The sequence below is a fragment of the Ambystoma mexicanum genome, chromosome 5p (genome assembly GCF_040938575.1).
Source record: "Ambystoma mexicanum isolate Mex_15411 chromosome 5p, UKY_AmexF1_1, whole genome shotgun sequence".
Taxonomy (NCBI): domain Eukaryota; kingdom Metazoa; phylum Chordata; class Amphibia; order Caudata; family Ambystomatidae; genus Ambystoma; species Ambystoma mexicanum.
In genome coordinates, this window is record NC_090930.1 from 1132851312 (window position 1) to 1132995490 (window position 144179).

Here is a 144179-nt window from a genome sequence, read left to right on the forward strand (position 1 = left end):
TGTCTCGCTCTCCACACGTCTACCAGGCCTAGATCCGCTAGCAGCGACTGCAACACCTTGGCCGCTGGGCTGGGCCTAACCATTTTGTCATCCGACCTGTCCTCCCTGGGGTTAAGCACACAATTAAAGTCTCCACCCCAGATTACTGTGCTCCCCATCCCTTCACCGAGTCTCGCGCACAGTGTCTTGAAGTAAGTCGCTGTGTCCTGGTTGGGCGCATAAGTGTTTATGATACAGACAACTCTACCTTCCACAATCCCCCGAACCATGGCCAGCCGCCCGTCCGACTCCACAACCTCCCCCAAGAGCTTGAACGGGACATGTGGTGCAACCCAAACCAGCACACCCCTGGCATACGCAGAGAATGTGGATCCAACCACTGTCCCCCTCCATTTTCTCCGCACCATTTCAAGTTTATCCCGTGTCAAATGCATCTCCTGTAACAAGGCCACGTCTATCCTCTGCCTCTTCAAATACAACATGACCTTATTACGCTTCAGGTAGCTATTCAACCCTCTAACATTCCATGTCAATACCTTAAGGTCTCCCATGATTTATCCGTAGCTCCCACTTCCCCCTCTGGTCTGATCGCCTCCCCCCAGTCCCGACTACATCCCTTCTCAGTTTCTTCCCCAGGCTCACATAACAACTAACACCCCCCACCCCCCTAACCCAACCAACCGCCCAGCTCCATCCCTGGATCTCAGGCATCCCCGTGTTCGGTTCTCCACGGAAGCCCCCGTAGAGAACCCGACAGGGTGTCACACCTCACACAGTGACTAACCTAACCACACACTGGGGTACGAATAAAACGGCCCTCGGATGCCCCCTACACATTTATATCCGCGCTCGCGGACCATGTTCGAAACAGTTAAAAAATGCATCCCCATCACAAAGTGGCAAAGACTATATTCCAGTCCAAATGTTCAAAGTCCGCCAGGCCCACTGTTTCACTTAGCTCTCCCTGCTCCGTCCGCCATCTGCTCATCAGGCTCCTGAGGGCAGTTCTGCGCATCGAGCCATTCCATGGCCTCCTCAGGGGTGTCGAAAAACAGCGTCTTAGCCTTGAAGAAGACCTTAAGTTTGGCTGGGTAGAGTAACATATACTTGAAACCGGCCATCCGCAGGCGCCTTTTGACCGCCCCAAAGTTCATCCGACTGCGCTGCACTTGTAGAGTGTAGTCGGGGTAAGCAGAGATGGTTGCCTCCCCTCGCCGTATGGTGCCCCCTTTACGAAAATGTTCCAGAATCTTCTCCCGGTCTTTGTAGTTGAGGATCTTGGCGATCACGGGCCTGGGCGGATTACCCGGCGGTGGCCTTCTGATCAGGGCCCTGTGTGCCCTCTCCACTGCAAATCCCTGCGTTAGGGCACCTCCGGTGATCTCCTGCAGCAGCAAAGTCTCAATAAAATCTGTGGGGTTCTGGCCCTCAGCTCCCTCCGGTAGGCCCACAATCCGGATGTTGTTTCTGCGGGCCCGACCTTCTGCCTCTTCAGCCCTGCTTTCCAGGTTGCCTACCCTCTGCACCAGGGCATGGATCTCTCGTTTGTGCGCGGTGCATTCCGCCACAGTCGGGCCCATCTCCTTCTCCAGGGTCTCTGTGCGCTCGGCCAGGGTTCGCACATCTTGCCTCAGGAGGTTCACGTCCTCCTGTACCGCCCCGACCTGAAGTTCCATCGCAGTTTTCAATTCGGCCACCGCAAGTTGGAGTTTGGTCTCCCATGTCGCCTTCAGATCTGCGATCGCTGCCAGGACCTCCTGGTTCGTTCCTCCTGCGGCCATCTCCTTAGGCTGGGCCTTTTCTTTGCTCCTGGTCCCCTCGGTGCCAGGCGATGTCTTGGCAAATTCGTCGAGCGTGGGCTGTTTATTCTTCGCCCTCAGGAGCTTGCTCGTCATATCTTCGATCAGGAGCGTCCCTTCGATCTCGCTTAGGCCCCAGGCCTGGGGGCACTATGTCCCCCCGTCGCCACACAGTTTCGGCTACCTCCAGTCAAGCTTGCTTTCGCTGGATCGCGCTGAACGTGAACTGAGGGAATCGCCTCCAGAATCCGGTCCCCGATCCTTTGTCCCAACATCAAGCGGCGGCAGCCATTTTGTCTGCCGGCGAAGCTCCGGCCCAAAAACCTCACGCGGCTCCTGGGGACACAAGCGCTGCACAATCCCGTATGAAAAGGCATCCACATGTGCAGCCGAGCTTCGCATTTACAGTCATCACCGTCTATGCCACATAGTAGCGGCCGTTGCGTGGATTCAGCCGGATAATGTTCGGATCAGCGGGAGCTCCCGTTCAGGCACGTCCTTTCACATGGCATCCAAGCCACGCCCCCCCCAAGTCCTTCTTTCATTGCAAATTGCAAAGAAATTCCTGACACATGTCCTAAACTGTTGCCTCCACAATGAATTACAATTATGTCTGGATTTTTCTCTGTCTCCAAAGTAGCACAGAGAGGTAGCAAGTCCAACCACTTCATTCCACATACTCCATGCCAGTGCACTTCCACATGTGGGAATCCAAGATCTACAGCTACTACACAGCTTTCTGCATGCACCTTCAACCAATGTATCCACGAGTCTCCCAAAATCCAAACAATCTGTTTTCTGAAATACACAGCCATAGCTATCTGTTCTTCTCTCAGCAAAAAGAGTATCTGAGAAACTCTCTCCTGACACACCACACCCACTAAACTTTCCTGACCAATCCCTTTCTCTGCTCATTCTCATTTGCATGGCTCCCTAACCCAAAATCCCCGGATGTAACACCCGATGTCCCCGGACTACCGCCATGTCCGCGGACATATCGTAACATGAACAGTCCTACCATTTCCATTTCACTTTCTGTGCCATTCCCTCATTGGATATAGCTAAGAAGTCACATGAACATCCACCAATCACAACCAAGACCTCTACATCTAACTGCATCATCATAGATCAGCACTTCAAATGTACTATTAATTTCTCTCAGTACAAGTGTCATATTATTGGAAAGCACCTTCTACCAGAAATACTGTACAAGTCTCCAAGATTTCTACTTGCAGCTGCATGCATATCCATATGCATGAACACAAACTACAGGTATGCATATTTTCTGTATAGTACATGTACAATTCTTATAGATTCATATAAACAGAGTAACTGACTTTTAGCTTGTATAATGAATTTACTGTCATTTTTTCCATCTCCTAAAATCAACTGTCACTTCCAAACCTATCTGCTATTTAATTTATTTTTACACACACATTTTCAAAGCATGTTGAACTAACATATTTAAAGTACAATATGAAGAGTTAACATACTCAAACAAAATTGCATCCACACAGTATGTTCAAATATAAAACAACAATACTTGTACAAAAAAATAAACATTTATTTACTTATATTTATATACTGCGCAAGCAGCCCATGGCATTGAGGCACTGTTACTTACAAGAGCTTAGTTACAGAAATAGTGGTATTCATGGTACATTATGAATTCCACAAGGCATACAAATGATATTTTGGTTGGTACAGTTAGTGATTACAATACAGTTTATGCATTAAGAACATATGATATGTATTCAACTGGTGCGACACATCTTATGTGAATAAGATAGTTTTCATGATTTTGAGGAAGGCGCTGAGGGTCAATGTCAATTAAAAAAATCAATGTCTAAATTAAAAATAGTGCTATATACAAACAAAATTACTAATTTGTTTCCTTTACAATTGCAGTGAAGATCATTCTCCTGAAAAGAAGCAGCCGAATTTGAATTACAAAGAACAACTAAGAAGAAACCTGCTCATTTCAGAAAAAAAGTAAGTTGAATACCACCATATTATTTGTACTATTATTCAAACACACTATAAGTTTAATTCATGCTATTTCTGTGCCTAAAAATAGAGATTGTGCACCATTCTATCTACAAATCCCCATTTCTTAAACAGAGATTTACAGGCAGAATGGCACACAATTTCATATTTTTCGACACACAAATGACCCAACTCAGCCCCTAGAATTTTGATATTATAGAACAAACAACTGTTTTAATTGTATACTATTAGATTTACTATTTCTACTTCTCCACACCACCAGCTTACGTTCTACTGTCATATGAACCCCAGTTTAGTAGCACATAAATTCAAGAATACCCATCCCAACTAGTTGTAGTTGCCCAATGCACAATCACACACCATTACATACATCTTTATCATCTTATTCAGACACTCATGCACACAGCACACATACATTAAGAACACCCCAACCCATACCTTCTTTATTTTTTACAACAGACCCTAAAGAATGCCTACCAAAAATCAAGTCCGTAGAAAGCAATGGAGAAGCAGAGCAAATGAAGATAGAAGTGTCCAAAACAAGCAACCATCTCTAGCAGAATTTGTAAAAAAAAAGTTCAAACAAAACAGCTAATACAGTCATTTAGTGAACCAAAACAAGCTTCATCTACAGAAACTTTACTTCCTCTATCAAAATGTAAAACGAACCACAAAACATTTAACAAAATATCAGCTACCACTACAGATAAAACTGCTCCTATAAATCTTGATATAGTGCAAAGTAAGCATACCAAAAAAAGTATTTTAGGAAAAAATATTCCGTCACAGAGTCCTTCAAAATCTTATAAAAACAGGAGAGAAATCAGGCTCAAACCTTAAAACCTATCATAGGAAATTAATTTTAGAAGCGTTAATAGACAGTGCAATCCTTCTCAAAAGAAAGTTATTAATTTTAGTGTTAAACAAAATGAAACCACTAACAAAACTAATGACTAAATTACAAAAAAGACTTCTCAATAAATGAAATGTCAACAGAAATAACTTCTTAAGTATCTGTGGAGGTGAATGGAGTCACACTACGAGCACAGCCCATACTTTAATGAAGAAGCAGCAAACAAAAGCAAACAAATACAATTGCCATACATAGCAGTGGACAAGGTTATGAAAAAGTTAATAATACCATAATGGAAAAAGAAATACTGCTTACAAAAATATCCCCAGAAAACTTAGAATTACCTCTCCATTCAACTGAATCAGAACGTCTAGTATACAAATGGCCATGCACGTCAATGTGTAACATTCACAAAAAATCTTTCAAGTCTTTATGCCAATTCCTCAATCAATATGTGAAAGGCAAAGACAAAATCAAAATTAAACTACTGCAAAATATGGATACCTGTCCAGTGCCCAAGTACACAGGACTACAAGGACATTCATTGGCCTGCATTTCAGGATCTACTTGCAAAACCACCTTCCATTATATCAAAATGATGTCAACACATCATTCAACTATAATAAATCTAGTCTATAAACTGTACTATGCTAAAAGTCCTGTTTTAGCACTAGCCAACTGAATAAACATTCTTCTACATGGTACAGCAAAAGACCTACTTGAAGAAATCGACTATATCCAGATAAAATATTTTGGAAGTGAAAGCCACTTACAGAATTAAATAGCTTTAAAGCAAATTAGCAACAATTCTATGCATGGCAACCTTCTACTACACACATGCAAAAAAGAAATACTGACATTTAAAAGTACATCTGCTGAAATACCAAACCATGTGTATGTTGCCGTAGAACTTGTTATAAAGGTAACACACAAACTGCAGACCTAACATACAAAATAGAAGACAATGAAGATTCTAAATGGTTTGAATTAGCTCTCTACCTTATAGCAGAAAACAAATACGAAATAACTGACCCCTTAATACTTTGCAGTTACTGCACTACAAAACTTGACACCAACCAAACTCCTTCACGTGCTATCACAAATAATTTGGAATTATTTCCACTACCAAAACCCCTACACCAACTCAATTTATATGAGAGCATCATATTTCAAACAGTGCACCCATTTCAAGCAATAATACGCCTTCAACCAAAAACAGCAAAATTACCTCCCTGTGAATTAGTGAAAGGTATTCGGGAGAAAGTAGTGTATTTACCATTAGATCTAAAAGAAAATGTGCACACTCAAGGAGTGCAACATCCAATGGAGCAATCTTTAATTATCTTAGTAAATGGTGTACCTACAAAAGACAAAACAAATTGGCAACAACTGGTAGATTTACATAAAGTTAGACAAGCCTTGCAATATCTAAAAGACAATAATGAATACTACAAAGAAATTAATATTGAAGAAAACTTGAAGGATACCACTGAAATAATTCAAGAGACAAACAAAGCTACTTTAGACCATTATACAATTCACCCATTGCACTCTAATGACACCGTAGATGATGCACTAGAAACGCACCAAATGCATCAAACAAAAGGATCACCAATCAGCATATGGGAAAAAAGTATAGAAGCACGTGCTTTTCCTCTACTCATTCCTACTGGCAAAGGAGGAAGGTACAATGATATACCTATTCAAATAACAGCATCAGAATACCGCTCATTACGGATGTATTCTGAAAATCCCAGATTTAGACAAAATGTGGAATACATATTCCACCTACTCTTTGAAAGTGAACTAGCAACTTTATGTTACGGAGTTGCACAAACATTAAAATCAGGATCCCACTTTCAAAATATGTCAGCTACACAATTATTACAAAAAGTGCAACAAAAAGATGAGGTTTTACAATCAAATATTACAAATCTATTAGAAAATATGAGTGGTACTGAAGAGTACTGGTTTCGACATCATGGAGATGCACGTTGTATGATAAGAAACCTTGGCCCCACCCACTTGGTTTGTTACATTAAGGTGTGCAGAATATGCATGGGAAGATTTACATGATTTCCTATGCATATCAAACAAAAACAAAACAAACATAGATATACTAAGACCTGGAGAACCTTGTTCTCTAGATCCTGTTAATGTTTCAAGATATTTTCACCATTGCTTCATTGCTATGCTACACTTTATTTGTAATAAAACTTCTCCTCCCCTTGGAGAAGTGAAACACTTCTTTTGGAGAAAAGAATACCAAGCCAGAGGAGCACCACATATCCACATACTTTTATGGATTAAAGATGCTCCTAAATTTGGTCAAGACAGTGATGCCACTGTTTTACAGTTTATTGAAAAATATGTCACTTGTGAAATTCCATCAGAAGCAACAAATAGCGATCTTCATGCACATATTTTACAATTTCAAAGACACAAATGTGTCAAATATTGTCGTTGCAAATACAAAAACAAAGGGAAATACTACACCAAATGCTGCTTTGGTTTCCCTAGACCGTTTACAAAAACAGGTCAAGTGAACAACTTCATGTCTTCAGTTAGACATAGTGTTAAAGGTAAATCACCTAAAAATACATATTACATAAAAAGAAAAGAAGAAGAAAAATATATCAATGATTACAATGCAATCATTGCCCACTTATGGAATGCAAACATAGATGTGCCGTATATTGCAGACAATTCCACTGAAGTTGCACGATATGTTACAGCATAATAAACAAAAGCAGAATGACCTGTCATCATACAAAACACTGTCTCAGAAATTATACAGCTTGGGCATAAAAATGCTCTCCCATAGAGAATGTGGCTCCTATGAAGCAGCAGATCGTTTAACTAGTACTGCTTTGTATGGAAAATCTGAAAATATAGTATGGCTAAGTCTTGGTCCTGCTAAATCTAGAAAAAGAGTTTTAAAATCATATGAAGATATATAAACAATAGCCAAACATGATCCCAACAGCCAAGACGTTTTAAAAAACAATTTACTGGACACATACTACATACTATAACAGAAATAGCACATTGGAAACCATGTGTCTATACCACATAGCCCAAAACTTCACATTCGAAAATAATATAACACCCGATGAAAAAAAAGGTAAATACTGAGTGACAAATTGTAAAGGCAGCTTAGTAAAACTCACCAAACAAAATTTTATTAATCATTTTCAAATTGTCATTAAAGACTCCTCAACATAAAGAACTATATTACATGTCCCAGGTACAACTCTTTAGACCATGGAGAAAAGAAGAAGAAATACTAGATAACTAATGAAAGCACTATAACTGATGTAAACTTTACACAGTACAAAACAATGTTGCACAATGAACAGTAACACAAAGAAGAACTCCAGGCACAACTAGATAAGGACACTCCTGACAGAAGTCAACCTTCTGTAACAGGAAGCCAAGAACCACTGGGAGAGCCACTAATAACAAATGAGGCAGAATTAGCTATGACATAAGTAGAAAACACCATGTGTCAATATGAAGATAAAGAAGACTTAACTATACTACAATCAAAACTAAACAATGAGCAACGTAGCATGTCAAGAAGTAACAAAAGAAATTGCACATGGTGTACAACATGAAAACAAAGAATGCACCTTTCAAAATTACAAACCTATACTACTGTACGTCAGTGGTGAAGCTGGTTCTGGCAAAACATTCTTAATCAAAATCATCAGTACGTTCCTTCAACAATTGACAAACAACAAACTGTCAGCTGTTGTCACTGCCCCCCCAGGTTCAGCTGCCTACAACATAGGCGGTGTCACTTTACACTGATTACTACTCCTGCCAGTAGAACACCAAAACAAATTAGACTATTACAAACTTTCTACAGACGCTGCAATGGAACTACGCAGAGTATTAAAACAAATTAAAATGCTACTAATAGATGAAGTGAGCATCGTCTCCAACCTAATGTTTGCTTTGATTTACCTCAGATTACAAGAAGTACTCAAAACAAACTACGAATAGCTCTTTGCAGGAAAACACATTATTGTTTTCGGAGATCTTATTCAATTGACACCAGAGAAAGGTGGAGCTATTTTTAAAACCTTAGGACACAGACTCTGCCGTAAAACTGTTGGCAGCATAGGAAATGTCAACCTTTGGCAACATTTCCAATACAGAGAATTAACAGAAAACATGCGGCAATCTGCAGATCTCACTTATGCCAACATCTTTAAAAGTATTAGAGTTGGTATACTATGTCAAGAAGCACAATCAATATTGAAAACCCGGCACATTCATGCACTTTATGGCGATAATGCATGTGCTACATATGCTATGGAACAATTAGCCCACAAAAATGTCAATTATATGGCCTTAATGCCAACTCTTGCAAGCTGTTTCAAATTCAATGAAACAATGTTAGAAAAAGAAATGCAACGAATATTGGAAATTAGCGCCACAGACAAACTAGACGTACATGGTATGACACTACCCATATGTGAACAAGCCACAACAAGACTAAATAGTTTAGAAAATTCAATCTCCAACACAGCTGGATTGGAAAAAATATTAAAATTATCCTTAAGCTGCAGAGTAATGCTTAAACGTAACCTTGACGTGGACCAAGGACTAGTTAATGGAGCACTGGGTATAGTTGTTGGCTTTTAAACATGCCCACGTGACAACAACATTCAGTTTGTCAATATTCTCTTTGACAAACGTTCAGAAGTAAAAAGGATAGGACGCTCAACAGATCGATTCCTTCTCTTCAAAGACATGTATGTACGCAGAGAACAATTTTCTCTAACTCTTGCATACGCAGTCACCATTCATAAATCACAAGGTCTTACCCTAGACAAAGCATTAATAGACATTGACAACACAGTCTTTAAAGAAGGCATGAGCTTTGTAGCACTATCACGTTTACGTACACTTGACTGTCTATTTCTAATCAACTTTGATGCAAGTAAACACTGATATTCCTTGCATTTTAGAATACAATAGACTTCGTTCACTATACATCCCCATCTAAAAACATATCCTGTTCCACAAAAAGTAAAATGTTGTAAAAGAAAACTAAATCAAACAGAAATACAACAGGATATCACTGCAAATCCTCCAAAGAGAGTAAAAGAAGCGAATACTTCATCAAGTACCACAAGCAAAAAAGAACCAATTACGGAACGTAAACCAGGTACTTCGTCAAAGAAGGAAGACAAACTCAAAAAAAATCACTCAGATACAGAATTACCTGGTCCATTTAAACTCTCAAATATAATTGGTGTAAGTTGCTACGCAAATGTAGCAATGAATATTCTATTTCAATTACCACCAATTGTTGACAACATATACTTACACAGTACAGACCTATTGTGTTTTCAAATGTTAGTACTTCATAGAAATGCAACAAACAATCCTAATAACACATATACAGGCCGATTCATGGAATCAACGTGTGCCGAAAAAACGGCGCACGCGTGCGAAAACGTGCGAATCGCAGAGAAACAGCGAAAATCGCAGTGCAAGTGCGATTATCGCACAGAAAACATCGCACATCAATTCATGGAAGTCTGTGCATGCGCGAAATGTACGATGTGCGCTGAGAAAGTGCGCGGCGCACGCTGGCGCATGCTGGCGCACAGGTCAACGAACGCCGTGCGATAAGGCCACAGCGAATTCGCACATAGCGCGGCGCACATAACAAAAGTAGGCGTAACACGGGGCGTCACACGCAGAATGGGGAACAACTCGTGAAAATGTGGGCGTCACGGGGGAAGTACAAGAGGCAAGTGTGCAGAACGCCCACACGCTCGCCTACAACTCGTATTCATGGAATCGAATAGGGAAAAACAGCGCACGGCCAAAGACGCGCACAGTCCCTTACATGTCCGCCACACGAAAGCAGATGGTAGCATCCCTGCGCAGGAAAAAAATGTGCGCCAAAGTCCTACACGTGCGAGAAGGCCCACACGCGATCGGGCCTGGGGGAGCGTGTGCGTGCATTTCAGGGGTGCGCAAGAAGTTCCACATGCGATCGGGCCTGGGGGAGCGTGTGCGTGTATTTCAGGGGTGCGCAAAAAGTTCCACACGCGATCGGGCCTGGGGGAGCGTGTGCGTGTATTTCAGGGGTGCGCGTGAAGTTCCACACGCGATTGGCCTGTGCGCGTGTATTTCAGGGGTGCGCGCAAAGTTATACACGTGATCTGGCCTGGGGGAGCGTGTGCGTGTATTTCAGAGGTGCGCGAGAAGTTCCACACGCGATTGGGCTGCGTGCGGGCATTTCAGGGGTGCGCGAGAAGTCCCACACGCGATTGGCTTGGGCGCGTGTATTTCAGGGGTGCGCGAGAAGTTCCACAAGCGATCGGGCCTGGGGGAGCGTGTGCGTGTATTTCAGGGGTGCGCATGAAGTTCCACACGCGATTGGCCTGTGCGCGTGTATTTCAGGGGTGCGCGCAAAGTTATACACGCGATCTGGCCTGGGGGAGCGTGTGCAGGCATTTCAGGGGTGCGCGAGAAGTTCCACACACGATTGGCCTGTGTACGCAATTCCATTGGACCAAAGGCCCTGACAGCGCAGGCGCGTCTGTGACGTGACACGCTCGGGCGTGTCCCTGTACCCGGGGGAATGTTACAAGACCAAAAACTGCACGTCCGAGTGTCAGCCTGCGTGATTGGAGGATAGTGCCTCAGTGCGTATACGAGGAAGTGACGTTGGACGTGTGGTGCGGTTTAAAAGGTGCGTGTAGTACGTCATTTCCTTGTACGTGCTTCCCGTGGAGAGCGAGTGGGTGAAATCTGTACTTCTTGTCGGTTCACACGCGATTTACTTCACAGCGTTTCCAGTTCGTACTCCCTGTTACCTCTGTCAGTATTTTTCTGATTTTCTTTTCGACCTGTTTCCTCAAACAGCGTTGACTTTTCCTTTTGTCCTGTCTCCTCAGACAGTGTACAATTCTTCTTTTGGCAGGGGTGTTATTTTTCACGCTCTTTTCCCAGGCAGACGGTGAGTCGCGCACGTATTTACCAACTCTGCTAGCCCCCTGTGTAGCGTACCCCTTCAGAGGTCATTGTAGGCTATGTGTGACACGCATACGTTCATTTTTGTGTTTCTGTGTGCCACAGCGTAGTGCAGGTTCCTTTTCCCACGCACGTGGTCTACGAGGGGTCGCGTGCACATCATTTTCTGTTTTAGGGGTGCCTGTGCGTTGCGTGACCCGTCATCTTTCCCCAGGGGTTACATACAGCGCTGCTAGAGCACTTGGGTACGAATTCCATCTAGTACCCTACCACTTTGACCCCCAATTGCCCAGGACAATTGTCCACTGCAACTCCCATACGCACAACTCTATCAGTGCCATGGCTGGGAGGCGAGCAAGTGGTAAGGGTGGCAAAGGTGGCCGAGCCTCAAGAGGTGGGCGTGGTGGGCGCGGTAGGGGACGTGGCCAGGATTTGCAGACTCCCCCAAGCCCCCCACGTGTGGAGGACCAGTCAGGGACACACACCCCCCCCATGGTTGAGGGAAACGTGGCTGACACCATCCCTGCTCAGCCCTTGTTGGACTGGCCCGTTGTGGCACCTGACCTAGCACAGAGTGACTCCCAGGCTGACTTCCAGGTCGCCAAGTCTAGGCCACGGGTGGCGCCGCAAGCCAGTGTCACCAGGCCACGTGGTACAGGGGCAGCCATGTCATCTGCTGCCCCGAGTAGGCGGGGTGGGGAGGCTGCAGGGGCAGCTGCAAGTCCGTCCACCCCATCTCTGACTCCCCCAGCAAGGACAGTGTTGGTCCCGGTACATCAGACTGAGGTTCCCCCTGCCATCATCACACTTCAGCTAATGCCTGCAGAAAGTCATGTAGTCAGTGTGCCATCGCACACTACTACTACACAGTCCACCGGTGCTCCTGCCTCTAGTGTCCAGAGTGGCGTAGGGCACTCCGGATCCCCACCACCCACAAAAAGAAAGAGGAAGAGTGCTTGTCCAGTACAGGCTGATGACCCCGACACGGCTACACGGTCCGGCACGCCAAGGAAGCCTAGCTTCAATGATGCCGAACTGGATGCACTTGTGCAGTATGTGTCCGAACATGACGCCGAAATGTTGGTCACTTCAGGGTGTAGGATTACACCTGCTCGACGTCAGGCACACTGGCAGTCCATCGCGGACAGCATAAGTGCCCTTGGGTTTATGAGGCGCACAGCTGTTGAGTGCTACAAGCGCTCAAACGACCTTAAGCGTAGGGCAAAGAAAAAGCTGGCCTCAAGTCATGCCGCAACTCTGGTGACTGGAGGTGGGTCTCCACAAGAGGACACAGAACTCACTCTACATGAGCATGTTGCTGGGACCTACGTCACAGAGGAGCAGATCCAAGGTGTGGGAGAACTGCCAGATTACGAGGCAGTGTCCGGTGAGTGCACATGCATGTGTGTGTGATCCATGTGTATGTAGTTTGTGGGAGGGGATCTGGTTGAGTGCCAGGTACGGGTGTGTGTGCCTGAGTGTTTTGTCCCACCCATGTGCTTCATCCAATGCATTCTGCGCCCCGGATCTGGGTATTACAGTATCCCTTCTGGCCACAGTAGGTGTTCTGCACTACATTGCGCCAGTTGCCCTTGAAGTGGCATCTTGCTACCACATTGTTCCGTATTTAGCTGTGTTCATTCAGGCTGATAGTAGGAATTCACCTGGTTCTACTGCGCATCACTCTGCCCCATTGTCACATATATGACATGCGCATGGTACATGCCATCTGTGCGATGGCATGTGTCATGTATGTGTATTGGACATGCCACTCACAGGCCAATGTGTGATATCACTGCTAGCCAGCATGCAGCTGATGTCTTGCTCTCCCATCTTGGTGTCATCAGTGTCTGACATTTTCCTCCACTTCCAACTCATGGACAGTGCATGCATGGGAGGGTTATAGTCATGTGGGACATGTGTAAATCAAGTACTGGTACTGTAGCTTGTCTGGCCTAATGGCGTGCCATGGTGCTAATGCCTGTTTCCATTTTTTGTCTTTCTTGTTTTTGCAGAGGATGACACACCTGATGCTGTTGAGGGAGAGGAGATGGTGCAGGCCCAGGAGGGATCTGAAGCACGACCAGGCACCAGTGGGGGACGTGGTTTGGTGGTGGGGGAGAACCCTCTCTTGCTGCAGGCCATACTGTCCCGGGGTGTCCCTGGCTGCACCTCCCCAGAACTCTTTTCAGGTGTTGATTCGGATGAGGCCTATGTGGATTCGCAGGTATGTGTTCATGGAAAGGATACTGTTCTGTCCGACCCACCTGCACCAGGGGTAGAGCCCACTATGGGGATGTCAGTGTTGGTAGGTGCGCCTGTGGTGGTTACGGATGCAGGGCCACACTCCGCAAGATCTGATCCTGTACCTGGGCCAGCAGTTCAGAGGGGAAATGCAGTCCTGCAGCCTCAGGCAGTGCCGACACAGCAAGGCGCAGTTCGCCTTGCCCCAGACAGGTGTGGTGCCCGCCAACGCGGTGGCCGTCCGCCACAAGGCAATACCGCATGGGAGCAATCCATTTACGGTATGGCCAACCAACAGGCAGCATCATCCGAAATGATTGCTCAAGCCATGGAGAGGGTGGCCACTTCCATTGTCCCCCCAGAAAGGCAGATGGAGCTACTACAGCAGGCAACAGACTCCATTTGCCAATCAGTCAGGGAGGACATGTTGGCGTCCAACAGGGACAGACAGGCGGCCCTGGACAATCTGAGGGAATCAATTTCTATAGATGCCCAGGGACAGAGGGAAGCCCTGAGGGGAGAGGTCCGGCACCTCAGGCAGACTCTTGTGGACCTTGAGGCTTCCACTGTCACCAGGACGGAACAGCTGCTGGAGCGCGTCACCCGTACGCTCTCAGCAGAGATGCAGGCAACTCGGGCGGAGGTCCGGGCAACACGTCGGGTGTTGCATGGGGATCTCCGCACCATATCCCTCCAGAACGAGGCCTTCCAGGCCCGCATGCTTGCTGCCATGGAGGACCAAACTAGGGCATTGCGTGGGCTGCCTCCCATGGCACCACCACCTCCTGTGGCAGCAGCAGCAGAGGTTGAGGAGAGCGAATCCAGCAGTGAATCTCCCACTATTTAGTAGCCGTGCAGGCCATGAGCCCATGGAGGTGTTTTTTTTCGCAACATTCACGCAGGTGACTGTTGGTGGGCACCCTGTCCTCGGACCTCCTGGGTGGCCTCCCCCACCCTCCTGGCCCACACATGGCCATTTTTGATTTTTGATTTTTGATTTTTGATTTTTGATATTTGATTTTTGATTTTTGATATTTGATTTTTGAGTTTTTATTGCAGTGTGTTGCCTTGTGTGGCTCCCGTGGGCATCCACTGTATTCCAGCTGGGCGCATGCAGGCTTGTCCTGAGTTTGGGTTAGATGCTTGGGTCAGTGAGACACACACCCCTCCTGCTTCCCGTTTCCATGGGCTTGCAAAGGGTGTGCCCAAGTGACAGTGAATTACACAGTGACGTTGGACTCCCATGAGCTGTGTGGGCAGTCTGTAGTCAATACTGTGTATACATTCATAGTGCATATTGTTGTTGTATTGTGCACTGCATGGTGTATTGATGTGTGCTTGTGCATCCATGTCTCCCTCCTGATTTGCAGGTTCATTCCTCATGTCTTCACAAGGCCGTCCACTTTGGAGATGGGGCTCATGTTGTGAGCAGTGGACTTCCAGATGTGCGTGGCAACAACACTGTACAGTTGGAGGTGGTGGATGTGCTGCCATTCTCACGCGCACCCCTGAAATACACGCACACGCTCCCCCAGGCCAGATCGCGTGTAAAACTTTGCGCGCACCCTGAAATACACGCACACGCTCCCCCAGGCCTGATCGCGTGTGTAAACACCCGCGAGCCCCTGAAAAACACGTACCCCGCTCCCCCAGGCCCGATCGCGTGTGAAAACACCCGCGAGCCCCTGAAATACACGCGCCCAGGCCAATCGTGTGTGAGAAGCTTCTCGCGCACCCCTGAAATACACGCACACGCTCCCCCAGGCCCGATCGCGTGTGAAACCACCCGCGAGCCCCTGAAATACACGCGCCCAGGCCAATCGTGTGTGGAACTTCTCGCGCACCCCTGAATTACACGCACACGCTCCCCCAGGCCCGATTGCGTGTGAAACCACCCGCGAGCCCCTGAAATACACGCGCCCAGGCCAATCGCGTGTGGAACTTCTCGCGCACCCCTGAATTACAAGCACACGCTCCCCCAGGCCCGATTGCGTGTGAAACCACCTGCGAGCCCCTGAAATACACGCGCCCAGGCCAATCGCGTGTGGAACTTCTCGCGCACCCCTGAAATACACGCACATGCTCCCCCAGGCCCGATCGCGTGTGAAACCACCCGCGAGCCCCTGAAATACACGCACCCAGGCCAATCGTGTGTGGAACTTCTCGCGCACCCCTGAATTACACGCACACGCTCCCCCAGGCCCGATTGCGTGTGAAACCACCCGCGAGCCCCTGAAATACACGCGCCCAGGCCAATCGCGTGTGGAACTTCTCGCGCACCCCTGTAATACACGCACCCAGCCCATTCGCGTGTGGAACTTCCCACGCACCCCTGAAATACACGCACGCAGCCCAATCGCGTGTGAAACTTCCCGCGCACCCCTGAACTATACGCACGCAGCCCAATCGCGTGTGAAACTTCCCGCGCACCCCTGTAATACACGCGCCCAGGGCAATTGCGTGTGGAACTTCTCACGCACCCCTGAAATACACGCACCCAGGCCATTCACGTGTAATACTTCTCGCGCACCCCTGAAATACACGCACACGCTCCCCCAGGCCAGGTCGCGTGTGAAACTTCTTGCACTGGTACAGGGTTGGCGCAGCCATTTGCGATGGTTTCGCGATCTTGATGGCTTTTCCTTGCGCGAGGGCGTTCTTGGGGGCGTAACTGGCGCTGCTGCAGGGTCGCTGCGCCACTCTGCGCCACGTCTGCTTTTGGAGGTGGGAATCCATGAATACGCTGTGCGCGGAAATTGATTTTATTGCACGCGGCTGGCGCAGACATTCGCACGGGCACGCTGTGCGCCAGCCGCGTGCGACACTTTTGAGAGGAATTACATGAATCGGCCTGATAGTGTTTATGGAATAAGACAACAATTGGACTACTGTGCTGGAATGGTGAAATTCACTATAAACTCACAGGAAGATCGACAAGAATTTCTAATGTACTTATTACAAGTACTGGAAAACAAAAACATACCTATGAATGAAATCTCCCAGATTTCATACATGTGGAAACATACATGCACTCTTTGCAACAATGTGACACAAGAACAAATCCCCAATGAACGCTTCGAATATATCAATACCTAATTGTGAATCCATTCCATTTCTGCAACTTGTACAAAATGCAAACCATGGTAGATTATGTTCTACCTGCAATTCGGATAATCGCTCCACCTTACTAATACTAATGCTTTTACGTCACAATGCAGATGGTCCCAAAAACAACTGCAAGCTGACTGGATTCACACATGGTCAAGTATCACTTGGTAAGAAAACCTTCACAACAATAGGTATAATCTACCACGCAGGAGCCACAACCAATTCAGGTCACTACACTGCATATATAAAAAAGATTTGTGGATGGTTCGAATGTAATGATAGTCCCATTACTCTAAAGCAGAGATTACCAGCAAATCTTACAAACGCTTATTTAATCTTCTTAAAACCAAAATGTATTAACTAAACTATGCTTAAACCTTAACTTAATGTCTATTAAAAAACTATAAACAGTTAGAATATGCCAAAAGGTATCTAACTGCACCAAGATTATACAACAATTAAACAGATAAATGAATACCACAAAATTATATAAAAGAAATAGACAGTTAGAATATGCCAGCTGGTATCTAACTGCCCCAAAATTTTACAATATCCAAACAGATAAATCAATACCACTTCATTATAACAAAAAATAGACAGTTACAATATGTCAACAGGTATCTAACTGCTCCAAAAATTTGCAACAAGCCAATAGCATTAGCCAGAAACAACAAGTGAACACTGAAAACAAACAAACAAATAGACTGTAGCATAACAAAAAAAGGTTTTTTTTAATCCAACATGGATTTTTTTTCTCCCACAGACCCAATGTGTCAGGAAAAAGGGCTGGTGCAAGAAAGGAGTGTGCAAAAGGCGATAGAGGTCTGTGGAATTCACAAGTTCAACTCTAAACTACATTTCCCAGCATGCTTTAGGGAGAATTGTAGTTGCGGTCGTGCGGCCGTTGACACAGCTGGTAAGGATTAACAAACGTTTATAAGGAGTTACAGAGCCACGGCAGGTGTGGCTTATTTTGTGTATCGAAGCAGGAGCAGGCGAAGCTACGACACCGGCAGCAGCATGTGAAAACTCTCTACGGGAACACGGACTACAGGCGGCTGCGGAACCCATTTTAGAAGCTGAAGACTGCTACGTCCGGGAAGGCTTGCGGGTCTCCCTGGACTTGAGTTAAGTACAGGGCGAGTGGCGGCTGGCAGAATCACGTTCTTATGGGTGTTATTTGCTGTGTGTGGAAACGGCGCGCTTACCGCTCGGACATAAAGTAGTTTGTCCTTGTTTCTAGTATCCTGCTGCCTTGTTAATCCAGTGCTAGAAGTTTGTTTGCTCGCAAAGTTCATTGATCAATGCAGGTGGAACAGCCATTACTGCATTGTATAACAACAAATCACATTCTAAAATCATAAGGGGCATATGTTATTTGTTATTTATGTTGCTGCAAAATATGTTCCATGTTTCATGTTACGTGTTCATATTCATTGTTTTCTGTAAGCCCACGGGCCATGTGTTTTGTTGAATTCATTGTGGGATTTTCTCCCAAGTATGACATGTGCAGAGTATCATCTATGTCTATGTGTTTATGAGGTCGTAGGGACAGGTCTAAGACTATGTTAGATGCACGTATTAAGGTGTTTCAAAGCTCAGGTCTATATTCTGTGTATGGTATGCTGGATACAAGTGTAACGTGTTCACAGGAAAAGTAGGTAGGGTTTTTTCCCGTTGTTTCCCTTGTCCTATCCAACATAGGTTTTCCTAATCCTCTTACCGGTGTTCCTAATTTCCGCACCCTATCCACAATCTCTTCCTAACTCCTCTTCCCCCCATTGGCTGCCACGTGGTGTCCTGTTTATTCTATCAAGTGCCTGTGCCAACCACGGGTGGAGGGTCGACTTCATTCGGCTTCTGTGGTTCGGGAGAGAGTGTCAAATTCTCTTCCCTTGTACGGAGTATTATTGACATAATAAGCCACCCCCATATTGGGATATTTACAACCACCCAAGCCAAATGGACGCAACACCTCCGCCTTTAGCCGATGTGCTAAAGGCTCTTCAGGATATTCAGTTGGAGTTGGCACATGCCAGACAAGAGTCAAATAATCTAAAAACACAAGTTCAGAGTTTGGTAGCTCAGGGAATTCCTTTGGAAGGCAACAGAACTCAGGGAGCGTCCACAAGTCAAAATCCAACGATCATTGTGAAACCTCCGAGCAGTGTTCCTCTAGCAGCGCCAGAGCGGTTTGCGGGAGATCCTCGCAAATACATGACGTTCCTCACGCAATGCAGATTACATTTTTTGTGTAAACCCACAGCTTTTGAGAGTATACAGGCGAGAACAGTTTTTTTAATCTCCTATTTAACTGGAGATGCAGAGCCTTGGGCCATGCCTTTGGTACAAAAGGATGATCCATTGCTATATAATTGGGGCGAGTACCGGTCTGAGTACCGCTTACCCGCACTACCCGCTGTTCCTGTTTCTGCTCTTTGAGGACTTTTGAAGTTGGACTGCTTTTCTACCAAGAGTGAATCTCTGTTTGTTTCGGCTTCTCCACTGCCAGTTCCGCCTAGTCCAGGCTGGGCTCAACAACTCTGCCCCTATCACGGCGATTGGCCGTGCGAGGAGTCACTCACCTCTACAAATTGTTCGCGCACGCGCACAGCGCGCGCGCACACGGGCGAGTACCGGTCTGAGTACCGCTTACCCGCACTACCCGCTGTTCCTGTTTCTGCTCTTTGAGGACTTTTGAAGTTGGACTGCTTTTCTACCAAGGTGATGAATCGACTTTATCAAGCCGAACTTTATTGACTCACAAACACTATCCAAGTGAAAGTGACAGCGTGTTTTCTGTTTGTTTTCAGAGTGAATCTCTGTTTGTTTCGGCTTCTCCACTGCCAGTTCCGCCTAGTCCAGGCTGGGCTCAACAACTCCGCCCCTATCACGGCGATTGGCCATGCGAGGAGTCACTCACCTCTACAAATTGTTTGCGCAAGCGCACAGCGCGCGCGCACACGGGCGAGTACCGGTCTGAGTACCGCTTACCCGCTTTGCCGCTTTTACGGTGGAGGTGGCCCTTTTCATTAACTTTATAGAAAAGTAAGTGCCCTTCAAGATCAGCTTCTTTTCTTCCTTTTACTGCTGCCCAGTGTTGCCCAGTGGTCTAAGATCCATCTCGTGGCCGTTGATTCAGCACAGGCCTGTGTGCCTGTGAGTGTGTGAGTCATGTCAAAGCGTAGACAGGTTTATTCTTTAAAATCTGACATGCCTCCCATGATAATTACTAGCTACAGCCCCAATGGTAACCCGAACACTGCACCCAAAAATTTGCTCTCTCATAAATCCATTGTGTTGACTCCATGTCCTCGACCCACGCAAGACCCGGGCATACTATTATTTAAACCGACCTCCTTATCCACACCGAAACCAAATGTTCAGTTGAAATCACAGGCTTTTCAGCCACATAAATCAAACACTAGCTCTGGCCTACCAATACAACGACCATTCAATAGGCCCATTGCGGGACTAATGGCACCTGGTGAACTATCTGATAACACCATGTTAAATTCACCTTGCCAACAACGCCCGCAATTGGTTGTAAGTTCTTCTGACTCTTCTATGTCAACTGACTACACCTCTGATTCCCCAGACAATCAAGAGGTTTCTCTTTATGCAAGCCAGTGCGAGTCTCCAATACCGATTCGCATTTCTCATAACTCACTACATAGTTCATACTCTGACCCCCCATCCCCAGACCACTCCATATCCGCTATTTCTTATGTACACCCAACCCCGCGGCGCCCTGCAATACAATCAAAGTGTGAGTCAGCTGAAATTCATCCACAACTGTTACAAACCACCCTGGCAGCAATTAACACAACCTTATTATCCATGTTTAAACTCTTTGAAGTTCTGGATGCTAAAATAACGAAACAAGAATCAAAGTTGGATGAATTATTAGTATGGACTCAAAAAGTTAACCTGGCTCCTCATGCTTATCTCCCAGTAGGCCAAGGCATACCGTGCATCGATTTAACCAATAAAACGATTGCATCAAGGTCACCTCTACCGGGCATTCCAACTCATTCTGTATTGCCTGCTGTCCCTCACATTATTACAACAAGCCCTCCAAAACAGTCTCTTGCTCGCATGACCCCAACAAATAACTCATGGGTCAGTGTGCAAGAATCAAGTGAGAACGATCGTGTGACGGCCCCTGTGATGGACTTTATTCCCCCCCTCATGTCTGTACCAAATATTACGCATAGCACAGTCCCTGGCTCTGATCCAAAAATTAAGACGATCAGAGCTACCACTAAACAACAACCACACAAAAAAAGGAAAACCAAAAATATGCCTATTCCACGCGTGACTAAAGCATCACTAAATGTTTTTTTCAAGAAAATTACCATTCCAAGTGCTGATGCTCTACCTGTCCCAAAAAGCATTTCAGCTGCCCCAACTAGCCTGCCATTGCATCCCAATGATCAAGCTCCCTCTGCTATCATCGAAGCCTATGAACCACTGGATGCTTTGGTCAACGCTTTTAGTGCTGACTCAAATATCAAACATCATGACCTAGTGATAACTGAGCAGCCAATTCCCCACATGGTTAACGTGCCACCTGTGACCAAACCCACTGAATCCGAATGTCAAAGATCCTTGATTTTGAAGGAAATGCGAAAGGCGTTGGATGCCTATATGGACGAGTGCAACCATGGGCAACCCCAACAACTAACGAAGTTAACCACTGATATTTCATCAAAATCAGTATCTTGGTCCTCCCCGGTGGCCCAACAGGCAAAATCATCAAATTCTGCAACTCACGGTGATGCGCACGTTCTCACACGCCCTTCGTGCCTGACTCCACTGATTTCAAAATACACCCCGGAACGACATATACATACACGCTATGATAACGGCTTGAAGCCTAACAAAAATACCCTTTCCCGGCACTCAATTCCTAAGGCCTCTACCTGTCATACATTGATTCTGCAATGCCGTGAAGGTGACTATCCAACCTACAATCTAAACAGACAAAGCGTACTTAATATCTTCAGTGATGTCCGAGAATTAGAAGACTTGACTTCCCAGGACATAGCCCAAGTGGAATATTTGAATGACGATACCGCAGCTATTGTGAGGCTTTGGATTCCTTCAGGCATTGTTTTGAATACGATTTGGTTAGCCAAGAGGACCCTTTTTAATATGGGATTCTTATTGGCGCAAGACCCAGCCCGTATGAAGGAATGTGTTGAGGCCCCTCCACACCATCTATCACAAATATATTACAGTTCCGGTGATGACCTCCAATCCCCTAATAATTAACCACCAATTGCACCTCAGTTTCATGTCATTAAAATAGCCTCTTGGAACACCCGAGGCTACACTCATTTGCACACTTCTGTACAATCTTTGACGGACTATGCTATAATTGCACTTCAGGAGACCTGGTATTTGGCCCCCCCTACTTGGGACAACTTTGATGTTATTTTGTTACCAGCAAAGATGGGACTACGTGGTCGCCCTTCATCGGGTTTAATGGTTGCAGTTAATAAGAAACTTGTCTTCAAAATTGAGGCGTGGTTAAATGTTAATATCTTTTTGCAACTAGTAAGATCACCCACAGTGACCACACCATAGCCCTTATTAACATCTATCGCAATCCGGCAGGTCTATCTGACATAGCCTTCTTTGCGGGGTTAACGGTCCTGTTAGATGAAATTTCGGCAACTCCTGGTATCACTGATACCCTGATCATGGGTGACTTAAATATGGACTGTTTATCCCCTGGTAACCAAAACAAGACAAGGGCCTTATCCACCTGGTCCCATCTTATGTATGAGCGCAACATGCGAGTAATCAATGGCTCAGTGGAACGTGATATCCCCCCGAAACCCACATGGCAGCGTGGCAAGAGTCAAAGTATCATTGATTACATGTACATTGACCAATCTATGTATAGTAGTGTTATCTCATTTGAAATAATTGCACAAGTTGCAAGTGATCACCATCTTCTTTCATTACATCTTAACTGGTCAGGTACCCCCCTCATCAAACAATGGATGACCCAACACCTAACGGTTAATAATGCAAAAAACCGCCTAAAATGGTCTGAGAGAACCCTTACACAGTTCTCAAATGCATTGTTTGCAGTTGATAACTCATATGACTTAATTGAGTATACCGATCTTCTTGAACCATACCGGAATACAATTGTACTAAACCCAAAGATAAAAAAACACAAACATCTTTACAACCCTGTAATCAAAGCACGCAGGGCCGAATATCGCAAGGAAAAGAGACTCATCCTTAAGTTAAATAATACCGATACTCACAGGGCATTAAGATCTATTAAATGTAAATATTCGAATTGGATTCGTGGACCTCGAGCATGGATGTTTCAACAAGACAGCGAAGCCATGCTGCGTTCAATCGAGTCCAAGAATTCGGCTGAAATATGGCGCCTCCTCAATTCGAATTCTAACCTATCACAGGCACATGCTCAAACTGGTGCGGTTACCGAAGCTGCTTGGATCGCACATTTTTCAGACTTATATTGTGATCCGCTCTTCCATCATAACGCATATAAGCCCCAATCCAAAACTCAGTGGAACCTTACCTGCTCCCCGGCCTTACTTGAAGAGCTGATCACAAAGTTGAGCTCTTCACGTGCCGCTGGGCCTGACGGCCTACACAATGCCATCCTGAAAGAAAACCCGAGGCTATGGGCAAAAAATCTCCATGCCATTTTTTCCGAAATTATGAAACGCCGTATTTTACCAACTTCGTGGCTATGCTCTGTCATAGTCCCGATTTATAAGAAGGGTGATCGTGCTGATACTTGTAATTATCGCCCTATTGCCCTTCTGGATGTCCCGGGCAAACTTTTTGCTAAACTAGTTCTAAATGAATTCAATCTTTGGACAGATCTCGCTGCCAAGCGAGATCGGCAACAAACGGGATTTGTCGCAGGTATGGGTACCTGTATAAACCTGTTAACTTTAAATGCAATAAAAGCCCACAGTCAGTCTCACAAACAATCCATTTATTTCGCATTCATTGATCTACATGCTGCCTTTGACTCTGTCTCACGTGCCCTGCTTATGATGAAACTAACAAGAGACAACTGCCCTCCAGATCTTCACGATATTATCCACGCATTTCATGCAGCCACTTCGATTCGTGTAAGGCTCACTTTAGATGGCTTGTTGTCTGCCCCCGATTAAGACAGACCGGGGCCTAAAGCAAGGGTGTTTATTAGCTGCAGCACTTTTTAATTATTTCATCCATGATCTAACTCCAATTTTTCTACAGATTGCCTCTGATGCTCCAGTCCTTAAAGGACAAAAAGTTACTAATTTAAACTATGCGGATGACATAGTCCTCATCTCAAAAACGCCGCAGGGCTTACAGAACCTCATCGATGTATTTAACGTGTACCTAATTGAGAACCAATTGATAATCAACATTAAAAAAACCCAGATTGTAGTTTATAAGGCAAATCGGCTACATAAATTTAAACCCAAATGGTCATTTAATTATACTCTACTGGAAGTTGTGCAATCATATACTTACCTGGGTTGTGAATTTAGTGGCTCGCTCAAACCGCACCATCAAATTGACCGCATGGAGGCAAAATTGACTTCAGCAATTTCGCAATCTAAAATCATCTTACATAAATTTGGAAAATTTACAATTCAACCAGTAATAACTTACTGGTCCATGAAAGCAATCCCTTCTATTCTGTATGGGGCTGAAACCCTATTGAATTTCAATCACGTGCATCTGGAGAGATTTGAGGGAAAGTTTTGGAGGGCTGTGCTCAACCTCCCCCATTGTGTTCCAAGTGCTTGGTTGCGATATGAAGTAGGCCTTGTCTCCATACATGCGGTCTATACTTGGCGATGTTGTATGTTATTTCGTAAATGTCTTATGGCAAACCAAAAAATGAATATGTTATCTGTAATAGGTGTCTACATGCTAACAACCGACAAGAACTTTGTAAAATTGTGGATTAATCTTTGTTTGGAAGCCTTAGCATCTGCTAACATTTCAATTTACAAGTTAATAGCTAATCCTGTGGGTTCCAAAACAGCATTTTATAATCTAGATTGGTCAAATACCATCGATAAATGCCAAAAGTATCGCCAACCATGTAAGTTTCGCTTCTGGCCCAAACCAATGAAATGCCCTGAATCTTATCTTTTAAAATTCCCTTCTGCTAAATTAAGAGCAGGCTTCTTGAGAGCACGATTCGATTTATGGCCCACTTACCAGGTTCAGGCAAGGCGAAATCTGCAATCACGAGCCCTACAAGCATGTCGATTCTGTATGCAAGATAATACAATAGAATCCTTGGAACATTTAGTCTGTTACTGTCCTAAATTGAATGCCCTAAGGTTAATACATTTCTTGAAAGTACTGCCTTGCATAGAAACTGTCGACCAAGAAATGAGATGGACCTTCTTATTGTGCTTATTGTGCTCTAATACTTACCTTTTGCAGATTGCACTAACCAACTTTTTATTATCCTTAAGCTTAGATAAAAGTTAAACGAGATGTAATCTAAGTCTCAAGCAGCTTGAAAACTAAAAGTTAAGGAAAAGAGGAAATCCCTCCGTTTTTCTCTTAATCTTATTTTCTATAATGTTAGGGAATTATTTATCTCTGAAGTGTATCTATTTTACTTTAATTCTATTATGTATTAGTTAAATGTTTGTATATTTGTTAGATGAAGGGCAACAACACTTGTGCTGCTTGAGTCTGTACATTCTATCATGAAATTCTTCAAAAACTGATGTTATTTCTATGACTATAACAAAAATCAATCAAAATATTATGTTCGTGTATTGAAAAGTTGTTTCAACAGCTAAATCAATAAAAAAACAAAAATATATATATATATAATTGGGATGGTTTTTGGCAGAATTTGGCAGACTATTTGATAGAAGAGAAGTGTCCTTAGCACAGGTCAAAGAGTTGTTGGGATTGAAGCAAGGAACAAGGGATTTGGTCACTTATGTCACACAATTTAATAGGCTGGTAATCGAAACAGAGTGGGCAGTGGCTAAGCAAACAGTGTTATTTTACCAGGGGTTACGCGAAGAACTCAAGGACGCTATTGCTCAAGTAGAGCCGCAACCAAGTACTTGTACAGCAATGATTGACTTGGCATTACGATTGGATCATAGGATGAATGAGCGAAAAGGGGATAAGAAAAGACCGGAAGTATTACCATTTGCGAGGCTGGATAGAGGTAGAGGAGGAAAACTGAGTGAAGCGGAACCTATGCAAATTGGTGGTATTAGAGGACCATTACCAGATTTAGAAAAAGGAACAACGTAAAATGAATAAATTGTGTCTTTATTGTGGGCAGGCGGGACACTTTATACGTACCTGTCCCAACACCCCGCAAAAGAAGGTGGGTGGAGAAAAGAGTACTAAGGAGTCAGGAAAAGAGTTGGGCCGACCTTAGGGGGAACACAGGTGTCAGGCCCGAACGAAGTCAGGTTCCCAAGATTGGTGGCAAATACGATGGGAAGTAAAACTTCTCATTTATACATTCTGGTAACATTATATTTTGCGTGTACTAAACAAGAAGTGATGGCCATGGTAGATTCTGGGGCTACAGGCAATTTTGTGGATATTTCATTTGCTGAAAGGTTGGGATTACCCTTGGTTGATAAACAAAAGATGGAGGGAGTGCAATCTGTGGATGGTTCACCACTAATATCAGGGCCCATCCGGAAACAGACACAAGTCATGGAGATGATTTGTACATCTGGGCATAAGGAGGAAATTACGTTTGATTTAATTGCAGCCCCACAGTTCGGATTGATTTTGGGTATGCCATGGTTGGTGCTACATAACCCTCGGATTGATTGGGTAAGACAAGTCTTGTGGTTTGAGGAGGAAAGTTGTCAGGAACATATGGTACCAGAAGTAGGACCTGTCCAATTTATGGTAGAGAAAGGATTGGACAACCAGGTGGTGGGGGCCATGAGTGGAGAAATTCCGTCACAGTATCAAGAATTTGTCCAGGTATTTGACAAAAGGGTAGCAGAGCAGTTACCACCTCATAGACCATATGATTGCGTGATTGATCTTGAGGAAGGAGCAAAATTACCTTGCAGCAGGATTTACGCTCTTACTGAAAAAGAAAATAAGTATTTACGTGACTATTTGGATGAGATGTTGGCTAAGGGGTTTATAAGACACTCTACGTCACCGGTCTCCTCACCATTGTTTTTTGTTCCAAAAAAAGAAGGCACTTTACAAACTTGCATAGATTACTGTGCATTAAATAAGGTGACAATTAAGAACAGGTTCGCATTGCCTCTGATTGCAGCCCTTTTGGATCAAGTAAGGACAGCCAAGATTTATACTAAGTTGGACTTGAGAGGAGCTTATCATCTGATAAGGGTGAAAGAAGGTGATGAGTGGAAAACAGCTTTCCGAACAAAGTTTGGGTTATTTGAATATTTGGTTATGCCTTTTGGTCTATGTATTGCCCCAGTGGCTTTTCAGTTTTTTATGCAAGAGGTATTGCATGACTTTCTTGATGTTTTTGTTATTGTGTACATAGACGACATTTTGATTTATTCTGAGTCTCTAGAACAGCATGTGCAGCATGTGAAAGCTGTGTTGCACAGGTTGCAAGCTTATCAACTGTGTGTTCAGCTAGAGAAGTGTGCCTTCCATATGAGACAGGTGGAGTTTTTGGGCTTCCTTCTGACGGCAACAGGAATTGTGATGGATCCTAAAAAAGTGCAGGCCGTCAGGGATTGGCCATCTCCTCAATGCATAAAAGATATTCAGTCTTTTCTGGGTTTTGCTAATTTTTATAGGAGGTTTATTAGTAATTTCTCAAACATTGTTACCCCTTTTACACAATTACTCAAAAAGGCAGTGACATTTCATTGGAGTACTGAAGCAGAAAAAGCGTTTCACGAATTGAAGATAGCCTTTACCACTGCTCCAGTACTAAGACATCCAAACACGGAGAGGGTCTTTCAGGTGGAGACAGATGCCAGCAATGTGGCCATAGGAGCTATTCTTTCCCAAAAGGATGAGAATGGAGTTTGGCATCCTGTGGCATTTTTCTCTAGGAAATTGTTTGGATGCGAACAAAACTATTCCATCACTGATAAAGAACTATTGGCTATCCGATCAGCATTCCTTGAGTGGAGGCATTACTTATTGGGAGCAAAATATCAGGTTGTGGTAGTAACAGATCATAAAAATTTACAATACTTTAAGACAGCTCAATCTTTGAGTCCACGACAATTAAGATGGTCTCAATATTTCAATGAATTTGATTTTGTGGTGACTTTTAGGCCGGGAAAGAAAAACGGTAGAGCTGATGCTTTGTCCCGGCAACAGAATTTAGATAATACAATAAGTGAAACAAAGACGATCATTGCACCCGATAGGATTATTGGGACTATTACCACAAAGTTGATTGAACAGGTAAAGAAAGCAGTATCATCTAGACAACTGCAAGAGTGGCAAAGGAGTCATTCGACTAGGACAGTACGGAATGGTTTAGCATATCATCAGGGTCGGTTGTATTTACCAACCAAGATGTTGCAAGAAAAAGCTTTGTTTTGGTGTCATAACTCTCCCTTGGCGGGACATGCAGGTCAGAAAAAGATGAAAGTGATGTTGGAAAAATATTTTTGGTGGCCCACATTAAGACAAGATATTATGACTTATTTGGTACGCTGTGAAAATTGTTTAAGAAATAAGGCAGATCATGTTAAGAAAAGAGGCTTGCTACAGCCCTTACCGATACCTGAGAGACCCTGGACTCACATTTCGATGGATTTCATCACAGATTTGCCCCCTGACAATCACTTTGATACAATATTGGTTGTAGTGGATTTCTTGTCAAAACAGGCACATTTTGTGCCGTGTGTTGGAATAACAGGAGCAGGCCAATTGGCTGAGTTATTTCTACAACACATAGTGAGATTACATGGTCTACCTAAAAGCATTGTTTCAGACAAAGGTTCTCAGTTTACTTCCAGGTTTTGGCGTGCTTTTTGTCGACTATTAGGAATCAACTGTGCTCTATCCACCAGCTATCACCCTGAAACAGATGGTCAAACGGAAAGAATGAATCAAACCCTTGAGCAATATTTGCGAGGGTATTTGGGGGATGGAAGAGGATCCTGGGTGCAAGCTCTTTGGTTAGCAGAATTCACATACAATAACACCTTTCACAGTTCTTTGGGAATGGCTCCTAATGAGTGCCTGTATGGTCAGGAGCAGAATATGTTACTTGAACATTTGCCCGAAATAGAAAGTATACCAGCATTGCAGGAGAGCAAACAGTTGCTTTTGGAAGTCAGACAAAAAGCACAAACCAATTTGGAACATGCCAAAAGAATGTATAAAACACAAGCTGATAAGCATAGACAGGAAAGTCCTAAATATCAAGTGGGAAATAGAGTGTGGCTCTCAACTCGAAACCTCTCCATGATAGGATCACGAAAATGTATGCCTAGGTTCATTGGGCCTTATACCATTATTCAATGTATTTCTGAAACTGCTATGAAATTACGTTTGCCTAAGAATCTAGCAATACACCCAGTATTCCATGTATCTCTTCTTAAACCCGCAGTTCCTGGGATGACAACTAAACGACCACCAGCAATCATGAAAGAAGGACAGGTGGAATATGAAGTGAAACGAATTTTGGATGTCAAGAAACGGGGCCAGAAGATGTGGTATTTAATTCAATGGAAAGGCTATGGACCGGAGGATTGTTCTTGGGAGCCAGCAGAAGCAGTGCATGCTCCTATGTTGGTGAAACAATTTCACTTGCGCCACATTTCCAAGGCTGGTTTGAGGAAGGGCTGTGAGAGGGGAGGTAATGTCAGGAAAAAGGGCTGGTGCAATAAAGGAGTGTGCAAAAGGCGATAGAGGTCTGTGGAATTCACGAGTTCAACTCTAAACTACATTTCCCAGCATGCTTTAGGGAGAATTGTAGTTGCGGTTGTGCGGCCGTTGACACAGCTGGTAAGGATTAACAAACATTTATAAGGAGTTACAGAGCCACGGCAGGTGTGGCTTATTTTGTGTATCGAAGCAGGAGCAGGCGAAGCTACGACACCGGCAGCAGCATGTGAAAACTCTCTACGGGAACACGGACTACAGGCGGCTGCGGAACCCATTTTAGAAGCTGAAGACTGCTACGTCCGGGAAGGCTTGAGGGTCTCCCGGACTTGAGTTAAGTACAGGGCGAGTGGCGGCTGGCAGAATCACGCTCTTATGGGTGTTATTTGCTGTGTGTGGAAACGGCGCGCTTACCGCTCGGACATAAAGTAGTATGTCCTTGTTTCTAGTATCCTGCCGCCTTGAAAATCCAGTGCTAGAAGTTTGTTTGCTCGCAAAGTTCATTGATCAATGGGGGTGGAACAGCCATTACTGCATTGTATAACAACAAATCACATTCTAAAATCATAAGGGGCATATGTTATTTGTTATTTATGTTGCTGCAAAATATGTTCCATGTTTCATGTTACGTGTTCATATTCATTGTTTTCTGTAAGCCCACGGGCCATGTGTTTTGTTGAATTCATTGTGGGATTTTCTCCCAAGTATGACATGTGCAGAGTATCATCTATGTCTCTGTGTTTATGAGGTCGTAGGGACAGGTCTAAGACTATGTTAGATGCACGTATTAAGGTGTTTCAAAGCTCAGGTCTATATTCTGTGTATGGTATGCTGGATACAAGTGTAACGTGTTCAGAGGAAAAGTAGGTAGGGTTTTCTCCCGTTGTTTCCCTTGTCCTATCCAACAAAGGTTTTCCTAATCCTCTTACCGGTGTTCCTAATTTCCCCACCCTATCCACAACCTCTTCCTAACTCCTCTTCCCCCCATTGGCTGCCACGTGGTGTCCTGTTTATTCTATCAGGTGCCTGTGCCAACCACGGGTGGAGGGTCGACTTCATTCGGCTTCTGTGGTTCGGGAGAGAGTGTCGAATTTTCTTCCCTTGCACGGAGTATTATTGACACAATGATTTTAGCAACAAACACAGAAACTGAGCAAATTACACAGTTTCTGTGGGACAAAAAATATGAGGGTAAAAAAAAATGTTGATTATTCAATGTTATAAGTCATTACAAAATACCAATACTAACATGATCTTTTCTTTTATCACAGAAAAGAACAAGAAATACATGTACTCCAGTTACTAAACCAAACAGTAAGTATATTATAATAAGTACAACCATTGCAGCAAATCACACCCATATTGACTTATAACTTCAGTGCTTATAAATTTCGTCTTGTCCATACACCCAAGACTATAGGCCCTGCCCACAACCACCACAGCATATCACACCCATAGTGGCTTACAACTTTGTTGCTTATACATTTGTTCTTGGATCCCAAAGTTATAAGTCACTATGGGTGAAATATGCTGCAGTGGTTGTGGCCAGGGCATAGAGCCTTGGGTGCATAGCCATATGGCCATGCTCCCAAGACTCTATACCCTGGCCACAACCACCGCAGCATATCACACCCATAGAGTCAAACATTTTGACTATGCCATATGGGCACTTTTAATGTCCACGGAGATGATGAGTGTTCGTAGAACAGATTCAACTTGCCAGAGAACAATACGGACAGCGTCCTCAGGACACTCCCAATTTGTTTATTTACGAACATTTCAGGACACCGTGAGGGTTCTTAGGACAGTTTAAGCTTGATTGTGAACAATACGGACAGATGTACCGTCCTCAGAACACTCCCATTTTGTTTATTGATGAACATCCCAGGACACTTCATGTGTTCTTAGAACAGTTTCAACCCGCTTGCGAATATCCCAGGACACTTCATGTGTTCTTAGAACAGTTTCAACTTGCTTGCGAATAGTACGAACAGTCATACCGTCCTCAGGACACCCCCGTTTTGTTTATTGACGAACATCCACCGTCCTCACGACATCCCCATTTTGTTTATTGACGAACATCCCAGGACACATGATGTATTCTTAGAACAGTTTCAACTTGCCTGCGAACGAAACAAACAGACAAACCGTCCTCAGGACACCCCCATTTTATTTATTTACGAACATCCTAGGACACATCATCTGTAATTAGAATAATTTCAACTTTCCAGCGAATCGAACAGACATACCGTCCTCAGAACACTCCCATTTTGTTTATTGACGAACATCCCAGGACGCTTCATGTGTTCTTAGAACAGTTTCAACTTGCTTGCGAACAGTACGGACAGTCATACCGTCCTCAGGATACCCCCATTTTGTTTATTAACGAACATCCCGGGACACTTCATGTGTTCTTAGAACAGTTTCAACGTGCTTGCGAACAGTACGGACATACATTCTGTCCTCAAGACACACCCATTTCGTTTATTTTCGAACATATCAGTACACCACGTGTGCTCTTAGAACAGTTTTAACTTGCCTACGAACCATACGTACGGACGTATTGTCCTCAGAACACCCCCATTTCATTTATTCAGAACATTTCAGGACATCTGTGTTGTCCGCGGACAAATCGAACACAACAAGGAGATCTACCACCTAAATAAATACAACATTTAACCCATCTCTTACTCCCCCACCGTCCCCAAACAGTCTTACACACCAACACACTCTACTAAATAGCATTTCTCCACCAAGTTCCACCGCACTGTCCGCGGCGTTCCTGAAAATCTGACACGCTTCACGCTCTTCGCTGTCCAATCAGCGAACACGTTGCATGTCCGCAGACATGACGCAAGCCAGTTGGCCAATCAGGACACTGTGCGCGGAGCGAACAGGGAAGTGTGGCGGTGGATCAAACATAGATATCACTAATTTTTTATAAAAAAACTACTGGACGGATTTTCACCAAATTTGCAAAAACACGCTTTCGGGACCAAGCCGCTACTCCTTGTCCAAATTTGGTGAAAGTCCGTCCAGCGGTTTGGGCTGTAGGCGTGAGCAAAGTTTTTTCTCCATTCAGTCTATGGGAAAAAAAGTTTTGGGACCCCCCTTATAACTTTTCCCCCCAGGACCAAACCTCACCAAACTTTGCAAAAAAAATTCAGAGTGACCCATATACTTTTTTTTGCAAAGTTTGGTGAGGATTCGTCCAGGGAGAGCGAAGTTATAAGCCACCCAAAAAGGGCTCTTCCTATTCTTCCTATGGAAACAGCAACTTAACCATAACTATAGCCACTACCGTGGCTGTGTAATATATATATATATATATATATATATATATATATATATATATATATATATATATATATATATATATATGTATATATATATATATATATATTCTTACTTCTACCTATTAGGTAGATGGTTCAAGCTGCACTCTCCACAGTATCTTAGAGACCCATCACCATTGCAAGAAGTTGGAATCCAAACCGCTGTTTGCGTTTCAAAGCTGTTCCTTTATTTGTTTTTCAGGGAAAAAAATCACGTTAAAATTCCAATGTACTCCGTTCCAAAATTGGAAAACAAAAGCAAAAAAAAGACCAAAGTGTACAGGTCCTCCAAAGTGCACCACTCCTCAAAAAGGAGGCGTTCACGCGTTTCGCGGCCAACTCGCCGCTTTCTCACAACAATTAACCTCATTGTTACCAAGCCATTTTAAAACGTGAGGGAAACAGGCAAGCGTGGGGAGGGGCATGGGTGGGTGGGTGGGGAAAGGAGGAGCACAGACAGTAGCAATCGTGGAAGGACTGGTCTCACCTTTCCCCAAACTTTATGTCTATGGATGGGCCATCTTGGAGTGGTGAATTTTTCCACCATAATTTATGTATTGCCAGTCATACTTTCTAGTCTACTGCGTTCTGTGCAATCCCTTCGCAGTACAAAACCGCAATAGTTTCTGATTCCCACTACTATTATTTAGGGGTGACCTGTATTTCCTCGACAGAAAGTACCCATGTGTTCCAGTTTCCAATCTATTATTATAGTATGCTTTTACTCGGACTGTTCTAGTCCATTTAGTGTTTTGGCTTTTCCCCTAACCTCGGCTAAAGTGCATAGTGCAACATTTTTTTTATACAATGTCATGTACTAAAAAAGGCGACATATTAATTACAAACAGTTTTTTGTATGTCACATATATATAATCACTTGCTTTAAATGCTCAGTGCATTTTTACCACCTATCTCCTCTATGGTAAGTAGCTTTTTAGGACATTAGTTCCAATGTTAAATACATCTCTCATGTCTTTGAAAGGTAAAGTGCTTAGTGCATTCCCCGCCTTCGCTCTTCAGTTTATAGTGCTTAGTGCATTCTCAACAATAGCAGCAATTTTTTGTTTATTTTTTTTTTTGTCCCCAATGCCGAATGTATCCATATCTATATTGGTAGGAGTGATTACAAGTTAGATATAATGACAAATTATTTTCACTGTTAAGATCATAAAGTGCTTAGTGCATTTAGCAGCCTTCATTGTTCAATTTAAAGTGACAAGTGCAATAGCAGCAATTTCTCTGTTAAGATTTGCCAAGTATATATGTTAAAATGTACAAACAAGGGGAAAAGAAATTGTTAAGTTTACTCATACTATACTCTTCTTAAATTTCTATGCAAACTGTCTATCCCTACAATCTGTATGAATTCCAGGTAGGGCTGCACATTGATCATGATCTTGGGAAACGTCACGACTTCAATCTTAAAAGTATCTGCCTACCCCACACGCCTCTCCTGTTTCTCCCTCAACAAGACTTTTCGTTTAAAATGATTGCTCATTCAGAACAAGTGTGTTAGAAGCAAAACATAAATAACCATATACCCAAAATGATTCAAAACATTAAAAACACTGAAACCAACAGCAAGGGTATCTCCAATTCTCCCCAAGGACAATAATTTGACATTAGTACTTTTCTTTTTTCATTGTCCACTCAACATCTTTAGAACACTAAGTTATAAACAATGGTTAAAACTGATTTTGGCACTCAAAGGAGTTTTTACAGGCTGGTGTTTGTCCAATGTCATATATACAGTGACAGGGGGCTTTATCTTTTTCATTTTTCAGCAGCCCAGAAAGGTGTACAGCTCCTCATCGATGTTATGCCCGTTGGGCTGTTTGCTCTCGAAGTCCAATATACACCTTGTTTCCTTTTGTCTGAGTAGCTTTTCCTTATCGCCTCCCCTTGGACCCAATTCGATTTTGTATAGGCCCAAGAATCTGAAACTGTGTATTTCCTTGTTGTAGCATTCGTAGAATTGTTTCGCCATTGGGTAATTTGCGTCATTATGTAATATGGCACGCACATGCTTTTGTATTCGAATTTTTAACTTACACTTCGTACTGCCAATGTACCATTTCTTGCATGCGCAGGTAAGGGCATAGACTACATGATCCGTTTCACAAGTGATCCATTGTTGGATCAACACAGTATGTCCTGTCACCGGATGTATGAAAGTTTCACCATTAATTGCATATTTGCACATGTTGCAATGGGTGCATTTGTGAAAACCTAGCTTTTTAGTGGTTAGCCAGTTTGTGGGTGCCTTCTTCTCTTCACTTCCCATAAAGCTTTGAACTAAAAAATCTTTGAAGGATCTATTTCTTCTGAAAGTGACCTCGGGATGTGGTTTGATACTTTTTGCAAGGTCAGGGTCAGCTAACAGGATACTCCAATGTTTGTTCAGAATGTGTTTGATGTTTTTTGCTTGACTATCAAACGTAAGTATGCATTGTGTGCTGTTTTCCCCTTCCAGTTTTTCTTTATTTTTCTTTCCAGCTAATAAAGTGACTCTACCCATTCGTCTCGCTTTCAGGAAGGCTCTCTCGATGACCTTTTTGGGGTACATTTGTCTTTTGAAACCGGCGGCCGTGATCTTACTCTCTCTGTCATAAAACTCTACCGTGGTAGTGTTTCTTCTTAGCCTCACAAATTCCCCATAGGGGACACTCCAGATTACATTTTTAGGGTGTCCACTGAGTGCATGCAATGGGGTATTAGAGCCAATCTTCTTTCTATGAAGTTCACAGGTTATTTTTTCGTTGGCGATCCGAATATTCACATCTAGAAATGTAATGAAAGTCCGACTGTGGGTTTCAGTGAATCTTACATTTTTTTTGTTTTGATTCAACTTTTTCACATATTCTGCCCAACCTTTCGCAGTCCCTTCCCAGATGATAAAGAGGTCGTCAATGTACCTTAGCCATAAAACCACATTCTGTGTGTGTTCTTGATTCGTGTCTGCCCATGCCTCGAGTTCTTCCCAGGCCCCCATCATCAAATTGGCGTATGAAGGCGTACTGTGCCCTGTACCTGTTTGAAATATTCATCATTTAACAAGAAAACATTGTTCGTTAGGCATAAGTCGATCATTTGTATTACCATATTGGTATGGGTTAAAAAGTTCAAAGATTTGGTATTCAAGTAATGCAGGCAAGCTGTTTTGCCATCCTCATGTCCAATGGATGTGTACAATGATACAACATCCATTGTTGCCATTATGTATTCTTTTTCCCAGGGAATATCCTCTATTTTACACAGGAAGTCAGTAGTATCTCTTATGTGCGACGGGAGTACAGATACAAACGGTAACAAGACCTCATCAATGTATTTGGATACATTTTCAAGTGTTGATCCTATTAGGCAAACTATCGGTCTCCCAGGAGGTTGCTTTAGATTCTTATGTACTTTGGATAAGAAGTAGATTGTCGGAGTTATAGCGTTACTAATCCGCAAGAACTTTGAACATTCTTGTGATATAATACCCATTTCTTCAAATTTCTCGACAAAGGACTTCACTGTTTGTTCTAATTTTTTCATGGGGTTGTCTTTCAATCTCATATAGCAAGTAGTGTCATTGGCCCTCATTACGACCCTGGCGGAATTCGCGGTGCTAAATGCACCGCGGAGCACGGCGGAAAGCTGCCGATAGCGCCATGGGGGTTGGCGGATTTTCCACCCCATGCCGACCTTGGCGGAGCGGTAAATCCCCAATCCCCATTTTGCCCTTCCCCATTCCCATTCTTGCCCCATAGGGTATAATGGGAGTGGGGAAGGCGTTAATTACGCCACCGTAAAGTACGGTGGCGTAATTAACAACGAGGTCCCTTAGCGCCATGGATTTCTCCGCCCGGTAAAACCAGGCGGAGAAAGGCTCCATGGCGCTACGGGAACTCGTAGTAGGGCGGACGGGTCCACCACGATTACCGCTGGCGGTAACCCACTCCGCCAGGGTCATAATGAGGGCCATTGAGTTGTTTGTATGCCTCTTTGATGTAGTCATTTTTGTTTTGAAGGACTATATTTCGACCTTTGTCTGAAGGTTTTATAACACAATTCTTCAGTTCCTGCAGGTCTTTTAAAGCTTTTCTTTCATTCATCGAAAGGTTGTCTTTAGGCATTGTGTTTTTAGTTTTGTGGCGTAGGCTTTTTAAGTCCTCTATGATCAGACTTTGAAACACTTCGATGTTACTCCCCATATTCGAAGTTGGATTAAATTTCGATCTGGACTTGAGATTGCTTTTTGCCGTCCAATCTGTATTGATCCCTACATCTACGAGATCAATCGGCAGAGTTTCTTCTCCCATGTCAAGCCCCTTCTCGAGTTCCATAAGATCAGTGAGTGTATCCACGTCCTGTATTGTAATTTCCGTTTTTCCTGTTTGTGCTTCCTTTTTTCTTTTTTGCCAACTGTTGTTTGCAAAGAATTTTCTGAGGCGGACCTTTCTAATAAAGTGGCCCAGGTCTATCCTGTTTCAACATAATCATTTTTGGAATTTGGGCAAAAGTTTAGTCGCAAACTGAGAACTTTTTCCTGGGAGGTACTTAACGTGTGGTGAGACAAATTTATTATTTTAAAACTGCCATAATTTTGTGTGTCATCCCCGTTTAGTTCCCAGAGCGCAGAGATCTGGCCGAAGTATTGTTCTTGGGACTTCCTGCTCCTTTGTCCCCTCCTCGTTTGTTTCGGCCTCCTCGCCCTTTTCCCTGACTTGCACTGCCACCTCTTTTTTGTTTGTTGTTTTTTTTGCCATCTTGGCGCAGCAGGTGCATTTCGTCTAAAAAATGTAGGCGTACTAGAGGCTCCTCTGTGTCGCTCCATGTTAGATCCGATTCTGACATTGAGGAGTTTTCGCTGACGCTTGTTGTTTATGCTTCCATAATCGCTGGTGATGCTTTGAGTGAAGCTTGTCTCAGTTGATCAAACCTTCCTGCGAAGGTGTATACTCTCCCAGTTTCATAGTCTTCCTTATCCCTTAGGAACTTTCTTTGTTTTATCTCTTCCTCGTATTCCACAAGGTTTTTCTCCATTGTGCCTTTCAGTTTTTTTCCATCACCAGTTTCTGATATCAATTTTAATTTTTCGTCCACTTCTATTATTTTTTCTAGCAACACTTTGCGATCATGGCCGCATATTTTATCAGCAGAAGTAGGAACGTTTTTGAACATTCATTGGTGGCATCACTCCATTCTTTCAACATTAGGGGATCCTGTTCTTCAAAGGATGGAATTATTAGAATCCTTAACCCCCTTGGTATTCTGCCGACTTCGACATAATTCTTTAATGAGTGTTCCTCCCACCGCTTGCTGACTTCTTTGCATTGTAGTTTTTCTAGCTCTTTGAGCAGTCTGATCTCACTATCATTCTTTGGTGTTGCTTCTGTGGGTATCGTTTTTTTTGTTGCAGTTTTTAATGTTTCATTAAAAAGTGTGAGGGCTTGTGCCCGTCGGGTTGCTTCTCTGTGCACTTGGGAGTTAGACATGTTTTGACAAATCCCTGGCGGGCAGCTGACAGCAGGTACGGTTAATTCAACTTCTTTTTATGTCTATTGCATATATTAGATCTCTTTTCCTTTGAATAAGGATTAGATAGGGGTCACTTAACTGTGGAACTTTAGAATCAAGTCTAAATAGACTTATCAAGTCGTGTTACTTATTTCGAGGAATATAGGGTTGCAAATAACTTTTAATATACACTTTCCCACTATTGGGTACAGCCGCGGTACTTACCCCAGCTCCGCCTTACCGCCTATTCTCCAACCTGCGGTGCCGCATTGCAGTGGGGTTTTCCAGCTGCTGTTACCACGTTAGCGTTCTTTGATGTGTTTATGCAGTCCGAGCAGCAACAGGACATCCAGTCAGTTTCTTCGTGTAGACTGTGCGCTCCTCCTCCAAAATTGAATACTGGTGCCGAGCTCCACGCCGACATGTTACGGCGTGCAATAATATTCTTACTTCTACCTATTAGGTAGATGGTTCGAGCTGCACTCTCCACAGTATCTTAGAGACCCATCACCATTGCAAGAAGTTGGAATCCAAACCGCTGCTTGCGTTTCAAAGCTGTTCCTTTATTTGTTTTTCAGGGAAAAAAATCACGTTAAAATTCCAATGTACTCCGTTCCAAAATTGGAAAACAAAAGCAAAAAAAAGACCAAAGTGTACAAGTCCTCCCAAGTGCACCACTCCTCAAAAAGGAGGCGTCCACGCGTTTCACGGTCAACTCGCCGCTTGCTCACAACAATTAACCTCATTGTTACCAAGCCATTTTAAAACGTGAAGGAAACAGGCAAGCGTGGGGAGGGGCATGGGTGGGTGGGTGGGCATAGGAGGAGCACAGACCGTAGCAATCGTGGAAGGACTGGTCTCACCTTTCCCCAAACTTTACATCTATGGATGGGCCATCTTGGAGTGGTGAATTTTTCCACCATAACTTATGTATTGCCAGTCATACTTTCTAGTCTACTGCGTTTTGTGCAATCCCTTCGCAGTACAAAACCGCAATAGTTTCTGATTCCCACTTCTATTATTTAGGGATGACCCGTATTTCCTCGACAGCAAGTACCCATGTGTTCCAGTTTCCAATCTATTATTATAGTATGCTTTTACTCGGACTGTTCTAGTCCATTTAGTGTTTTGGCTTTTCCCTTATCCTCGGCTAAAGTGCATAGTGCAACATTTTTTTTATACAATGTCATGTACTAAAAAAGGCGACATATTAATTTCAAACAGTGTTTTGTATGTCACATATATATAATCATATAATCACTTGCTTGAAATGTTCAGTGCATTTTTACCACCTATCTTCTCTATGGTAAGTAGCTTTTTAGGACATTCGTTCCAATGTTAAATACATCTCTCATGTCTTTGAAAGGTAAAGTGCTTAGTGCATTCCCCGCCTTCACTCTTCAGTTTATATGTTGTACTGGTGTGTATTTGAATGAGTGGATGCATGTTGTTTGCATGTGTGTCTGAGAATGATAAAGTATATGCTGTATGGGCACATTTGTTAAGGAGCTAGTCGATGTTACATGAATGTGTGCATACTTGCGTTTGGTCCAGGCCTGGAAGCTGCTGATTTTGGCTGGGACAGGGGAGTGGTCATTTGGCAGCCATTCTGGCTTTACTTTTCTTACTTTTCTTACTGTGGCATCTTAATTCTTACTAGGCATAAATAATAAAGTATGCATGCTAAGTGTTATGTGGCTAGACTGTCCAACTTTTGTGCAGCCAGTCTGGATATGTTTTCCTACTGTGGCATTGCATTTTCACTGGGCATTAAGGGTAAAGGAAAGTGTAAATTAGTGTAATTATCTGGCTAGAGTGGCCTATATTGGTGCAACAAGTCTGGTTATTTTTTATTATTGTGTCTTGGCGATGTTTACTCTGAATCAAGGGTAACATGATGATTATTATTATGTGACAAGACTGGTCTACTTTGGTGCAGCCAGTCAGTCAGGCTATATTTTCGTAACTGTCACATTGTGTTTTTTCGCATGCTATTAAAGGTAAATCAAACATGAAACATGTTATTACATGGCTGGACTGTACTACCTTAGGGCAGCCACTCTGAATGTATTGTCTTAAACTCAAATGGATGATTTTACTGGCCATCAACTGTTAAGGAAACATGATGAATGTACGTATGTGGCTAGAGTAGCCTACATTGGTGTAGCCCATGTGTCCATATTATCTTACTATTGGAGTGCATGTTTAACTGGGCATCATTTGCAAAACTAACATGATGAGTGTTATTACATTATCTAGTTTGGCCACATTGGTGAAGCCATTCCAGATGTATTTTCTTACTATGCCATGACATTTCTATTGGACAACAAGTGCAAAGCAAACTTGATAAGTGTTAAATAAGTCGCAGGTTTATGTGGAATTACAAAATTATGACTTTCTGTTTTTGCTTATCCTCCCCAGGTTAGCGTACTTTGCAAGCCAAATTAAAATACAAAGCTGTGTTTTCACGTCATTTGTAAACAGTTGAAGTTTCTAGAAATATAGTGTGTGTGTGTGTTTATTTAATCTAACACTTCAGTGCCATTCAATCATCGTCTAAGACAATCACACTCCGGAAGGTAGGTGCTGCATTACTGAGACAAAATGACGATATCATTATTTAAAAGATCCCAAAATTACGAAAAATGTATTTCTAAATGTGTAAACATCATTCATGTATTAGAAAATGGACCATGGATTTCAGATTAGGCTTTCTCTGTGTTTGAATTATTTGTTGCATATAAATAGAACATTATTTTTGCAAACGTGAAATAACATGGATGTCTTGTAAATGTATGATACTGTCGATGCTCAAAATACAAGACGATGCTAAACTTAGTGAAACATTACACAGCGTCATTGAAATGGTGCCTGAAGGCACTGATGATTGAGCAGCAGGAAATAAAATAATGATTTCAAAAGCTGAAACAGAAACTTTAAACAAGTGCATTGCTAAAGTCGACATCAATATATTGCCAAAAATGGCACACACTGTGCCCTTCTAACTACAATCGTTGTCTAGGTTCAGAAAAGTACATAACTGTATTTCCTCAACTTCAAAAACGATGGAAAGACTTGAAATTTCATTGCGAAATAATCGTATTGAGACTAACAACGTTTGCAAGGCACTGGTGTGCATCCAGGGCAGGATGCTGCTTTCCACAGGTGGAAGCACAAGGTGAGATTAGCCAGGATAGGGGGAAGCAAGGTTATGACAGAGATGGGCTGTGCATGCAAAGTGGTAAGCTAGAACAAATGGAGGACACAAGCCTGTGGGGGATTTATCTTGAACTGTGTAACGCCAGCAGCAGTGGATATGGAAAGAGGCTCAGCGGTAAGGAACAACCAAAAGAGCTGCAAAGCCTCAAACCATAACATGAATTGTGCGGGATTTGTGGTGCTGATTGGTAGCTTGTAAAGCAGGAATGCAAGAAATGAGTAGCACTGCATCAGTAAATATCATAATCAATAAAAAAACAGAAAAACAGACCAAACAAGACACGACCATTAAAACAAAAAACAATATATATACATACATTACACGGGCCGCAGTAGCGGCCGTGTAGTTATGGTTAAGTAGCTAAACCCATAGGAAGACCACTTTGTGGTGGCTTATAACTTCGGTTCCCATGGAGGAATCCTCACCAAACTATGCAAATAGTATATGGCCCGTTCTGAATTTTTTCGGCAAGTATGGTGAGGTTTCGTACAGGGTACTAAAGTTATAGCGGGGTCCCAATTTCTTTTTTTTTCCATAGACTGAATGGGGGAAAACTTTGTGCATGGCTGCAGGCTGAACGGCTGGACAGATTTGCACCAAATATACGGCAGGAGCGGGAGCTTGGGTGGGAAAGCGTGTTTTTGTGTGTTTGGTGGACATCTGACCAGTACTTTTGTTTCAAAAACTGAAATGTACCTCTCCAAAAATTTGTGATATCTGGCTCCGCTCCGCGGACCCATTTCCCTATTCGCTCATAGGAGAGCAGGCTCATCGCTTTGTAGTACGCCATGCTGCCAATGAACTTCGGACGCGGTCAGTGGTTGGCTGAAGGGATGCGCGTTGTGCATCAAAGTTTTTGGGAAATGCTGCCATGGTGTATCGGAGGACCTAAAAAATGAAGCACACTTCTCCCCGGAAGCCATTGCATGGGTTGCCTCATTCCTAAATGGCAGACTCATGAAAGTCTTCTCAGACACTGCCTCGGCAACCCCTACCACCATCCACTGCGGCGTCCCACAAGGCTCCTGCACCGCCCCCACTCTCTACAATATATTCACCCTTCCTCTCTTCAAGGACCTCGACTGTCGTAACATAGCGTACACCAACTACGCAGACGATACGCAGGTACTACTCCCTCTAACTGGGACCTACGAAGAAGATGCTACTGCATTAACCAAAATCTACACAGCCATCCAAACCTGGATGGCGGCCAACGGCCTCTGCCTAAACGGGGACAAAACCGAAATCCTCATAGTAGGGACCAATGAAATTCTCAACAAACTCCCCCCCCAATACAAATCCTTCAACATTGACAACTCCACCATCTCAGTCTCCAAGTCTGTTAAAACCTTAGGCGTTCACCTAGATGCCTCACTATCTATGTCTCGCCAAGTCAACGCCATTGCCTCTTCCTCAGCACTTACCACCAAGATGATAAATGCTGTCAAGCCGTTTCTCTCCGCCAAAAACTGCCTGTCCATCGCCAGAGCCACTATAGGTACAAAACTAGACTACTGCAATGCACTGTTCCTAGGCACCTCCGCCCACAACCTAAAAAAACTCCAAATCACGCAAAACAATGCGCTCCGGGCAGCACTGTCCATTCCAAAAAGAGAACACATCTCGCAAGCAAGGAGAGATGCCCACTGGCTACCTGTGAAGGAACGCATACTGTTCAAAGCCATGACCATCACACACAGATGCCTATCCCTGGATGCCCCACCCTATCTCGCAGAAAGAATCACACCGAAAGCCTCCATCAGACCCACCAGAGCTCACCGCACCAACATGATTGATGTCCCCACGTTTCAAAGATCCAGGGCGGGAGGAACCAGCTTCCAACACCTCGCACCAAAAAACTGGAACTCCCTACCTACCTCACTAAGGAACGAAAAATCATACCATACCTTCCGTAAAAACCTCAAAACCCTCCTATTCCGCTAAAGTCTGCCACATTCACTCTCATGCTTGCATTGTATCCACAGCATAGCATAACCTTTAAGCTCAATGTTTATTACCAATGTGAAATGTACTATGTAACTCGGTTACATCTGTAAACACATTCCTATGCTTGTGTTCATGACTAAGTCTGCTGTAACAGCGCCACGATGCCCCAGGGCAGTTCTGTGCGCTTTATAAATGCAAATAAATAAATAGTGCCGCGCCGTAAGGGGTTGCAAAACATGGTTTACAGGATCGGGAGGGTGAAAGAGGGGAGGAAAGGTTTTGGGGAGTGAAAAGTGGAAAAGTTGATGTATTTGTTTGGGTCGAAGAACACGGTGGTGTGCAAATGGTGTACGCGAGCAATGCTGCAATTTTGCCATGCCAGAAGGAGTTTCAAAACATGGTGTGCAGGATCGGGTTTGTGGTAGTGGGCATGAAAAGGTTGTGGGAGTGAAAAGTCAAAGTTAGGATAAATTTGTTTAGAGCAAAGAAGATGGTGGTGTGCAAGGGGCGTACACGAGCAACGCAGCAATTTGCGGATAGCTCCTCAGGCGAAAACCGTCTGTGGTGACTACATGGATGCTCCATTGGGAACGGAAATTGACCATGTATTATACTGTTGCCTAGGGGTGTCGGTACTTATGTTGTATTTGTGTGTTTCCATTGTGTTGTAGCGGTGGGTAGGGGTGTCGGTGGCAGTGCAGGCTGACTCCAATGGGATATGCAGTGTTTTGGAGAGACTATGAGGATGTTTGCAGTCGGTGTACTATGTTGTGTTGTGCCTGCCACGCCCCTACTGCCTTGTTTGCATGTCTAGGGCCCTTGGAGATAACACTTTGGGCACTGGTTGGAAGTAGGTGTGAGAATGGTGCCTTGTTTGGGTTTGTTACTATGCCCATACGTACCTGTAGATGGGAAAGCTATGTGGCCAAATGTTGTCATGCATGGCTCCATTGCCTTGTAGTGGGTGTGCACAAGGATTAGGCGCTTGGATGCATGGGGGCAGAGGCCATAGGCCTCCACGTGTACCCAAGAGGCTAGACCTTGGGCACAACCTCTGCAACGCAATGGCGGCATGTATGGGAGCACAGTGGTATAGGTATGTGCATTGCACACACAAGTTTAAAGAGTTGGTTAAGTTTGTCTTAACTCATTTGGATAAGTTAATATAAACATACAATCTTACATTCCACACACTTTTACGTATGGCAGTTTCCACGTTTGTAGATTCATTGTGGAGGACATGGTAGACTTCTTACAGCAGCAGTGGTGCAACATGCAATTATTTCCTTTGGAATGGTGTGGTCGTCAATAGTGCCTTGGTTAAGGGAGTGTAGTAAGACATTAGGACATGTAACGATTTGTTTACCTTCACAGTTTTGCGATATGCACCATTCATGCAGCTACTCCCATATATTTCATTGGCGGGTTCCTGCACAGGCGACTATCATTCTTTGGTGAGTGCAGGCAGTCAGGCCACTATCATTCTTTGCTGACTGCAGGCAGACTCCACTGGGGATTAGCAGCACTTTGCAGACACTAGGAGGATATTTGCAATCAGTGTACTATTTTGTGTTGTGCCTGCAGCGCCTCTACTGCCTTGTGTGCATGGCTAGGACCCTTGGAGGTGACAGTCTGGCCACTGCTTGGAAGTAGGTTTGAGAATGTTGCCTTGTTTGGGTTCATTACTATACCCATACGCACCTGTAGTCAGGAAAGCTGCGTGGACGCATGTTCCCATGCATGCCTCTATTGCGTTGCAGTGGGTGTGCCCAAAGACTAGGCGCTTGGGTGCATGAGCGGAGGCTGTAGGCCTCTGCATGTACCCAAGAGGCTAGGCCTTGGGCATGACCCCCGCAACACAATGCAGCCATGTATGGGAGCACAGTTCTATAGGTATGTGTATTGCACACTTATGTATAAAGAGTGCATTACTTTTGCCTTAGGTCATTTGGAGAAGTTAGTATAACCACACATTTGGACATCCTACATACTTTTAAATATGCATGTGCCCACATTCATAGAACCATTGTGGAGGGCATGTTAGACTTCCTACAGCAGCAGTGGTGAGATATGCACATAATTCCCTTTGGAATGTTGTGGCCCTCAACAGAGCCTTCTTCAGGGAGTGTAGTAAGACATTGGGAGATGTAAGGATTGTTTTACCATCACCCTTTTGACATATGGGCCATTTCCGCAGCTTCTCACACATAAATCATTGCCGGGTACCTGCACAGGCGACTACCTTCAGAGACCATTGGGGATGGGGGGAGTATTGCAGATGCTATTGGGATATTTCCATTTGGTGTACTGTGTTGTGTTGAGAGTGGGAAGCCCCTACTGAGTTGTGTGCATGGCTAGGGCCCTTGGAACTAACAGTCTGGCCACAGGTGGGAAGTAAGTTTCAGATTGTTGCCTTCTTTGGGTTCGTTCCTATACTGATATCTAGCTCTAGTGAACACTCTTGGAAGTATGCATCTCTCCTGTGGGTGGCCACCATTACAGAAAGGGTGTGGAGGACATTTAGCAGTTGGTACACCACCAGAGGTGGTGTGCAGTGCCTGCACCTGCATATGATCTATGTCATTGGCCTTGTTGCCATTCACGGACTGACATGCCACCATTTCTGTTTGGTATGCTGGGCCCCTGATAATACTCTGTGCTTTGCGAGTGAAGAAAGACATTGCGACATGACACGCATAACTAGGCAGCACACATTTTAAGGCAAATTGTTATGAATTCTAATGAATGTGCTAATTTCCCTTAACTTTTGAGACCCCCAGCAACTTTGATGGATTTCTAGGACTTACATTTTTACCTGGGAAGAGTGTGAGCCTTTTTTCCCACTCTTTCATGTATTTTGATGTGTATTTTACTTTTGTGTTCTTTGGATATGGAGTTTTAGACAACTTCCTAGGCATCATCTTTGTCTTGTGTGTCACACAGCACCCTCAGTGCACTGGCACAAGGATGTCTTTTAGACTTCCCAAGGTTTAAATACTTTCGCTGGGACTGACTACTGTCTCCCAGAGAATGTAAAGTCAAATTGACTTTACTAGTCTTTTTAAATTGCTAGACCCAGCACACGCTGCCTTACAGCAGAGTGCTGGAAGGAATACCTAGTGTTCCCTATGCCTAGAAAACTCATGTGGCCCTCAAAAGTTACCCTTTCCCCTCAGAATGGTTGGTGGCAGTGGTATTACCATGATTTGCCCGACCGCGACCCGTTTAAGTGCTCTGGTAGCTGAAATCCACCAGAGCCAAGTTTTTCAATATGGCGTCTGAGCCCCCTCTTTAAAAACAGGTTCTGGTCGACTTTTTGCCATTTCCTTTCAGAAAAGTCCTTCTAGTGTTTGTCTCTGCGCACCAAACCAGGTTTGGTCCCTTTGTTTGTTTGCCTTTGGCAGGCTTAGGTACTGAAGCCCCCCTCTGGCGCCTGAGTGTCTGGGGTGGACAGGATGTGAGGGAGGTGCTCAAAACTCCCTGTGCTTAGTCTCCTAGGAGACCTGAATGCACTTTGACATGATTGGCTGGCTGACTGTCCAGCAAGGACAGCCACCTTGCTGGGTGAGTGACAGCTAGGCTGGAATGAATGGGAGAAAACAGTTTAAAAGCAGGTTTTTGGGACTTGGAAGGCAGAGTCGGCCACTGTAACGAAAGAACAGAAGACGAGCTGAAGGAAGACAACTGCTGCAACTCCTGGACCCTTGGTTTGCCCGATGAAAGCCCTGATGCAGGTCCAAATTGCCTAAAACACCCTTGACAGAGAAGCCCTTCAAGGATGACTACTTCCCTTGAGCTGGTGGGAACAACCAACTCGCAAGCTACCTTGAAACCATCTGCACACTCGTCAAATTTTCTTCAGAGTGCTGTTGAAAACCGCATAGCCAGTGAGAAGGATACCGGATTGTGGACTTTAAGGCACTCACACCTTAAACCAATGTTTTGCCAAGCTTGTGGATCCTTCCACGTGCAGTGCAGGAACCTCCTGACATCCGCCCTCTTGTCCCCACGACTGAGGCCCAGGAACAGCGATATCTGCAGGAACTGCCAGGAACAACTAACTGCCTCAGCTACAGCTTTTCTTCATTCAAAATGTACTGTGCAAATGCGGTACAGAAATCCTCTTTGCCGCTGTGAAAGTTTGTGAAACTTTCCCAACTTTGGAGTCTTGTTCACTCCTAAACCGATATATAGCTCTTTTTCGTGCAAACTACTTCTAAGAACATTGGCAAATATTTAACCTTTTACTACCAGAACTGTTCTATCCTATCCAAGACACTTATCCATTGACTTTGGGCCAGGCCTATTGAAATGAACTGCCTCTTGTAGTGAGCTGACCCTATCTGCCCTGCCTATGAAAGTAACTGTGTTTGATTCTTATAGCCTTTGTCTTTCTACCCCTTTTGAAAGTTACTGAAGTGCCATTTTGCTCCCACTTCAGGGGAGCCTAACTTGTTCAGAAACTTTTTTTTTGGTTTGGTACTGTAGTGTATTGTTGTGTGATATTGAGCTGCTTATTACTTAGTGGAATGTTTTCTAACTAAATGCATAAATAAATGTATATTGTTTCACCAAGAAACCTTGAGTAATGGTCTATTTGAACCATTGTGATTGCAAGTCTTTTGTGTAACACCTTGTACTGCTCACATCCCTCTTCAGATAAGCCCGGCTGCTCAGCCCTGCTACCACAAAACTGTGTAGTACAGACTTATACCAAAGGTGAGATGGTGCTTACTCCTGTAGTCTTAATTGTGTGTAGTGTTCCCAAAGGGTACTGCATGTCATTTTGCCTAACACTAATGTATCGACCGACTCACATACATTTTCCCCGAACAAAACATGTACGCCAATAAGTCCTGCTACATACAGGACAGCAGGCTGTATGTTAACTTTCTTTTGTGTACTTCTTGAGATGGCCCATGAATGTGGTTGGTGTTCCTATTGTGTTCAATTTGTATGTGTGCAGCACTTCCATTACCTATATGTATTTGAACGATACACCATTGCAACAGGCACTGGCATAGCTGTCTTCACTTGTGGAGATTGGTTGCTCATGGTGTGCACTCCAAGTATTTTTGTTGCATGCATGCCAAGCCTAGCGCACTCCGTCATGTCAGTACCTCGCTCCGGAAATGAGCAACATAAACAAAAGCAGAAGCACACATGTGCACACAGACAGTTCCAGAACATTCCCATACTGTACGACCAATGCAGTGAATCTATGCAAGAGCATTATTTCGCTTCAGAATGATCATGAGAACGTGTAATGTGGCTGCTATCACCGCTCTTTTATTTTGCAAACAAAATCCAGTGTGCAATGCCGTCTGTGCACTTCTGTCCTTTCTTTGGTATCAAGCAAAGTAGAAAAAAGAATAATGTTTGGGCCTTGGTGGCCCATGTGGAAGAAGGCATTTTTATTTGCAAGATGAAGAAGGTACTAGTTGTTGCGTCTGTGATGCCTTATATCCAAAACGTGTGCAGGTTAGTTTCTATGGCTGGAACCGCAAATGGACAAACAGGGCCATATAGGTTGGCCCAGATAACAACGACGGAAAACACATTGCTTATGGTAATCTTGATATGTTTGGTCCACCACCCGTCTGTTGGAATGTGGAAGGGGTGGCATGCGCAATAAGGTGCCAGATATCTAAGAATAAACAGGAATAAGAATAGATGTAAGCAGGCGTTACCACTGTCAGGGTATAGGACAAGAGTTTGCAGGAAGGATGTTGTCATAAGTGGCTGCCTCAATGAACATGCAGTGCGTGTTATTGAGTAGCATCATATGTGAACACACTGATTTGCTCTTTGATGTGTACATGATACTGTCCTTGTACGGCGCCACACAGGCGAGATGTCTTTCAAACGTTCCCACCAGACGATTCTTGCATGTTTTTCATTTTTATAAAAAACAACAGTGCTAGCGAATGTTGTTAGACCCACGCCACAATGTTTCTGTGTGTGACCAAAGGAAAAAAGTTTTTAAAAAAACACCCTCATGGGGGTGCCCTTGGATTGCATGACATTGCAGGATCTGTTTTGCTGAAAATTGCAACACTGAAATGTGACCTGTTCACGTTTGTGTGCCGGTTGACCGCTGCATGCACCTCTGGCTGTTATTACTTTGACTACAGTGAGGGTGGGTAGAACTGCTGATCGTGAGAAAGGGCCTAGTGAAGGCAAAACAGGGAATGTAACATTGCACAATTGAGCATAAGGGGTGCTGTTTCACAGCAAGAAATGCATCCCCTTTTCGTCTTGCCTTTTGTTTCTGCTTTTGCAGAGGCAGGGGAAGAATGGCAAGAAAACAAAGTGCAATTATAGTTGCAATGCACAGGGAATGGTGAATACTGCCGTCACAAAGCTCTGTACAATGCACACAGAGAAAGTGTGCGGTATATTACGTTCATGATTATGCATGCAGAACTGCAGTCACTTACATTTTAGTACACTTGTAATATAAAGTTGTACTTACATAATTTTGGCAATTTCCATGCTTGTATTGAGTGCACCACAAATTGCAGTGTACGGCATATTCAATCGTTACAGACGACCTCTGGAGCAGATGGGCAGAGCAACTGCAGTGTAAGTTATCTTTTGTTTTTTTGTACAATGTCATACTTTTCTACCCTTGGCGCTAATAATGCTTCCCACTCAAGGCTGTTTTACAATGAGCATTTGTCCTGTTGAACGAGAGGTATGTTAGGTTTCACTTTCCGGAGATGATGCTGGGGAAAAAAAAGGAATCAGGCGGCAGCGTGTTTCCATTGTAACATGCATTTCCGAATTTTGGTAGTGTAATGACGGTGAAGGTAGTACGACGTATAAGCAGAAATGTTGCTGCCGTTCACAAGCTGCACTGCATGCACAGATGGTAAAATATATAAAATGTGCATTTTCTGTCCCTTGGAACAATTATATGTGCAGTGTGTTACGAGCCAATGGTGGACAAAGGCAGACTGTGTGTGCCATGGATCAGTGTACGTGGGTGGCTGGGCCATCGTACACAGTTTGCTGTCTTGCAGCATGAACATGTTTGGGACTGTAGTTAATTGGGGGCAGGGTCTACAATATTGAATGCATTGCTGGAGCCTGTACACTGTACTGGGTGTAGTGAAGCGTGTAGGGCATAGGCAGATTGTGGTATTGGTATGTGCATTGCAGACGTAAGTGCACACATTGCACTGTGCACATTGTACTGACGTATAATAGCACAAACTTCATACTTGCTGCTTGGATGGGGGAGGACCTGCGTTGTTGTTTGTGTATGGAATGTGAAATGTTGTAGTACTCTTTGCTGCATTGTCTGTGGGGAACAAGACCAGAATATGTTAGAGCAGGTATTTCGTTACTTTGTAGTCAACAACCTTGCATATATTTGTTCAGTTTGTGGACCCTTTCAACTAGTACCTCATAGGTACTATACTTTGACCCAGTGTACTGTGCAATGTGCGGAAGACCTGTGCTTCTTTGCATAATCATTGCGTCTGTGGGGGGAAAAAATCCATGCTGCATTAAAAAAAGAAAACGTGCAAATGTTGTGGCTGCTATGGTGGACAATGATGTACAGTAGCATGTGCATTGGTAACAGCCATTTTTAAGGAGTGGCCTTGAAGTAGGTGGATATATAATGGTTTACAATTTCTGGCATATAGATATGTGTAGGATGGGTGGCGTTGTGTTTTGTAAATGTTTATCTTGGTGTTTTGTAAATGCTTACCAGCTTCCTTTTTGCAGCACTGTTTCTTTATGCATTTGGTTGCGGCTGGTATTATTGCCACGGTTCCAGTGCGGGTACAAGCCAGATGGGTCAGGGCCACGAGGATCTCCCCCCATGACAGTGTAGGGAGCTGATGGGTTTGTGGGATGGCTGGCTGCCACAGCCGTATATGGAACAAGGCAGCAACCCATCCCAACATGGTTGCCAAAGAGGAACTCACTGTGGAACTCAAGATGGCACTGGATAGATACATGGATCTGACATCCTTGGTTGTCTACTGCTGACAGGCCGTGGTCTGTGGCTTTAAAACCACGCACCGGCCCACACCCTGAATTTAGCGCTTCCTTTGCTTTCTAATAGATCATTGTTACAATTACCACTCCTGTTTCTTTTGCACGTGCGATCGGCACCTACGTGAGCTTGCAGCATTTTCATCCAGAATTGAAGAACAACTTGCCCCAGCGACCTACTGCTTTGTGTTCGGTCTCTATCCTTTCCTTGATGTCGAAACACTTGTGGCGTCCCATCCTGCTAACCAGGTGTCTCCGGGCCTTTGTCTGCCATCTAAAGTAATCACAGCTCCTGGGAACTGGAAATCAGAATATGCCAATACTAAGAGACTGAAATACCAAGTACCTCCCAGTTTCTGTACTCAGTTTAACTTGGACTCACTTTCATACAAATTCCAGCTTCTTCGCTCCGCTCTGAGTACAGACAGCTTGCCAGTGTTTAGCCTAGAAGTGAAGAAATTAAGAGACTATTAATATTCAACACATCTACAAAGAATTTGCACATACAAGATACGTTTTACATTAGGGAAGGGGAGAGACGGGAGGTGGTAGAGAAAACAATAGAAACCAATATTACCTACATACACGTATCTTTAGGTTATCCAAATCCCCCGAACACCATTTTCCAGAGGAACCAAGTTCATACAGGTCCCTCCCAGCCTCACGTTCCTCTGGAGGTTAAGCCACCAGCAGACCACTGGGGAAGAGAGTGGGTGTGGTGTTCTTGAGTGCAGAGGTAAACTAAGTGAGGGGGCAATGCGTCAGAACAGCACAGACAGGCACTGCTGTAGGGCACCAGAGATAAGCATTACAGAACACTAAGCCCACATCATCAGCCGTGCCTGAGTGTCATGGAATCAGGGGTCAACCAGTTAGCAGCCCTTTTTGGGGACTTGTGAACAGAGGTGCTTGCAGCCTGTTCACAAACAAACTCAGAACGAAGGGAAACAGTACTTAATAGAGAAGAAAACGCTGGCTTGGTCAAACGCCTATTGGTAGCGGAAGCAGGCCATGTGCCACTACCTCATTCATCTGATGGGACCATAGCTGGGGTGCCCCATATCCATGTAACCACCCCACCTACCGTTCCCCTGACCTCTCCTGAACGATTTCTAGGGGACCCACAAAGGTATGCTATTTTTATGAACCAGTGTAGATTACATTATTTGTGTCGGCCAGGGGCCTTTCCTACGGAGCAAATGAAGGTGGCTTTAGTGTTGTCATATTTGGGTGGGCATGCTGTGCATTCAGTGAATCGAGATGACCCCATCCTGCATATTTTTGGTGATTTCCGACAGGAGTTATGAAAGTATTTGCTCGCAGAAGCCAGGGGCAGGCATTACATGGGGAGTTGTTGGCCTTACGGCACGGACCACAGGAATTGCTAGTACACATCACTGCATTTAAGTGACTCATCGCTCAAACCAATTGGCCCGAACAAAAAAGAAGCACAAGTTGCTATCTGGATCTGTGTGGGGAACTTAAAGATGTGTTGGCGCATGTGGTCAATACGTCGGAACGATGTTTAGAATACATAGATTTAGTAGTACAGCTAAATCACAGATTACAGGAGAGAAAGGCAGACTGTGCCCAGAGAATAGGCCCTTGTACATCCGCACAAGCGAAATGCAACCCAGTGCTTAGGCAATTGCCCCAGAGCCTATGCAGTTGGGTAGTGTGAGGGGACCACTATCCACGGAGGAAAGAGAGAGATGTCGACAAGGCCAATTGTGCTTTTATTGTGGTAAATGAGGCCTCTTTCTGAAGGACTGTACTAAGAAACCAAGCAAATGGCCCTTGGGAGCAGCTGAGGTGCTCTCATTGAACCCCAAAAGGTCCTACTCCACTGTCAGACAACTCCAAGACTCGACAAGTGTAGGGATCGGCTTATCGAGGGAGCAGAAATCAACCACAGTCTCACACCTTACAGTACCTGTCATCCTTATCACACTAGAACAACCCAGAAAGATGTAAGCCTTGGAAGCCTATATAGACTTTGGTACAACCAGTAATTACATAAATATGAAAGTGGCGCAGAGAATCGGCATACCGGGGCACCAAAGGAAGAAGCTGGACAACATAGTCTCGGTAAATGGTTTACCATTGTCATCTGGGCCAGTAATGCAGTGTACAGAAGAGGTCGAACTATTGTGCAGAGACAACCACCGAGAGCGTATATCCTTTGACCCGATTAATGCCCCACAATTCCAACTTATACTTTGCATGCCTTGTTTGGAGTACCACAATCCTGTTATTAACTGGAAAACGCATACACCAATCTTTCCACCCGAGTGCCTTCGCACCTGTTACCCATTTGTACCAGTTGTGGTATAGGAGCCAGCGTCTAGAACACAAAAGTTGGGGGCTGTGATACAGCCCAATGGAGAGAAAAAACGACCTGCTATAAGCAAGGAATTTGAAGACTTGTTTCAAAAAGAACAAGCCAATACCCTTCCTCCTCACCGGCCATATGAATGCCAAATCGATTTGATACCAGGCTTGCAGGTTCCATGTAGCCACATTTCTGCTCTTATGCAAAAGAAAACCAGCACTTGAGATAGTACTTTGACCAGTTCTTGGCAAACTGATTTATTCGACCCTACATGTCCCCAGCTTTTTCTGCTGTCTTTTACACACCAAAGAAAGAAGGGGCCCTAAGAACTTGCATCGATTATAGGGGACTCAAAAAATAACCGTGAAAAATAGGTACCCGCTACCTTTCATTCCCGTATTGTTGGACCAAGTTAAAGAGGTAAAGATATACAGCCAATTGAATTTGTGCGGGGCTTACCATTTAGTCCGCATAAAGGAGGGGGATGAGTGGAAAACTGCTTTTCACACCAAATTCGGGTTATTCGAATGTACATTCATGCCCTTTTGCCTGTCTAATGCACCGGCGGCCTTCCAGTTGTTTATGACAGACATTATACAGGAACTCCTGGATGTTTGTGTCCTGGTGTATATCAATGATATATTGATCTACTCAGCCACCGAAGAAGAACATGTGGTTCACGTTAAAGCTATCCTAGCAAAACTCTGCGAACACTGTTTTTATGCAAAGTTGGAAAATGTTACTTTCACGTGAGCACAGTGCAGTACTTAGGAATCTTCTAAACACTGCACGGCATCCAAATGGACAATCGCAAGTTGGAAGCAATCTTAAAGTGGCCCTCGCTTACGTCTGTGAAAAACGTGCAAAGTTTCTTAGATTTCGCAAATTTTTACAGGCGATTCATACCTCACTTTTCGAACATTGCACACCCCATCACGGCGTTACTGAAAAGGCACAAAACCTTCATGTGGACCGTTGAAGCGGAACAAGCGTTTAAACAACTCAAGCCACAGTTTACCTCAGCACCAATTTTGAAACACCCAGGTCCTGAACTTCCATTTATTGTTGAAACTGATGCATCCAGCGTGGTGATGGGAGCTGTTTTGTCCCAACGAGATCCAACCACTAATGAATTACATCCTGTGGCGTTTTGGTCCAAGAAATTCTCCCCTGCAGAACTGACCTACACAATAAGTGACAAAGAGCTGCTTGCCATTAAAGCTGCTTTCAAAGAATGGCGTCATCATCCGTTAGGTGCAAAACATGCAGTTACTGTCTACACCGACCATCGCAATATACAATATCTGTGAACAGCACAGGTGCAAAGTCCCGCAAGTTTAGATGGGCCCAGTTGCTTTTGGAATATGACTTTGTCATAACCTTCCATCCAGGAGCAAAAAACGGAAAGAAGGATGCCCTATCCCTCATCGGATGGAATGTGGAGGGAACAGATGTTTATGCAGTTCTATACCCCGTGCCTATTATCCCAGGAAGCAAATAGTTGGGCTCGAAAAGTTGAATGTTGCCTCCTTTAGATCAGCTGTGAATTGAAATTAGGCAATATCTAACACCAGAACAGTTACAGGTTTGGGTGTTCCAAGACTCTCACCGAACTATAGAAGATGGCGTACCGTACAATCGAGGGTCCCTGTGCTTACTGGAGTCGAACATGCAAGAAAAAGTTTTACACAACTCCCATGATGCTTTAACCGTTGTCCATCCTTGACTCAACAAAACTCCAGTGAAAATTCAGCAACATTTTTGGTTGCCTAAGTGGCAAAAGAAGTTCATCCAATATGTGAAGACTTGTGATGTGTGTTCCCACAACAAAACTTCTAAAACTAAACCATCAGGATTACTTAGACCAATGTCCATACCACCTCCTCCATGGCATACAATATCACTGGACTTTATTACTGATTAACCTGCTTTAAACAGATGCAACACCACCCTGATATTAGTACATCTCCTAACTGGTGCATTTAATTCCGTTGAAAGGCTTAACAAATGCAGACTGTTGTTCAAATTTTCCTAACAAACTTTGTACGATTACATGGGTTTCAACAATCTTAAGCATTTCAGGCCCAGTCAGCAAATTCATATCCAAATGTTGGAGGAGTTGTTGTGATAAGGCTCAATTTGAAATCAGACTATCAGCCAGCCATCACCCACAAACTGATGGTGAAACGGAGAGAACTAACCAAAGGTTCCATCAATACCTGCGTTGCATGTTTAGACAGGTGGGTTAATCTGCTGTGGGCAGTGGAATATGCATACAACAACAGTATTCACAGTGCCACAGGTTTTTCACTCTTCCACTTTTACATGGAAGGGATCCACGTACCACAGCTATTGATCCCACTTTCGCTTTGGAAATGGCAGCTGCAACACCTCTGCATACTAGTATCAGAGAAACTTTACACACAACTACCAGAACCCTGCAAGATGCCAAAGCTACTCAGAAACATTTTGCTGATAAGAAAAGAAGAAATGCACCAGTTTATGAAGACGGCAGCCAAGTCTTGGCCTCCACCTAACATATTTGGTTAAAAGGCCCCAAAAGGTTTCACCCTAAATTCATTTGTGCCTACCCTATAACAGCCATCATTAACCCTGTTGTACTTAAACTGGGGTTTCCCCCTCACTGAAGATCCTCCCTGTCTTCCATGCATAGTTACTGAAACCAGCACAGCCCCGCCACACGAAACTCAATGTCTAATCCTCCTCCAGTAGAAATTGTAAATTGGGAGAAATAGTACGAGGTACCGGACATCTTAGATTCCAAGATTATTAGACACAAATTACATTACCTGGTGGATTGGAAGGGGTAAAGCACTTTAGATTGGACCTGGGAACCAGTGGAAAACATTCATGCACTCTGTTTGTTAGCCCTTTACCACTATAATCATCCCACAAAGCCACAACCTCGATCGGCCCGCCTGGGGGTCTTTGTAGGGGAGTGCGGTCAGGATTGCAGTGTGGTTCCAAGGCAGATGGGTTAGTGCCAGGAGGATATCCCCCCATGACATTGTAGTGAGATGATGGGTTTGTGGGATGGCTGGCTGGCAGAGGTGTACATGGAGCAAGGCGGCAACCCATCGCAACATGGCTGCTAAAGAGGAACCAACTGTGGACCCCAACATGGCACCGGATAGATACATGGATCTGACATCCTTGGTGCTCTAGTGCTGACAGGGTGCAGTCCGCGGCTATGAAACCACACCCCGGACCGCACCCTGCCCTTAGTGTTTCATCTGCTTCCTAACAGAGCAGTGTTAACCTTACCGCTCCTGTTTATTTTGCATGTGCGATCGGCACCTAAGAGAGTTTTTAGCGTTCTCAATCACAATGGAAGAACTACTTGCCCCGGTGGGCTTCTGTTTCGTGTTTGGTCTTGATCCTTACCTTCACCGTATGTAGACTTGTGGCGTCCCATCCTGGTAACCTGGTGTGTTCGGTCCTTTGTCTGCCGTCCACAGTAATCACAGCTCCTGTGAACCTGAAATCAGAAAACGACAATAGTAAGAGACTGAAATACCAAATATTTCCTAGTTCCCGTACCCCGTTTAACTTGAACTCACTTACATACATGTTCCAGCTTCTTTGCTCCGCTCTGAGTCCAGAAAGTTTGCCTGTGTTTCACCTAGAAGTGCCGAAATAAAGAGACTATTAATATTGAACGCATCAACAAAGACATTGTACATACAAGCTATGTTTCACATTGAGAAGCGCCCAAGATCTAGAATAAGTCCTTACTAGAACATACCTGCTCATCATCCGTATCCAGTGCGTTGCAGCTAGTCTGGACCACTAGTCTTCAGTGAAGTTACTGGAGTCAGATACCTACCACCTAACCTTAGCCTTCAGTCCTCAGTTCATTATGGTGAACAAATGCTGCAGAGTGTCAGCCAGCCAGCTATGTCGGGGAAAGGGAGAGACGGGAAGAGGGAGAGAAAGCAATAGAACCCAATACTAACTACATACACTTACCTTTAGTTTATCCAGACCCCCTGAATACCATTTTCCGCAGGAACCAAGTTGATCCAGGTCCCTCCCAGCCTCACGGTCCTCTGGGTTAAGCCACTGGCAGACCGCTGGAGAAGAGAGTGGCTGTGGTATACTTCAGTGCACAGTTAACCCGAGTGAGCAGGCAACACATTAGAACTGTCCGGACCAGGCACTCCTGGAGGGCACCAGAGGTAAGCGTTACATTTTTGCAACTATTGTGCCATTGTACTGTGCTTCTGCAGAATTGTGATGGTAGTTACGTACCTGTTGGTGTACTGTAACTACTCATACTTTGGAAGTGTTTGAGGATATGTTTGTAGCACAGTGGTTGGTGAAAGTTGATTTGAGTTGTTGTAATGCTGTAAATAACATTGTACTATTATGGTGTAAGCTACATACTAGGTGGATATTCTACCTGTTTACAGTGTCCCATTCATGTAGGGTAGGTTTACAAGCTTGTGCATTCATGTTTGTACTTCCACATCTGTGTACATTCTGAAGTGGTGGTGTACCACTATGCATTTACGTAGTGATATTTCCATATGTATAGCATTTGTATGGTTTCAGAGGTTACTGAGGATAGTTTTGAACCCTCATATTTAGTACTTTTCCTTTTAAGTATCATGTGGAAAATAGTGCTACTGTCATTTGTGTACACATATTGTTTGTCCGATTCTACTCATCGGGTTCACTGGGGATAAAATGATCCAACACACAGTTTAATGCATTTCTTGAATGCGTCCTGTATGATAACTTGCTTTAGGGTGACAATGTGGAAGGTAATTCTTCATTTGTGCCTTTACGAGGGTATTGGGTCCTATTGGGGAGTAAGGTATAGATGTTATGTACATCAATGACTACATTTTGCCTTGAAGACTATTAAGTAGGCATTTGCAAGATTTCCAGGTATTTTCTACTTTAGACTGATGGAAGTATCATTGCATTCCCACCATAACCATTACTTTGTAATGTATGCGGTACAGAGCCCTCCACTGGTTGTTACGCATTTGTGGTACATTATGGCTACTGTTTTGAAGGTTTTCTTGCCAAGTGATACCTGGCCATGTGTGACGACTGTGCGTTTGCTGTTGTTTTTGGCTCCATTGCCATTGTAGCATAAGAGCATTACAATTACATGTTGACTATGTGAGAGTATACGTACCGTCGACCGATTGATGGGGACTTACTCCTGAATGAGATGGTTGCAGAGACTGCATGTATGTTTCCACATGTAGGCAATGTGAAAGACTTCATTTATTAGCATTTTTTGGCTTGCCAGTATTTGTAGTGAGTACATTACAAATTCCTGTGGAGCTTCTTGTCGGTTTAACGTGAATTTCACCATGCCAACACATTAGTCCAATTCTTGCCTTACACCTGAGACACTGTAAATATTGTCAGGATTACTTACTGCATTTCTGTGCAGGATGAACATTTGTAAAAACAGCTGGTCTGCGCCATTTAAATAAATGCTTTGCGCAATTGCTGGCATTTGTACTACAACATTCATTGTGACATTTGCATAGCAATTACCACCTGTTGTATTAGACAATGTGTGTTCCTTTTGTGTATGAGTACTTTGATGGAAGGGCACGTGATGTGTTTGAAGAGGCACTTTTTGTGTGTGTGTGTAGTTGGGTATGCCTTGTGTCTTTACTACTTTTGTCTGTGCTTTTGGTAGTTGCTGTAGTATGCGCTCATTTTAATTTATTCGGTGCCACTGTTGGCAAATCGTTTAGTGCTGTGCCTTTCAGAGTTTTGATGGGCTTCTTACAACAAAGAAAAAGGGATATATGAATTTGGTAACACTTTGCATATTTCCCTTTATTTGCACACATTCATAGCCACTATTCGGAAATGGAAGGGTGACCACAAATGGATACATATAGTGGAGATTCCAGTATTTCTACAGGTTGATGGTGAGGGGAGGAAGGGATTGAGGTCTCAATGAAGCGTCTCTCAGGACACGAAATATGCGGGGATGAGGGGCTGGAAAATGGGGGCATGTGCAGATGCAGCAGTGGTATTTGATTTTCTACATAATATGTTCCTGTTCAAAATTTTGCAAGGCGGCCAATTTCTTCAGCAATTCATCAGTTTTGGCGGCTAGGCGGTCTACTTTCATATCTACAGTATTTCCTTTGGTTTCTGTGGCCGTATGTTGCTGTGGAAGAGGTGCTGCTTTTGATCTACTCCTTTGTATTCCCACATGTTCTTTTAGAGAAAAACAAATGTTTTTAGTATACATGAAGCAATATATTGTACTAGTGTTACTTTTCACACTCCTTTCACTACCTATGCGGTTACAATGGTCACTCATTTCGTCATGTGACAAAATCTCTTCCAGCCATTCTTGGGTGCTTCCACTTGCAGTAATTATTTCCCTTTTGACACTGGGGTGCCTATCGTCCTCATTCATTTTTTCATGCAGAAAATTGTCTTCTACACATTTTAGGGTGGATGCTATTGCTTCACACAAAAAGAAAACATTATACTTTCCTACTATTGTACACTATGTCCCTGTAAGAACGTTGGTCCATTGAAGTGCATTGGTTTTTACTAGTAATAACATCCGTTTAACAACGTTTTTTGTCAGTGAATTGCATAGATTTTTAGAAGGGCACTGTAAAAAGGATGTACCTTTAGCATAGTTTTTTCAGTAAAGGTGATAGGTTTTTATTAGTGCAACTTAACCATAACTTCCCTTTAACAACGTTTTTGTTAGTGATATATTACATGGCCTGCGGTAGCAGCCATGTAGTTATGGTTAAGTTGCTAAACCCAAAGGAAGAGCACTTTTTGGGTGGCTTATAACTTTCCTCTCCCTGGATGAATCCTCACCAAACTTTGAAAACAAAGTATATGACCCACTCTGAATCTATGTGTACAGTTTGGTGAGGTTTGGTCAAGGGGGGGCAAAGTTATGGGGGTCCCAATTTCTTTTTTTGTCTCATATACAAAATGGGAAAACATTTCTGTCGCGCCTACATACCAAAGCGCTGGACGGATTTTCACCAAATTTTCCAGCAGTAGCGGCGACTTAGTCCCGAAAGCGTGCTTTTCTTAATTTGGTGTAAATCCGTCCAGTAGTTTTTTTTAAAATTACCAAAATGTGTGATATCTCTGTCTGCTCTGCGGACACACTTCCCTGTTCGCTCCGCGGACAGGACACCAATTGGCTATTCGGCTTGCTTCATGGTCGCAGACACGCAATGTATTCTCTGATTGGCTCGAATGAGGCGTGAGGTGCCTCACATTGTTTCAATGCACCCGCCATATTGGATACCCGGACATCCGCGGACAGCGAAGCGTGGAAGTGAGCATAAATCCAATTTTGAGGAGTGTGTTGGTGTGTAGGAATGCTGGGAGAGGGTGGGGGATTAAGAGATGGTTCAAATGCTGTATTTGTTTAGGTGGGAGAAGGCCATGATGTGTTCGCAAGTGTCTGCGGTCACCGCAACATACTAAACACTAAACTACTGGCTATTTTAGCTTAGTATGGTGTTGGTTTTGGGTCATTAGAAGAGCATTGGGTGAAGAGGGTATGTATTGAAGAGTTTGTACGTTGGTTGTAATTATTTTTTAGAATGTTAATTGAAGTGGATAGGTTTTGAGGTGCATGTATTATGTTTTTGTTTGGGTTGTGGTCATTTGGTAGGTGTTTGTTTCTATGGGTGTGTTATGCTGAGGTGGTTGTGGCCAGGGCCTAGAGTCTTGGGTGCATGGCCTAAGTGCCGTAGGCCTTCGACCATGCACCCAAGACTCTAGGCCCTGGTCACAACCACTGCAGTAAAACACACCCATGTTAGCAAAGATTATGACTGTGGTATGTTGGCTGCTTAGGGGATATGTTTTCAAAAATGTGTGTACTGATTGGTAGTAGTGTAATAGTGTTTATAGGATAGTGAGATGATGTGTGTTTGTTTGTTGGATTGCGTTCAGAATGTTGGTATTGAAGACTCTAGGCATTTTGGGTTGTATTTATTGGTGAAGTGTTCATTTGCATGGCTGTGTTACGTTGCAGTGTTTGTGAGTTTAATTATTATATACTTACTGTTTCCTTTTTTGAGGCTATGTGAAGAGTTTTGGCCAGGGCATGCAGCCAAGATTGTAGTGTTTGGTAACAAGCTCTGTAGCATAGGATACCCATGGAAGCAAACATTTTGGATTGTGGTTTGTGGTCAGATATTTTCTTGAATGGGTATGTTATGCTGTGGTGTTTGTGAGTCCAATCAGTATTTACTTAATGTTTGACTTTTTGTGGTTGTATGTAGTTTTTTCATGACATGGGTAGTTGGAGCAGACATTACTTTTCAATCACTGTGCTAAAAGAAAAAGAATCACATATTAGTGTAGATAGTTTATAATGAGTATTGCATTGCATAGTAGACATTTCTGTATTTTGTCGGCCCTCATAGTTAGTACTTTAGAAGTACTATAGTTCAAACTAGTGCACTTTGCAATTTGCTCAGTTCCTGTGTTTGTTGATTAAATCATTGGGTCTGTGGGAAAAAAATCCATGCTGGAATTAAAAAAAAAACTTTTTACTTTGTGGTACAATATATTTCTTTCATTGCGTTCAGTAGGAGGTATTGAATTCGTGTATGTTTTTATATCTGGAAGTGGTGGTATTGTTGCAATTAGATAGCAGTTGGTGTATTCTATTTGTTTATTTGTTTTTCCATTTTAGTGATATTCGTCTATCTGTTGGCTTGTTGCAGATTTTTGTGGCAGTTAGATACCTGTTTGCGTATTCTAACTGGTAATAGTTTTGAAGTTCAAGTTTTGTTTATGTTCATACACAGATTAGTTATTACATTTTGGTTTTAAGAATATTCAGTAAGCGTTTACAATATTTGCTGGTAATGTCTGTTTTAGAGTAATGTTAGTATCATTACATTCAAACCATCCACAATTCTTTTTTATATATGCAGTGTAGTGACCTGCATTGGTTGTGGCTCCTGCATTGTAGATTATACCTATTGTTGTGAAGGTTTTCCTACCAAGTGATATTTCACCATGTGTGAATACAGTTAGCTTGCAGTTGTTTTTGGTACCATCTGCATTGTAACGTAAAAACATTACTATCACGTATTTACTATGTGTCTGTATTTGTAAGGTGGAACGATTATCGGAATTGCAGGTAGTACATACTCTGCCATGGTTTGCATTTTGTACTAGTTGCTGAAATGGAATGGATTCGCAGTTAGGTATGGATACATACACTAAGCGTTCTTAAGGAATGTCTTCTTGTACTACATGCCTGCAAAGAGTACATGTGTGTTTCCATATGTATGAAATCTGGAAGATTTCATTCATTGGTATTTTTTTGTTTTCTACTACTTGTAGTAAGTACATAGAAATTCTTGTGGATCGTCATCTGTGTTTAAAGTGAATTTGACCATTCCAGCACAGCAGTCCAATTTGTGACTTATTCCAGAAACACTATACGTGTTGTCAGGAGTGTTGGTTGCATTTCTATGAAGGACTAACATTTGCAAACACAATTGGTCTGTACCGTGTAAGTAAATGCTGTCAATAATTGGTGGCAATTGGAATAGAACATTTATTGCTACATTTGCGTAGCGATTTATACCAGTTGTATTTGAAAATTTGAAAGGACTTGACAGTTCTGTGTCCAAGTCATTTGTTTGGAGTGTGCATTACTTCTTTGAAGAGGTAGATGAGTTACTTTGTACAGTAGAATCTTCTTTGGTTGTGGTCCTTGATGAAGCATTATCTTATTTTACTTTATTTGGTGGAATTGCTGTGAGATCTTGCATATTTTAAGTCTGAAGTAGTTTTCTTTTACAATGTTTTATTTTTTGCTTAACAGGATAGATTTTTAGAGGGGGGGTAGAGTGAATGTAGTCTATTGTATTGTAGAATGCAGGAAATATCAGCATTACTTTATTTGCATCAAAGTAGTTTAGAAATAGTCCAGTAAGTGTACGTAAGCGTGATATTGCTATATAGTTCATGCCTTCTTTAAAGACTGTGCTACCAACATCAATCAATGCTTTATCTAGGGTAGGACCTTGTGATTTGTGAATGGTGACTGCGTATGCTAGAGTTAGAGAACATTTTTATCTGCGTACATACATGTCTTTGAAAAGAAGGAAGGAGGCTGTTGAGTGTCCTATCCTTTTAACTTCAGATAGTTTGTCAAAGATAATATTGACAAATTGAATGTTGTTGTCACGTGGGTATGTTTGAAAACCAACAACTGTACCAACTGCTCCATTAACTAGATCTTGATCCACGTCAAGGTTATGTTTAAGCATTACTCTACAGTTTAAAGAGAATTTTAATATTTTCTCCAAACCAGTGTTAGAGACAGAGTTTTACAAGGGGCCTCATTACGACCCAGGCGGTAATCTTCCGTCATTACCGCCATGGCGTAATGAGCGTTTACGCCGTGGGCCGATGGCGTAAAGAGCGCCACATTACGACCCATCGCACACGAGCATTATGCCATGGCGGTAATGCAATTAACGCCATGGCGGAAAAGGCCCCTACCGGCATCGTAAAGCGAGCAAGGTGCACTTCCGCCACCGTAAGTAGCGGCCACCGTAATTAGCGCCCACCATAATTAGCGGCCACCGTAAATTGCGGTGGCCGTAAAAAGCAGGACCGGAAATAGCGTCATCGCGCCGGAACGGGAAACAGCACGTCGGCCATCTTTAAAAACACAATCCATTGCCATCCTACCGAACAACACCAGATCCAACCCTGACACCTGTCCCAACCAATCACCCACCCATCCAAGTACCCGAAAATGCCTAAAGTTGTAAAGAAGGCATGTGACCGCCAGCGCCAGGAGAGATTCAGCCGGGAGGAACTCTGCATGCTTGCGGAGACCCTGCAAGACAACGCAGGTGTCGTTTTCTCCCCGGAAATGACCAGGACAGCGATAGCGAAGAAGAAGGCCATCTGGGCCCTGGTGGCCGAGCGCGTCAGCGCGGTGGGGACCGTACCCCGCACCGCACAGCAGTGCAGGAAGCGCTGGGATGACCTACGCATACGGGTCAGAGCCGTCATCTCTGCAAACCGCAACCTTGCCCTGGGTACCGGTGGAGGGTCGGAATCCCCACTAAAACTCCAACCGTGGGAGGAGATCTGTGCAACCACGATTGGCATGGAATCCATTGAAGGCGTCGGAGGGATGGAAAGGGGAGCTCCGACATCAGGCGATGAAGGTAGGTGCCTCAAACAAGACATGCCATAGTCACTGCAGTCCATTCATTTGTAGCACAAGGTTGCCCTACAGTGTAAATGCAACACATTTCAACACTGCCCATAGCCACATGCGAGCACCACCCTGTATACACTGCTGGCACACGCATACCTGCATCCACATTCCACACTAAAAGGAGACAACCTGCATGGCCCTGCCTGAAATCTGCCTCATCTACTGACCAGAATAATGTCAATCATTGTCATTGCAAAGTCCGCAGACCCATCAATAAAGCCCTCCCTCCTTTGCTCCACCACAGGCACAGATTCACACCCCGAGGACCAGGACACCCCTGCGACGAAGAGAGCCAAGAAGGCCATCAATACCGTCCCCGCACCCTCAACAGTGAGGCAGACCCCACAACAAGCAGGACCCAGTGCGAGCATACCGGATGTCCTACCGGCAAGCACCCCTGTAGGTAGCAGGCCAGCAGCAGCTGCTCCACCTCTACCGACATTGCCTGCCACAGAAGGCACCAGGTGAGCGGCCAGCAGCAACATCGGTGAGACAGCTGCAATAGCTGCATGTTCAGACTCAGACATGGAGCACGAGGTCAGAAGCCCCACTGACCTACTACATTCCCCCTGTTTCTCAGACGCCAGCCCCCATGAGGATCACACACAGGGGCACACAGAGGTAGAGGAGTGGCCTTCCACCCCATGCCCAGTCCTCACTCCACAGGAGGGGAGCAGCCCCTCCATCACACCACCAGCACTGGCCATGGGCCAGCAGGGGCAGCAGTCCCTCGAGGACATCACAGAACGGCAGCAGCAACTGTCCACGATGCTGACTGAGCATGCCGCAGAATGTGTGGGGGCTAGGGCAACCATTGAACAGGCCACGGAGACCCTAAGGGCCGAAGTAGCGCAGAGCACTGCCACCCTGAGGGATGCCATGCAGGCCATGTCCAGGGACATCTGTGCTGAACTTGCCGGCTTGCGTCCTGTGCTCACTGAGCTCACCCACACCCTACAGGACGTGCATGCACGGGGGCAGGAAGGGACATCCTCCACTGCCAGTTCTGCACAGAGCAGCCCCGTGTGACATTCCGGACGTAACCTGCGCTCCACAGCCAGGGGTGCCCCGGGGGCCGGGAGAGGGGGCTTGTAACAGCCTGTGGCCACTGTCACAGGCATCTGTTGACACCTACATGGGGCGTGTTGGGGTGTGCAGGGGGGAGGTGGGAGGGGGTGTGTTGGGGTGTGCAGGGGGGAGGTGGGAGGGGGTGTGTTGGGGTGTGCAGGGGGGAGGTGGGAGGGGGTGTGTTGGGGTGTGCAGGGGGGAGGTGGGAGGGGGTGTGTTGGGGTGTGCAAGGGGGAGGTGGGAGGGGGTGTGTCACGACGTTTCATAGTTTGAATACACTTTTTTCTTTCCGAAAAAGAAATGTGTGGACATTTTCATTGCGTATGTGTGCTTTATTGGTGTACAATCCACAGTGTGCATGTCCCAGAGCCACACAGTGCCCCAAGTGCAGTCACCATGTGATACACACCAGCCGTGTGTGCTAGAAGCAGTGGTCGATGATACTTTGGCGCATTGCACGCCCCTCCTGTGCATCGCCTCCTCCATGGGGTGCCGCCCCATCTGCACCCTCCTCATCCTCATCGTCAGGTGGTTGCAGTTCTGCGTCAGGGGGCAGGGGCACATTCCGTCTGACGCACATATTGTGTAGCATGACACATGCCATGACGATCTTTGCCACCTTCTCATGGCCATACAGGAGTGCACCACCAGACCTGCTGAGGCTTCGGAACCGTGCCTTCAATAGGCCGAATGTCTGCTCTATGACCACACGAGTACGTGTATGTGCACGGTTGAAGTCCTCCTCGTGCTGGTTCTGCGGGTTCCGGACTGGTGTAAGGAGCCACCTCTTCAGGGGATAGCCTGCATCACCTGTATGTAGGCGAGAATGTATGTGTCAGTCATGTTGTCTGATCAAGAACATGATGTTCCACCATGGCTTGCATCCAACTGTTACTTTGGCTCACTTCTACATGCACTAATTGATTCACACAATGCAACCAGTATATGCTCATGGCTCCCATGGCCTGTTTTGCATGCCATCACCCAATGTATGCAGAGGGGTTGTGTGCATTGTGAGTGCCCATCATCTGTCTCCGTTCTCTGTGTTACTCACAGCCAGGTGGCGTATGCATCCCCCCCCCTTTCAGCCAGGTGGAGTATGCATCATCCCCCCCTTTCAGCCAGGCGGAGTATGCATCATCCCCCCCCTTTCAGCCAGGTGGAGTATGCATCACCCCCCCCCCTTTCAGCCAGGTGGAGTATGCATCATCCCCCCCCTTTTCAGCCAGGTGGAGTATGCATCGGTACGTCATTCACCTGCCCACTTCCATGACATTGGACTCACCGAGTAGCCAGGATCTTGGCCCTGCATGTCGCTCCATGTAGCGTGGTATTGTGGAGTTCCTCAGGACCATAGAATCATGGGTTGATCCGGGGAATCGGGCACAACAATGTGTGATGATCTTGTTGGAGTCACAGACCATTTGCACGTTGATTGAGTGGAACTGTTTCTGGTTGCGGTACGGTACCTCCATGGCACGTGGAACCACCAATTCCACATGGGTGCAGTCGATGGCACCAATGCAACCGGGTATGCCGGCTAGTGCATGGAAACCCACTTTGGTGTTTGCAATCTCCTGGCCAGTCCGTGGTAATGAGATGTGGTCATCTGTGTGCTTAAGGAGGGCATCAAGCACTTGGATGAGTGTTTGTGAGAATAATGGTTGTGAAATGCCATGCAGGTGCCCCACTGTGTGCTGGTAGGTGCCTGTGGCCAGGAAGTGGAGTACAGACACTACCTTCAGTAGGGGGGGGTGGCGGTTGGAGTTTCTATCATGCTGACGATGTCGTTGTGTATCATGTCTACGATGGCGGTGATGGTGTCCCGGTCCAAACGGTACAGGGTGTGGATCTGCTCAGCAGTGAGGTTGAATGGATTGGCTCTGATGCGTGGGATTGGGGGCTGCCTGCGTGGTGGCACTGGCTGTGCTGGTGGGGCTTGCCGGGCCTGCCTTGCCCTCCTTCTCCTCCTGCGTCTCCTCTGTGCTGCCTGTTGTTGTTGTTGCTGTTGAAGCACATGCATTGCTATCAGGTCCTCCAGCCCCAACATTGCTAGTCGTATTGGTATCATTGTGGAGTGTGACTGGGTGTGGGAAGGGGTGGGGTGTGCTCTTTTTGTACTTCCTGAGTCTGTATTGCCTTCACCTGTGCTGTTTCTGTGCACCTGTGGCAGCTGCATTCACTTAACATGGCCCTTTACGGTTGGTTCGCGATGGCGTTATTAGCACCATGGCGGTAAGGTACTTAACGGGCTGGGTGATGGCGTTAGGTGCATGTCCGCTTGGGTCGGCATTTGCGTACCTTTCCGCCATGGCGCTAAGTACGGTGTGGGCGGTCGCGTGCGTGCACCCTTAGCGCAGTTAGCGGCAGCGTTAACTACGATGCCGCTAATGGCATCGTAGTTAACGGTCACGGGTCATGATCGGACCTGGCGGAAAACGATGGCGGTAACCATTTACCGCCATCGTTTTTCACTTAGCGCCAGGGTCGTAATGAGGCCCAAGGTGTTTATCCTTGTTGTGGCTTTTTGACACATGGGTAGTGTCATAGCATGTACATCAAGTTTGTCTGTGGAGCCAATTTGAACTATTGGTTGCATTTCTTGTTTTAACATTGTTTCATTACATTTTGAACAGCTTGCAAGAGTTGGCATCAAGTACATACAATTGGCATTTTTGTGTGCTAATTGTTCCTTGACATCAGTAGCACATGAGTTATTGCCATAGAGTGCATGGATGTGCCTGGTTTTTAATATAGATTGTGCTTCTTGAGATAGTATACCAACTCTAATACTTTTTTCATGTTGGCTTATGTGAGGTCTGCAGACTGGCGCATATTTTCAGTTAATTCTTTCTATTGGAAATGTTGCCAAAGAGTTTTACGGCACAGTTTGTGCCCTAAGGTTTTAAAAATAGGTTCACCTTTCAATGGTGTTAATTGAAGAAGATCTCCGAAAACCATAATGTGTTTTCCTCCAAAGAGCTCTTTGTAGTCTCTTTTGAGGGCCTCTTGTAAACTGAGGTGAATAAAAGCCAACTTAGGTTGCAGACCATGCTCACCTCATCTATTAGCAGCATTTTCATTTGTTTGAAAACTCTGCGTAGTTCCATTGCAGCTTCTGTAGAAAGTTTGTAATAGTCTAATTGTTTTGGTGTTCCACTTGAAAGAGTAGTAATAGGTGTAAAGTGAAGTTGCCTATGTTGTAGGCAGCTAAACCTGTGGGGGCCATTACAACAGCTGACAGTTTGTTGTGTGTCAATTGTTGGAGGAACTTGCTGATGATTTTGATTAAGAATGTTTTGCCTGAACCAGCTTGACCACTCACGTATAGTAATATAGGTTTGTAGTCTTGGCAGGTATACTTTTTATTTTCATGTTGCACACCATGCTCAATTTATTTTCTTACTTCTTGGAAAATGCTACGCTGCTCATTGTTTAGTTGCGATTTCAATAGAGCAAAATCTTCTGTAGATTACTCATACTGACACATGGATTTTTCTACTTCTGCCATGGCTAATTCTGCCTCATTTGCTATTAGTGGCAAGGGATTGGTCAATAGGGTTTACTGGGTGTGATGTGTGAGCAGAGACTTTGTCAGAAAGTCTTTTTCCTGAGAGGAGAGCAGATACCTATGGCTTTGTGTTTCAGAAAGCAGATTGTATGGATTTGGGTAGATGTGGAGAAATTGGTTAGAGGTGCATGCAGATCTCTGTGGAGTGGCTGTACATCTTGGATTCCCTCATGTGCAAGTGCTTATGATGGTGCTTATGCACAAACTTTGAGCAACAGTTTGCCCTTGCAATCCAAGTAACGAGTAAGTGTACTCTAGTTGTGAGGTCACTTAGGCCACTACCATTTCATAGTTGACTCCTATATTGTCGTAACTTTGATATATCAATGGCAAACAAATTTAGTTTTGCAATTGTATACATCACTCGCAATTTGGGGAAATTATAGTGGTCTCCTTAGGTTTATTTCATGTACAGCCATGAAGAAATATTTCTTTGTGTCCCAAATGTAATGGAAGGCATAGTCAATCAATATTGTACAGTGTCTAAGTAACATGTGTACTTGCAACAATGCCATTGGATACTAGATTTGTCATCGTCAACTAAAGTTTTAAAAAACTTTATTTATTTATTTATTTTTATTTTTTGTGTTTAATCAGTATGATTTTTTTACAAAAACAGTCATACACAAAAACAATTTCTTCAAGGTAAGGTCTTTCAAAGAAAAGTCTTTAGATTACTTGCAGGCTAGCTTTGGGGGTCCTGTAGAAGTAGAGCAGAGTTTACATATTTCAATATGTATAAAGTTGCTAGCTGCCATCGTGTTCTGTCCCACCCTATTAGCTTAGCCGAGCAGTTTTCTTGGTCACTGAGTGCAAACTCGCTTAGGATGTCCGACAAATACAATGATCTTAGTTCTCTAGTACGAGAACATTCTAGGATCAGATGGCAGATTGACTCTGTTACTGATTGATCAGTGCAAAAACTGCATCCCTTTGATAATGATAAACCTCTAATAGTTAGGATTTAATTTGTGTGTAAGAGGTTTAATCTTGCTCTCATAATCAGGTCTCGTGCCAGGCGTGATGGAAATTTTTTGATGTAGGGCTGTACTTCATTTACTTTCCTGGTGTTTGGTGGGAGGTGTTGGATTAATTTATTGTTTGAAGCTGTTTCTTTCATCCTTATCCAATCTAGATCTTTCATTTTTTTCTGAATTTTTGTTGGGTTAACGAACAGTGTTTCTTCATCGCTTTCCACTGATACTAAAGTATCACAGTTGAAAGTAAACCAAGCATTTAGCGTTTCCAGAATAGCAGTTGATTTTTACTATGCCTTACAGGGACAGCAAGCTTAATTCCTGTCTTATTGCTGCTACAGAAGTGGAATTTGGGAGGACTAGTATTGATCTCCAAAATTGGGCTTCTAGTTTTGGCCAAAGTGTAGCTGGTAAAGTTGGCATTGCGTCTGCCCCATATGTAGGTGATGGAACAACTTTTTTTTGTAAATCTCTAGCACTGGAAGCAGCGAGAAGCGACCAAATTTCCTATTAATGGCCTTACCTTGCCCAATCAGTTTTTTTGTCTTCAGTTTTAAGTGAGCCTGCATCGCCTTATCATTTCTCGAACTATCCAGGATCACTCCCAGATATCTAAATTCAGACACCTTTTCGATTGGTTCGTTTGCCAGGTGTAATGCTCCCTTTTCAGTTTTTTTAGTGCTGATTGAAATAGTCATGAATTTGTTTTTTTTTCCGTTTATCTCCAGATTGTTTGCCCTCATATATTCCTCAAGGCTGGTCAGCTGACGCTGCAGCCCGATAGGTGTGTGGTCCAGTAATATTAGATCGTCGGCGTACAACAATCTATTTATATGGGCCCCCCCCATTTTGGAGGGGAAGCATCAGACTTTTGAATTTGCTTCCTGTAGGTCACCTAGAAAGGCCAGAAAACGCACTGGTGCCAGGGACATCCCTGCTTAAGACCTCTGGCCGTTGGAATGGCTTTAGAGAGTAGACCTTGCTGAGTAAGCTTCACTTTCATGCTGGTATCTGTATACAGAGCCTTTATCGGGTCCAGAAGAGATTGCGGACAGGCCCAGGATTCAAGCTTAGCCCATAAGAGGATACGATCAACACAATCAAAAGCCTGGGTAAGGTCGATGAAGGTTACAAAAAGTCGAGGACGTCCGTCCAGAACTTTACTCTTCAGAGCGCTTAATAACAAGATGTTGGCCGAGGTTCCCAGGTTTTTTTTAAAGCCTGTTTGAAGATAGTCTCTACGTGGCACGGTTTTTGTCCATAAGTTAAATTCCTCCTGGAGCAACGAGCCGAAAACCTTCCCTATACAGTCCAATAAAGCTATTGGTCTATAGTTAGTCAAGTCAGCTTTATTCCCCTTTTTGTAGACTGGTACAACTATTGAAGATTTCCATGATGCGGAATTGATTTTAGTGTTGCGCACCTTCTAAAAATGTCACTCAAGAATCTTGCCCATTCTGATGGAAAAGCCTTAAGGTCTATGTTAGTTATGCCATCTGGGCCGGGGGCTCTCGAATTGTTCAATTTCATTATTTGTCTTGTTATTTCTTTTTCGTCGTCCAGGCATCTCCAGGCTGTGGAATCCATCTCTTTAGATGGTCTTGGCAAAGTTTGAGTCTTGTCAAAGAAGGTCTGAAAAAATGTCACCCAAGTGCCCTCACCAATGTTTGAGATAAACACTGGCTCAGGTAGGGAAGTGGCCGTTTTTAGGAGGGACCAGAACTCTTGGCTATTGTCAGTTGTTATTGCTTTTATGATATTTTCAGCATCTTGTTGGTATAAAGTCGCCCAATGGTTATGGACGCAAGCTTTATATAAGCGTTGGCCTTCTCTTGCTGCCAAATCGCTGGTAGGGTCCCTAGTTGAATTGCTTGTCGCTTCAATTTTTGCATTTCTTTTCTTTTGGACACCAATATTGGATCGTATGTATGTCTGTGTGTTCTTTTAGGGGCACCTTTACCAATTTGGTGGCTATATGTCGATAGCAATGGGAGATAGTCTATCTGTTTTTCGGGGGGCAAGTCTGACTGAGTGTTGTACTTTGACCTAAGGTCGCCGATCGCTGCTGCTGATAGCTTCAGTCTTGAGCGCTGGTTGTTGATGCAAAATTGAGGTTGCCTCTTTAGGTCTTCAGCCTTTGTTCCAGGCCATATTGCACAGAAGAGGTTGTGGTCGCTGGCTGGCGTTTCAATTACTTCGAATGCCGTCAACACTGATAGTAAGGTTGTAGATACAAATATGTAGTCTATAGTGGCCCTTGTGGAATCTCGTTTCCAGGTCGGAAATCGGGTAGGGTCTGGAAACACACTGTCTAAGTTCTGCATTTCTCTTGATTTCATCAGTTTGAGCCAAGCCTCTCCTCTTCTCACTGTTGAGCTTGTTGGCCCATGAGAAATGAATGCGTTTGAGGCCTGTGTACAAGTGGCGTTGAGGTCCCCACAAATCAGAAGGTAAGGTGCCAAGGGGTCTCCTATGGTGTTGTCTATAGCACTTTCGAGCATTTCCAAGTACTCCAAATCAATTAGGGTTGCTGGGTTCCAGTAGGTGTTTGTTATAATTATAACTGACGTGTTTTCCCATATCTTTTTTTGAAATGTCCTCCGACCATGTGGCCTTGACCAGTAGCAAAGAAGTATTACAAACAAAAGTTTTCTCCAAGGTGCAGCCACATCCGTGCCTGCAAGCTATCAGGAGCCCTGAAGCTGGTCGCCCCATCGGCCCCTTTTTACCTGGGGAGAAAGCTATTTCGTAGCCGTCTAATGTTGGTGCTTGTGTTAGCCCTGTGTCTTGGAGTCACAATATGTCGTAATCAGCTAGTTTTATGTCTCCATGAACCGTAAAATGAGAATGGCCTCTGGTGTTCCATGAGCCTATTCGAAAAAATTGTCTGTAATTCGTCTCTTCGTTGTTTTCGCCTCTCTCTGACGTCTGCTCGTTGCATTGCTATCTCTTTGCCTCCCTTTGGAGGTCTTTTGGTAACCATGACTTTATTTATTAATTATGGTGGTACACGACACCGCTTCAACATGACATTCCATAACATTCAACAGTTCAATTACAATATCAACCACAGTTACAACCTGTATTGTCTACATAGCCCGCTCATTTCCGGGTCTAGTCGGGCTACTCCCAGCTAACCCTGATTCACACAAGTATACTCTGAACGGAGCCCAGATGTCTTTAGGTTTACATGGCTTCGGTAATGACATTACGTACTGTTCTTCACATTCATTGACCTGAGTCAGTTCCTTGAGAAAAATTTGAACATCGTGGGCATGCACTTTTCCACTGTTGCAGTATGCATTTTTTAGCCACTATGCATGAAACATTAAATAATCGTCTGATCACCTCCGAGGACTTCCCAATATCTCCGAACAAGTATTTTTGGGGCATTAGGTCTGCTGGGATCTGTGTGATGTCGGCAAGGATGGACGCTACTTCTCCCCAGAACCCGTATATGGGTGGACAACTCCAATTCATGTGGAATGAATCGGCATGCTCGCTTCCACATTTCGGGCAGCTGCCCGGGCCTTCACGAGTGAATTTAGCCACCCTCGCAGGTGTATAGTGTAACTTATTTAATATCTTAAATTGGATCTGACGTAGGCCAGCGTTCATGGAGACCCTTCTGGCAAATCACAGTATTTTTCCCATGCCTTGTCTGAGATAGTGATTCCCAGATCAGCTTCCCATGAGACCTTAATCTTATTCATTGTAGGTGTGTTTGCCTGTACAACTGCATATAGCCCTGAGACACTAACCCTCGCCTGTGTAGACAGTGCGGCTAGGCATGGATGGATGGGTGGTTCATCTGGGAATAGGGGCTATCTGGCCTTGTAAGCCGTGCGCATTCAGTGATTTTGTGGTATTTTCAGTTGATCCCCCCCCATTCCGACTTTCAATTCCTCTAGTGTTATAAATTTACCATTGGGGTATATGTCTTTCAGTTTGAATTCCTCCTCTGGGTCCCAGTTCTTTTGGACATCGGGGTCGTACGAAGGTGCTATTCCGGGGAAATTCCAGAAGGGAGCTTCCGAGTAATAGGGAGTCCCCAAACCCAACCTACGGATGAGTCTAGACCATGCATGCACTGTTATGCTAACCAGGTGGAATGGACAGTCGTCTTTGTATTTCTTACTGAAAATTATGGAACGTACGCCAGTTGGGAGTACGGCATGTCTTTCAATACCAACATGGGGGGAGGTGTCCTGCTCATCATACCAGTATCTGATAAATTGTCCCAGCGCCGCTAGGTAGTATAATTCAAAGTCAGGGGCTGCTAAACCCCCTTTGTTGTAAGGTTCCACCATTTTTTCCCACTTCATTCTGGCTGCGCCCCCTCCCCACACAAGCACTACCGCCAAGGATCGGAGGGTCGCGAAAAACTCTGCCCCCGGCCACAGTGGGATATTAGTAAATAAATATAGTAATTTTGGTAATATTACCATCTTCAATATGGCCACTCGGCCAATAAGTGAAATAAGGAGTTTTGTCCATTACCAAAGTTTAGTGGATATGCACCCCAGGAGGTGCTTATAGTTGTCAGCGTGGAGGGAGGCACTGCCGCTGGACACTATAATTCCCAAATATCTTATTTTGCTTGGAGACCATTGCAAACCGTATGTGTTGGCCGGGCATCTCGTGGCAGGGGTCAGGGGGAATATCTCAGATTTGGATCTGTTAGTTTTATAGCCAGAGTATTCGGCAAACTCCTGAATAGTCTCGATCGCAGGGCCCAAGTGTATATCCGGCTCACGGATATATAACAATGCGTCATCTGCATATAAAGATATTGAGTGGGTCAGGCTGGCCATCGTGTTACCTCTCTGTCCCTGGTGCTCCCTGATAGCCGCCGCAACTGGTTCAATTGTGAGGGCAAATAGTATTGGGGAGAAAGTGCATCCCTGTCGCGTACCCCTGCCCAGCCCAAACCAGTCGGACATCATGCGATTGGTCAGAACCCTGGCTCCGGGGTCAGAGTACAATAGACCGACGCATCTCAAAAAATATGGGCCTATACCAAATTTCTCCAACACTTTAAATAAGTATACCCATGACACTGAGTCAAATGCTTTTTCAGCGTCGAGTGATACCGCCACCGTCTGAGCTTCTGGTTTTATCTGGGCTATGATACCAAACAGTCTCCTACGGTTAAGGGCCGTCAAACTAGTGGCGATAAAGCCGCACTGATCTGGATGTACCAACGTGGGCATGTGTGGTAGGAGTCTTGTAGCCAGGATCTTGGCAAATATTTTAGCATCACAGTTTATTAGGTACAGGGGTCGATAGGAGGACATCTCATTGGGTGGTCGCCTCGGCTTCAACAAAACTGTTATTATGGCCTCCCTCATTGATGGTGGCAGGGTGCCTACTTCCCCCGCCTCCTCCCACACCGACAAAAGCACTGGGGTCAGTTCCTCGTTTAACTCCTTATAGAATTCTGCACCAAGACTGTCTGAGCCCGGCGCTTTGCCGCTGGCCAGTGATTTGATCGCCTCAGCGACTTCCTCAGTGGTCAGGGGTTGGTCCAGTGCTAGTCTGTATTCCAAAGGCAGCATTGGGAGAGTAATGCTATCAAGGTACGCTTCCACGTCCCTGGCTGACTTCGAATCATGGTTAGAGTACAGGTCTGTATAAAAACAGGTGAATTCCCCATTTATCCCTTCTTCACTAGTGACCACTGAGTCGTTTCCCGATAATTTACTGGAGATCATTGAGTGCTGTCTCTCGGTTTTAAGTAAGTTGGCTGAGGTGCGCCCTGCTCTGTTACCCTCACCGTATCTACGAACTCTAGGGGGGGTTGACATATACAGTAGCTCCCTGGTAGCTAGCTTATTGAATTCCAGCAGGTTGCTATTTATATCTGCAAGGGTTTTGTTATCATGTTTATCAGTGTATCTCGCTTCCAGGTTCCCCAGGCGTTTTGCCACCTGATCAAGTTCTATCCTAACCGCTTTCAGCATGCCTGTGGACTTAGAAAGCAATATTCCTTTCACCTATACCTTGAAAGCCTCCCAGAGGGTATGTTGGCTGTCTACTGAGCCTTTGCTGATTTCAAAAAAGTGTTCAACCTCTATATGCAATGCATCAGAAACTGGTGTGTCTTTGAGGATGTCCGGTGGCATCCTCCATCTCCTAATTGAGGGTGTTGTACTTCTGAGTGTCATTCCATAGTAACAGGGGAGTGGTCTGAAAGGGAGCGGGGGAGTATCTCACACCTATCTATCTGGCCCATGAAGCCCGTAGAGGTCAACCAGTAGTCTATTCTGGACTCAGTGTCATGCACTGTGGAATAAAATGTGTATTGTCTCTTACATGGATGTAGTGTCCTCCATGAATCTACCAGTGCCAGCTGCGATAGGATTTGTAGCAACATCGCTGCCGTCTCCCCACACTATCTGTTGAAACCCTGTGTACTCCATTTCCTGTACAACGTCTACAGAGAACTCAGGATCATCAATGTTCGGGCCATATGTGTTCACCAATATCATTTCCCTCCCCACAATGCTACCCCATACTATGACATAGCGCCCATGAATGTCCACTTTGCTTTTACCAAAACGAAAACCAACAAAGGGGTGTATAAGAGTGAGAACACCTCTCGCCTGTGTGGAGTAGTCTGTATAATACCTATTTTGTCCCCAGTTTTTCAAAAAGTCCATGTTTACCTTTCGGAGTGCATGGGTCTCTTGTAACATGATCACCTGCGAATAATGTCTAGTCATGTATGCCCCCACCTTTCTGGATTTAGCACGATTGTTCAAACCACAGACATTCCACGTAAGGAGTTTTAACTTCATACCACTAGCCCTTGCTCCGGTGCATGTCATGACTGTGAGTCAACACCATTTTCCATGTGACGGATTGTTCCGGAAGAATGTCATATGAAGCGACGCCACCAACTGTTTCAACTAGCAAGACCCTTCCAACTGGGTCCTCCGTGCCCTCCCCTCCATCGTGCACATAAATTCCAACACCCAAAATTCTACCATGACAACTAGTCCCCCCACCCACATCATCTCCCCCAACATAACGATGCTGCCCAACAACGCTCGGGCCATCCCTGATGGGCATTTCCCCCAAATAACTTAGAACTTTCCTGAGGGTGCCTGCTGCAGCCATCCGGTCACTTTTCCAGGGGCTCACGGCTCAGAAATACAGAGGATCTGTGTCTAGGCTGCTCTCTGTCACTGTTCCTGGCTTCCCATGCTGAGGATTAGATAGTGTGGACCCTTCAGTCCGCTGCATCAAGCCTCTCTGCTCCTGGCTGGATCCCGGCGTTTTGGTCATTTGCCCTATCTCTGGGAGGCAACGGGATGGACGCCTCCACATATGTCATTGCTTCCGCAGGATTTAAAAAAAAAATGGGCTCGCCTCCGTGTAGAATTCTGATTTTTGCGGGAAAGATCAGGGCATAGGGTACATTCCGCATCCGCAATTGCCTTTTCACCGGGTCATAAGATCGGCGTTGCGCCTGTACACCAGAGGAGAAATCCGGGTATATGTGGATTCTGTTGTGTTCACATTGCAAAGTACCTTTCTCTCTGGAGAGTCGGAGGACAGCATCCCTGTCTCTATAGTTAAGGATATGTGCTATTATGGTACGAGGCGGCGCCCCAGGTTTCGGCGGGGGTGCCAGAGTGCGGTGAGCCCTATCCACAAGAAAATGTTCTGAGAAAGATTCAGCCCCAAGGACATCTTTCAACAGGTGTTCCACTTGCCTCTCCATGTTGCCCTTACCAAAGGACTCGGCCACCCCGACAATCCAGATGTTATTTCTGCGGGATCTCGATTCTAAATCCTCGCATTTACCCTGGGTTTTGCGAAGTTCTGTTTTGAGTAGGGCTATGTCGCGGCCATGTTGCGAGATTGTGTCCTCATTTGCGCTGATTCTATTCACCATTTCTGTAATACGTGTACTCTCTTTCTCCACTCTGGACTTCAGGGACCCAATCGTCGCCACAATGTCATCCAATTTGACATTAACAGCCATGAACCCATTTTGAACCAGTGTTCCGAGGCGCTCTAAGGGATCTTCATCCTGCCTATCTGGTGGCTGTCGCGACTCATCGGGCGCCCTGCATGGTTGAGAGCTGGCGAAGGAATCCATTGGGCCTGTATTCTTCACTCCTGTACCTTTCCTCTCAGTGCGGCCCATGTAGAATAGTGTGTAACCTAGGAGTGGGTTGTGTCCTCCCACGTATCGTGTTGTTGGTAGAAACCCAATGTTGTGAGGGTCCAGTACCTTCCTCGCCCCCTGCCAGGGGTAAGTATTTGCTTTCTTACGCTTGTTTCTGTCGTCTGAGCAGGTGTCGCCACTACCAGCAACTCAGGATGTTAGCTGGAACGAAGTTCTAGGCAGGGTGTCACACTCGCCCACTCCAGGAGGTGTAATTGGCCTTAGGCAAGATCCGCCGCCACTGTGACCCCTCAAAGTGCTAGGGGCTTCTCCGTCTCACTGCTGGGGTGGATTTCAGCCAAGCGCCCGTAGCATTCCTCACTCCCTGTGGCGCAACCCTCTGGTTTCCACAGCCGTGACCGCGCAGACTCACACTAACAATCTGGGAACCACACGCTAATACTACGTGCAGTGGTCCCACTCGTTTACAGTGCTTAAAATCCTGAGCGTGTAGCCCCGGGTCTGTCTCTCACCACATCGTCAGGGGGGGGACCAACCCTAGCCCCTCCAGGAGCAATCTCCTCCACAGATGCCTTCGCAGCGGGGGGCCCACCTGTCCCGCCGCACTTACTTGGTCCGCTTACCAGGTCGCGGGATCAGAGCGCCATTCCAGGGGCCCGTGTACTGGTGTCCTCGCAGGGGAGCGGGCCCAGCTCGTGGATGGCTGGCGCAGCCTCAGGAGCCGTACACCAGCCAGAGCTACCTTCAACTCTGACCGCCGCCTGTACAGACAGCCACACCAGCTCTCCCCCTTCTCACACTCGGCACGGCTTCGCCCATGCCACCGCCATGGCGGCCCCTCCATGCAAAGGGCTGTGGCTGTGGCCGCCGGGTCTTCCGCTGCTCCTGTAGGGGGGTCCGGCACCACGGGATAGAACGCAGTGCCCCTCCCCCGCCATGGCCTGGTCTCCCGTGCACAGCCTCCGGATTACAGCAGCTGTCTCATGGAGCCGCAGGGAGGTGTCACCCGCGTCTCACAGCAGCCTCTTCCTCCGAGTGGTACAGCCTGGCAGTCTGGGCACGGATTTACACGATTTTTGCAGGGTACCTGCAGGGGGTCATACGGCACGAGAATCTTCATATCTGTTACATGTTGAGCGACGTAGAAAGGATATTTTTGAATCAGGATGTTCGTGTGAGCCGGAGCTCTCCTTTCAAGCGGCCATCTTGATGTGCGCAACAGCGCCCCCCCAATGTCAATTAAAGTTTAATATATTTATCTTGTTCATTTAAAAACAGTTTGATCTTTCTCTTTCACAGGTGGTACCAGCTGGTGGCCTATCGTTCGTTTACATGGTGGCTTCATGGGAGGCTTGGACAGTGCGTTCAACGAGTTATACCTGCCTGTGTCGTTGGTGTCATTAGAGAAACTTTCCCCAGTGAAAGTGGTCAGTAGAGGGGATTTTCCCTCACTGTGCTGCAATCAGAACTTTTTAATGTGTAGTACATTTGTGACATCAAAATCAGCGACACATCGAGAGAATGGAAATTGCAAATAATTTTATTGAAAGTCCTGGGTGTTACTCTTAGCAGTGCACCGTGGTGGCGTGAGCTACGGTTGCTTAGCTTACCATAACTGGCGAATTTCAGGGGTTTTTCAGTTTTACTTGGAACCATAACGTCCCTTTAACAACGTTTTTTTCACTGAATTTCATAGGTTTTTAGTAGCGCAACTTAACCATATCATCCCTTTAACAAAGATTTTTCAATGAATATATATATATATTCAAGGAAAAAACTTTAGTTGCTGGGAAGTTAAGGTGACCAATACCTTGCAACAAAACACTTGAAATTCAACAAAATAACTTTAGTTGCTGGGACCATAAGGTGAGAACGTAATGCAGCAAACCCCTGAAACTGGTGACAATACTAATTGTATTGAATATAATTTAGCGCGTGAAAATTTTGATTACCTTAATCGCAATTTAGGCTATGGACCTGACCATAACAAAAGCTGGGGTCACTGGCCAGTACCAAAGACCATAGCTAGTGGTCAGCTACGGTTCAAAAATACCAATGGGCATCGTTAAAAGCCATGCCTAGTAGCCTGTCACTGTTTTCAAATATACAGTGGGAAATAGTCAAAGCTGTAGTCAGTGGCTAATGCTAAAGACCATAGCTAATTCCAACTAATATGTTAAAATATACCATCCGCATAGCTCAAAAACATGGCCACTGGCTAGTATTGTGTTGAAGACCATGGCTACTGGCTGATTAGTGTATATAATATACAGTGGGCACGGCTGAAGGCCATAGCTACTGGCTAGTTCGCATTATATAATACAGAGTGGGCACGGTCGAAGGACATCTCTTATTGCATTATATTATTGTAAAATATAGAATGGACATGACCAAAAGATGTACACACTGCGCCAAGGTCAAAGACCATGGCTAGTGGCCCATTTATACGTTAGAATATATAGTGGGCACTGCCAAAGATAGTGGCCTGTATTGTCCTAATGTCCATGGCTAGTGCCTGACCAGTGTATAAATTATACAGTGGACACGGTTGAAATCTATACCATTGGTAAAGGCCAAAATGTATGGTTGGTAGATTGTTAGTGTTTTAAAATATTCAATGCACATGAGGGAAGGTTGTCACCACTGTCCATAATGAAAGGCCATGACTAGCACCCATTCATGTGTTAAAATATATTTGACCATGCACAGTGACCATGGCTGAAGGCAATGCTTAAGGCCAGCTATTGTTATAATGTAATTAGTGTTGTCACCAGTGATGGCATCAGTGATGGGATTTGTAATGTCATCAGCGTTCTCATACAACATGCAGTGGTCGAAGTGAGAGGGAGCGGTTGGGAGCGGTGCTCCTCTACGTTTAAATTAAGTTTTACAGCTCCTATACTTTTATTTTAAAAAGAAACCGTTCCGGAATGGTTTAGTTTTAAAATAAAAGGCTAGGAAGACGTTGCAGCATGCACTTTCAGTGCACTGCACTGAATGTTCCCTTAAACAGAATGTGCAAGTGTTTGGGGGTGTGTATTGTGTGTGGGAGTGGGAGTGGCGATGGGGTGTGTGGGGAGCGGGGACCGGCCAGCAGGGAACATAGCTCCACTACTTCTTTTCATACACTTCCACCACTGACAACATGTAATTAGTGATGTCATCAGTGATGTGATCTGTGATGTCATCATTGTGGTCATAGACAAAGTGAATTAAAATAAAAAGCAATATATATATATATATATATATATATATATATATCAGTGAAAAAACTTTGTTAAAGGGACGTTATGTTTAAGTTGCGGTACTAAAAACCTATGAAATTCAGTGAAAAAAACTTTGTTAAAGGGACGTTATGGTTCAAAGTAAGACCGAAAACCCCATGAAATTCGGCAGTTATGGTAAGATAAGCAACCATAACTCGCGCCGCCACCGTGCACTGCTAACACTAACACCCAGGACATCAAAGATGACACCACAAATGCCATTGATGACATCACTGGTGACATCACGTGGCTGGCTCTCCCTTTTTCCCTTTCCTGACATATCTAGGCCACATGATTTTCTTCAGTAACAGTCAGGAACTAAAAATTGTAAATTACTATATTCGTAGACTTATCCTTCAAGTATGTTCTTAGAATAATTCCCTTATGGTCCAGTCATATCATATGAAACATATACATAGGAGAAGTCACAACCTTGAAAGACAGCAATCCTTTTTGTGCATTAAAATTATCAGTAGATTTATCAGCACTTTCTGATACTTTTGATGTTTTTTACTGTACTTTCCCTGTATATGCTCATATTTTTATATGTTGTACTCACACTATTTTCCTTAGGGTCCAGACACATCATGTGATATATATAGATAGGGTAAGTAACAGCTTTGAAACAGAGCAATCATTTCTCTACATAAAGGTAATCAGTTAGGTTATGAACACTTTCTGCTACTATTGCTGTTTCTTTTTCCTACTTCAATTCCCTTGTATATATTCATATTTGAATGTGGTGTTGTCTCTTTGTGATTTGTGTATAATAATGCAATTATGTAGTAAGTGGGTTTTATTACCTACTTATCACAAGTTTCACTGTACGCAAAACTCTAATATGAAAACAGTTATCATTTCAATATTCAACATGGCAAGCTTATGCATATTGCACCTCCATCATGTATGCTGCACATAATGCCTATGTTTCTACATGAGTACCTTAGTATACTGGATTGAAGTTAATAATAGAATGCTATTTATATCAATGCATAGCTCAATGCACTGATTAGCACTTGATATTTATTCCAATAATCTTTGACACTTTTTTTATTAACATTACACTAAGAATCCCTTGTACAGACTTTTCATGAAAGGTAAATGCACATGTGATGTCATCAGTGATGTCATCAATGAGATTTGTGATGTCATCTTTGATGTCCTGGGTGTTAGTCTTAGCAGTGCACGGTGGTGGCGCGAGTTATGGTTGCTTATCTTACCATAACTGCCGAATTTCAGGGGTTTTTCGGTTTTACTTTGAACCATAACGTCCCTTTAACAAAGTTTTTTTTACTGAATTTCATAGCTTTTTAGTAGCGCAACTTAACCATAACGTCCCTTTAACAATGTTTTTTCACTGAATTTCATAGGTTTTTAGTAGCACAACTTAACCATAATATCCCTGACTTCATATACATGTAACATAGAACATACTAACCCTCTCGTAGTGATCTTCATGTCCGCGGACACATCGAAAATCTGAGCGTGGTGAATGTAAATTTAAATATTGTGCCCCATTTCCCCGTTGAAGTTGGCTCTGAAAAGAGCCTTTTTTTTTTTTTACAGCTGCTTGACAGACACCTGTTATTTTGTATTTTTTTTCTTGTTTTTTTTTCTTATTTTACTCCTAAAATCTTTACATAACCTTCTCCAAAGCAACCCTTACATTCCGAAATAGAAAGGCATTTCCCGTAAATCTCAGATTTGGGGGGTTCTATGTTAAGGTAAATACCAGGATCCTCCCTCTCTTCCTTCTCACCTGTATCTTGTTCCTCAGAGGAGCTCTCTGTAGATATCGTCCTTCTATTTCTCCAAGTTCCCTCTTGTCTCTCTTTGTAGGTTTTGGGACGGACTCGTCTGGAGGCCACCTTGCCAGTTTGCAGATTGCTCGGCAGTGGGACCCTCAGGGAGTCCGCCCCTAATTCCAGGGAAAAAGGCGTAGGCCAGAAAAAACCCTGGCGTGATGGTTAACTGCTGCAGGATGGAATGCAGGAGAGCGTAGACTACGATTCCCAGAAGTCTCTTCCGAACTTCAAACAAAGCGAAATCCAGGCACAACAAGGCGGTAGCGGGAAGAGAGTGAATGCAGCTGAGTGGAAGCAGGATTCGCACACGAAGAGGAGCGGGAGACGAAGGTTGTAGTAAATGGACCAGAGAAGAGTTGCGCAGAGCGGGGAATGCAGACAAAACAAGGTAAGCAGGAGTCAAGCGGGAGGTATAGCGGAGGAAAGCAGGAAACAGAAAACCAGCGGGGAAATTGCTGGTGGGCAGAGAATACTCACACGAAGAGCGCGAAGGAAGAAACTTCAGCGTGTAAACCCGAAGCGGAAACAGAGGGTTGCAACGCACTGGCGTAGCTGTCTGGTGCGTAGATAACGTTGAGCCTCAGGGGGCGTGGCACGGCAGTCCGGACACTAGACCGTAGCGAATGGTTCCGTTAGTGTTTCTTCCATCAAGTCCACAACTTCCAGGACAGACGCGTCGTGACAGTATAACCTCTTCTCCTCTGGACCCCTTCGGGTTTCCCTGGATGGTTTCTATGGAAGAGACGTAGTAGTCGAGGTGCACTGAGGTTTCTTGCAGGTTCCCAGGACCTTTCAGTCCAAGGGTATCCTTTCCAAAGTATGAGGTACTGGAGAACCCTGTGTCTGTAACGAGAGTCCAAGATACGAGATACTTCATATTCGGGATCTTCTTCTAAGTTTGGGATGCATTTCTTGATTTGTCTTTGATATGGATCTTTTTTGTAAGCCTTAAGAAGGGACACATGAAATACTGGATGAATCCTTCGTAAGGAAGAGGGTAGTCGAAAAGCTACTTGATTGATCTGCTGTTCAATGATGTATGGGCCAATATACCTTGGAGTGAATTTTCCTGGACGTATACGCCTTGGTAAGTATTTTGTGGATAACCAAACCTTATCTCCAGGCTTCCAGATCGGATTTGCTCGTCGCTTTCTGTCGGCCCATTTCTTGATTGACGGCTGGCCGTTAATGTTTCCTGAGCTCTCTAGTGGGTTTGTTTGAGGGTGTTCAACAATTGATCTACAGTGGGTATGTTAGTGGTTGGAATCACTGACTGTGGGATATGTCGAGGTTCGTATCCATAAGTACACTTGAAAGGGCTCATACCAATCGACGAATGTACTGTATTATTGTAGGAGAACTCGGCTATGGATAGAAGTTGGCTCCAGTTATCCTGTGTCTGGTTGTAGTAACATCTGAGGTATTGTTCCAGTGTAGCGTTTAGTCGTTCGGTCTGTCCATTGCTCTCAGGATGGAATCTGGAAGGCAATGCCCTTTGGATTTGTAATTGTTTACACAACGAGGACCAGAATTTTGAGGTAAATTGAGTCCCTCGATCCGAGACTATTGTATGTGGTAGACCATGTAGTTTGACTATGTCTTTCAGAAATACTTCTGCAGTCCTGGTGGCAGATGGAGTACCCTGGAGGGGGGGAAAAAGAGCAAGTTTACTGAATGAGTCCACTACTACCATGATGGCTGTGAATCCTTCTGACGGAGGTAAGTCCACAATAAAATCCATGGATATATGCTGCCAGGGACCCGCAGGTAATGAATCCTGTTGGAGAAGGCCCAGTGGCTTGGCCGTGCTGTATTTACCTTGAGCACACGTGGGACAAGAAGATACAAAGGCATAGACATCCTTGACCATTGTCGGCCACCAAAAGTTTCTCTTTAGTAGATGTAGTGTGGCCGCTCGACCCTTGTGTCTAGCTGTGGGTAGTTCGTGACACCAGGCAAGTGCTTGAGACTGTAGTCCGGAATTCGGTAAGAACAGCTGGTCGTCTTTAAACAAGTATTCACCCTTCTTGATTAAGGATGGAAAACGTGTGACTGTGGATCTTGCTTGGGCTTCTAACACTTGTTGTAAAAAGGTGATGATTGTTCCTATGAATTTCTTCCCTTGAAGTAACTGTTCGTGATTGGAGTATGAACCCGATTCTTCCCCAAAACTCCGGGAGAGGGCATCCACTAGGTGATTCTCCTTTCCTGGTAAGTAAGTTAGTTCGAAATCTTATTTAGAAAAGAAGTATGCCCACCTGGCATGGCGAGAATTTCGGCATTCCATACTCTTGAGTACACTAAGATTCCGGTGATCAGTTTGTACCTGGAACGGGAAGTTAGCTCCTTGTAAAAGGTGCCTCCATTCTTCACAGGCCTGTCTGATGGCCAACAGTTCCTTCTCTACTACAGAGTAATTCTTTTCACTCGGGGAGAGTGTCCTAGAATAATAAGCAACAGGATGCTACAGTCGATCTTCCTTCTTTTGTAGGAGAGCAGCTCCAATAGCTCCTTGTGAGGCATCTGTCTCTACAATGAAAGGTATGGTTTGATCAGGTTGTCTGAGGATGGGTGCGGAAATGAAAGCCTCCTTGAGATGTTTAAAAGCCATATCGGCCTCTTTATTCCAGCTAAATAGTGTGCCTTTCTTCAGTAAGGCTGTGATGGGCAGGACAATGTTGGAAAAACCCGGGATGAATTTATGGTAAAAATGTGTCAGTCGTAGAAACCTCTGTATATTTTTTACTGAGTTTGGAGTGGGACAGTTTTGGATGGCTGAGGTTTTGTTGGGATCCATTTCTACCCTTCCTTCCGAGAGGATAAATCCCAGTTAAGGGACTGTAACAGCCTCAAACAAACATTTTTCTGGTTTGGCTAGTAGATGATGAATGCTGAGCCTTCGGAGTACCTCTGATACATGCTGACGATGTTGTGTTAGGGTTGATGAAAATACCAAAATGTCATCCAGATAGACCACTACTGAATTGAACAAAAGATCACAGAAAATCTTGTCCATAAATCTCTGGAATTGAGCTGGAGCATTGACCAACCCAAAAGGCATCACTTTGTACTCGTAATGACCCAAGGGAGTCCGGAAAGCGGTCTTCCATTCGTCTCCTTTTCGTACTCTCAAGAGATGATATGCTCCTCTTAGGTCTAACTTAGTAAACCACTTGGCTCCTTGCACTGCTTCCATTATATCCTTAATCAAGGGCATGGGGTACCAATCCCGAATGGTAAAGCTATTAAGACCCCTATAGTCAATACAAGGTCAGAGCTCCTTGGTGCCTTTCTTGGGGATAAAAAATAAAGATGCTCCGGCTGACGAGGTGGATTCTTGTATAAGACCATTTTGAATATTGGTGTCCAAATATTCTCTTAGAGCTTCCTTTTCAGGAAGAGACAATGGAAACATACGTCCAAAAGGAACTAGAGCATCCGGTACCAGATCGATCTTACAATCCTCATTGCGACTTGGAGGTAAATGTCTGGGTTGAACGTCTGCAAACACATCAGCATAACCTTGATAGTGCCTTGGTATGGTGTTGATACTTCTTACAGAAAGAGTAGACACTTGAGGACATAGTTGTTCCTTGTTGGATAGGCAGGACCGAAAACATCGTTCAGAGAGGAATTCCACTACATTGGCTGTCCAGTCAATGCCAGGAGTATGCCTTCTTAACAATGGGATGCCTAGGATAATTGGAAAGTGAGCTGCTCTTATGAGATCGAACACCATTACTTCCTGATGAAATTTAATCTTTACTCCCAGTTCTTGAGTCTCCTGCCTGATAAGGCCCGAGGATAAAGGGGTACCATCCACCCCTTCTACAGGGATTGGGAGAGGTTTCGCTCTTCTGGGGATAGCATGATCTAAAGCCCATTGATCGTCCATGAAGTTCCCTGCCGCTTCACAATCCAACATGGCCAGACATTCTACAGAGTGTCCTCCTTTGCAATCTAGAACCATCTGTAAAACCATCAACTGATGTGAGGCATCTGATACTTGGGGTGTATTAGTGATACAGGGACCTGCCGTTTGAACCCCTTCCTTGTACCTGTTCAGGGTCGGGGTCTTTCATTTCCCGATCTCCTGGGAGATACATTTGGACAATCTCGCAGGAGGTGTTTCTCAGAACCACAATACATACATAAGTTCAAGTCTTTACGTCTCTTTCTCTCGATTGCAGTTAGGGGCCCTCGTGCAGTTCCGACTTGCATGGGTTCTTCTGTTTGTTGCACAGTTCTTTCAGGTGGTGTCGGAATAAAGGAGAAGGATGAGGAGGGTGATATTCCAGACTTGTATCTTCGTCTTTCGGTGCGTCTCTCGGCCATGCGGTATTCTATCTGAAGAGCCAGAGTAACCAGTTCCTGGAAGGATTCTGGTCTAGCTACCCTCGAGAGTTCGTCTTTAATCTCATCAAGTAAACCCCGTCTGAAGAGGGTTTGTTTGGCGGAATCCGGCCATCCCGTTTCCGCTGCAATCCTTTGAAAGGTTGACAAGTACGTCTGTACATCTTGAGAGCCCTGTTTGGTATCCACTAGGTTCTCATATGAGGTGAATAGAACTTCAGGTCTTTCGAATCTTGTGTGGAACTGTTGAACAAAGGCTCCATAATGAGCTAGAATTGGGTCGGAATTAGTCATCAACGGAGTTGCCCAAGCTAGGGCATTACCTCCTAAATTGGAGATAAGAAAACCGACTTTGGCTTTGTCAGATACAAACATCCTTGGGCGAAAGGTAAAGTAGACCTGACAGGCATCAAGAAATTCTTTCATTCCTTTGGGATTTCCTTCGTACTTGCCACATGGCAAGGGCAAAGGAGGAAGGTCATCTCGTACCTCCTTCTTTTGTGTAACTTGTAGGCGTAGAGCAGCATTATCCGCCTTTAATGCATTATTATCGGCCTTTACTGCCTATAGTTCAGCTGTAATTCCCTGAATCGCATTGACAAGTTCCTGATATTGCTCCAAACTGGCCATCTTTTGGCGTTGCAATCTCTCAGATTTGGGGGGTTCTATGTTAAGGTAAATACCAGGATCCTCCCTCTCTTCCTTCTCACCTGTATCTTGTTCCTCAGAGGAGCTCTCTGTAGATATCGTCCTTCTAGTTCCCTCTTGTCTCTCTTTGTAGGTTTTGGGACTGACTCGTCTGGAGGCCACCTTGCCAGTTCGCAGATTGCTCGGCAGTGGGACCCTCAGGGAGTCCGCCCCTAATTCCAGGGAAAAAGGCGTAGGCCAGAAAAAACCCTGGCGTGATGGTTAACTGCTGCAGGATGGAATGCAGGAGAGCGTAGACTACGATTCCCAGAAGTCTCTTCCAAACTTCAAACAAAGCGAAATCCAGGCACAACAAGGCGGTAGCGGGAAGAGAGTGAATGCAGCTGAGTGGAAGCAGGATTCGCACACGAAGAGGAGCGGGAGACGAAGGTTGTAGTAAATGGACCAGAGAAGAGTTGCGCAGAGCGGGGAATTCAGACAAAACAAGGTAAGCAGGAGTCAAGCGGGAGGTATAGCGGAGGAAAGCAGGAAACAGAAAACCAGCGGGGAAACAGCTGGAGGGCAGAGAATACTCACACGAAGAGCGCGAAGGAAGAAACTTCAGCGTGTAAACCCGAAGCGGAAACAGAGGGTTGCAACGCACCGGCGTAGCTGTGCGGTGCGTAGATAACGTTGAGCCTCAGGGGGCGTGGCACGGCAGTCCGGACACTAGACCGCAGTGAATGGTTCTGTTAGTGTTTCTTCCATCGAGTCCACAACTTCCAGGACGGACGCGTCGTGACAGTAAAAGATAAAGAAATGCCATCTTCTTTAAAATTAACAGCATTACTGGCATCAATATTCTCATTGTTACAGAAGAACATACCAGCTATAAGCATGAAAGCACACATGCCTCGGTTGATGACACACCTAGCAATGTTTTGCTGAGGACAAAAACTGAACTATTGTTCCATATTGCCCTAGGTAGTAATCCAGAAAAAATTACTTTTGCATTTGGAAGGATCTTCATTACGGCTTGAACCAAGCGTTCCAAATCAGCCAACAAAGTAGGGGCACTGACGTTGCCCAAATGGAAAGCACCATAGTGCTAAACTACCACATGCGGACTGTTCATCGTGGCCATATCCTCACAAACTTGTACAATTCCATGTACATTGCAATCAGGCACAGTGCTCCACACCACCTCCACTCCTTTCACATCAAAGTTCTTTGCAACATGCCTGCATTCAGCGTACTGCTGTAAACCATGCAAAAACATATCTCCAAGCACCAACACCCTGACTTTCTCCACTTCTGCCATCTTCACCACACACAGTCTCTTTCAACACAAATTCACAACCTCGACATCTGATTGGCTGATCCGTACAGTCTTCTTTCCATGTTGGATTTCCTGGAAAAACCCGGATGTAGCACGCCCTGTCCACGAACAGCCGCGGTGTCCGCGGACGGCATCCACTTTACTCTCTGTGCCATTCCCTCATTGCATACAGCTAAGCAATCACACAATACGAATAACGTCCTCAGAACACCCCCATTTTGTGAATTTTCGAACATTTCAGGACAATTATCATTTCATTATTCAACATATTAACATTACAAATATTATACTTTCATCTTGTACTCTGCACACAATGCTATGTTTCTCCATTAGTAGCTCAGTATACTAGATAGAATCCCATAATACAATGCTATTTATATCAATACATCGTTCAAAGCACTAATAATGGTATGATATTTATTGCAATATCCTTGACACTTTTTTCGCAACATTATAATAAAAATCCCTAGTACACAAATTCCATGAAAAGTACATACACATGTGATGTCATCAGTGATTTCATCAATGACATTTGCGATGTCATCTTTGATGTCCTGGGTGTTAGTCTTAGCAGTGCACAGTGGTGGCGCGAGTTATTTTTCATAGCTTACCATAACTTGCGATTTTCAGGGGTCTTTCGGCTGTACTTAAAACCATAACGTCCTTTTAAACAAACTTGTTTTAATATCACGCAAAAAATATACAAACATGGCGTGCAAAAAACAACTTCTACAAATGGCTTTACACAGAATGTTGCAAAGTAAGAATGTATGCTCGTTCACAGTGAAGGTCAGCTGCTTCCATTTTTTTCTCGGGCCCCAGAGAGCCTCACGAAGCGGACTATAAGGTTGTATTGTGTTTTGACCTTGACAGACAGAGATTGTGATGAAAGACTTCTCTTGAAGGAGTGTTGCAAAAACGTAAGAGAAGATAAGGATGAAATTTATGAAACGAAACCACTTTTATATATTATATCACTATGCGAAAGATCGTTGGCACACGCGGAGTCGTATTTTGGGACTGCACCACTCGTAGACAATGGAAATTACAATTGTACTGTAAGTAACCCTTTAGATTATTTTATACCAAATATAATTACAATAGCGTAGCATTAAAGACCGCTCAAGTTGAACTTGTTCGTTGAAAGTGGCATAATGTTTTCTACCGCGCACTATCACCACCAAATTGATCCCCTGTTGTTTAGAGGGCTCTGAAAAAGGCAGACGACACAGGGTGGGTTAATACAAATAATTTAACCGGTCTATAGGCGGTCAAGAGCTCTACTCGCTGTGCCACTTCACTGTAGCCTGTCAAATGGCACAGCGACTACAACGCTCGCTTTGACATCCGTGCACAGCTTGCTAACGCAAGTTCGAATCCCGGCAAGGCCAAACTCAGCCTTTCATCCTTCCGTGGTCGATAAATGAGCACCACAAACCGTGGTTAATAATAAGCACCGCTTAGATACCTCACAGTTCTTAGCGCTATATGAAAGGGAAAATATTATTATTTTATTATTAACATACTCCATTGCACTATCTTCGATAGCAAATAGTTTCACGCCCTAATAAATAAAATGATGATTTTTAATGAAGATCGGCTGGTGAGACTAATTTATGTTTTTTAAAACAGGTATGTGGCCCCATTTTGCCTATGTCACGATTTACAGACTCCAGCGGATGGGGTCTTCAACTGCCAGGTGCAGGTCCAAATATGCAACTTCATGACCCTCACCATTTTATGGGACAATTGCCAAGGACCAATATGCCCTTACGCAGTACTAGCGGCTACAAACAACATACCAACCAATAGGGTGGTCTAATGGCTCGTTTTTGGGGCAACCTTCCGATTATCAGAGCGACCATTTACTGCTTTTATCATAAACCAACAGCCTATCTACCGCAAAGGAACAACGCGTGGCTCCAAATAAACTTTTGCTGATCGACAGCAGAGACAATAGCAAATCGCTGAATATTCACTAAACATGTCATGTGAAATAAATGTACTTCACCAAATGTACAATCCTGCTGTTTACTTTTAAACCACAGTTTCATATTCCGAATTGTGGCGCACTGTGTTCTAAGCTGATCTAACACCCTCTGTACCGCAAAGGAACATCGCGTGCCTCAACATGAACTTTTGTGGATCGACAACAAAGACAAATGCAAATTGCTGAATATTCTCTAAACATTTGATGTCAAATAAATGTACTTTACAAAATTTACAATCTTGCTGTTTGCTTTTAAATCACTGTTTCATATTCCGAATTGTGGCGCGCTGTGTTGTGACATAATATGTGTTGTCTTCCGGATTCTGTGTAAAGTCACTTAGGACTGGAGAGGACTGGGCGCATTTGATGACGCACCCTGTAACGTCACGGAGAGAGGCGGGGAATATGAATGCTTTGATAATATCAGGCTTAGGGGCGGGAGATATCATTTAGTGTCGCAAAAGCAAGTCAGCCAGGTCAATAGCGCCAGTCATAGGATTATCACATAATGTCGGCGCACACCAGCCGGATTTATCGTTTCTTTAGTGGACAAAAAGTCGGTTGACGCCCATAGGAAATTGTACTATTAGCGGACAAAAGGAGTGGTCTTAAAACACTTTCACCCTGACAACGAACAATACAAACAACGTTCTCAGAACACCCCCATTTTGTGTAATTGCAACCATTTCGGGACACCGCGAGTGTTCTTAGAACACATTCAACTAGACAGATTACAATTTGGACAGCGTCCTGAGGACACCCCCAGTTTGTGTATTTACGAACAATTAAGTACACCGCGAGTGTTCATAGCTCATTTTTACCTTCCTTGCGAACAAAAATGACACATACTCTGTCCTCTAAACACCCCACCATTTAGTTTATTTACAAAATGTCAGAACATCCGTGTTCTCCGTGGACAAATCGAACGCAACAAAAATGTCTAGCACATAAAAAAACAAAACATTGAACCTATCTCATACTCCGCCACACTCCCCAAACACTCTTACACACCAACACAGGGCACTAAATACAATTTTTTATCCACGTTTCACAGCGCTGTACGCGGTCGACGGCGAATACAAGACGGCGGGCGCCACAGAAAATCTGACGCGCTCCACGTCCCTCGCCGTCCAATCAGCGAACACGTCACATGTCCGCGGACATGATGCAAGGCCATGGGCCAATCGGGGTGCTGTCCGCGGAGCGAACAGGGAAGTCCATCCGTGAAGCGAACACAGATATCACTAATTTTTTTGCCTTACATTTTGGTCATTTTAAAAAAAACTACTGGACGGATTTACACCAAATCTGCAAAAGCACGCTTTTGGGACCAGGCCGCCGCTCCTGCCGCAAATTTTGTGTAAATCCGTCCAGCGGTTCGGGCTGTAGCCGTGCGCAAAGTTTTTTCCCATTCAGTCTATGGGAAAAAAAAAAGTTTTGGGACCCCCCCTATAACTTTTCCACCCCTGGACGAATCCTCACCAAACTTTGCAAAAAAAATTCAGAGTGGGCCATATACGTTTTTTGCAAAGTTTGGTGAGGATTCGTCCAGGGGGAGCGAAGTTATAAGCCGCCCAAAAAGTGCTCTTTCTATGGAAACACCAACTTAACCATAACTACATGGCCGCTACCGCGGCCATGTAATATATATATATATGCATGTATATATTAATTTATTTTTAGAAAAAAGGGAGGGAACTGCCACTTAAAACAAGAAATAAGAATTACAGGTAATCAGATATTCAGCGATTAACTTCTACCATTCCAAAAATGTAGCATCCCTCACGACTACACATCGGTCCTGGATTTGGACACCCAAATGATAACATCATCACTGCTGTTACTCTCGTGGTCTGACATGTTGAAAATGTCCAACTGGAAAGGAATATGTAAAACAATAAAAATTACAACATGAAAAAGACAATGGGCCTCATTACGACCCTGGCGCTAAGCGCAAAACGATGGCGGTAAACGATTACCGCCATCGTTTTCCGCTAGGGCCGATTACGACCCCTGACCGTTAACTACGATGCCACTAGCGGCATCGTAGACAACGCTGCCGCTAACTGCGCCAAGGGCGCGTGCACGCGATCTCCCACACCGTAACTAGCGCCATGGCGGTAAGGTACGCGAATGCCGACCCAAGCGGACATGCACCTTACGCCATCACCCAGCCCGTAAAGTACCTTACCGCCATGGCGCTAACAACGCCATCGCGAATCAACCGCAAAGGGACAAGTCAAGTGAATGCAGCTGCCACAGGTGCACAGAAACAGCACAGGTGAAGGCAATACAGACACAGGAAGCACAAAAAGAGCACACCCCACCCCTGCCCACACCCAGTCACACACCACAATGCTACCAATAGGACTAGCAATGTTGGGGCTGGAGGACCTGATAGCAATGCGAGTGCTACAACAGCAACTACAACAACAACAACAACAACTACAACAACAACAACAACAACTACAACAACAACAACAGGCTGCACAGAGGAGACGCAGGAGGAGAAGGAGGGCAAGGCAGGCCCAGCATGCCCCACCAGCACAGCCAGTGCTACCACGCAGGCAGCCCCCAATCCCACGCATCAGACCCAACCCATTCAACCTCACCGCTGAGCAGATCCACACCCTGTATCGACTGGACCGGGACACCATCACCACCATCGTGGACATGATACACAACGACATCGCCAGCATGATTGAAACACCCACCGCCACCCCCCCCCTACTGAAGGTAGTGTCCGAGCTCCACTTCCTGGCCACAGGCACCTACCAGCACACAGTAGGGCACTTGCATGGCATATCACAACCATCGTTTTCGCGTACACTGACGCAAGTGCTGGATGCACTCCTCAAGCACACAGATGACCACATCTCACTACCACGGACTGCCCAGGAGATTGCCAACACCAAAGTGGGTTTCCATGCACTAGCTGGCATACCTGGTTGCATCGGTGCCATCGACTGCACCCATGTGGAATTGACGGTGCCACGTGCCCAGGAGGTACCGTACCGGAACCGCAAACAATTTCACTCAATCAACGTGCAAATGGTCTGTGACTCCAACAGTATCTTCACACATTGTTGTGCCCGATTCCCCGGATCAACCCATGATTCATTTGTCCTGAGGAACTCTACATTACCACGCTACATGGAGCAACAGGCAGGGCCCAGAACCTGGCTACTCGGTGAGTCCAATGTCATGGGCATTGAAATGTGAAGTGGGTGTGTAATTGACATACCAATGCAGGGGGGGGAATGATGCATGCTCCAACTGGCGGGAAGGGGGGGGGAATGATGCATGCTCCAACTGGCGGGAAGGGGGGGGGGAATGATGCATGCTCCAACTGGCGGGAAGGGGGGGGGAATGATGCATGCTCCAACTGGCGGGAAGGGGGGGGGGAATGATGCATGCTCCAACTGGCGGGAAGGGGGGGGGAATGATGCATGCTCCAACTGGCGGGAAGGGGGGGGGGGATGATGCATGCTCCAACTGGCGGGAAGGGGAGGGGGGAATGATGCATGCTCCAACTGGCGGGAAGGGGAGGGGGGAATGATGCATGCTCCAACTGGCGGGAAGGGGAGGGGGGAATGATGCATGCTCCAACTGGCGGGAAGGGGGGGGGAATGATGCATGCTCCAACTGGCTGCGACTAGCATTAGCCACAACACACCCTGAGGCAGCACTCACGTCACCTGACACCTGGATACATGAGGCCTGACCTAAGAAGACCTGACATGTCAATGAAGGTGTCACCCAACCCTGACACAACCACCTACCAGCGCCTTCAGACCATACCAATGGTATATAAGGCGCTATATAAGTGCAAAATAACAATAACAATAACAATATAGCGGTTGCACGGTGTGAAACCAGTAGCACAGAAGAAACTGCTGCAAAATCAATGTTCAATGCAATTCATGGTGGCATTACATGTACATCACTCAAGCTCATCCCTGACGCATACATTCTTGCCCACATACAGGTGATGCAGGCTATCCCCTGAAGAGGTGGCTCCTTACACCAGTCCGAAACCCACAGAACCAGCATGAGGAGGACTTCAACCGTGCCCATTCCCGTACGCGTGTAGTGATCGAGCAAGCTTTTGGCCTACTGAAGGCACGTTTCCGCTGCATCAGCAGGTCTGGCGGGGCACTCCTGTACCGGCATGAGAAGGTTGCAATGGTCGTCATGGCATGTGTCATGCTACACAATATGTGCGTCAGAAGAAATGTGCCCCTGCCCCCTGACGTAGATTTGCTACCACCTGACGATGAGGATGATGAGGGTGGGGATGGGGCACCACCTCAAGGAGGCAGCGATGCACAGGAGGGGCGTGTCATGCGTCAGACTCTCATTGACCAATGCTTCTAGCACACACAGCGTTTGCGTGTCACATGGAGACGGCACTCGGCGCACTGTGTGTGTGTGGGACATGCACACTGTGGACTCTACAACAATGTAGCACATGGACGCAATAAAGATGTCAACACATTTGGTTTGTGGTAATGATAAATGTGTATTGCAACAGTGAAATCTTGTGACACACCCCCTCCCACCTCCCCCCTGAACACCCCAACACACCCCCTCCCCCCTCCCACCTCCCCCCTGAACACCCCAACACACCCCCTCCCCCCTCCCAACTCCCCCCTGAACACCCCAACAATGGTGCAGTAGTGTCCGTGCTACAAGGTGCGGAGTAGTCCTGCTGAACAGGCAAGTCAAGGATGTGTATCCCCTCCCATGGCCCCTGGGGCACCCCTGGCCGTGCTGCAGAGAGTGCGCCCAGATCTACGGACGGGGCTGCTCTGTGCTGAGCTGGTGGTTGATGAGGCTCCACGCCCCACATCCGGTCGCATGTCCCTGATGGTGTGCACAAGTTCACTGAGTACATTGCGCACAGCCGCTAGCTCAGTGCATATACTCCTTGTGGAGTTCTCTATGGCAGCTGTGACACGGTCAGCTGACCGCTCCATGGCATCCCTTGGCCCACCACACTGTGCCACATGTGCATTGAGGAGGTCAGACAGTTGTTGCTGCTGTGTTGCAATGTCCTGTAGTGCCTGCTGGTTCTGCTGGCCTATGGCCAGTGCCATTTGCATCTCCGGTGCGATGCCCACCTCAGGCTGGGGGGATGGGGTGGCTGGCCATTCGTCGGAGTCGGACTGCCCCTGTGTGGCATCCGCCTGCAGGGGGCTTAGGGAAATTGTGGGGGAATGTGGATGGGCAGTGGGCCCTTCTGCATCAATGTCCTCAATGCTGGCTGGCCCGCTGTCAGAGTCTGCCGCTATGGCTGCACTCTCCCCAAGGGTGCTGCTTGCGGCAGAGGCTGTCCCCTCAGTGGCCACAACTAGTGGCATGTCTGCTGCTGCTGCTGTGTCTGTGTCAGCAGTAGTGGGGGCTGGCACTTGCCTGTCCTCTACCCCAGGCAGGGTTGGTGGCTGCCGGTGGGTTCCCTTCCGGAGGGCTGGGGTGGATGCCTGCGGCCTGGCCATTCTGGAGGAACAGGATGCGGTGTTGCCCTCTTCCTGGGGCTCTGTGTCGGAATCTGTGGTGGAGCAAAGGAGGGATGTGTTATTGATGGGTCCGCGGACATTGGACGTGCATTAGGGGATGACATCTATACAGTCGGTGCATGCAGCGCATTTCATACAGGTTTGGTGGCTTTTGTGTGGAGGTAGCATGGTGCTATATGTGTTCCAGCAGTTAGGGTGTGCATGCTGCTTGTTTGCAGGGTGGTGTTGGGATGTGTCTGTGCACGTTCGCCTGTCGATGTGTTGCATGTGCACTATGGGGCAACTGGGTACTTCGCACAGTGGGGCTTTGTTGAGTGTGGCATGCATAGCTCTGGCCACCTACCTGCGTCTCCTGGGGTCGGCACTCCTCTCTCCATGGCTCCGACACCTTCAATGCTCTCCATCCCTATGGTGGATGCGCATATTTCCTCCCACGCCTGGAGCTTGATAGGTGATTCTGAGCCTCCGCCAGTTGACATGGCTAGGTTGCGGTTAGCCGAAATGATGCTACGGACACGGAGCCTCAGATCATCCCACCGCTTGCGGCACTGCTGGGCTGTGCGGGGTGCGGCCCCCACTGCACTCACTCGCTGTGCCACTAGGGCCCATATCGCCTTCTTCTTCATGATAGCCGCCCTTGTCATCTGTGTCGAGAATACGACTTCCGCATTCTCTTGCAGGGTCTCTGCCAGCATGTTGAGTTCCTCCTTGGTGAAGCGGTCTTGGCGCTGCCTGTCACATGCCTTTTTGACAACTTTGGGCATGTTGGATGTGGTTTTGGGGTGGGTGATGGGTGTGGATGGTTATGGGGGCCGGATGAGGTATGGTAGTGGAGGATGGCGATGGATTGTGTTTTTAAAGATGGCCGCCATGCCATTTCCCGTTCCTGCGCGATGGCGCTATTTCCGCTTCCGCCTATTTACGGTGACCGCTAACTGCGGTGACCGCTAAGTACGGTGACCGCTATGGTGTGCTTGGCGGTAGTGCTCCATGGACGGTGTGCGATGGCGGTAAGGGCCGTTTTTGGCCCATTAGCGCCATGGCGTACTTTACATTACCGCCATGGCGTAAAGCACGTGCCCGATGGGTCGGTATTAGGTGCTATTTACGTCTTCGCTACTCGGCGTTAACGTAATTTACGCCATGGCGGTAATTTACGGAACTTACCGCCTGGGTCGTAATGAGGCCCAATGCCTGAAAACATAAAAAAAGGCTACATTTTACTGTTTTCTTGCACAATGTTAGACATATTCAAATGTCCAACTGGTGACGAAAACAAAAAATAACAAAAATTACAACTCTAAAAAGACAATGTGCCTCATTACAAGGCACATTCTGAAACACCATCCCCGCAAAGCGACCCCAACGGTGCTACCGCACCCGGTAGCACCGTGACCGGAAACAGTCAGACGACTTGGCGGAGCTCCCCCAATTACTGGTAATGCGCAATACCTGGTACATTACATTACCACCGGCACCGCAGAATAGGCGTTAAACAGTGGCAGGTGAGCTGAAACAAGCCCAGTTGTGCATCATTAAGCGAACTGCACATCATAGGCCACTGGGAGCCTACAAAAGGGCCACACCCACAGCCAAACCACCTTCCAACACAACCATGCTGTCAGTCGCCCTAGCAGAAAATGGGATGGGGAACCTGCAAGCAGCAGTAGAGATTGAAGCAGCACTGAGGCAGAGGAGAAGGCAGCGTATGCGCAAGAGGCAAATCAGGAACTCGGTGGCCATCCCAAGCATCAATGTGCAACAGGTACCACCCCACAGGCAGCCACCAATACCCCACATCAGGGCCTCACCCTGGAACCTGACCCCAAGGCAAATACATAAATTATACCGGCTTAACAGGGAAACAATAATATCAATCATCACCCTCATTGAAGAAGACATCGGCAGCTGCATCGACATCCAGACTGAAATTCCCCCCTGCTGAAGGTAGTCTCTGTACTGCACTTTCTTTCCACTGGAACCTATCAGCACACTGCACGAGCTGCCACAACCCTGTTTTTCCAGGATACTGTTCCAGGTACTGGATGCGCTGTTGTGCCATGTGTCAGACCACATTGCCCTACCCCGTACACCTGCCCAGGTCAATGCCACCAAAGTGGCCTTCCATGCCATTGCCGGAATGCCCAATTGCATAGGCACATTAGATTGCACACATGTGGAGACTGTCAGACATGCAATTGAGGCGCTGTATCGCAATTCCACTCACTTAACATCCAGATGGTCTGCTATGCCCAATAACTCATTACACATTGCTGTGCACGTTACCCGGGGTCCACACATGACTCAATGGTATTGCAGAACTCAACATTGCCACGGTACATGGAACGTTATGCAGGAGAAAGGACATGGCTGTTGGGTGAGCAGAACTGCCAATGCATGACCCCTGTGTATCTGTGGGGGGGGGGTAAACGAGCTCTGGAGTGTCCCCTGTGTATTTAAGGTGGAATAGACAATCACCAGAGACCACACAGCTTACCCCTGCTGCTGGCAAATTGCACTATGCCATGTCACACCAATACATGCGCTGCTATTTCAAAAGAGGTAGCAGGCGCTCCTCTCCAGAAAGAACATGACATGCTAACCTGTTCTGAGATGAGAGTTTGCAGCACACACTTTTTGCTCACTGTACCTTTCACAGATGGGAAATAACCATTTGCATATCAGTCTTTGTCCCGCCCACATGGGCAGTCCAGCACCGAAATGCTATGGCAATTCCTCTCTGAACAAGAGTACTAACAGCAACCCCATACACATGTTTCAGCCTTGTTGGGCCTCATCAGTGAGGTGAAGCTGTGCCTCCCTGAGCAAAAAGCGTGTGTTGCAAACTCTCATCTCAGAACCGGTTATCATGCCATGTTCTTTCTGGAGAGGAGTGCCAGTTACCTTTTTTGCAATACATGCGCTGCCCATCACCATGAATACCATAGCTAAGGAGTGCCAAAACATGCAATGGCAACATGTGGATGTCAGTACCTCCCCGGTGGATTAACATTAGCTACACCCATGTACACGATGGGTGCACCTCGTGCTGTGCACAGAAGTCATATCATTGTTGTGGTGTGTGTCTGCCTGATGCAGATCTGCCCAGCACCTTACAATACACAAGTCACCTACCTCATCTGAACACATGTACATTGCAATGATTGAGACATGTACTTGCCTACCATCACTCCACAAATGTAAGCATCAGTCAAACATATGAATACCATATAGGGTATCTGTGGGCTGTAGTGTTCACTGTGCTGATTTCATTCAGAGTCTCTAGACATTCTGTTTTATACAGACAGTAATACCACAAGCAGTGACATGTGTCCTTACTATTACTCCCATGCAGGTGATGCCAGGTATGCACATACGCCATGGCTAATGATGCCCATACGACGGCCATTGAACAGGCATCAGGAGGCCTACAAACGGGCACACATACGGATATGTGGTGTGATAGAGCGGACCTTTGGACTGGCGAAGGCCAGGTTCCACTGCCTGAGCAGATCAGGTGGCGCATTGCAGTACAGCCCAGTGAAGGTAGGGAAAATAGTGCTCGCATGTGCCATGCTGCACAATCTGTGCATACGCAGGAACATTCCACTGCCCCCGGACATTGAGCCAGCAGATAATGATGAAGATGATGATGACAATGATGATGGGATGGGTGTACAACGAGGCCGAGGTGCCATTAATGGACTACATGCAGGGGCGAGCACTCTTAGACAATTTTTTATGTACAACTTCAAATGCACATTCAGCACTTCATTTTGTAGCACTAGAGTAAATGATTTCAACACACACAAAATAAGATTGTCCACTCATCATTTACATTTGCACACCAGTGTATTGAGAAATTAACAAGCCAAACAGGTTCAAAATTGGAATAAAGCCCACACATGCCCTCCCACCTCCCCAAAGTACCCACCCAACGACCAGGCCCCAACTAACAAACCCCACTATGGACCACTCCCACCACCCCAACGTACCCACCCACCGATCAGGCTCAAACTAACAAACCCACTATGGACTACCCCACCTCCTCAATTTACCCACCCACCGACCGGGCCCCACCTAACAAACTGCACTGTGGACCATCCCCACCTCCCCAACGTACCCACTCACCAACCCAGACCCCAACTAACAAAACCCATTATGGAACACCGCCACCTCCCCAATGTACCCACCACCGACCCAGACCCCATCACGACTTGTATGACTCCTGTGCCAGAATGTACAGCCTAATATTTACCATGCTTGGGCTCATGGTTGTCCTTCCCAGTTGCTGCAGCCAGTCGTGACAACCTCCTCCTGGGGCTGCTGGCCACAGAGCTGGTAGGAGTGCTGCTGGCAGAGGGCAAACCGGGATTTGGTGGGGGCAGATGGACAATGACGGCCTGCAGGGCCAGCAACATTGTCTCTGTCTCTGGTTTGAGCAACAGCGCATATATGGCCTGGCCATAGCCCCTATATCTATACCAAAAGCAATAGTAATAGCAATAGAAATCACATCAGGCTAGAGGTCAGGGAATGGGAATGAAGACACCATGTGAAATTTGGGATTTGGGGGATGGGTTGGGAGGCAGTTACTGGTAGAAATTGTTTGGTTTATCAGGGGATGACCACAGGAATCTGACAAGATTACCTTGGCAAAGCCACAAGATGCACTCAGAAAAAAATAATGTGTGAAACATGAAGCGATGAATGATATGGGTTCATGGGCTAGGGTTAGCAAGGGAAAAAAAGCAATTGAGTGTAGTGAGGGGACCTAGCAAAGGACTGGGGTGAACATGTTGAGTGCCTGTGAGTACATGGACGATTTTTTAATTATGAGCCACTTTTCCCATTATCACAGGAATAAGATACCTGCCACTCTACCACCGGAAATTCTGTTAATGGAATTGACTACTTTGAAACTATCTCAGGAATAAAGAGTTTGAAAAAAGTTTTAATATCTGCACTGCCTACGTCTACTTGGCAGGGGGCAATGGGTCCAGTACTCGCATTTCAATAAAGTCCATGTTAACTATGCACCCCTTGCTACGCAGTTTATGACCACAATGATGACTTCACTGGTAGCAACACTGGTGACGTCACAAATTACATTATCCCTGACATCAATAACTACATCATATATGTCCTTATTGATAATGTAAATGAATATCTTTGTGCTCCTCTTTTGACACATATATTATTTCATTACATTTTATTTATTTATTTAGCTTATTTATAGAGCACTTAGACAAAGCCCATGGGCATAAAAGCACAAGGACAGACATACAACAAAAAATAGATTTGATCAGGAGCACATACAGACAGGGGTGAAGAGAAAGAGTCACACAAACAGGAAGGTCTTCAGATCCTGTTTGAATTTCCCAAAATTCGAACAAGCTCATAAATCAGGGTGAAGGTTGTTCCATTATCTGGGTGCTGCATGTGGAAAAGATCTTTGAGCCACTTGAGTGAGTTTAGTCCTGGGCAGGGACAAAAGGTAGGTGTTATTAGAGCACAGGGTTCTCCTTATGGGCATCCATTCAAGTCTGTTAAACAAATAGCTAGGGCTTAGCCAGTGGAGACATTTGTGCAGAATGCAAAGGGTTCAGAAGGTCACCTGCCTCTCCACTAGGAGCCAGTGCATAGCTCGCCAGGCTTTGGTGATGTGGTCCAATCGTTTGAGGTCCTTTACCACTCACACCGCTTTGCTCTGAACAACTTGGAGGAGTGCTAGCTCAGTTTTGCAAGTTCCCTGGAGAAGACTTGCACAGTAGTCAATGAGTGAGCCAACAATGGCTCTAGCAATGGTAGTTCAACTGAACCAGTTAAGGAAGGGTCTGATATGCGCTAAGAGTTTAAGATGGTAGGCCTGGTAACAATGCTGCTAATGTGGAGTTTAATGGACAATTCCTGGTCCAGGACTACACCCAAGGTTTTGACTTTGGGGAGGGTTGCTATGAGATAGCCAGATACCTCAATTGTCTCATACTCACTCCCGAGTTTCTATAACTGAGTGGCTGTGCCTGCAATCATGAGTTCAGTTTTGTGTGCATTCAGGACAAGGCCATTATCCACCATTCAGGCTTCGATTTTGTCATAGAAATTGTTGACCAAGAGCGTGTCTTTGATGTAATCTCCAGAAAGGGTGAAGAGGCACTGGGTATTGTCAGCATAATTTGAATATGGGACGCCCAGCTTTACTGGCATTTCAAAGGGGGGAATGGTAAAAATATTGAACAGTGTCAGTGAGCCACATGCTCCCTGTTGCACCCCACATTGAATGACATAGGGGCATGCCATGGCCACATTGTGAAAAACCTTAACTGTGTGGCCTGATATAAAATAATTAACCCACTCAGCTCTCTCAGATGAAAAAAGGGCTTTATCTCCGAGGCTCTGAACCAGTATCTTATGGTTGACTACATCAAAAGTTGACGATAAGCCAAGAAGCATAAGCAGCAATGTGTTGCCTGTATCAAAACAATGAAGGATGTTGGCTTTAAGATCTAATAGAGTAGATTCAGTGTTATGGGCCCTCCGAAATCCAGATCGTTTATGACCCAGGAGATCATGAGAGTCCGGGTTTCTTGGTCCTGCAAGTGAGCTACTTTGTCCAGAATCTTGAGCAGAAAAAGGATGTTGGTGATAGTGCAATCATTTTCTGGTAATGCCGGGTCTAAGGAGGTTTATTTTAATTGCTGAGAGATCCAGGCTTGTTTAATAATGATTTTCTCTGAAGGAGCAGTTAATAGCAACATGACATGGACAAATACACTGATATAGGGTATCATATGATTACATGTAGAACACTTATTTGTAGTACTTATCAACTTATACACTTTTAAATGAAAATATGTAACATAATGCAAATTGTTTGAATGTATGTATTAGCAATTATTCAGTGAAACATCATTATTGGTTGTGACATTAAGGTGCCACTTTAATGCCATAAACCCCTGAAATTTGACATGTGCTGGAAGTTGCACCAGCTTAAGTATGACGCCACGATTGTGTAGCCCCTAAGCACACTGATGGCATCCCAAATGGCAACACTGATGATATCACATATGACAATATTTATGGTATCAAGAGTGACATCACTGGTACAGCTGATGTTGCATGCATGAAAAAGAGATGAAACATTCAATAAGCATATTTCTGCATATAAGGGTGGATTCAGGTGCAAGGCTTGGTTAGAGATTGCATTTAAAAATACAGACCATTTAAAACCATGGTATTCATACACATCAGAGTTACTCTGTATTTATGAGCATTGGCCATGATGAGATAAACAGTCCCTATGCAAAGAAGACATTTTAGGTATCCCATTATGAATTTACACCTGTCCACTAAAGAATAAAACATACATAATAATGGGCAGTCTCAGGCTCCAAAGTTATATCACTATATTTTTTACCTGCATTTAGGCACCGTTTAAAAAAATAAAACCCTGGACAGATTAACAGAAAATGAGCAAAAGCACGTTTTGGACCTGACCAAAGTACCTGACACAGGTTTGGTGCAAATCGATCCTGCAGTTTGGGCTGTTGCCTCAAGAAAAATGTTGTCCTCATTCAGGTCTATTGAGATTTTGAAACATGTTGGACCCCTGTTCAACTTTTTCCAGCTGTGATGTAACTACACCAGACTTTGCAAGAATATTCAAAGTCAGGTAGTGCCATAATTATAAGCTGCCCAAAAAATGCTGTTCACTGAAACTGACCAGTCTACATATTTGCCCCCCTTTGATGAAACCACACCAAACTTGGTAACATTATCCTGAGTAAGGTCTATGCTAACTTTGCCAAGATTTGTGCAGATTTGTCAATAAACGCCAAAGATATAAGCTGCCCAAAAAGTGTTCTTCACCTACTCTGGCCACCTAAAGCTGTGCCCCCCATCGATGAAACTTCACCAAATGCATCAGACATATTCAAGGTCAGATCTATATTGTTGTCCCAAATATTTGTGTGGATTTGACGAATGGGACCAAAGTAATACTCTCTTTGCCATCCATTCATGCATGTATTGTATTCACTGAAAACACTTTTAGTTTGAAAACAGTTGAGATGAAATACATTGCAACACAACTTCCAAATTCCAGAGAAAACCTTAGTTATAATAGAGAGGTTAAGGTGAACATTAAACATAGCAAAACCCTTGAAATCCGTCATACAATTCAATCAAAGCCACCCTAACTACTCCAGTATTCATTGGCTCTCAGCAATCAGGAAGATGTAGTGAGTGAAAGTCATGGTGATGATTTGAAAGAAATAAGAAAAAAAAACATGTCAATGTTGTGCACGTTGTACAGAAGGCTGGGAAATAATATTTTTGTGTATTGTATATTGTTTCAATCAGACAGTGGAAACGTGTTCACTTTCCTTTAAATATATAGCATAGACATTTACATTAATTCACATGAGTAATAAGAGTCTGCAACAGAAACAACCAGCTAATATTTGGCACATTGGACTTGGGTAACGTTTCCAATGTACGCTGTCCCCTCTGTTACAAACCATATAAGAGCAAGGTTATCAAACACCATTATACATTAACGTGCAAATCAGCAGGATGTTTATGGAGCCAACATATATAAAAGTGATACCTATACAAAGTGCAATCCAGTGGCTTTTATTCAGCACATTTATTCATTGTGCCCTACAGACTTTAAAAGTGCATTGGGTAATCCATACAGAGAAGAATCCTTTTTTTCCAACAAAGATCTGAACGATTCTTACAGGATGTTAGGGAGATGTATCAGTTGTATGCTTAATACCCTCTCCTAGTGAGACCCCCCTCACTTATTGCAGGACCTTATTCTTCTTCTCCTGAATGCAGGAAGCCTTTGTTCCCTCATTCATTCTTTTCTGCTCTAATAATGGGAACCCTGTTCTGTATGTTTTACTTTATTTTATGGAGTCTTGCTTCTCTCAATACCTTTTAAAGGCATCTGTGCATCACATTTGCAGCCCACAGCACTCTTTGTGCAGTGTTGCTGAGAGCCTTTTGTGCTCTCCTTTTTATATTCCTTTATTTTCCATAAGTACAAACTGTTCTCAGGGATAGGGGGATGCTGTTGTTCCTTCCTCGCTTTCTCTTTAGGGAGATCAGCACACACCTTACATGGAGTAATGAGGGGATACCGACTATCCCATTCTCCCTACTCCTGTAATGTTTTAGTTACAGTAACAACCCTATACTTGCAGATGGTGGCAGTGGAGGTGTTTTTCCGACTTTTGTGCAATGTTCTGCTGCAGACTGTATTCACAGCTGCAGCTATGCAGAAGAGGGTCATTTATGTCCAACATGGTGACTCATTTCTTTTTTCGCCATTTCTTGTGTGGTTGTTCTTTCTTGACCATTCTTCTGCCATCCTGGGAGGAAGAACATTTCAAGCGCGAGGATATCGTGAAGACGATCTGATGATAGCATCTGAGAAAGTAGCCATCAAGACGAGGGCAGACACACTCGCAACCAGAACCAGAACTGAATCACCAACCATTTGTGTACCTTTCCAAATACTCGACTCGTAGTTTGCAGATCAAAAAAAGTATCAACAAACATTGGTCTATTCTCACCAATGACCACAGAACCAGAGAACTTTTTCAAAGTAAACCAGTGTTTGCATATCAACGCAAAAGCAATTTCCTCGATCTTCTAGTTAATACTAAAGATGAAAAATCTACTCTTAAAAATACAAAACATCCTGGGACTCACCCATGTCTGAATTGCAGTAATTGCAAAAATGTAATCAATGGAGGGAAAGTACAGCACTCATACACAGGAGAGAAAATTCAACCCAAATGCTTTGCAACTTGCAATACAGAAAACAGCATATACTGCATACAATGCCCATGTGGCTTATAATATGTAGGTGAAACAGGACACAGGACAGAAAATTAAAACAAGGATGAATGAACATAAATCTTGCATCCGTAACAAGAACATGAACTCAGCGGTAGCAAGACACTTTATCGAAAAGAATCACAGTATAGCACAGTTCAGATTTCTGATACTGGAAGTGATGGATAATCTCCAGACAGCAATTGACCCCAAAAAAAGAATACAACAAAGAGAAGCCGATTGGATTGACCCTTTGGACACGTTGACACCAAGGGGCATGAATGAAGAGCTCGACCTTACTTGCTTCTTATGATAAATAAAATGATCTGACCATTAGAATCCAAGACTGGCCTTCAAGGATCATGAGAGCACACGGCAGCAGCCACTTCGCACTTTAGCTATGTATATCTATTAGTGCATGAAGCAGATTTGTCGTGTTACACTGACTAGTTCAGATATATGATCATGTATGTATTTGCTTATTTGTCCAGGGAGTTCCAGTGAATTACGATGGTTTTCCAATGACACCCGCAATTTGCACACCCATGATACATGATACATGATACCCATGACACCTAAGCTGTCGTACCTTTGAATTGTTTTTAGCGTTGGTTGCTCATTAATATGTATTTGTACTCGCGAGTATGCATTCACAGAAATTCATTAAGAAATAATCATTTGAAAGTTTCAATAAGAACTTTATTGGGGGCATACGACACACCGTCAGACATATATCTACAGTGGAGTAGACAACGATATACCATAATGGATAACTCTTTCAGGGTACATGACATTAAATAGCAAATGTATCCATGCATCTACTGCCCTCTATACTGTGTATCAAGAGTGATTCACACATTATCCCACACCAAGATGGCCGACGGCACATGATGCTACCGGCCATTTTGGTAGGGGTGTTGCCAAGATAATGCACAACATGATCCCAGCAACAGAAACTCACACTATCTTTACGTGCGGTACGAGCATGTTGTGTGGAGATACGCTATAATTTCAGGTAGGCTGAACAAACAGATTACTATGTGGGAACAGTGACAAGCAGTTTTGATGGTGACATGTAATTAAAGTATTTTCCGTTCACTTTTTTCAAACAGCTCTCCGTGTTCTGACTCTTTATACGTGCCACACAACCAGTACTCGTGACGCCAGGTCAGGCATTTTGCTTATGGTGCTTTATTAGCATGACACTCTTTCACCCGCACTACGGTGGAGGGATGCTTTGATATGGGTTTTCTATGAATAGCGGTCATGAGCACAATTCTAACTAATAGGAGCATAGAGAATCCTCCATTGATTGCTCTGCATAAGTTTACATACATCGAGTAACATAACGTGCATGTAACACACCACTTGGACACGGTTAACCTAACTGGGGTAACAAACAAGAGAGAAGTGATTCAGATCATGTATAACATTAAAATATTAAAATCGAGTGAAGGTGATGAAGATCTGTACACCATACAGTAATGTATAACCTTGATAAAGATAACAAGACAACATATAACGATAATTTTGAAAGGTTGTTTTCTAATGCATTCTCTGTCCATGTTATATTTTTTCTCAATGTTGTTCTGTTTGTCTTGTGGGTACCCTGTCAACACACTAATGTGATAACAATTGTTATCCTTTTTTGGCATTTCTTTAATGTGTATATAGTTAAACGTAGAGGCAAATAGGCCCTGAAGAAGGATTTTTTATATCCGAAATGCATTGGCCATTTTTTTGCTGATTTTTGTTGTTTGCTTAAAGAAGATTATTCCTGATGATATAAATAATTAAGAAACTAATAAACAATATAACTATTATTACTTACAAGGAATCATTTTGAACATCATTACGTTACATTCATGAACTGGCTTAAAAAAATGTAATAAATCCCAGTGGGATTCAAGGGTGTGTGGCCCACACCAACGCCTAGGTCTTTCTGCAATTTTGTTTGTGGGCCCAGCACGGTGGCACAGTATAGTGGGCTGCACCCCATTAAATATCTACATCTTTTGATACCTGCATATTAAATACAATATTTAATATACTTTGAACCAAGCGATGCCCGCTCATTCCTTATCTCTTGGTGTGAGTTGTGTCTTTGTGTAGCTAACCAAAGCTCCAATGCGTCTGTGAGGACAGGAAGCATGGGAGGAACGTGAAACTCTGCTATCCTTTATCTACTGGTGTGCCTGGAAGGAACCAGTTTCGACTGGGGGGTCTGGCTGTCCTCCTGATTGGACAGCTACCCCACCTTTATGTAAACTGCAGGGAAAGTTTGCAGATGATGAATGGGAATTCCTGATAAAAGGTGAGTTCCTGAGGTAGAGGGCAAGTCGACCACTGGAACACAAGATACAAAGCAGAAGACAACCATAGACGCTGTCAGACCCTTCCAGTAACTGTGAAGAGACCACAGGTGAGCTGACACAAATTGACAGAGGAGCTCTGAAGAGGACGACTCCTTCCCTTTGGCTGGTGAGATCAAGAAGCCATAAGGCGACCTGTAGAACAAGCCACCCCCCCACCAACATACCCAGGGACCACTGATACAATTGCATGCAGTGCATCATGTTCCTTCGGACAAATTCTCCCAGAACATTGGTGAGCTCCTGTTGGACCTCCAGAGACAAGATCCCCTTCCTCAATGTCCCCTCACCAGAGTGCAGGACTTGAGAATCAAGACAGATTGTCCAGGGGGTAATTGTTTACTGTTGGAGCTTATAAACAGGCCAAAAACTCAGACTGATGTGGGAGTGTGAAGAATTCCTTGGTGATGGCCTTTCTCTTGACTGCTGCTGCAACACCCCTTCCAGAGTCCTTCCTTTCATCACAACAACCTAATAACAGGAGATTGGGTCCACCGCTGCTGCATAGGAAGAAATCCAGCTGCCTCTTCTTCAACAGTCCTCAGGTACTGTGGGGCTTTGGGTAGTACTTACATCAAGCCAAATTGTCACTCCAGTGTTACTGGAGTGCTGTATCCGGTGTGTGGGTGTTCACCCATACCTCTTGCCCAGGCCTAATGTTTGTGCACCTATAGGGAGTCCTTCCAAAGGTCCCCCATAACCTAATCCTACTTTAAAGTAATTGAAGCACCCTGTGGACTTTACCTTTCTGTAGCTTCACATCACTTTCCACCCCTCATCAACTGACTCTGAAGAAACCTTAACTAGTTAGTAATGGACTGATAACGTATTGGAATCACTGAAAAGTATTACCAAGTAGAATATTGCTATTACTGGTGCTGAATAACTCTTTTTCCTTACAACAGAACATTGTCTGAGTGGCATTAATAAGTGAATTGATTTATTGTTGAACTGTGTTCATCACTGGAACATAATATAACTATTGGGTTATTCACCTGAAGAATTGTTGCTGATGTGTTTTTCTATTGTGTTGATTAGTTTAAATGTTACTTACATACCTGAATATAACTTTGCTTTTTGTATATAAACTACATGTTTATTTTACTATAACTACACGTGTGTGAGAACTTCTTTGGGCCGATGTATTTACTAAGTTTATATGTCCTAATCTACAGCTCACATACTTCTTATAAGGTAAGCCTGGCTGCTCTGTCATTCTATCAAACCTTTGGGTAGTACAGATTTATACTAAGAGTTGGGGCCTATATGCCAAGGGAGAGTTGTACAGAGTAGCACCTGTTGGTAGCCTTTAGGAAAACTCCCTTGACATAGGGCAACTCATTAGTGGATGTGGAATGCCACTGGATTTGCAGGGTCTGGCAAGGACCAAAGATTTCACATTTGGATGCATAGATATGATGAATGCACTTTCATTCCACTTTGTGAATTGCATACACCTTATTTAGTTTTGGCTGAACTTTGGGGAAGTATTTTGCTGTAGATGAGGTTTTGGATTGGTGTAAGGACACACTGTATTTCTGTTCCCTTTGTTCCTTCATGTGCATCCACCCTAGATTGGTGTATGTGTCCGCTCTTGTTTTTAATTTTGCCACACATACGCAAAACCCTGTTGCCTAAACTTTGCTAGAGAGAAGAAAGAAGAGAAATATGAGGGTGTTGAAAAACAGTCCATCTCCTTCACAGTCCTCCTCTTTAGCAAGAGTCATTCATCACAGTTGTTCTCCTTCATATCAGCCCTCTATATGACAGTCCTCCTCTGTTACAATTCTTCTTCACAGGCCTTTTGCATTACATTCACCTTCATCACATCACTTCATCACAGTGTTCTTTTGTCATTAAGGTGTTTGTCACAAAGCTAGCTTCTACTTTGTCTCAGTCCTCTCTCATGTGATTCAATTCTTCTTAGTCCTCCACATTGCAAGTCATTGGCACAGTCCTATGTGTTACAGTCCTTTTCCTTCGCCAGCTGTTCTTCACATTCCCTCCTCATCAGTCCTTTATCACATACCTTTTTCTACATAACTTCATCACAGCCCTCTTCCTTCATCAGCCCTTCAACAGAGTCCTTCTTCATCCTCACAGTTCTTCCTTTTCATAAATTGTTCTTCATCAGAGTTTTTCTTTTTCACCAAGCGTTCTTCTTCACAGTTCATCACCTTTGTCACAGTCCTTTTCTATTAGTGTGGTCCTTCCCCTTCATCATAAGCCTGCTTCTTCACAGTCCTCTTTCACAGTCGTCCATCATCAGTGTTCTCCTGTGTCACAGTAATCTTTCTTTATCACAGTCCTTCTTCATCATCAAGGAATTTCTTCACAATCCTTTTCTTTCACCATAGTCATTCCCCTTTATTACATTCCTTTGTAAATGCCCTTCCCCTTTGTCACAGTCCTTCTTCTATAGTGCAGTGCTTCTTTTTTCAGTCCTTCTCCTTCATCATAATCCTCCTTCTTGACATTCCTTCACTAGAGTCTCTCATTTCATAGACCTTCTCTTAATTCATAGTCCTTTTTTGTTACTTTCATCAAAGTTCTTCTCTTTTGTCACAGTAGTTCGCTATTCATTCTACCTCATCACATCACAGTTCTTCTTAAACACAGTCCTTTTTCAACTTTCCTTCAACACGATCTTTCTCCTTCATCAGTCCTTCATTACAGTCCTTGTACTTCGTTACATTATTTATCCTTTGGCTTAGTATTTTCCCTTTAAATTAACTTAATGCATCTACTTCGTCACATGTTTTCTGCTTTATCACAGACATCTCCATCATCACACGCCTTCAAATTAGTCCATCTCATTCTTCAGAGTAATTTGGCCTTGTCACAGTCCTTCATCAAAAATCCTCCTCCTCCGTCACAGATCTTCAAACAGTATTTTTAATCATCCGTTTGTCTCCATCATCAAAGTCATTCTCCTTCTTCATAGTCCTTTTTGTCATCAATCCTTCTCCCTATTCACATGCCTTATCACAGTCCTTCAGCTTCATTGCAGTCCATCAGCTTCATTACAGACCTTCTTTATGGCCTTTCCCCTTTGCCATAATCCTTCAACACAATCCTATCTATCTTCACAGTCCTTCATCACAGTGCACCTTTGTCACTTTCCTTGCCCTTCTTCAGTCCATCTTCTTCATGATCATTTTTATGAACATCCTTCTCCTTTTTAATTCTATGATCATAGTCCTTCTCCTTTGTCACACTCCTTTGACTTTGTGACAATCCTTCAACTTCATCATAGTCCTTCTCTTTTGTCACATTCCTGCTTCATCACAGTCCTTCATCAAAGTCCATCACCACTGTACGTCATCACAGTAATTTTCTTTAATTGCAGACATTCTACTGCATCATACATGTTATCCTTAATTGATGTCCTCTTTAGTCTATGCAATTGTACCTTGTCATTATACTTCTTGACAAGCCTCTCCTTCATCACAGTCCTGGTTAATCACTGTTTCCCTCATTCTTCACAATACTTTGTTACAGTGCTTTACTTGAATCACATTCCTTCATCAGAAATTTCTCTTCATCACAGTCCATTAATTTTGTATCTACTTCTCTATCATCAGCCCTTCTGCTTCCTCACATTTATTCATACCATTCTTTCTCCTTTGTTATATTCCATCATTTACAGTCCTCCTCTTTCCTATGATTCTTTCATCATTGTCCTTCTGCATTGCAACAATCCTTGTCCTTCTTCAATTAACTTCCCTCATCAAGTTCCTTCTTTTTTTACGATCCTTCTCTTTCATCACCGTCCTTCTCCTTAATCAGTCCTTTGTCACATGCTTCTCCTTCATCACAGTCATGTTCCTTCTTTACACTCCTTCCTTTGTCTCAATTCTTTGATATAGTTCTTCTCTTTCATCACAGTCCTTCATCATGGTCCTTCTTCATTACAGTCCTTCATCAGTTCACCCCATCATCACATTCCTTATTCCATTTCAAGGACATTTGTCACACTATTTCTCCTTCCTCATAGGTATCCTTCATCACAGTCCCTTAGAAAAGATCTTCTCTTTCATCACAGTTCTTTTACTTCATCACAATCCTTCATCATAGTCCTTCATCAGTTCCCCTCATTATGATATCCCCCCCCCCTTTCACAGCCATTTGTCACACATCTTCTGTTTCATAATATTTATTTATTTGCATTTTTAAAGTGCTCAAACAGCCTGGAGACTTTGAGGCACTTGTACAGGAATATGTCTTAGCTGGTATTTATAACGCACCCGGAAATTGAACCTGTGCTGCTTCGTGTCATCTTGTTTCCAAGGTGAGCACGTTGCTTCTGAACTATCCTCCCGGTACATATGTCTCCTTCATCTCAGTTCCTCATTAAAGTATTTCTTCTTCATCACAGTCCTTCTCCTCAAACACAGTGCATTATCATAATCCTTCAGCATCACCATGTTATTTCTCCTTTGTCATTCATTTTCCATTTTAATAGTCCTTGCCCATCACTGTTGTATGACTATCTCAGCACAGTCCCTCATTCAGTCACAGCAACAGCCTCCCTCTGTCTGACCCTCCATGTGTATTACTTAATCTATCTTCTCTACGTTTCCCACTCCATATGTCCTTTGTATCTCTCTGCTCTGTCTTTCCCACTTTCCTGATTTCAGAGTGTTTCTCTCATTGTCATCATCATTTTATTGAGTAGCAAAACCCAAAACAAGATAACAAAAAATAACACCACCACACAAAATACACTAAACATTTAATCAATAGCTACAAGACATAATATAACATGAGCCAAAGCAAACAATAAAAAGTACACATTGTGTAAAACAACAGCCACATCCCTTCCGTACAGCTTTCTGCATTTCCAATTTAGCAAGGCTTCAATATATTATTTCTTGTCAGGCCAAAGTGAGATGCTGGGCCACTACTTCCATCACCTTTTCGTCTTTAGTGTAGGTGCAGAATTTAATGGCTTCCCTGCATGTTTTCAAAATTGTTGGAACTAAAGAGGAATATGAGCCTCTTCCATCTCGATTTGCAAAAGCTCGACCATAAGAGTAAGACGTGCACCAGAGCTCAGCAGTCTTATTATCATTGTCACAGAATCTGGTCATAGGTGCCATGCACTACTTCACAGTTAGATAGCTCAAAGAGAGTTATACCAAACTAAATAGCATGAATAGATTCATATCTGCCTTTGGAAACTTGAGCCTACAAAAGCCATAGTTGCTTATATATTACTTTGTTTTAAATACCATCAAACAGGAAATCATTTCTGGGTTACACAAGGCTGCCTACCTTCCCACATCTTCCATTGGGTTCCAAAGCCCAATGCATACAATGTTTTATTAACCCATGCCAGCCACAAGAAGTTCATACAAGTATCCAAGCCCTCAATATCTTTCATTGTGGCCTTTTATACTCCAGCCTCTGAGTAATCCACAGCCGAAACCAATATGCAATTGATAAGAGGGGGTTACAATCAGATCAAGGACACACCACACTCTCTAAATGCAGGGGTAAATTCAGAGTTTCCTTCAACAATGAAGCAAAGCTTCTAAGCAAGTAATTTTCAGCTACAGTCCGCATGGCACCTAATAGACTTCAATACCTTGTTATTATTGATTGATTTTGGTTAAAAAAATAAACAATCAGCATAACTACAATCACATTGCATTGCATCTCTTAATATCTCCAAAGTCGGCTTAACATTTTAATCTAGATAAAAAACATTACATTTCATAATACATCAATTCATGAATACATCAATGAAAATCTCAAAGATCCTGGTACAATAAACCAGAAATTATTTTAAGGTTAGAGAAGGGCAGACCGTTCTTAGATGTTTGTGCACAACCCACCAAGGTCTCTTTAAATATTGGCCAAATATCCATAATATAGGATCATTTTGAGTGTTAAAATAACGACGCATGGCCTGGAGTACCATATTAATATTAAAGTTTCTATAGACTGCAAATAGCCACATGTTCCTCAGTTTTGAAAGTAGAGGGCATAGTATTAAAAAGTGTGTCAGATCTTCCCTTACATTACGTCAGTTACATTTTTTTCTGAATCTCACACTTGCAACCTCTCCCTTAGTACTGCCATGGGTAAAACGTGCAGTTGAAGTTTCAAATACAACAATTTGGCTTCTCTGTGCTCTATAATATTACGATATCTTTCGGAGCCAAATCTGGAATTGAGCTCTAAATATTTTACTATCAGACCAGTAGTCTTACTGTCAGCTAGTATCATTGTATAATGCCATTCCAGATTATTCAGAGTCATTGGAGGACATGCAGAAGATATTTAGATTTAGGTTTATAGCTAGCTCCTGGACATAACAAACACAAGGGAGATCGTGTGCACCTATTTTTTGTTAGAACATCCTCTAGATCTATCTGGTAAGGTACTAGGGGATTGATGGTCCATAACATGTGGTAATAGAACAGAGGTTTTACTTTTCTTCATACAGCCTGCCATTTATCCCCAATTCTAAATGTAGGGATGTCAACATCGTGCTCTTTGGTAGTGCAAGCATTTTTTCTTTTAAAAGATGCTCATCTCCTTGGTCTCCAAGCAATTGAGGTTAGCACAGCCCCAGATGTCTGCTGCATAAAGTGAAGACCAGTTTGCCCAAGCTATCAGAACCCCCAGATCGTATGAGATTGTTTGCCCTTCATATCTTCTAGACAATGTATCTACAGCCCTCCCACTACCTTGCCTCGCAAAGTTGAGTGTGTACTTGTTTATTTGATTATCTCCAAGGCTGCTTTCAACCAATTGAGCACTCAAGTAATCATAGCAATCCACTTGTTGTATTTTACAGTCATTTAGATATTGGGGTGGGGGCAGTTGTTTTTCTTTTTGACCCAATTAAAAATGTGTCTTTTAGGAAATATCCTTGCAGGCCCATGTCATTGCAATTGCTCACAAAGGCATTTAAAGAGTTTTGTATGTCTCTCTGAGTTGTACTTATCAGGACTGTATGAAATGCAAATAGTAGTACACCTGTTTTCTGCCTCCTAAAACAGGTGTGTCCATCTCAAGTTGCTCTATTACATTTGCCAACGTGTTGATATATAGGTCAAAAAGTGTTGGAGCAATAACACAACTCTATAACTCCTCTGTGTGCCAGGAAGGGCTCTGTCAAGTCCCCTCCTAGACCAAAGCGGACCTGGGATTATTATTTGTATACAGATTAAAAATAGCTGCCAAAAACTTTGCTGGAACTCTTATCTATAATAAAAGTTTGCATAATTGTTATTGGAAACTGAGAGAAGGCAGAATGTAAATCTACAAAAAACAAATAGAGATTTTGTTTTCATACATTTGTCCAATTCACAAATAGGTATGTTCAGGGCGGTGTCCAGACGCAGGTGCACCGCCCACCACCTGAACGGAAGCACTGATTGGGGAAGGTCTTCTAATCACATGTCAGAACCCCGGCAGTGACCTGAGGGGCATGTGTCACGAGAACAGTAGCAGTGTTCACAACCTTTCATTGATAGTTGAAAGGTGGCATAAGATCGCACTAGCACATAGTAGCACATTTCGTTTTATAACATAGATACTTGGGGAATTATAGCTTTTGTTTTCTGCATTATAGCTTTCATTTTCCACGAGCACGATAGCACACAGCACTGAATTATTGGCATGCACGATTCCACTTCAGATTGTGTTTTGCTCCACGTCTGTGAGCGGCACACATCACACCGCAGAGCACCATATTTGCTACATTGACCCTGTACAATAAGCTTATTGAAAATACATGGGCATGACCCACTTCGTAGGGGGAACACAAAACATGTTACACACCTGCCCAAGTGAAGCAGCTCACCCCACATTTTCAGGACACCCAACAGCAGAATGAAGGGTTTGAAACACCTACAGCTGCACTTTCAACACCTGGCCCGGCGCACACGTATACAAACACACAATGCATCACGCTACATTTGGGTTTGATTCCTCTCGATTAAATTACTGCGTATGACAACCTGTGCATGCTTTGGTTTTGATCCTTTTTACAATGCCTAAATGTGGGACACATGACACTGCATTATTGTGTCAGGTGTTTGTAAGGGGCGTAAGCATTTTTAGCAATAGCTCAAACCATTTTCTAGTCCTGCCATGCTAGTGTAGAAATTGGGGATGTGGCCATGTTCTACATCTAATTGACCCACCCCAGAAGTAGACCACTTTTGTGACAACTAGTGTGGTCATGTACATTGAATGCACTTTAGCAAAAAAACGAAAAGCTGCTAGCCATGATTTTTCAATAGGCTTTACCGTATATGTATTGTTGTTGGGTATTTACATTTATGGAATGAGGATGTATGATGGCTGTGTGTGGACGAATGAGTGAATGATTTATTGGCAACTATATGAACTGAATGGATTACTGTGTTCTTAATTCTCCTGCAATGTAAATAACATGCTAAATTGCTGATTAAATCACGATTCATTTGTTTGTGTAAATAATGTATCAGGCACAATAAATCCTTTTGATACTTTGTTTATAAATTAAACTCCTCTGGACTCTTCATTCTGAGCAAACTAAATAAAATGATAGTGTAGAAGGCCATCATTTTTAGCTGGGGACAACGGGTTGAATTTCATTCTGCCCTGCAAATAGACTGAGAGCTCAAGGGTGGGTGGGAAGCACGTGAAGTAGGTGCAAGCTCTTTATTGCAAGGGAAGTGTTTCTCAAGGGAAACATGCCTGATCCCAGACAGCAAGATCTACATCCTCAGATTCAGAAAAATAAATAATGTTTATGAAGGCCACAGTGAGGGTTCGCAGACATCCACAAAATAAAATAGGTTGAATTATATTGGTTAAATAAGAAAAAATGATGGTCCAAAAGCAGTTCTCATCAGTGTACTGATCACGTTTTTCTAGTAGACCATTCATTGTATGTAGATTGCTAAAACACAAGGTACCCAAACTAGCAACATGTAGCAAGATAGAGAGTTTCACATTGAGCAGGTACATTTGGTGGGAATGGGAGTTAAATAGAGGAGATGTGTGCTATGTTAGTTTGTTGCCCATTGGTCCAGTCTGGTGGGACGTTACGGCCCCAATTATCTGAGGTTGCATCCTTTATTGAGCTGCACTCACGAGCTGGGATTGGTGCAGTTATTGGGCTGATTTACGGGTTTGCGGCCATGTTGGGAAGGTTGGGTCCTTTGTGGGGCAGAATGATAACCACCAATAGTTCTAAGTTATGCATAGATTTGTTTAGGTCACTGGTGATGACCAGCCAATAAGGTCCGGGAACTCCTCCGGTGAGAGGAAAGATGACATTGAGAGTGGGGTAGTGTTTATATTTTGATATGGAGCAATTTATTTTTTGTGTGATTAAATAGCAACCACGCTGTGCTGAAGGGACTTTTGAAGGATAAGATCTTTTGGTGTTTAGAATTATATAATTTGGAGGTATGTTGATGTGATTAGGAGCCTGGTTTATTTGATCTATTCATATAAGTTGGGGTGGGAAAGATGTATTTTTTGTGTTGGGCTGGTTGTGTTTTTGTTGTATTTTTTGATGAAGTGCGTGTGATTGAAGGTTGAGAGGTGGTGTGAGGAGTGGGTAACTGATGGTATTGTGTGGGTTTGAAGAAGTGAAGAGTATGGGATGTGGAATGTGATGACGATGTCTAGAAAAAAAAAATTGGTAATTTGTATTGTGAAATTGGGGGAACTTAAACGGACTATTGGAGCTGTGTTAGTACATTTGATTGTTGTTTGTATTAGTAGTGACAAAAGGGGAAACACGCAGGGGCAGGGGTAACAAGCACAGCTAGTAAAGGGCTTACGTCGGCACTATGACGTCTCCATTGCAACACATGTGCGAGGCACTTCCACAACATCGGGACAAGATATTGAAATATAATTTTGAGTGGATACCCATGAGCGCAATATCATAGGGCAAAAGTTAAAGAATAGACAGGGCATTTCGGAATTATGGGTATTATACAAGGAGGGGGAGCACCCATGAACAAAGGGGTAAGGTGAGGGAAGGCACCCATAAAGCGAGCACAGAGGATATCTCATGACACTGTCAACTCCACCCATATTGGTGTCCTTTCCTTTAAAGGCTGCCGCAGGATATACCAACTATGGTACGCCCCAACAGACACACATATATAGTAAAAGCAGCTACTAGCCAGAGTAGTAGTGGATCCAGGCACTCAGCTAGTGCTATAGTAGTGGCAGAAATAGCAAAGAGAGCATGAAGACAGATAGATGAAGTGTTGAAAGAGGCAGAATAGGAGCTTGACAATCTGCTTAAAGAGCAGGAGGAGGTGCATCGGGACAGAACCTCACCCGTCCTCTGATCAATGGAGATCCAGGCAGATAATGTTTAAATTGGACAGCAAGTCCGTTGCTGATAGGAATTTCCCATCACCAGGGCAATGGGACAGTGAGTTAGATTGTGGAGTCAGGGGGAGAAATGGGACAACAGACTTGGGGGGTAACTCTCATTGCTGTAGCTACAACCAAAGGGGCCAATGAGAAGGGAGTGGGTAAAGAAACAATGGGACAGTTTCCCCTATTACAAAAAGGTTGGTTGGTATCTAGTATGTACCCTGGCCTAATATGGACCAGGAGAACTTGATGAGCAGTTTACCATCCCTCAGTGCAATTGCGGAAAAATGGATTCATGTCCTGTAAAAGGAGACAGCAGGGATTACGTTATCAGTGGGTGATATGAAGAGTTTGTTCACCTCCATACTGAGGGAGCAAGAAAATGACTTATGGCAGAAGGCAGGATATGAGGGGATAACGATAAGGAGTGATGTCCACAATGGTACGTAATAATTGCAGGACACATGTCTAGAAGGCACTGAGGGAAATGTACCCAGATTCAAAGGACATGCAGTCCATCCTCAGTAGAACAATGGATCCTAATGAGGACTCAGCACACTACATTCAGGAGATTAAAGAAAAGTGGCGTTTAGAAACACAACAAACGTGGGACACTAAAATACTTGTGTTTTACTATGTCCTACTGAGAGGCTGCCCAGCAGAGGTACAGGCTAAATTAGTAAAGGTAGTGGGGATAGAGGAAAATGGATGGTCGGAGATACAGGCCAACATAGTAAATCACTGTAAGGCAAAACAGGATAGGGACAGAAAAGGAATAGATGATTCACAAAAGGTGGAGGCATCATTATTACAAAGGAAATTGGCTAAAGAAAGCATGGAAGGAGCTGTCCTACTGGCTCTTCTGCAATGGGGACCCATGCCACAAGCAGGATTTATACCGCAAGGTTCAGTGCAGCAAGTAGTGTTTGCCCAACAGGGAGGGTTCACCCCACAAGAGGGCTATTTTCTGAGAATGCGGGGGGGCCACATAGGAAGGGGTTTTGGAAATGATGGAGCAAGGTGTGTTGGGCCTGTGGTGTAATAGTTCACTTTTCAAGGGATTGCAGGAGTCAAAAACAATATAGCCTTGATGGTACCCTGTTCTACCACATCACACTCTACTACCCACAGACACAGCAGCAAACTCAGCTAATTCAGTGCGACTCACCACTGCAGCAAACACAGCACATTCAAAACACCCATGGTATGCCTCCACAGTAGATAATGACATTACAGCAGTCATCGGTTATTTAGAGGGCCTAGAATGCGCAAACAATGCCCAAAAAGCTTATGCCCATACAACCAGCCTCACAGCCACAGTCACCATTTGTCCTGCCCATTGGCAAAGGCCCACAGCAATATCAGCCGCTGAATCCTCTCCAGGCACAGGCACATGCACAAATCCAGGTGCAGACACATGCACAGACCACCAGTCAGCTGTGGGACACGAACTTGCTACCACAGGGCATGGTAACACACTATACGGGGCAGTGGTATTGGGGGCAATCCTTTCCTAGCCCCCAGCAACAATACAAATATCCAATAGGACAACCCACAGAAGGCTCTGGCATTCCCAATCCTATTATTATCTACAGACCAGGAAGAGGAACCAGAAGTGGCAGTGAGCATAGGCAGCAAGGTATTTTCCTTTTTGGCTGACAAGGGGTTACCAAATCTTGTATAGAGAAGGAAGATTCCCCTAGCCATACAGAGTAATGGACACGCAGGGATTCTCTGGAACTGTTGCAATGGTTTGTATCACAAAGGATCTACCGCTCACCATTGGCGATCAGGAAATAGTTGCGCCTATACTCTACTGCACAGAAACTCTGATCAACATATTGGGCAGAGATATTATGAGCAAATTAAACATGACCATTTAATTTACTGACACGAGTGTAGTGTGCTCCAATCCTGGGGTGTATTATAACAGCGCTGCAAACCCTGTGCGCCCAAAGCACACAACCAGGGATCCCCATATACTCCCAGCTGTTCCCCTATGGGGTGAAGGTGCTGCTAAAATTGGTACGCAGGATAAGAGATCACACATTTCGATTGCCCACAAAATTTTCAGATCAGCAGCGCACACGAAAGTTGAAGGAGGGGGCTGTGTTGCACCATATCAGGCAGTACCCCTTGTCCAGGGAGGCATATGAGGGAATATGTGACACCATTGTAGCATGATGGCAACAGTGCATGGTACAGTCTTCAGACTCCCCATGTAACGCACCGGTGTACACTGAAAAAAAGGCCAAGGCTGGTGTCATGGAGGTTAGTGCAAGATGTGCAGCCATTGACCAACATTGTGGAGGCAGATTTTCCACAGGTACCAACTCCAGCCACTATTTTGTGTAATATTCCAATAGGGATGGCATGCTTTACAGTTATTGTCCTCAAGAATACATTCTTTTCCATACCTGTCCACGCAGATTCTCAGTACCTCACAGTGTTTTCGTACCACAGGCAGAAAATCTAATGCACCAGACTTCCACAGGGGTACTGTGAGTCCCCAAGCATATTTACCAGAGTTTTAGAGGCAGACATGGCAAATTTACAAAAACAGAGTACTGTGATACAATATGTGAACGACCTTCTGGTGTGCAGCACCACAGAGGAACAATGCAGGGAAGACTTGATAACACTGTTGAAGTTACTGGCATAAAATGGGTACAAGTTGAACAAGGAAAAGCTGCAATATTGTCAAAAAGAGGTAGTGTTCCTAGATCAGGTGTTGTCATCAGATGTGAGTAGATTAACAACTGAAAGAGCAGCATTGGTACAGAACACACCCCAGCCAAACCCAATTAAAGAAATGCAGTATTTACTGGGCCTGTGCAGCTATTGTCAGGCATGGATCTTTGACTTTTTCAGCTAGACCAAACCATCACTGCAGGGTCTCAGATGCACAGAAAGTGAAGAGCTCCATAACTTGGACGGCAGAGCTACTAAAGGTAGTGGGGATAGAGGAAAATGGATGGTCGGAGATACAGGCCAAAATAGTAAATCACTGTAAGGCAAAACAGGATAGGGACAGAAAAGGAATAGATGATTCACAAAAGGTGGAGGCATCATTATTACAAAGGAAATTGGCTAAAGAAAGCATGGAAGGAGCTGTCCTACTGGCTCTTCTGCAATGGGGACCCATGCCACAAGCAGGATTTATACCGCAAGGTTCAGTGCAGCAAGTAGTGTTTGCCCAACAGGGAGGGTTCACCCCACAAGAGGGCTATTTTCTGAGAATGCGGGGGGGCCACATAGGAAGGGGTTTTGGAAATGATGGAGCAAGGTGTGTTGGGCCTGTGGTGTAATAGTTCACTTTTCAAGGGATTGCAGGAGTCAAAAACAATATAGCCTTGATGGTACCCTGTTCTACCACATCACACTCTACTACCCACAGACACAGCAGCAAACTCAGCTAATTCAGTGCGACTCACCACTGCAGCAAACACAGCACATTCAAAACACCCATGGTATGCCTCCACAGTAGATAATGACATTACAGCAGTCATCGGTTATTTAGAGGGCCTAGAATGCGCAAACAATGCCCAAAAAGCTTATGCCCATACAACCAGCCTCACAGCCACAGTCACCATTTGTCCTGCCCATTGGCAAAGGCCCACAGCAATATCAGCCGCTGAATCCTCTCCAGGCACAGGCACATGCACAAATCCAGGTGCAGACACATGCACAGACCACCAGTCAGCTGTGGGACACGAACTTGCTACCACAGGGCATGGTAACACACTATACGGGGCAGTGGTATTGGGGGCAATCCTTTCCTAGCCCCCAGCAACAATACAAATATCCAATAGGACAACCCACAGAAGGCTCTGGCATTCCCAATCCTATTATTATCTACAGACCAGGAAGAGGAACCAGAAGTGGCAGTGAGCATAGGCAGCAAGGTATTTTCCTTTTTGGCTGACAAGGGGTTACCAAATCTTGTATAGAGAAGGAAGATTCCCCTAGCCATACAGAGTAATGGACACGCAGGGATTCTCTGGAACTGTTGCAATGGTTTGTATCACAAAGGATCTACCGCTCACCATTGGCGATCAGGAAATAGTTGCGCCTATACTCTACTGCACAGAAACTCTGATCAACATATTGGGCAGAGATATTATGAGCAAATTAAACATGACCATTTAATTTACTGACACGAGTGTAGTGTGCTCCAATCCTGGGGTGTATTATAACAGCGCTGCAAACCCTGTGCGCCCAAAGCACACAACCAGGGATCCCCATATACTCCCAGCTGTTCCCCTATGGGGTGAAGGTGCTGCTAAAATTGGTACGCAGGATAAGAGATCACACATTTCGATTGCCCACAAAATTTTCAGATCAGCAGCGCACACGAAAGTTGAAGGAGGGGGCTGTGTTGCACCATATCAGGCAGTACCCCTTGTCCAGGGAGGCATATGAGGGAATATGTGACACCATTGTAGCATGATGGCAACAGTGCATGGTACAGTCTTCAGACTCCCCATGTAACGCACCGGTGTACACTGAAAAAAAGGCCAAGGCTGGTGTCATGGAGGTTAGTGCAAGATGTGCAGCCATTGACCAACATTGTGGAGGCAGATTTTCCACAGGTACCAACTCCAGCCACTATTTTGTGTAATATTCCAATAGGGATGGCATGCTTTACAGTTATTGTCCTCAAGAATACATTCTTTTCCATACCTGTCCACGCAGATTCTCAGTACCTCACAGTGTTTTCGTACCACAGGCAGAAAATCTAATGCACCAGACTTCCACAGGGGTACTGTGAGTCCCCAAGCATATTTACCAGAGTTTTAGAGGCAGACATGGCAAATTTACAAAAACAGAGTACTGTGATACAATATGTGAACGACCTTCTGGTGTGCAGCACCACAGAGGAACAATGCAGGGAAGACTTGATAACACTGTTGAAGTTACTGGCATAAAATGGGTACAAGTTGAACAAGGAAAAGCTGCAATATTGTCAAAAAGAGGTAGTGTTCCTAGATCAGGTGTTGTCATCAGATGTGAGTAGATTAACAACTGAAAGAGCAGCATTGGTACAGAACACACCCCAGCCAAACCCAATTAAAGAAATGCAGTATTTACTGGGCCTGTGCAGCTATTGTCAGGCATGGATCTTTGACTTTTTCAGCTAGACCAAACCATCACTGCAGGGTCTCAGATGCACAGAAAGTGAAGAGCTCCATAACTTGGACAGCAGAGCTGTTAAGTTCCTTCAGTGGCCTAAAGGATGCATTAGCACACGCACTAGTGCTAGCAACTCAAGATTACAACAAAGAATATTTATTTTTCTCCCACTATAACAGGGAATTGATGATGGCTATCATCACTCAAAAGAAACCCCAAACACACAAGCCTCTAGCCTACTACAGTGGAATTTTCATATACCTTAATACAAGGGCATTTCCCTTGCAAGCAAGCGCTCGCAGCAGCAGCTTTAACAATCAAAAAATCATCTGCCATAACTATTGGTTGTCAAGTAATGCTCTATGTAGAACACTCAATATTTACAATTCCGGAAAAATCTAGTCTACCATCACTAACCAACGGGTGTCAGGCTATGAGATTATACTTTCTAATACACTGATTAGCATTGTGAGGTGCCTTGTTGTCAACCATGCAACCTTTGTCGCCAGGCCAGTGCAGGAGGGTGATAATGTTCAGGACTGCCCCACATACAAAGAGGGGCTAGAGGGTCAGCACGTAGTAAGAGAAGAATTAATAGAAGAGGGAGAAATACTGTTCATTGATGGGCAATCGACGATTGATCAGAACACAGGATGTCGACAAACGGGGGAAGCAGTGGTACGCTTCATGGGAGAGGATTTTGAGGTAGCATTGCAGATGATATTACAAACACATTATTCAGCACACACATGTACATTTAAATACCAAGATATGTGCCACACTTTACAAGAGCTGGCTCCACTGCTTGCCACTTGCTTTCTTCAGTATGCGTAATGAGCCTGGGTCTGGTCACCATCTCACTCCTCGTGAGATTGTGACCGGCAGGCTGAAGCTTATGCCTCTTACCTCTACTAGAAATTCTCTCCCTCTCTCTGATGCTCAGAGTACCACTAACATATTGGGGGAGGAGTTCAGTGACTACCTTAGGGAGTTTACTCAATCTCTCAGATGTATCTCCTTATAGACTGGGCCCGACACTCCCAGCCGGCCACTATCTTCACCTGAGAATTCACCAAAGAAAGAAGAAGGGGACATCCCGCCCCACTACAGCTGAATCCCGATGATGAAATCTGATAAGGAACTTTATGAGGAAAAAGTGGACTAAACAACGGTTTTTGGGACATTACCTAGCAACCTTCACAACAGTGAAAGTAGAGGGGATTAAGCAATGGATCCATTTCTCTGTCGTCCACAGAGACAAAATAATGCCCCCTCTGCAGGAGAAGAAGGGGTGGAAAAGAGAAGCAAAGTTCATTCCAACTAAGTATTTATTTGTGGCCTGCTTTCTGCAGCTTTATGAGATGAGAGTGCTTTTTTCGTGGTTGGGGCAACAGGAAATGGGATAAAAGACGACACCTATACTATATTGCATTGTTTTATTTTTACTTTGGTCACACCTCTTTCTTTCCTCAGTCTTCTTGGTCGTTATGAAGCATGGAGTTTTTGTATATCATTGGGGGAGGGTTATTATGTCTCCCCAGCCATGATGACAAGGCAGCAAAATCTGCTGTACCAGTAACAAATCCATGTCACACATTAAGAGAAGTGTATCTCACTGTGATTTGTTTTTGGACCAAGAAAGGAACAAACCTCCCACTGATTCTGGGAATATGCAATATGATCACATGGCAACATTGGGGAAAGAGAGGGTTAGCAGCACGTGTTTTGTGTCTTCCCTGTTCCCTGGGGCGACAGGAGCACCAAGAATATTACACGCAAGAGGGGTGCAGGCGCAAAAGGTGCTATCTGAGGTCACAAGTCTTTTGCAGGGTTGGACAGTCACTCTATAATAGGTGATAGTGCATGATGACATCTATATAAAGATCAAGAAATAGGTGGAGAACCTGGATATGCAGGACAAGGTGTTGCACTTCGAGAAGGAGGGACTGCAAGGAGGGAAGGTCACATTCACCACACATTCCATGCTTAAGTGCCTCAACAAGTGAGGGCACACCATACTTGCCTATTGTTGCACCTTGAAGGGCCAGTTTTCTTCAGAGCACAGTGGGTGGAGGGGATGATGAGATTTAGAGCAAAGAGTTTGGTTGGATTTTGGCATGATTTAGCAACTGCAATCAACACAGCCTGTTTGAAAACACGGGATGGGAATGTGCATGCCCTTACTTGGATAAAAAATAAAAAAATACTTATCACAATAGAGACACTTTTACATCCTTCTTTATGTTTCAGAGCATGCAGCACTGTCAACATGGGAGAAAATGAGGACTGTGCCAATAAGATGTAGTGACCAACGAAGCAAGAAGGGACCTCTACCATAACGGATATATGGTGAGCTTGCGGGTCCAAAGCTTATCTTCTGTTGCCACCAAGCTTGTGCTCCCTTGTTGGATTGCACACCCCAGGCTTGGTAGTACTGCACTCAGATATAGCCCCTCTCAATATCCATAGTGTTGCAGAATTTTCCACCAACACATATTGTTTTTCCAAACATTAATTTCATGAACATTTAATTACTAATAGTTTACCGTTTTAGAAATATTACAGATGTTCACGACCTAGGCATACCAGAGAAGGGTTGTCAAACATTAGGTACGAACACTTGAAACCTGGGAACCTTCATAGCATAATTTCAACTTATAGTTTTGTTGATGCTAGCATGTTACATGAAGATGGAGTATCTCAAAACAGGAGCAGGAGAAGGAGAAATCATCGGAAAGACTGCATGGCATAGAACCTGAGTTTAGGCTGTTTTCTTCAAATTTTACTTTATTTGCTTCTCTTTTAGCACCAGATTTCCAGGCAGCTGCCAATGCTAAATGGCTCCAGATCATGAGATATGAGATTTTGCAGCTCGCAAATGTGACAGGGAGGGTTTAAATGCGATACGAGAGGAGCCTATGGCAGTGAGATTGACAATCCTGCAAACCAGGTACATCTTGGACCTGTTGACAGTTATGGAGGGAGTGGTTTGTGCAAAGATTGGCACAAGCTGCTGCACCCTTACAAGTGAAGGATGAACACAATTGTAGTTTAACAGCAGCAATCAATGCACTACACCAGTAGCACACAAAGATGGAAAAAGAATCTAACAGGGTCATCAAGGAAGAGTCGTATGACACATTTTTTTCTTGGCTGCCCACCTGATTGGCTGAGGTCTTGAAGTGATTTGTCTGTCTCTTTGTAGTGGTGCTCATTGTTCTTTGCATGATCCAAGAAGCACTGGGTTGTTGGGCACCGGAGGGCAGGAAGTTGGGGAGAAACATGGGGAGTATGTTGGGGTAAGAAGTGGAAGGATTCTTAAAAGTAAGAGAGATAGTGGGGGGAAAGGGATTATGTCTTAGTGACAGTGAGGAAAATAGTTGACAGTGCAGATGCGTTGTTTACAGAACCGCCGGACCTCGACCGATATGAAACATACTGGGTTAGCTGCATTGGTGGAGGGGCTTGTATTACCATCCAAGGGTCACTGGAGCAGTGTGTGACAGAGGGATATAGATTGGAGGGGTTGAGGAACATGTGGGGGAAAAAGAAGAAGAGTAAGGAGTAATAGGGGAGTTGAGGTAACAAAAGGGGGGAGTGTTCATGGGGTGTCCAGAAGCAGGTGCACCACCCAATACCTGAATGGAAGTACTGATTGAGAAAGGTCTTCTAACCACATTTCAGAACCCCAGCAGTGATGTGAGGGGCATGTGTCATAAGAACAGTAGCAGGGCTCACAACCTTACGTTGATGCCTGGACGGACGGATAAAATAGCACTAGCAAATAGTAGCACATTTTGTTTCATGACATAGATAATTGGGGTATTGTAGCTTTTGTTTTCTGCATTATAGCTTTCATTTTCCACCAGCACAGTCATAAACAAAACTGTTTTATTGGCATGCACAATTCCAATTCAGGTAACGTATTGCACCACGTCTGTGAGCAGGACACAGCACACCACACAGAACCATATATGCCACATTGACCCTGTATGATAAGATTATTGAAAATTCATGGGCTTAACACACTTTGTAGAGGGCACATGTTACGTGTTACACCCCTTCCCCAGCCAAACACCTGACCCCATGTTTTCAGGACACCTAACAGTAGAATGAAGGGTGTGAAACACCTACAGCCACACTTTCACTATCTGGCCCAGCACAACACACATACAAACACACACACACACACACACACACAGTGCATCTTTCTATAATTGGGATTTAGCCCTCTCTATTATATTACTCCTTATGACAACATGTGCAACCTTTGGTTTTGATCCTTTTTAGAACACCTAAATGTTGGACACACAACACATCAATATTTCAAAGGGGCCTTTGCATTATTAGCAATAACTTTGCCAATTGGTAGTATAGAAGGCAATCATTTTTAGCTTGGGGGACTGGGTTGAATTTTGGTGGGGAAGGGTGTGAGATTGGTGACAGTTCTTTATTGAAAGTGAAGCGTTTCTCAAGGGGTGAATGTCTGATTCCAGACAACAAGTGATGCATCATCATTTTTGGAAAGAATACGTAATAGTTATGCAGGCCACAGTGAGGGTTCTCTGGCAACGATAAATGAAATAGGTTGAATTACATTGGTTAAATTAGAAGACATTATGTTCCAGAAGCAGTGCTCTGCTGTGGACTGATCACGTGTTTCTAACAGGCCATTCAATGTTAGGGAATTGCTATGATGCAATGTACCAAACTAGCAACATGTAACTAGATGGAGAGTTGCAAAGCGAGCAGGTATAGATGCTGGGAATGGGAGATGACTAGAGGAGGTGTGTGCAATATTTTTTCATTCCCTATTGGTCCAGTCCGGTTGGACATTATTGCCCAGTTGTCTGAAATGGACTGTACCATTACAATTACTCCCTTTATCAAGCTGTTCTCATAAACTAGGATTGGTGAATTTTTGGGACTGACTAAGGGGATTGCAGCCATGTCGGGGAGGTGAGCTCCTTTGCGGGACGGAATTATATAAAGTTTTTTTATTTTATTTTAATTTTATTTATAAGTTATATAGTGCGGCCACTGACCTGGAGGCTTAAGAACGCTAGACAGACAAGACACAAATAGACAATTATCACCTCTCAATAGCAGATGCTTTCATTGATAGGGAGCGAGTGTAGATCTTTTCTGGCATCTAATATATATGATCTCTACTCTTCCGGTTAGTAATAACTGTCACTGCATTATTCTTGCAGTGTATTGGTTTCGCCTTTCGGTAGACCTATCAAAAGACTAGCTCATTAGTCTATTCTAGAGCTTATTAGAGAGTGTGCAAGTTTTACGTCTTGTTCTTGAAAGGAAAGGACAGGCATGTGAAAGAAGTTTTTATATAATATGCTGAGGAGGCACCAAGGCTGCCAATCGGTGCCTTCAAGTTCAGGTTGCAATCCAAAAAGACCCCTAGTGTTTTAACCTTCTTTACCTTCTTTTTGACATCTATAGTACAATCTCCATTTCGGATTTGTGTATATGACCTTCCATTTTACGGATTTTAGGTTCTGTCTCTACTAACATTTACTCGGTTTGGGGTTGGGATTTAGCATTAGGGTCAATGGAGGCTGGTGATGACCAGCCAATAAGAAGTTTACAACGATGATTTTGTTACACTTTTACTGTGATAAGTTAATTTTCCGTTTGTGGCTAAAAAATGTTGAGCCCAAAATGGGTGGGTCAAAATTGGGCTATTGTGCTCCTCTTCCCAGCAGTAATGTGCATATACATTTTTGTGTTTACTGCATGTGGGTCAACCTTTTTCTTGTGGATTGATTTGTTCCTGCTTTTGGACCTGAGATGGGAGCACCCCCCGCCTTTACAGGTATAATCTGAAAACCTGGTGTAGGGGCTGAATCCAACTGTAAAGCCTGGTTGAAGGTCTGATAGAGTATTGTTTTCAAGCATCCAGTCTTCTACTCTTGACAGCAGTATCTTACCATGTATTTTGCCGCTGACGTATATTAATGAGATTACTGATAGTTTGAGAGATCGCTAGGATTTCCCTTCTTATAAATCAGAATTATCACTGCGCTTCTCCTGGTGGCAGGTATGTGCTTACTTGCTGTCATATCATTGAATCGTTTTAGGAGAATAGGAACCCATATTTTCTTTCAGATTTAAAAGGTCAGAAGGTATTGTATGTAGACCCGGGCGCAGTTACTTTTTTGAAAATGTACTGCTATTTTTAGCTCTGTAATTGTGATTCTTAGCAAGTAGCTGAAACAGCTCTTCAAATTATACTTTGTCTAAGATTAGCAGGGTTGTTAGATGCACAGTCATATAGATTACTGAAGTGTGTTTTCCACATATCACATGTTATGTGTATTTCACAGGGTGTATTTATATTACTTGTCTGAAGGGACACATGTTTCCAAAATGCTTGAGTGTCTTTTTGTGTGACCTCTTTTAATTCAATCCTTTTTAATAGTTCTTATTCTTTGTTTTCTCTTCCACCATTATCTTACAATCGTTTCTTTTGGCATGTCTTTCTGACAGTCTCTACCCTCTTTCAGTTGTATGACTTCTAGTAGCTAAGAGGTTTTAATTCTTCATTCATGGTGATACCACTCCCGTTGACGGAAATCTGCCTTTTTTGTTGTGCTGCAACTTCTCATAATGAACAGTGACAAAGGTCTACTAATCGATTCCAGGATTGTCTTGGATTTAATATTGGTTTGCTCATCAAACAGGCTCTCGAAGATAGGTATTGCAGATAGAAAGATTTCAGGAATCATATTCTGTCCTTATATGTCATGGTAATTCACTCTCCTTCTATTTGATGGCAAAGCTATATTAGTTGCATAATCTGCCTGATGGTCTTGAATATCTTGTGCAATTAATAGAGTGGATTGTGAGGGATCATGGTCAATTTGCAAGTGCTGCATGACCTCATAGTCTTGGAGAACCTTCTAGCTATCAGCTATAGTTAGAATATAATTCTATGTTCGAAAAGTGGTTTTGGCTGGAATACTGTGTCTCAATTTTACATGGCACAGAGTATAACCTTTAGCCATCAGAAATTGTATTAATTTATGATCATCTTTCGACAGTACATAGCCCCTGAGTTCAATTCCATATATGACAGACTTCTGTTTATAGACATCAAGGGACTGTGCAGTAGAGGTATTCACAAACTGCCCATTGAACCTGAGCGCACCCCAGAGGAAGTTTGGTCTAATTTAGTCACATACAATTCTCCCTGCAGCTTCAGTCCTATTTTCGATCAAATTGCATGTTGTAATACTACATCTTAACATATGTCCTTCTCAGAAAAACTCCTCCTGATGCATTTAGATGGGCTCATCTCCTTTGCATTTGTTTTTCTCTCTTTAATGGCCAGCTTCTTCTGAATGCAATACTTACAAAGGTTTTCCCGCAGTTCATGCATTCACATTTCCACAAGTGTGATTAGCATTACAACATTCCAAATGTGGCAATAGTGGAGTCTAACAGACTATCATCCTGGGAACAACCAATTGCTGGTCATCCAGAAACTCCTGTGAATCATTTGTTAAGAGGATTAGCAGGGTGGGAGCCAGAAAACAGCCCTGAACTCGGGTGCTTAGGGGTCCGGCCAATCCCGGGAAAGGCAAATTCCATGAAAGTCCCTATACGTACAAAGGATAATATATTTTTTTGCCACTGGCCTTCCCCAGCCTCCGTCTGCAAAACCAAAAGTCTATGGGGCTCATTACAAGTCCGGCCGTAGCCGTGCCGGTAAAACCGGCAGGCTGCTGCCAGACTTGTGGGGATTTACCGGGTCCGGACTTGCCGGAATCACTGGGGAATTAGAGCCGGCAATCCGTTACTCCCCATTCCTATGGATTCCCATAGGACTCCATGGGAATGGGGCAGTGGAAACACTGGCATCATGCGGTAATGGTGGCGGTGTTTCCACGTCCGTGTGTGGCCGGTGGTGTTACGCCCGCCAGGTTAGACCTGGCGGTTGTAACACCACATGGCCACATAACACAGAGTTAGGTTTCATCGGTACCATTAAATCCGGACCGGCTAACTCGTAATGAGGGCCTATGTTCCTGCTGTCTGGTATCCTCCTCTACAAAAAAATAACCTTCCTTTTGGTATGTAAGCCATGTCTCACTCTTGCCACACTGCCATTGTGAAGCTCAGCTAACATCTCCATGGAGACTTCGCCTAGGCTGTCCCTTCCTACAAAAACGCTCTTTTCATGCAGTCAAAAGCTGATTTCAAATGTACACATCTCTTTCTCTTTACCTTCATCTCCCTGTGGAGAGTGGTGCTGCTTGGTTGGAAATGGTGTAAGAGAAGGCTGCAGTACAATTAAACGCTAAATGGTGAATTTGTAAAGGGGTTGGATGCTGAAAGTATAACATTTGATGTAATAAACAAGACTGCTGCTCTGTTAAGCTGAAACAATGCCGCTCGCAGAGGCTACATATGGATCTGTGTGTGCTATTTCTATATTCTGCAACAGGGGGCCTCACTTGCTTAGAGTCGATTGAGGTGGTATGGGATTTGAGTTCAGTATTAAGTGTGAATTGTGCAGACAAGGACTATACAGAGCAGCTGCTACAGTTGTCCCAGAGGTAAATGATAAGACATAAATACATTCAAACATTTATCTGCCAGAAGTGGCCATATGGCATTCATGCTGCTGGATCTTTTTTTTTCATCACTTATAACTAGCATGTTTACTTGAATATGTTTGGCCTCTTTGCATGGATATGACTGGTAAAGTAGTGATGGGTCAGGTAACAGCATGATATTCTAATTTTACGGCAAGCAATAATTGTTAAGCAGTATATGCCTGACTAAACATAATCTCATATCCCACGTATGTCTGTACAATCCTACATTTTGCTATGTATTAAATTGATTGTTAAGAGTTTCTTGTATATTGTATTGTATTGCATTGTATTGTATTTGGTTATTTATATAGCGCTCTTTCCCCACTAGTGTGGCCTCAATGCACTTTTTTTTCTTGGTTGGAATGCCCTTGGTGACTGTAGTCGATCTGGTTGGAAATTCTAGGGAGTTTAGCTTAGATGCATTGGTGCATGTTGCTGTTCTAAGACTTGGGTGGCTGATAATGCTCAAATAAGCATCTTCGGAGAGGTCAGACACATGGGTCGGTGCTCTTGAGGGTTAGATATAGGTTGCTATTTTTTGAGAGAGTCTATGTGAGGCCAGCTCTATCGGGTTCCTTTCGGGTGGTGGTCGCTGTATGCTAGTGGCAGAAGTGTTGAGGTATGTCAGGTGTTTCAGTCTGAACGGCTATGTGTGAAACTAGGCCGGATGTGCTTAGCTGTAGCTGTATTCTATCATGCATGGATGTTTAGCAGTGCCTGCGGCCTGTGTCCACACTAGTGGTGTGAAATATACGTACCGTAGGCTGTAAGATTGCTTATTTGTCCAGGTCTAGAATTGAGAGTCCAATGGTAGAAGGCCTAGGTTTCATAATGTAGCCGGTATCTGCATATAATAAACAGAGATGGAGGCTTAACCTAGATTTGATGATTCTCTATAGTGGGAGAAAGGCTTATGTTTCACAGTGCAATAGGTTTACACATAAGGTAAACAGAGACCGAGGCAACACCTAGATAGGCAAATCCTGTATAGTGGGAGAGAGGCCTAGGTATCACAAAACAGTATGTTTCATCATACAGTAAACAAAGATGGTGGCTGCACCTTTATTTCAGGGTCCTGTATGGTGGACAGGAGGCACAGGTTTCAAGATGCAGAAGGCCTTAACAGATAATAAACAAATGGCAGAAGCTACAACTAGATTCTAGAATCTTGTAGGTGGGGGCTTAGGCCTGAAAAGGCCGTAGGTTCAGCTTATTGTAAAGTAGATATCCATAATGTAATAGTCGTCAGTAGTTTGTAGTACCTAGGTTTGGGAATGGATTTGTGGTGGGGGGTTGCTAGTGTTGAGAGCTTTTACAAATGAGCAATGCAGGTTGACAGTGGCAGTCAGAGGCGTTGCTAGGGGGGCTGAGGGGACTTTTGCCCCAGGTCTTTTGGTTATAGCCCCGGATAAAAGCTCAGGAGCTACAACCAAAAGGCTAGCTCGCCCGAGTCCCAACAGTCCTGACATTGGCTTAGCCCCAGATCCTTTCCAGACCTAGCAACACCCCTGGTGGCAGTGTTTACTTAGTGATGGGCGTGTGCTACCCTGGGCTACTTATCTCATTGTTAGTTGCCTCTCTCATGGATTGGCAGGCATGGGGTGAGGTATGTATGTTGTGAGTGTAGGCTGCTGGCTTACCTCGCGTGCTTGTCGGGTGAGTGTTGTGGGTGGGTTGATGGTGGATCAGGAGAGCCACAACTAAAGCTGCTGGCTTTCCTGGAGTATTGGTTAGCTGGAAGTGTTTTTGAGCGTTATGTGGTGGTGTGTCAGGTGAAACTGCTGCGAGAGATGCCGGCCCCTGAGTAGATATTGAAAAGCGCGGCAGTTTATTAGTGGTGTATTCACAGGGTACAGTAGATGAGGAGAGAATTGGGAAGAGCCAGGTTTTAAGGGCCTTTCTGAATTTCAGATGTTTTTCAATGTTGTGAATGTGTAAGGGAATGGAATTCCAGATGATTGGTGCTTGGACGGAGAAGGAGGAACCGCCAAGTCTTATGGGGCTGTGGGTTGGGATCACTAGGCGGAATTCCCTGCGAGATCTAAGGTTCCTGGTAGGTTGGTACGGGACAATTTTGTCTCGGAGGAATTCAGGGCTGGTGATGTGGATTGCACGATGGGTGGTACACATGGCTTTGAAGGTGGTGCATTGAGCAATGGGGAGCCAGTGAAGGGCTCTTAGGGTCGGGCTGATGTGTTCTCTGGCAGGCAGGTTACTGAGCAGACATGATGCCGCATTTGGATTCTTTGGAGTTTCCTTATTTGGGATGTCGGGGCTCCAAGTTAGAGGCAGTTTGCATAGTCAAAACGGTAGAGGATGACAGACTTGACGGCTAAGAAACGGTGGGGATAAGTGAGGTAAGGGAAAATCCACCTGAGAATACGTAGTTGAAAGAAACAGGTTTTGGATATTTTTTATTTATTTCAGTAGTTCATTACAAACTTTTAAAATACAATACAAAATAAAAAAGGGAGAAAAAAGAAAAGAAAAATATCACACTTTTTCTTTTTTTATGTCTTTTTTTTTATGTCCTTCCTATGTCAAATGTCTGTTTCCAAAACTACTCAAATTTCTTTCTGTTTCTTCCAGAAAAAAATCTTAGTGCAAACATCACTTGTTTGTTTCCTCCTTCATGCAGTGGGCTCCAAGCATCTTCCGTGTTTTGGCAAGTTTTTATTATTCCCACTTTCTTGAGAATAGATAGTCTTAAATCCTCAAATTTAGAACAGTGTAGGACCAAATGTTTTAGCAATTCGTTGGAGTTTTCACAGAAACTACATTGTTCGTCATCTGATAAACCTTTGCTCCAAATATTCCTTATTTCTTTGGTTCGATAAAGATTCAATCAAAACATCATAAATGATGTTCTCTTGATCTTAGAGGGAAATTTCTCCAAGTAATTTGGTAGCTTGTGACATTCTCGGGCTTCCGGAGGAGCATGTTTCATGCATCTGTGTGATCTTCTTTGCTCTGCTGTTTCGTACCAATCTAAATCCCATAGTTTCCATTTGATTTTGTTGGGATTCTCGATTAACATATCAACGTCCGATGCCAGGAGGTTTAGCGTTTTCTCACGGGCTTCTTTCCATAGTTCAAAAATGTAATTTTTCCTTTGAGGTCCTCCGGTTTCCAATATTTGAAACTGCGGTAAGTAATCGGCACCCATGATCTTCCGATGTAAGACCAAGGTATTCCACTGGATTCTTGCGTTTATCGAGATCATACCGAGTTCGTATCGGAGGCAAGCAATTGGTACTCCCTTCGGTAGTTGGAGAATCGTTGTCCAGAAGGTGTTTTCGCACCAAGGCCAGATTTTATATGTGCAGCCCAGCATAGTTTCGGCTCCGAAAATAAGTGATGGATCACTTTAGCTCGATAGAATTCCATAACTGGTTTTAAACTGAATTTGCTATATTTTCGGTTGATGACTGTGCCTTGGGCCGTTAATATTCAGCACTTCCGCCTTATTCTTTGAAGCATTGGTTCATCGGTTATATTTGAGTTGATCGTTACACCCAAATATTGCACCTGTTTTACACGTGCTACTAGATCGTTCCCAATGTACCACTTGGGTTCTTTCGAGTTTTTCTTCGATTGTTATTCCTCAGGTTTTTTAGGATCATGATCTCTGTTTTGCTTGGATTAATTATTATATCGTTTTGTCGATGTATGTTTTAAGGGCAGTTAATTTTAGCTGTAAACCGATGGGAGTTAGGTCTAACAGGACCATATCGTCAGCATAAACCATGTGCCCTAGTTCTCTCTCGTTTATCTTGGGGGGAGAAAGATCGAGTTTCAGTTAAAGCGTTGTCTATGTCTGAAATTAGCAAGTTAAATAGGGTAGCTCCCAGGGGGCATCCCTGTTTTACACCCTGTGTTGTCGAAATTGGGGTAGAGAGCAAACCTGTTTTTTTTAGCCTGATCTTGATTGATGTCTCAGAGTGCAAGTCATGGATTGTTGTCATAAGGTTTTTTGGGCAGTCATACAGCTCCAGCTTTTGCCACAGGATTTCCACACTGTCAAATGCATATGCTAAATCGATGAAAGCTACGTAGACCTTGTTATTCTTCTTAATTGCTTCCATCTTTAAGATATTTAGCATCAACAGGTTTAGGGAGCAACCCACTCCCCTTACAAACCCCGTTTGTCTAGCGTCATACATCTTCATTTCCTTTATCCATTGGACCATTTGATTGAGGATCTGTGTAGAGAATATCTTTCCTACTACATTGAGCAATGCTATAGGTCTAAGATTTCCTGGCATTGCTCAATCACCTTTTTTAAATACGGGTACAATGATGCTCTTCTTCCATGAGTAAGGGACTCCTTTTCTTTTGAATATTCAGGAACAGATTATAGCAGAATTTTGCCCATGCTTCTGAGCCCGTCAGGACCAGTCGCTCTTGAAGAACTAAGGTCTTTGATGTTCTTTAAGATGTCTTCTTCTGAGATTTGAAAAACCCAATCCTTCTTTACTTCAGGTAGTTTGAAGACACATTCAGTTTGTTGAGGGCTGTTATTTGGGCAAGAATTGATTCAGATATGTAGAAATAGTCTAGGATCAAATTATGTGTTCCATGATTCCAAGTGTAACCGGGCGGTATATCCCCACTTACATTCACATTCAGGAGCAGCATTTTTTTGCATCCATTTCTTCTACCCAAGCTGATTTTATAAGGTAGAGATCCTTTCGAGTTTTGGTTAACTGGGTTTTATTGCAGTCTACCAAATGAAGAGAGGTCATATTTAGATCGCCACATAATATTATCTTGGCTCCTTTTTCTTCACTTTCCATTGAGTCGATCAAATTGCATATCTGATCTACAAAGTCTGAGTCATTTGACGCACTATGTTGCCAGTATAAATTTATGATGAAAATGTTTTGTCCCTGGCAGGTGTCATTTTTTCCTATTTCAATTTTCGATGTATGAATATATGGGGAGGGATTTTTTGAGGATCTCAGGTGCATGTACGTTCCACTTTTGACTAGCGTTATCAAACCAGCTTTTGGTCGTCCTTTATTTTGTTTTATTGCTTGATTAAAAGCTATTTCATGGTTAATTGCAGCTGGCCTTGTAGAAACCCAAGTTTCTTGTAAACACACTATATCAAGTTGTTCAAGTTCAGTTGGCGCAGTATTATAAAGACGGAAAAACCCTTGAGTGTTCCATGATCCAATCTTTATGCACCATTCTGTCGGTTCCTTCTGGCGGTTTTGGATATGCTGGCGGTGTGTTGGGTGAGGGATAAATCTGAGTCTAGTTCGCCTCCAAGGTTTTTGACCATGTTTGAAGGTGCCAGTGCTTGTCCTAGAGATTTGGGCCACAGGAGTGGTTGGGGGATGAGTAATGTTTTCCCACACAGTAGGATTTCGGTTTTCCTAGGTTTGAGGATGAGGTGGTTGGTTGTCATCCAGTGATGAATATCAGAGAGGCACGATAACAGGTCTGGGCTGCCAGATCCTTCAGAGTTTGGGATTGAGAGGATGATCTGGGTATCATCTGCATAGTTGTAGCAGGTAAAATTGTAGGAGCGGATGATTGTGGGAATGGGTTGTATGTAGAAATTGAACATTAGCAATGATGTAGATGCTCATAGCGGGACACCTTTACAGACTGGACATGATATGGATGTAAAATGGTTGAGATGCACGATTTGCGACCGGTTACAGATGAAAGAAGAGTTCCACGAGAGGGCTGTGCCTTTGATTCCTAGAGTTTGTAGTCTGAGTAATAGAATCGAGTGGTCGATGATATTCAAGGCTGCAGAAAGATCTAGCAGGATGAAAACCGTGCAGCCATCTTCTTCGGCTGTTCTTTTTAGGTCATCCCAGATGCTTCTGTTCCCCTTATTGGTCTGAAACCTGATTGTGCTGGGTCTAGGAGGTTGTTGACTTCGGCTAATTGGCCAAGCTGTTTGTAGACCGCACAGTTTGGCAATGAAACGCGTATTGAAGATGGGTCAGTAGTTTTGGGGAAGAAGTGGGCCAAGCGTTGTTTTTTTGAGAATGGGTTTGGTGTAAGATGGTTTTAGGGCTTTCGGGAAAGAGCCTGATGTGAGTGAGTGGTTAAGGACTGTTTGTGTGTCATTACCTGCATAGGTGGCGGTTAGTATTTTTTTTTAGCAAAGAGGATGGGCAAGGGTCTTCCGGAGAGCCTCATGGGTGGCTGGCTGCTACCATCTACAGGAATTCTTGGTGTGTGATGGGAGAGAAGGAGTCAAAAGAAGATTGTGATTATGGCAGAGTATGTGTGAGGGGCTGCAGGTGAGTGGGCAGTGGTGGTAGGATTTTTAGTTTGGCGATGTTGGTGTTGTGTCTTTCATTGGCGACATTATAGAAATGGAGAGAGTGGGTGTTGCATAAGACTTGGGAGCTTGGGTTGGTCAGGCGAGAGCATGAGGGAGATTTTAATTCTGCTACAAATTTATATAGTTCCTTACGTGGGTTGCGAGGATTTTGGATACGGTTCCCATAGAATGATTTCTTACTTTTTCTGATTTCCAATTTGTAAATTCTGGTTGTCCTTGCTAGTGAAGTTTTGTTTTGGGATGAAGGGTCGGCTCTCCAGGCCCATTCCGGCCGGTGCTTGAAAGTTTTTAGAGGTATGAGATTGTGGGTGAACCACCTTGGGGATGGTCCAGGTCTCTGTGAGGAACTTTTTGAAGGGGTTAGTGGTTTGAGAGCCTTGGTAAGCCAGAGGTCGAAGGAATCTTTTGCTGGGCGTCCTTCTGCGAGGAAGTGTGAATTGAGGGAGTTGCGGAGTGAGAGTTCAAGATCTGGGGTTATTACCACTTTGTTCCAAAATGGGAAGGTAAAGGGGGCGGTTGGTGGTGGATGTGTGGTGCATTGGCCACTGACCACAGTGTTGAGTGGTATAGTGAAACAGAGTGCTGAGTGATATTGCAAGGTCACCACCCCTTTGTGATCTGTTCCGATCAGTGAGAATGTAGCCAGGTGGGAAGGTCTCGTGCGCGAGAGGTTCGTAGTCATATGAGAACCAGGTCTCAGTGATTAATAGGATGTCTGGGTTTTCTTCTGAGATGAGATCGTAGATGTGTACATCCTATTAATCACTGAGACCTGATTTGGAAACAGACCTGGCATTGATGAGGGTGCAGGATACTTGGTGGGATGACTTTGTGGGTGGAGGTTGGGTAGGGTTGGGGTGGAGAGCAGATTCTGCTGTTTGGAAAGGCAGAGGAGGTGGGGTGGGAGGGAGTAAGGTGGACTGTTGGGATGAGGTAGTAGTTGGAGTGGGCGGACAGGGGACGGTGGGGAAAAGAACTAAGACTGGGTTGGGTGCAGGCAGCAAGGTTTCACTCCTATATTGCAGAGGCAGTGGTTGCAAACTGTAACAGAGAAAGGGTGAGGCTAGGGGGGCATTTGGTGCCTGCGGTCTCTCCCCTTCCTTGCATTATGTGTGGTCAAGGGTGTATGGGAGAGAGTGGGTCGTTTTCTGGTGAGTGGTGTATTGGCTAGAGCTTCTCTTACTATGCAAACTGTGGGGAAGTGGGAGCTGGGGGTGGTGTGTAATTGGTTGGGTGAAATGTGAGTGTGAGGTGTCAGGGGTTGTTTACTGGTGCCGTTGGAGTGGTATCTTGCTGCATTCTCTGGTGTGTTCCGTGTGGGGAAAGCTGTCTAATCCATCTCTCCATCTTGCCACTCTTAATTGTGCAGAGCAGGATCTACAGGTGGGGTAGAGTGTGACATTTTTATTTGTAGCTTGAAGGATTCAGATATGAAGGTGTGCTTTAACTTCCATGATTCCATGCTTGATGTAATGAGTTTAAAAAGATTGTATGTGCCTTTTGTAGCATTGTTTAACATCTACATTCAACCTCATGTTCTGCTTATCCACTCCCACGGTTCCAGGTGCCACTCCTATGCTGATGATACTTAAATCATTGTCCGGCTGGACTCTGCTCAGCCGGACACAGCGTCTCAGTTTAGTAGTTGCCTGGTGGCAGTGGTTGGGTGGATGGGCAGCAATTGGCTGAAACTTAACGGGGACAAGACGGAGGACTGGTGGTTAGTCCTTCTCACGTTCCACATTCTATTCTGCCTCAGCTTGGTCCTCAGCATTCTAGCCCCCTGAGCTTGGTCCTTGCCTTACACCTGTGCTTGAGGTGAGGAACTTATAGACTTTAAGTTTTCTTCATCTCTGTCCACCTCGGCACAGGTTGGTGCAATCTACAATGCTGGGTTTCTTCAGCTCAGAGTTCTTCGTAAAGTTTTACCATTTCTCCCTGCTCACTTCTGTCCACTGGTGACAGCTTCTCTGGCTCTCAGTCGGTTAGATTACTGTAACTCTGTATTTCTCACCCATCTCTTTATTTATTTTATTATGTGCAGCTGTCCCAGAACTGTGCTGCTTGGATCTGCACAGGTACTCCATATGGATCTCATATTTTGCTGGTTCTCCGCTCACTCGACTGGCTACTGGTACGTCAAGGGGTGCGGTTTAAGTCTCTATGCATTTTCCACCGGGCATTTTATGGTTAAGAGGTGGAGTATTTGCAGGAACAATTCCACCCCTATCAGGCCATCCCATCTGCTTTGCTCTCAGGACACATGCCTTTTGCCTGTGCCCCACTACTGGCTAGAGCAGGTGGGCAGTAAATTGTTCTCTGTGGCAGTAGCCTAATTATAGAACTCTATTCAATTCACTCTTCATGCTGCGAGAGATCACTTTGCCTTTCGACACACATAAAAAACCTAATTATTCTGGTGTCGCAAATGTTGGCTTCCTAATCCTGTTGTACTCTCAAGAACTTGCTTGAAGACAGATAACCCCAGTCGCTTTAGTGAAGTGACTGGGGTCTCCTCTCATAGGGAGACTTTCCTCTTGAGAGCACAGCCTGCAGAGTATAGGTTGGCTGGTTTATCCAAGACAACTGAACTTAACCAGCCCGTTTAGCTTCATAATGTCGGAAGAAAAAACACTTGCTTACAGCGATGATTACGCTATGGTACTTATGAATGCCATATCAATTATCAACAATAGTGAACTAGGAGAAAATATTGACAAAACGGATGAATGGGAGGAAATAATCCAACTACGGAAAAGACTAATAAGAACTGAATTGCATGGTGCAATAATGCTGGAATATCTCAAAAATAAAGCTCTCTCACAAGGACTAACCGTCCAAAATGAACCACGACTGTTTCTAGAAAATACCAAATTCAAGCTACAATGGAGCTATATTGCTAACCGTTGTCGACGAGATTGGTTAATATTGATAATTGATACAGCAAAAGAAACAGCAACCAAAATAGAAATCGATTTAAAAAAGCTAGAGGACGATATTAAAAAACTTATTGCGTTAGACGTTCTCAAGAAAAGATTAGAAGAAATCGAAAAAGAAATTAAAGATTTCAAACAAACTAACACACTAGAAAGAATACAAAGATTAAAAAAAGACCTAAGCAGATATTCTCATGAAAAGGCATATCCGTACACACAAGATGTTTATAAACCATCGACGGGACAAACACAAGGACAAACACGCCAAAATAGACGAGTGAGGTTCAGAGCAACCTCCTTCAGCTCTAGTAATACTAGTTGCGATTCGGACAATCTAGGAGGAGGAGCCCCTACCAATACTGGCAATCGAGGTAGAGACAACTCTAACTTTAGACAAAGAAGAGGAAATGCCAACCAAGGGACACAGCCTTTTTTATACAAAGGCCCCAACAGGGGCAATTGGAACGGAGACCAAAGATACCTAC